Source organism: Myxocyprinus asiaticus, chromosome 1 (assembly GCF_019703515.2).
Source record: "Myxocyprinus asiaticus isolate MX2 ecotype Aquarium Trade chromosome 1, UBuf_Myxa_2, whole genome shotgun sequence".
In the NCBI taxonomy this organism is placed as follows: Eukaryota; Metazoa; Chordata; class Actinopteri; order Cypriniformes; family Catostomidae; genus Myxocyprinus; species Myxocyprinus asiaticus.
Window position 1 is genome coordinate 43,560,329 of NC_059344.1, and position 116,569 is coordinate 43,676,897.

The 116,569-nt window shown below is 39.0% G+C and overlaps 1 protein-coding gene and 2 pseudogenes across 1 annotated transcript; 2 read left to right on the top strand and 1 right to left on the bottom strand.

The window, feature by feature from the left end:
- Positions 1–7,469: 7,469 nt before the first annotated feature.
- Positions 7,470–102,704, top strand: LOC127446184 (protein BEAN1-like). The gene is made up of 6 exons (XM_051706910.1): positions 7,470–7,825; positions 10,036–10,110; positions 10,528–10,656; positions 67,103–67,303; positions 69,883–70,024; positions 99,446–102,704. The coding sequence occupies exons 1-6, from the start codon at positions 7,798–7,800 to the stop codon at positions 99,813–99,815; spliced, it is 945 nt and encodes a 314-aa protein (XP_051562870.1). The 5' UTR covers positions 7,470–7,797; the 3' UTR covers positions 99,816–102,704.
- Positions 102,705–104,809: 2,105 nt separating this feature from the next.
- Positions 104,810–107,753, top strand: LOC127439997 (uncharacterized; annotated as a pseudogene).
- A 395-nt stretch (positions 107,754–108,148) lies between these two features.
- On the bottom strand, positions 108,149–113,590 carry LOC127439999 (thymidine kinase 2, mitochondrial-like; annotated as a pseudogene).
- Between the last annotated feature and the right edge of the window lie 2,979 nt (positions 113,591–116,569).

Below are 116,569 nucleotides of genomic sequence, written 5' to 3' on the forward strand. Positions count from 1 at the left end.
ATGTGGTCATAATTAGAGAAATTGCTTCAGCTAAAAGAATAATGAAATATGTTGGTTATTTGAACATCACACTAATGGACAACTACCTGTACAGTACTTGGATACCTGGTCAAACTTTACATTGTCGAGTGGAAAGTGGTCTTCATCAATAATATACGTTAGTATATCAGTGAAGGCAAACGTATTGATAAGTGTGAGAGTTCTACAAAACTTTTTTAATACTGTTTAATTAATCATTTAAAAATGTACCCTTGGATTGTTAGATCCCTCCATCATGACGACCGGCTCTGCTTTGCACTAGTGATATCCAGTTCGTGAACGAATCTTTCTTTTGAACTGGTTCTTTTCAGTAAACGAGTTGAACCAGTTCACCAAATCGGACTGAATCATTTGAAACAGTTCGTGTCTCGAGTCAACACTGATGCACAAGTTACCCAATCATAACACATTCTCAGAAATGCCTGACTCTCCGACTCGAAACGAGCTGATAACCGAGAGTAATATGATCATGGAACTGGTATTATTTGCTTTTCCTAAATATTCTTTGCAATGAACTGCTCCAAGTAGTTCACAAATCGGACTCTTGAATGCTTTGGTCGCAACAGTTCTCAAGCCAGCAGTACACTGAACTGAGAATCACAGCTTTCGGAGGTGTCTGACATACTGAGAACTTATGAGTTGCTGATACTGAGCATGCGTAGGCTGTGTGATTAACCCTCATCCTGCCAACATATTTAACATACAAGGACTACCGACTGGGGTCCCTGGGGACCCCAAGAATAAACTATTGTAATAAACAACCATCATAGCAAAATGTTAAATTTTTTCTTCTTAAAACATCATTAGTTATGTCATTAATGTTATCTGAAAAAAAATGGAAAAAAAAGATTATTATTATTTTAGGAAAGTTACAGTTAATTTGCATATTGGCAAAATGAAAATATATACTTTTCTTTAATACAAATTGCAGATTTTATACCAAGTACAATCCACATTAGTACTTAAAAGCTTATTTACCATCCTTGGTGGAGTTTTCCTCACTCCCATGATGGTCATTTCTGCTCGGATTGGGGCTTGGAGCATGGCAGTATCAGCTCTCCTCTTCATGTGTGGCATGCCCAGGGCATGCCCCAGCTGTCTCAGGTAGATCCAGTGACGTTGGCCACATTCTGAAAACTTCCAATCTGGGAAGTTCCCCATCCAGATGATGAAGGCAGCGATGGCAGCAACATCCACCATGTTCATAAACAGCACCATCGGCCATCTGTTTATTTTTCCGCTGGTTGTGAACATTTTGGCTAGATGATCCAGATTATCCACACCACGTTTGGTTGCATTGTAGTGTAGTATGATCGCTGGTTTCTGCTTCTCGCATTCAACCTTCATGTCATGGTGCATGGAGGACAGCGCCAGTACTGCTTTTCCTTTTGCAGGTACATATGACACCATGGTAAGCTGCCCATGAAAGCCAAACCATGAACTTTCGATCTCTCTGTCACTGTTAGCCTTCATCTCCTCTGGGATATGTGGCTTGTTTGACTTGATAGTGCCAACATATGTCAGTCCATCTTCTAGTAAGGCTTCAGCTAATGGAATGGATGTAAAGAAATTGTCGGCTGTGACATTTCTGCCACTTTTTCACCAACGCTCCACAAGCTCTTTGACTACACGGGCCACTTGACATAATTTTCGTTGCTGTCCAGGTTGCCTGCAAAGTTATACCTCACCTTTGAGAGGGTTGCTGGTCTCTGCATCACAGTTCCACCAGTTCTTTATTCCATATTTGTCAGGCTTGAATTGTATGTACTGTCAGAAACTGCACTTGCCTCTGAAGCCAACAAGCTGCTCATCCACACACATGTATGTGTGCCTGGAATAAAGTATTTTGGGAGCTTATCTACAAACATGGTCCATATATCTCTGAAAGGGGCAAGCTTGTCTATTGCCATTTGCTCTCCCCTTGTTGCTTTTTTGTCGAACCTCATGTATCTCAGTATGTGTTGGAATCTTGCTCTGGACATAGTTGCAGTGAACACAGGTTTACAGCTAGTCTCTGACCAGAGGGACTCTACAAGCTCATGGTTATCTTTAGACACCCCTGCTATGATCAAAAGGCCAATGACTGCTTTTATTTCTGTGTCATATATTGCTTTCCATTGATCACTAATGTTGGTGGGATGACTCTCATTCCATTCCCTGATACTTCATTCAGCTTCTCTGTTAGTTTCACATTTGTGCTTTTTCCCACACTCACACCATGGCCTGATCATGCTCTGACTACATGTCAATCATATGCATGACACTAATTTACAGTCTTATCTTCTATAATAGAACATAAACATTTAATTTGATAGTCATAAAACATTTTATTATGAAATTATGTATTGTATTTCTGACTTTGAACATCATCTCACCTTAGGAAGAGCAGTATTTAGAGTCATCAACAGAGCACTTGAGGAAATCTGTGTCTGCTGCATCTGTGTCTGTCCCCTTCAAAATGACTGACAGAGCCCCCCAGGACCCCAATACATTGGTATTTTTAAAAAGCACTAATTAAAACAGAAACTGAAAACAATGATATGAAGTCATTAGGAACAAATTGATTGACAAAGTCATGAAAAATTGGAATGATAGAATAAAGCTCCTGTGAGATATGACATAAAGTACACCTCAGGGGTCTGCAGGTACCCCAGTCGGTAGGATGAGGGTTAAGGGTTGTTTCTGGTGTATTTTGCTGAACAGCAAAAAGTATAACAAATAAAACATACTGGAATTATATTTATGACTTGATTGTATGACGACCATCTTATCAATGTATGTTGATCTGGTTCTCAGCTCAACAGTATACTGACTCAGTCGTGAATCACGACAACTCTCGATAGAGTACACTGAACTGAGAACAGTCTCTTTCGGTTCTCAGCTCAACAGTACACTGTGTCAATCGTGACAGTTCTCAGTCAACAGTACACTGAACTGAGAATAGTCTCTTTCAGACATACTGAGAACTTATGAGCTGCTGATACTATGAACAAGCGTGTGCTGACGGCTTCCTTCTGGGGGACAAAATGAATGTTTCTAATGTATTTTGCTGAACAGTAGAAAATATAAAAAATAAAACATACTGGATATATGTTTATGATTTAATTGTATGCGACCATCTTATCAATGTATGATGATCTGGTCGCAGCAGTTCTCAGCTCAACAATACACAGACTCAAAGTAACAGCATACTGAACTGAACAAAGAACCGTTCTCATGTCCGAAGAACTGATGAGTGAGCTGCTGATGTGAGCATGCATGTCCTGAGGGTTTGACGAAATGTACGTTTCTTCAATAACAAATTAAATGTACTGGAAATATGCTAATGACTTTATTTTATTTTATTAAATAGCATTTAATCAAAGCATGCTAAAACCTCAGCTGATAAATGTAAATGAATTTTACTACGCATTGAGCGTAGGTATTGGGTGCTTTATGTGTAAAATATAGTAAACATATTCAAAACCTTATAAATATTGGTCAGTCATTTTCAATGGACAGGATTACTGAAGGAATTACTGATGACAAATAAACACCCTTATTAATGACTCAAAAGAAAAAGAGTAATAATCCGCAATATGTGCCCACTTATAGTTTTATTTGAGTGTTTAAGCGTGTATTCCATGACGCAGGGTTGATAGCGTTACATTCTAGTGAAATCATTACGCATTGACGTAAAAGAACTGAATAGTATTTTTTGAACCAGATTATTGAAACGAACCATCCGAAAGAACCAGTTTGCAGAAAGAATCGGACTTCCCATCGCTACTTTGCCCTAACAAAAAGGTACGGCTGGAAGAGGAGGACGGCCAAGATGGTGTCTGTGTAGTCAAATCTTTTCTGTCTCTTACAAAAAAATTTTTTTAACTATACTTATTTGAACTTCCCTGATTATACATGTTATTGACATTAATATCTTTATATTCTGAATGAATCTGTAGCGATATTAAGTCTGAGTTGAGAATTTGTATCTTATTTTTCACAAAACATGGTTTGCGACCAATTGAGCGCATTGACTGAAACCAGCCTTCACATGTTGCTGAGATGATACTCTTTAGCAACTCCAGACGATAAATGGAACAAGGAATGTCAGAAAGTGTGAAGCGTGTATATATGACTATGCTAAACCCATTCTCAAAGAGGAGTTACTGTAAGTATGGATTGTTTACCACTTTCAGGAACCCCCTCTCACAGCCCCCTTCTGAAAACGTGGCAGTATACATCTGAGCCCTCAAATACAGTTCTGCTGGAGGCGATCGAGAGGCTAGAGAAAAAGCAAGACGATTTCATGGAGAAGTTATTGGTAATCGAAAGGTCTATGGCATCCAACTCCACCTTGATCTCTGAACATACCGCTAAAGTTGAATCAGTTACCGATAAAACTGAGAGTGCTGTTGTGAAAACGGACAAATTGGGTGTTCAATTAGTCACTATGATCACCAAAAATAAACAGCTGTGGGAAAATGTGGATGAACTGGATGCATACAAAAGACGGTGGAACCTGAAAATGTTGGGCATTCCGGAGGAGGAAGGATAAAATGTGAAAATGTTTGCAATGGATGTTTTTTCTCGAGTCTCTGCAAGATTGAGAGATGTTCTTCAGTCCATTGATGTTAAACACAGACTTGGACCGAGAGCGTGAGGTGCGCATCCACGACGGATTCTGTGCAGTTTTTGTCACGCACTCATCGTGATCGCATCTGGTTTAACGCAAAGAACTCTGAAGTCCTCAAACAGAAAGGCATCATGATAACTGAAGATCTGACACAGCGGATGAGGGATGCACAGAACAAATTCAGGCCACTGGTAAGTCAAGCCAGGAGTGAAGGAAAACGAGCTGGGTTTAAGGGCTCTTTTGCCATCATTGATGGAAAGATCTACAATTTTATTTTCACTTGGTTCTACTCATTCTGGTGGAGTTCTAATTTTACTTTATCAGTATTTCAATGGAAATATCCTTGAGTCACACTTTTCTTCAGAGGGAAGATGGATAATAGCCGTTGTTCAGTCTGGGGACACTGTTGTTATTTTATGTAATATTTATGGCTTTAAACGCTCTAATTTGAACAGTATTCTTCTCCAAAGTTTGTCTACAAAACTTTCTGATTTAAATCTGAAATTTCCTTCAGCTGCATTTATTGTGGGAGGGGATTTTAATGAGGCCCCTGATATATGTTTAGACAGATTTCCCCCAAGACTCAGTGTTAACAGTCTTAACATAGTTATAAATGATTTTTGTAGCAGCCTTTCTTTGCAGGATGCTCATAGTTACATGGAATCAGTGTCTCCTTATTTACATCGTTCAAAGCAGACATCACAAAAACCTAGAATAGACCTTTGGCTTGTATCTGACTGGCTAGTTTCATTTTTTTTGGTTCCTGTACTATTTCTTTTGCTCCTCTAACTGACCATGCTTGCATCGACCTTGAAATATCTGAGGTTTATAGCAGTTCTTGGAGACAGCCAGGATACTGGAAACTGAATACAAAATACTTCATACTGTTTAGGTATTATGAACATTATTGACGTTTTTAAAACCAGATCAGATTCTGCAATCACAAAGTGGGAACTATTTAAATATGAGTGTCGGAAATTCTCTATACAGTTTGGTAAACAATTTTCTAAGGCAAGGGAGACAAGAAGCTCTGTGATTATAAAGGAAATAAATAACATTTTGTGTCTATCCTCTCCTAGTGAACAGGACAAGTAGAAATTGTATTCACTGAGGGAAAATCTTAATGTTCTTTATGTGGAGAAGGCCAAAGGTGCATTTATCAGATCAAGGGCAAAATTTTGAAAAGAATATTATTATAATATATATATTTTTTTTAATTTGGAAAAGAGATGAGGAGACTCAAAAAGGATTTCTACCCTTTATATTGATGGTAATTTGACATCTGATGAAAACAAAATCTTAAAGTTTGTATCTGATTTTTATCATCATCTTAATTTTTCCAATACATTTTTCTGTAAGGTGGAGTCATTCATTCCGACTGTAAGTGAAGACAGTCATGCTGTTTGTAAGGGTGAGATAACTGTGGAGGAATTGGACATTGTAATTACTAAGACCCCACTTAATAAGAGTCCGGGCCCTGACGGTTTGCCATTTGAATTTTATAGATCATATTAGGGGCAGTGGTGACTCAGTGGTTAAGGCTCTGGGTTACTGATCAGAAGGTAAATGTGAAAATCAACATAATTTATGATTTAATTGTATGCGACCATCTTACAGTAGTAGTAACAAGTAAAGTTTTTTGCTCACTACATGGTATATAACTAGTTGTTGGGTTTCTGTCAATGGAAGCCAAGCAAGCTGCCTTTGGCAGGGATCAAGAAGGACCAAGTTCTGTTCTGAAGCTCTTCCAAAATTGATCTACATGTCAAGTTCCATTGCCATTTATACTGTACAGCTTGGACCATTGTCAGACACATAGCTCTTGGTATGGACCATTATCAGACACATAGCTCTTTGTATGGACCATTGTCAGACACATAGCTCTTTGTAAAGCAAGTACCCAACACCTTTCATGGCCAAATCTAACAATAATGCTGATTTTCAAGGGTGCTATGTCATTTTTGGTTTTAAGCTGAGAGTGGTAGATTGGTTAACCCTCTGCTGCACAGTGTTCTCAACAAATTTAGTTAGCATATTCTTATAAATAATTTCAATCACTCAACATGCTTTAAAACATGTTCAAGAACAGTCAATATCTTGCATTATTTAGAGGTGGGACATCCTTTTATGAAACACAACCTTGGGACCACATATTTAACATATAAGTTGATGACACTATGGACAAAAACAATGCATTTGTGCTTGAATGTTTCAAGAGGCTTATTTGATAAGTTTTTGTAAAATTAGTGAAGTTAGAGACTTCTGAGGGTGAACATGATCAGCACCTGAAAGAGTGATCAAATCTACAACTCAGACTGACTGATGTGTTCTATAAGAGTTCTTAATGATTTTTAAACATTTAATGACTTTTTAATCTGTTATTTCTATATTCGCTGATTAAATCATTCATTTGGAAATTCAAAGAGTTTTCTCTGTGATTTACTCCCAGTGTTGCCCTATAAAAATGATTTTAAATGTCTCAGTGGTCCTAAATGGCCAACTAAGCAGCCTGCAATAAAACATTTTACCATGCATTGTGAGTTAAATTCTGTAACTAATTTACTGTATCTAAGTTGGGGCAGAATTTTACAGATGAGAAAAAAATACCCAACTGCTTCGTAGTTACATCTTTAAAGGACACAATAGTTCAATATACAATCTGTGTACTTTGTATCTATGCATATCTACCCACCCAGTATAATTCTCATGTTTAACTAATTTGTGCACTCAATATGTGCATTGTCACAGAGTGCTGCGCGTGCTCTGTTATGTCACAGCATCACCTGCCCTGCTTTCTGAACTGAACGTTGTTTATCCAATGATGGGATCAGATCGCGTGAGTGGTGGCGACGGTACAGATGCAACTGTAACCGTATTTTACACTCTCTTCACTTTAGCATCGTGATCAAAAAAGAAATCATCTTAGATTCGCTAGTAACGTTGCGTCCGCGCAGCTCCGTGCATGCTTTTGAAGCACACGGGCTATGCGTGCCATGCAGTAAACAGGGCGATCTGTAGAAATGTAGTGGCAATGTGGGAAAAGCACGCCAGCGTGAGGATAGATAAGAGAAAAAATCAGCTGGAGCGTTGAGTCTATCTGTGCTTTTTTTGAATAATCCAAGAAAGACTTCCACTGAAGTTGCATGAGGCTATTTTCTTCTCTGCAAGCGGGTAAGTAGGTTCACCTGTTATTCGCTTTAAAGTGATGCAGAGCATGTTCTCCTTTAACTTCTTTAATTTCAGAGACTGTGGACTCTTTAGACTGAAGTGTAGTTAGTTGGGTTTATGAAGTATTTAAAGTATTAAAAATGAAGTATTTCGTCAATTTTTGTTTTTCCTCGTCTTAAGGGTTTCACTATAGTAGCCTAATAAGCTAAGAGTTGTTTTTAATTTAATTTTATTGAACAATAGTCAACATAGTACACACGGTTCAAATAAGGTTTAACAATTGGTTTAAAGAGAAAGTGTACAATATTACAAAATGCTAGGGGGAAATAAACATCATTGCATGAATACCTTTAAGAGATTACAAGCCTTTACAATTTGAATAGCTTTTTGTTTTTTGAGGACAGGAGTGACTCAACATAAAGTACCATTTCCTTTTCAAAAACAATAACACATGGTTTGCTTTCCTGAGAATTTGGATTTATGAATGTGGAATTTGGCCATTAAAATAATAATAATAATAATAATAAATAGATTAAGAGCGATATAGATTTGTTTATCTTTCTGATTATCAGTGACACCAAACAAAACATGTTTCCATTGTAAAGTGAAGTTACCATCAATATATTCGACAACAAAATCAACAACATTTTTCCAAAATGGTACTGCATGTGGACAGTACCAAAATAAATGAATGTTGATTACAGAAGCAACCGTTTTTATCTAGATTCTGTTTAAATTTACTGAGATAGTGTTTAGAAGTGTATATTCTATGAATGAGTTTAAAAGAGACCTCTTTAACCTTGTTTCAGCATCAGGGATTTTAGTCTTCTAAAGAATACGAGAGGTGCTGTGTATTTGGAATGAATTTGTTTGGTATGGATGCTGACCATTATATGTATGTTATAATTATTCTCTTGTCTTATAGAGACGTTTCATAGATGTGTAGAATCAGTCATCGGTGTGTAATAATCACTAATGTATGTATTAATTAAATGAAGGCTATATATTTCTCTCTCTGTGATATACGTGACAGAGTAAAAGACATATTATACTAAAATGTGTGAATTATGGACAACGCATAACTTGAGCCATCAAGAATAATAATAAGAAAATGTTTATCTCTATGTATCCTTCAGTGGTCGATTACAATACGACACAAGTAGAGCAGTTTCGTGGAGATAAAATACAAAAGAATGCATATACCCAGTATTTCAAATACGCACCAAACTTTGAAGTTACCAGAGGGAAAATAACAACTACTTCTAACTTTTAGTTAGTCACTAATATAACCTGTCAAACAAAATTGCGTATAGGTTATGCCATACTGACAACACTAAATAATATAATATTTTAAAGAGAATCTAATATAAAATGTACTGTAGCTGTGCGTGTGCACGTTAAAAACATCCAGTATGTCACGGAAATTGACTACGTCATCGCGCTACAGTCCGCAGTGAGGACAGTCTCTAATAAGCACATAACATATTGGAATTTGTGGTAATGTCAAAAGGTCTATAATTGATGGTTCATCGTCTGTTTTTTAATGTTGAAGACAGCTATATCATTTCATAAATTCAAATAGGCTAATTTGTGGTAACTCACCTGTAGGTGTTATTACATTTTTGATGCAGAGAGAATACATTGTATAAACATATTTAGTAACACCAACAATTTCAGTAGTTCGCAAGTTAATGTAATCCTGCAATAAGGATAGTGTAAACATGTTTGGCTTGCTGTCCCTGGTGGAGGGCTCGAGGCTCGACCCGAGCTTGTTACCATGTGCTCTTAAAATGAGTTGAATATTTGTATAACCTAATACTGCCTAATAATGGAAGCTATTATTTGACACAATAATAGGTCCTTAGGATACAATTATGTACCCAAAATGAGTTTTAAAGTTTATTTAGAGGAAACAGTAAAGGTCACCTTGAGGGTACCATATTTTTTTGAGTGTTTAGTTGATTGAAGCTGTGGGTTGTTGTTTGTAGCTGTACGATGCAACTAGTTGCCCTTAGTCAGTTGTTCTCTCTTATTAGTGATTGCACCTGTTCACACACCTGAGATACCAAGATCCCATGAGATGTAAAGATTTGCTGTTAACCTCAGTGTTACACAAGCAGAGATGTATTATTAAATTCTTTCTTTCTTTCTTTCTCTCTCTCTCTCTCTCTCTCTCTCTCTCTCTCTCTCTCACTCTTTTGTTCAATTTCCAGTTCTCCTTCTGCACCGTCCTCTTGTTTTCACCATTTCAGATATAATCAAATCTGGCAAAAATTACACCACTGCATGTGAGTACTCTTGAGTTACTTGTTATCTCAAAAGCATTTGTAAATCCTGAATAATTAGGCAGGTTGTAGGTTAGCATGTTTTATGTATGGCATTAGATTATTAGCTGTTGTTCAGTTTAAAGGCATGTGGCTGCAGTTAAAGGGGAGAAAATCTCTACTTTGAAGTGGTTAACTGTTAACAAAGATGGCACTACTTTGAATAAGGTCTATTGTATCTGTGTGGATACATACCCTTTGAACTGAGATGATGTATTATGGCTTGAATGAAGATGCCACTGTGATAACTGATATGCAGAGTCTGTGGTCGTATGTGTGGCCCCTGGGTGGGACCTGGGCACATGGCCTTTTAAACATCAGGGTGGCTGTCGCTTTCGCACATCATGTTACCTCCTTTCTCTCACTTACTAATTCCTGCAGATGAGAACATCACCCTTCTTTGCAAAAAGGAGAAGGTCAGACCTGGAAGCTGCTTGGTGAACCGTTTAAGATGTTACTATAGGAAGGACTGTGGCAGGGAGTACATATTGATGAAACTGATTTGTTCAGGTAAGCGAATGGGCAGTCTTCATTTCACTTTTTAAAATGTATTCAAAGTGTTTGCTGAAGCTTTCTGAAATATCATCTTTCCAGTCTTTGAATTTTTCACCCATGTGTATTTCCCTATTAACACTTTACTGGTGTTTCATACTTTCAAGACACATCTCTACAAGTAACAGACCACAATTATATGAACATTTGCACAATAGTTGGTTTACAGACTTGTTTGTTGATGCCAGTTTTATCCTGAGGAATAAACAAATAAACTGAATGGTAGGCAGCTAGTTGGGGGTCAAGACAGAAACCATGGCAATGTGCCTCTAAGTTGTGATTAGACTGGGCTATCTTGAAACTGAGTTGATGAAGCAGTGTTGTTTTAAAGTGAGCAGTTTTGTCTCCTCATATTGTCTGGAAGGTTGAATGAGCCTATAGTCATCGCACAAACAAACCATAAAGCGTGTAAATTACTACTCTGAGGGCCAGAGATCTAAGAAAGATTTTAAATGTGTTTTCACACACATATCTGTCTAAGAGCGATACCATTACATGTCCTTGCTGAATAATGTAAAGACAGGTCACCTTGCAGCAAGGATCATTCTCTATAAACTAGAGCAAATGATCCCAATAAAAATGAGTATGGCTATTCCATTCAATGTAAAATGGATGGATCCTGAATGTTAATATATGCCCAAGGGGCCCAGATTGGATAAGAACATCTTGCAGGGACAGTACTTCTATTTTAAATCAGAATCTCATCTTTTGTTATTGCAATAATAATATGACCACCATTGTGAAACCTAAGGCAATGTGTGTGATTATGTTACTGTTCTTTCACTGACATATAATCTTGTAAGTGGCCACTGTCCCCTTTTAAACACTTTTGAAAGGAACAGCCAGTGCCCTCAGCCATGGTGCGTTTACCACATCTGCTAATTTGTCCTGACCTTTCGCTAAACTGTTTGCAGACAGAGAAAATTGTATGCACTTACATCAATGATATCACAATAGGACTTAACACATGGCTAAGTAATGTGGCAGAGTGTGGAGAAAGGAGGAGGGATAAAAGTGCTAGCGAGTGGGTAGTCATGACGCTAATGCTAATATTTTAGGGAATTAAGAGGAATGAGCCGCCCCTCCGGCTCGTCATCATCAGCCAGGCTCACGACGGGAGTTGGGCAGGAGAGCGAGAAGAGGTGCATAATTAATGAGCCTCGTTCTGTCAGTGGTGAATGAAGCACACCTCGCGCCATGGACCCTAGAGGGGAGCGTGAGCGGCCGACGGACCCAGCTCATGCCTGGGCCATTCTATGGACACTACCCCGCCCTTCACGAAGCCCCGTCTCACCACGAGGATGCCAAATTTCCCCTTTATTATGAACACTATTCCCCCTTGGATACTTTATTACCCCTTTTATGGACTTGTTATTTTTATTATTATTTCCAATAAATGCCTCTCCAAGGCTTGACGCTACACCCACTGTGTCTGTCTCTTGCTCACTCTGCCACAAAAACAAAAACAAATAACAAAACAACAGCATCAGAAGTTCAGCCCTGCAGCTTCAGTGCAGACATATGCATTCTGGTGAGCAGAATATTTAACTGGAAATGCTGAAGCGACAGCCATGAATACGATTGCAAATACACAGACGGCAAATGGAACAAGCAGACTAGAGGAAGGCAGCAGTCGGCCAGCGAAGCACGATACAAGCCTTGCACGAACAACTGCTTTAATGCGGAAGTGTCCGATACCAGAAAGGGGGCGGTCATTAGATCGTGACGTGTGTCTAGGTAGCATGTAGCCACCCAAATAAACCCCATGAATGCACGCTGATAGGCTACCAAAACCCACCTAATACTGAGGTGGTGTGATACAATAAAACAGACAGAAGCGCTGTTCTTGTAGACACTGTATGATGCAGGTCTCAGAGTTAAAATATGGTGCATAAAAGGCAAGGTCACCATTATACATAATATGACAGAAATGATAAAACAAGGGGAATAATAAAAGACGGCATTCTATCTCACTACAGTAACATTGCACTTTGTTTAACCTCACCATTTGTCATGTCAGTACACTGACTTTGGAAATTGTAGGTTACGTAATGATAGATACTGTAGGTGTAGGTTGGCAATGGATATTTGTATAGATAGGGAATGATGCTCTGTGAAAAACACTGTACTGCAATAGGTAATTAATTTAAGGGATAGTTCACCCAAAGACGTAAATTCTGTCATCATTTACTTACCCTCGTATTGTACATAGGCCTGTGTGACTTTCTTTGTTCTAAGGAACATAAAAGGAGATGTTAGGCATAATATATATATATATATATAGAGAGAGAGAGAGAGAGAGAGATAGATAGATAGATATAATGCATATGTTAATGTGTATATATATATATATATACACACTACTGGTCAAAAGTTTTTAAACACTTGACTGAAATGTTTCTCATGATCTTAAAAATCTTTTGATCTGAAAGCGTATGCTTAAATGTTTGAAATTAGTTTTGTAGTATATAATTGTGCCATTAATTTATTTCATTATAAATCTAAAATGTAATAAAAAAAAAAGTTTTTGAAATTGATGACTTGGACCAAATAATAAAGAAAAGCAGCCAATAAGTGCCCAGCATATAGATGGGAACTCCTTCAATACTGTTTAAAAAGCATCCCAGGGTGATACCTCAAGAAGTTGGTTGAGAAAATGTCAAGAGTACATATCTGAAAATTCTAGGCAAAGGGTGACTACTTTGAAGATGCTAAAATATAACACAGTTTTGATTTATTTTGGATTTTGTTTAGTCACAACATAATTCCCATAGTTCCATTTGTTATTCCATAGTTTTATTTACTTTACTATTATTCTAAAATGTGAAAAAAAATTATAATAAAGAATAAGTGTTTCAAAACTTTTGACCGGTAGTGTATATATATTTATTATTATTATTATTATTATTATTCATCTGCAGTATTATCAGAATATTTCAAAATAAATTATCATGAGGCAGCGGTATGTGGTACCTGAAGAGTTAATCACTTTCTTAAAATATTGTGTCCTGCTGCTTTCCCCAGATATTACTGTAAATCTCATGTATAATGCATGCAGAAGCTTGATGATTGCATGTTTAACTGCACATATTTGAACTATGTTTATAGGCCAGATGAGTGATGCTTGGCCTGAAGCTTTCAAAAAACGTTCACACAAATTAGTGCTCACTATTCCCTCCCCTCAATTCATCATGACAATTCATACTGATATAGTGCTCATCTGTTCAACACTATAAATGTCACGGTAGCCCTGTGGTTCCAATAGTTAGCTTTTTTCTTAGATCCTCTTGCTTCCAGTGCAGCTGAGGAAAAGAGCAAGAATTAAATAATAAAGACTGGTAAAAGGTTAGATTGTTTCGTGATTCCTTTGATGGGAATGGTGACTCTGTGCATGAGTGCCCTGTATACTTACGTGTGCTGAAGCTAACACTGTTGTTACTTTGAAGACTCGTTCTAACCCACAAAACTTACTTTCAATGGTGTAACCTAATTTGTCTGGTTGATTTAGTCATGTTCAATAAAAATTTTGACTTGAATAAAACCAGTTAATTTAGATGTTACCACAACAAGCACATTTTTTGGTTACCTGTCAAAGCATTTTTACAGTGTAACAAAATTTAAACGAGGTGGTTTTTATTTGAAAGAAATCTAGCACATTTCAAGCAATTAGAAAAAAAAAAAAAAAAAGTATATTTTAGCATCTAGCATCATTTGTTTACAGATGCCACTTGCTCTGAAAAAAGTTATCCCAAAAATGTGTTGTATGTGTTAACATTTAAATTTAAGGGTTTTCTTCAAGTAAAAAATATTATTTAGCATCACTGAATATTTTAAGGGTCAGTGTAAAGGGGTTATAAGGGAAAGGAGGAGGCGAGAACCGGCTTGACAATATAAATAAAGTTTAATGATAAACTTAAACAAAAACACATGTTGAGCCTCATGTATTCAGATAGAAGACAAAGGCAGGCCTAACAGTCATAAAAAACATTCCTCAAGCCCCCTCCTTCTAAGTCAGATGTTGTACTGATAAAAATTGCGCCAAAATCAAACAAAGGGAGTCCAAAACAGACTACAAATCCATGAAGCCTTGCCCACTAAAGGATCGAGCACTCAACTCCTATTGGATGAGGCACACAACAGAACGTCCCTCAAACATGACATCATCAGGACTTCAAATAATTCTGAAATGCTTCCAAAGTTGCTTCCGGCTACTTCGTTCACCGAATACGGACGTAGCTTTTTGCTGCTCTCCGGTGTAACCTCGTGGCATAAGGAAGTAATGTCCGACTTGAAACTGTAGCCATACAATCTCCATCTCGCTGGACGAGTTGAGATTACTCTGTGTTCAACCAAACACTCTAACGGATCCGAAGGAGACCGCCGAGCAATTCGCATCTTCATCCGTTGGCCTACAGAAGTGAAGAGATTAAAGATTTCTCTTCCATCTTCAATCAAGTCGACATTTCTGAGTTCTCCGCCAGCCCGCCGAGAATCAACAGCCGTACCGCCCTCTGAGAATCAACAGCCGTACCGGCCGCCGACAGCGCGAGGAAACGGCTCTAGTCATCACACGAGCCTCAAGAAACCGGGTCAAAGTTAAAGGACGGAGGAAAACACATTCTACCTGTGTCCTCATGCGATACAAGCAAGAGGTTTACGTCTGGGCAGAGATAGAATATTATAGCGTGTTATTCTTGTGTTTCAAGGTTTTTGCTTGTACAGTTTACGGACCGCCATGTCCGCTAATTATTAATACTCAGGGTATTAATTATCACAAATTTGTTTTGCTGTATTGTAGTCCAACCAAATTGGACTGTTGTGCATTTTCGCCATCACGGGTGAGACAGCAACTGAGTTCATCCATTAAAGAGTCAAATAACAAGGGACTTTTACGAGCCCCGCTCGTAAAACCGCGTCTCTGAGTGATGAACACGGCTGCTTCATCTCCAGCTATAGCGAAATCAGCTTTCGGGCTGTCACTTAATCATCTCTCTCTCTCTCTCTCTCTCACTAACCACACTGACACAAACACACACACTGTCACACACACACCTTGTGTTATAGGATTATTTTTATTTCCATATCTAATCATATCACTGTTTAGTTTGTAGTTGTAAGTTGGAAGTTTATTGACTGCATTGTATTAATTATTAATTGATATTACTGCATAAATAAACTTTGTTTATATTACAAAGAGAAGTGTTTTGGTTTGTTTTGCATACGCCTGTGTCGTGCTGATGGGATGTCAGTGCTCGGATTCAAACCTTCATTCATTGTTTTTTTTATTCGAAAATCGATATTCTTCGGATGTCGATTTTCCTAAGAAAACAATCTAATATTGAGACTGTTTTACTATCTGGTTATTAGTCCCTGATTTCAGGGTGGTGCCCCGTCAATGTTAATCTTTATTAATATTCTATTGATTTTTGATAATTGATAATTATCTTTGATTGAATTAGAATGATCAATAAGCTAGTGTTAATTTTAATGTTTCATCGATGTTAACAATTGATAAGTGTTGATTTTAAAGGATTAAAAAAAAAGCTAACATTGATTCTCATCAATGTTCTATTGATTTTAATAATTAATAATTATCTTTGATAATTATTAATTATTGCTAATAACCAAACTTGCTCCTAAACGTAGCACACTACATTTACTGGAGTCCTATATGAGGTTTTAATGAGTTAGATCCAATTAATTAATTTAAATATTGATTAATAACTACAGAAATAATTATTAATTATTTCTGATAGTAACACTGATCTAAACAACCAGTAAAGCCCTACACACACAAACATAAACACATACAGGGCAGCTGCCTGTAGTTCTCTCTCTCTCTCGAACTGCCATCTCCGGTCGCATTTATCCCTCGCTCGCCTCATCAGGCCGATTGGGGTCCGGGCGTGCATCATTCTGGCCCGGCCCTGCCCTCCTCCTACAGTCAGATAAGAGAGAAAAAGCCTAGCCCCTTAAAGGAATCGTTAACCCAAAAATGAAAATTCTCTCATCATTTACTTTCTTTCATCTGCTGAACTCAAATGAAGATTTTTAGAAGAATTTTTCTGCTCTTTCGTCCATACAAGGCAAGTGAATGGGTGCCAAAATTTGAAGTTCCAAAAATCACACGTCAGCATAAAAGTAATCCATATGACTCCAGTGGTTAAATCAGTGTCTTCAGAAGCGATATGATAGGTGTGGGTGAGAAACAAAAAATATTTATGTCCTTTTTTACTATAAATTCGCCTCACTGCCCAGTCAATCTCCACTTTAAAGGTGCACTCAGTAATTCTTTCCCCATTAAAAAAGTTTTTCACCAGGAGTGGTGGTGGTGTAGTGGACTAAAACACTGAATTGGTAAGCGGAAGGTTGTTGGTTCAATCCCCACAGCCACCACCATTGTGTCCTTGAGCAAGGCACTTAAATCCAGGTTGCTCCAGGGGGATTGTTCCTGTAATCAGGGCACTGTAAGTCACTTTGGATAAAAGCGTCTGCCAAATGCATAAATGTACTCCTAAAGAAAAGAATTATAATTTTGTAACACCCATTCACTTGCATTGAATGAACCTACAGAGTTGAAATATTCTTCTGAAAATCATAATTTGTGTTCTGCAGAAGAAATAAAGTCATACACAAATGGTGTGGCATGAGGGTGAGTAAATGATGAGAGAATTTTAATTTTTGGGTGAACTAACCCTCTAAGGTAACAGGTTACCGCTTTATATGGTGTGGTATGAGGTTTTGGATCTAATGCAATTACATTGACACATTTTTAAGGGAGACTTAAGTGTCCAAATAATTTTTGAGGCCACTGTACATGTAAAAAGTGTGTTACCCTGTCAATATTGCAGCTGTAATTTGACCAATTAAAAAGTTAGTAATGTGTAGTCAATTGCCTGCTGCTCTGCCATTTCCTTCCTGTTGTGACCTTCATCAGGTGCTGTCTCAGCTTGTTAGACCTTTGTATTGAAGTCTGGCTTTAGCCCACTGGGGATACCCCTGCTGTGCTTGTGGAATAGCACACCCTTCATACCACATCCTGCATCATTGGCACAAACAGCATCCACCATTTTTGCAGCCCAGTTTTAAACACTCACCCTCCTACAGTAATCCCAGAGGGAAGCTACAAGAATCAGCAGAGAAGACAAGGAGAAAGCGAGATTCAAAGTGGTGGAAAATTATGCCTTTGTTGTAGCATCAGCCCTTTTTTAATCATGCGTGGTTGCTTCCCTTCCTGTCAGAAGGGTTTGCATGGTGTTGTATGCAGGCTAAATGATCTGTCTTCAAACTTGGTGCCCTCTTGTATTGACTTTCATGGCTACTTTCAAGTTGATGCAAATCCCAGGTGTAGAGAGGGGCTTTGTTTTGTTTGATTCGAGCGCATTAGCATTCTAATTACAGAGTGAGAACGGAGCCCTCTACCACTGCTGCTCTCATAAACGGTTCCAGTTAGATGAGCGACGGGCTACTCTGGGTTTCCGGTTATCAGAATGAGCATTATTACCGCCCTCCCTGAGGAAGAGCACCCATGCTGACATACATCCTTGAGTTGGTTGTGCTTTTTCACAGCTGTCTGTGTCACTGGTTAAGAGTATTGGTCCATCACTGCTCTTCCATCTGATTACAAGGTGCAGTCTTTCAAGATAATTTACACTAAGATAAATTTAAGAAAATTATCAGTGAGACATCTACAGAGATACAGAGTTTCACATGGTTCCCATAGTCATGTTCAACCTGGATATATCAGGGAATTTTAGAACTGTGATTTCTAGGCCTGGGAAAGTCATGGACGGTGATAATTTTTTAAAATTTACTGTATATAAAAGTCATGGACATTTTTTAAATGAATATAGCTATATTTTTCTTGTTATGCTCTCATCTTAAATATTTTATTGGCTAAATATTGCTCTCATGTAGAGTGAAACTTGCTCACAACCATAGGCTATTGATGTCTGATTGAGTTGTTCTTTTGTGTCGTGAATTGGTCAAAATGGTTTGCCAAGTGTGAATACAAAAATATTTTTCCTTTAATCACAGATGACTAAAATGGCCATATTAAAATGTCATTTGAAAAGGACCAAGGAATTTCATTGGTCAAAAAGTGTGGGAAGTGGGAACCCTGGTTTCATATCACCTGCTTATTCTCTTTCTATACCCAGCAATCTCAAAGCTTGTAAAAATTATATGATCTTGCTCCCTTTTTTCTGTCTGAGATGTAATATGATATGAGACAAACTTTTTATCTGTGGAGATTGTTCTCCTTGTAAATTGAATACTTGGCCTGTGGAAAATGAGACTCAGAGGCTTTATTCTAAATGTGCATGTGGTTTGCCCATATGACTATATTTTCCAGCTCCAGCCAGCAGGCATAACCAACCATTTTCTGCATGCATATTGAAAAATTTATGCAAGATTGCACCCTTATGCAAGCATGAATTTCACTCTTCAAAAGAAGCAACCTTGCATGAGCTATGAAGATGAGTGAGGTGAGAGAAGTGGGATTTAGCATAATGGTAATGTTTATGAGGTTTTTGCTATTGCTGCTGGATTGTTAGATTGTAATTGCTGTTAGAATCCCTCTACTCCTTCAGAACTAAATCTATTCTCATTTCAGTTCACAAAGTTGGCACAGAACTTTGGGATGCATCAATGTAAGAAATTCCAGATACCAACAGCTAATATTATTTTTATGTTGTGGCTGAAAAACTGATATGATGGCCAATAACACAATTTATACTATAAACCAGGGCAGGTGGTACCCTCCTAGGGGGTTGGTGCCCTACAAAATCTGTGCTAAACGAAGTATACGAAGTGCTATACAAAGTCCTTTTATACTTCTTATATTGGCCTATTCAGACCAATGCCGATTATGTAAAAACCTGCTAATATTTGCCAATACAAACAGGGTCACCAGTATATTGTGCATCCAAGTTAAATGTAATTGTTTAGAATTGTTCATGTAAGGAATAATTGACGACGGACCGTTGAATTGTTGAAAAATAATGCACACCCGAGGTGGCAATGCAGTCACGACATGCAGCGGAGTGACCATTGCACCTTGGGTGTGCATTATTTTTCAACAATTCAACGGGCCGGAGTCAATTATTCCGCTTATACCATGGTTACCACACCTTAAGACATCGTTCAGGGTTTTATCTCAAGACATCATGCTCTTGTGAGTGGAACTACTTTCTTCCGCCACATATTCAGCGTCTTGCTTTAATACAGTCGGAACCTTCGTTGCTAATTCGAAAACGTCACGTTAGAATTAGCAACGGAGACTTGTGCTGCTTTACTCAAGGACTTACTGGAGTAATAAGTTAGTGCGTTTGTGCGTGTGTGTGAGAGAGTTTGCGTTTGAGGGATCGAAAGAGAGAAACTCAGAAAATGAGAGAGATCGCTTCTGGGATTACCTTTTTTTGTTGCAGCTCTCGTCAGAAGTAACATCGCTTCAAAATCGGCATATTCCCGTGTAAAGGGGGTTCAGTGGAAAGGAGGAGGCGAGAACCGGCTTGACAACTTAAATAATAATTTAATAAACAACTTAAAAACACACAACCATAAAAACACAGTACAGCTGCCTGTAATTCTCTCTCTCTCTCTCGAACTGTCGTCCCCGGCCGCCTTTATCCCTCGCGCGCCCCATCAGGCTGATTGGGGACCGGGCGTGCGTGATTCCAGCCCGGCCCCGCCCTCCTCGGCTCTACATCCCGTTATAAACCGTAACAAGTTTTTTTCATCCCCACTGAGATGCAGGAGTGCGCTGACATGATGACTCTGTTTTTCTCTCACCATATGTTTGGGCCTTAAGTGTGTGCGTTACACATATAATGTGTGTCCACGAGTGTGGGAGTGTGTGTGAGAGAGGGGGGAGCGCGAGGGTTTTTACCACAGATATCTCAGATCATATAGAAACTGTTGTATTGATCAAGTGTATCTTGCTCTGATACAGCTCAAGCCTTCGTTGCTAATACGAAAACGTCATGTTAGAACCAGCAACGGAGGCTTGCGCTGCTTCTCTCTCTCGCCCTCTCTCTCTCTCTCTCTCTCTCTCTCTCTCTCTCTCTCTCTCTCTCTGTGTGTGTGTGTGTGTGTGTGTGTGTGTGTGTGTGTGTGTAAGTGAAACGGGGGGGTGGTGCTTTCCACTACAGCTATGTGAGGCTGATTAGGGCGAAATATATTGAAACATTAAAAGTTATTTCGGATAATATAAATTGTTGTATTGATCAAGTCATGGAGGTGTGGCTCTATTTGTCGGTTGCGACTGGAGTCTCAGTGTGCGCGCGCACGTGTGTGTGTAATAACTGAAATAATTTGGCGAAGTGATACGGAACTGTTATGCGGTCAAGACCTGGAACTGCTTTATAGCCATGCGTTTACTTGAAAAATAATTGCACACCTTAGAATGTCTGTCAACCAATCAGAATCAAGCATTCAACAGACCCATGGTATAAATAACTTGAAATATCAGGATTTATGTAATTTATACAGTTTATCAGATAAAAAGGGAGTAAAAAGGGGAAAAATAAAATTACTAGGTTGCTTTTTATATAGCAAATGTAATGGCCCCAATTTTTTGCTCTATGAATGAGCACTTATAGCATCTCTTTAAAAGGGTCATGACATACTCTTGTTTTTATAATTTTATTATCTTCCCTGAGGTCCACTTATAATGTTAGTATAGTTTTTTTGCACCAAAAACAGTCATAATTTAGTCATATATAATAATTTTCCACCCTGTCTTTGGCTTTCTATCTGAAAAGCTTTTTGTTTTAAGCTCTCTAGCCCTTTAAGACTTCAATGTAAATGCCCACTGTTCTGATTGCAGCCCTTCCAAAACAGCCATATTTGAAATGCAATCCAAAGAAAATGAACAAACTCATTATAAAACTACATTTCAGGAATAACACATAACGTACACCCTGAATATATTAAACTGTTTACTCAAGCAGCACCATAAAATATCAAACAGTCATGACAAATGTAATATTCATGAATGAAATTGTTTACTTACGTTTTTGCGGTCCAATAGTGTTTTAACTGTCCCATCTTTCAGTACAGTTCCTTTGCAAAGCTTGAATCATATTGTGACTGGTTCACAAGCAATCCACTCTGATCTGAGCAACAAACATTCAATCCACACTGAAGTGTTTGAATACACAAATATAATACAATACTCTATGATGTTGGGGTGCTTCAACAGGGATGAATCTCCCATGACAGGCCCTCTCTCTTCTTCACCTGTGATTAACTGTGAGCACCAGTGGGTTTTGCAATGACAAAAAAAAGGCGTTGATGTCTTGCTGAAGAGGCAGTCATATGCAGATGTATTTGGTCCTTGTGATGTCACAAGTTCCATAAATTCCAAACGGCCCATTTCTGGAGCCTGGTTTAAATAAATGCTATTTTTCTATTAAGGAGGAAGTTTTCAGTACTAAAAATTACAGTATGTTTTTATAGTACAATGACCTCTTATATGTTAAAAGATCAAGGAAAATGTGATTCCTCATGTCATGACCTCTTTAATAGCTGCAGTTCCAGTATTCAACATTACTCAACAGCAGCACAATGAAGCCAACCTGCTGTGCTTTCCAACTGTGCCTGGAAGTCCATATTAACCCATGGAGCAGAATCATTGTCCCTGATTTTAGGTCATCAAGAGGGAGATTGGTGGATTCTTGTTGATTGAGTCAGGCACACAAAAGTGGTTCATGGGTGCCACTTAAACTAGATTATGCCGCTAGACTGGTCCCTGATCCCATGGGCTCAGTCTTCCAAACATGACAGTGAAGTGGGATCAAAACAGCCAAATCCTGTGGAAATGGGTTCCGCTATTGCATCCCCTGACCCACTAAAACCCTCAAGGTCTAGATAATATGGGTCTCTGGCATTAATCCCCCCTTAGTTTAGTTTGCTTGGTATATATGGTATCCACAGCACCCAGGTTTATTGCCTCTGTGCCCTTTAATCTGGGTTAAATGACATGGGAATGGTGTCTTTAAATGACTGCCCTTCCATAACATGAAACTGGATTAGAGAAGAGAATGCAGGGAAGCACTGTTATTTCCTTTTGAAACACAACTTCTGTTAGTCATTCACCCATGTCTGAAATAAGAATTCTCAATTTGAGGTGAGTAGTGCAGGATTTACACATGCACTTATGTTTTACTGGAAGAGCCTTTGAACTTATTTTAACATGCTCTAAGATTAGAATATGCAACATATTCAGGAGACTGGGGCTAGTTGTCACACTTTGGCCACATCCACACAAATAAATTTTTGTTGGAAAAATCTGGAAAGCATTGGCGTTAGGAATCTGAAAACAATGTATCCAGTAATGGAGAGCGTTTTCGAAATGCTCAGTTTTTGGTGCAGGACAACGCCATTCTAGTGTTGATGACACTAGATGTGTTTTCTAACAGAAAGATATTAGTGTGGATGTGGCAAGTGTTATTGCTAAAGAACAACAACAACAAAAAAAAAAACAGTTCATTGAACACATATTGACCTATAGTGACTGTTTGATGACAGTATTCGACTAAGTCATCAAACACTCCCCCGAAGATGTTGCTGGGTCTGGCCTATGTATTTGTAACCAGAAGTAATTGAGCTCAAAATATTGGTTGAATATTTATCTAAATGTGACACGACACTTGTCCAGGTAGTAAGGAGGAAGCAGGAGCAGGATAAACAATCCACGTAAGGTTTTATGCACTTGTTTCTATCACTCAGTTTAACACACATGGTTTGCTTTTCAGCAGGGCACACACACACTCAAGTCGGTCTTTGTCCCTTCCGGCAGTCTGGACTGCCCTTATATCTCTCTCCAGCTCTCACTGCAACACAAAACAGCTGTTAGAGATAATTTCCCACAGGTGTCAATCCTTACCGCACTTTCTCTCCTGGCCTCGCTCTCCACAGAACGTCGCTCGACCACGCCCCCATCTCCACATACCCTACCGCCCGACTCAGTCATCTGTCACCTGGCTGTCTAGTGCAGTCAAAACAACCTTGAGCTGAACATGCTCAAAATGGTGGAGATCATTGTGGACTTTAGGAGAAACTGACCCCTCTCACCATTCTAAACAGCACTGTGGCAGCAGTGGAGTCATTCAGGTTTCTGGGCACTACCATCTCACAGGACCTGAAGTGGGAGACCCACATTGACTCTAAGTGACATTGTGAAAAAGGCCCAGCAGAGGTTGTACTTCCTTCACCAGCTGAGGAAATTCAACTTGCCACAGGCGCTGCTGATACAGTTTTACTCAGCAGTCATTGAGTCTGTCCTCTGCACTTCAATAACTGTCTGGTTTGGTTCAGCTATGAAATCAGACATCAGAAGACTACAAAGGACAGTTCGGACTGCTGAGAGGATTATTGGTTGCCCCCTGCCCCCCCTTCAAGAACTATACACTTCCAGAGTGAGGAAAAAGGCTGGAAAAATCACTCTGGACCCCACTCACCCTGCCCACTAGCTTTTTGAACTGTTGCCTTCTGGCCGACGCTTCAGAGCTCTGAGCACCAGAACCGTCAGTCACAGGAACAGTTTTTTCCCTCAGGCTATCCATCTCATGAACCGTTAAATTGCCCCATTGAGCAATAACTATTGCCCCATTGAGCAATAACTATGTGCAATACACAGTTTAGTATTTCTTATATTTATCCAACACATCCAACCTCTTCTGCCATTTCATTCCTCTGAAAAAACAAAAAAACAAAAAAAAACATTTGCACTGTACATATCAGATTTGTAAATGCACTGTACATAACAGATTGTATTAGATTTGCACTATCCATGTGTATATGTGTATGTATGTATGTGTGTGTCTGTACGTATGTGTATAATTAGTTTTATTTTTTATTATTATCTAAGTCTTGCTGCTGTTTTTGTATTGTTTTTGTATTGTTGTACACTGGAATCTCCTGTCACCAAGACAAATTCCTTGTATGTGTAAGCATACTTGGCAATAAAGCTGATTCTGATTCTGATTCTGAATCCATCAAGGCTTGGTATGTACCCCCTTAATACTCACAGGTATCCGGTACGTCACTGCTCGATTGGAGGCTATCTGTGGCACGTCGGGGATCCAGACCAATGTCTCCCCCTCCATGGCAGGGCATCGGTCCTGGAACTGCCCAGGTTCCCCGCAGCTCCAGCAGACTGGCCCAGACTTCATGCCCACACCCGTGGAAGCGGATTCACCAGCATGTGTGTGACAGCGTAGAGAGATGGGGGAACCGGCTTTGGGGTCATAATTCCCTGTTTCAGGGGAATAGGAACAGAACGGGTTGAGGAAGGAGAGGGAGAGAGAGAGAGAGAGACAGAAGGGCTCGCCAGCCCTCAGATATGCCGCCATATGGTCCTCAGTCAGCTGGACCGCCTCATCCAGCGATGCCGGTCGGTGGCACTGGGCCCACTCTGCTGTTCCTTTCAGTAGCCGGGCAATGAACTGTTCCAGTAACACCAGATCGAGCACCTCCTCTGCGTCTCGTTCTTCAGCCAGCAGCCACCTTTGGCAGGTGTCACAGAGCTGTTGGGAGAATGCGAACGGGCGGCCATGCTCGCCAGGCGGCAGTGAGTGGAAATGTTGGCAGTGCTGTTCAGGACTCTGGCTGACCTGTTACAACATGGCTCGTTTCAAGTCCGGATACCCCACTATGTTGGCGAATGGGAGTTGTTGGGCTGCCAGTTGAGCTTCTCCCAACAGCAGCGGCAGCAGCTGACCCACACCCTGGGATTCTGGCTATCCCGATGCTTCCTCTGCACGCTCAAATAACTCCACGAACGCCTCCGGGTCATCCTCTGGTCCCATCTTCACGTGCGTGAAGTGTGATATGGCGGGGGCGGTGGCCGGGGTCGCGTCGGTAGAATCCCCATAGTACCTGTTGATCGTCCACTTGAGCTTGTAGGAGGGTCTGGAAGTGCTGCTTCTGTTCCTGCCGCAGCTCAAGCAGAGCCTGAGGTTGAGTTTGGTGGATGCTGGTGAGGGTCATGATAAGTTCGGTGAAGGGCGAGGACTCCATGACGACGTATCTTCCTCCCAATGCCGAGTTTCGGCACCAGTGTCCCGTCGCTGGTCCAGGTAGGATGGAGGAACACACACACTCAGGTCGGTCTCTCTCCCTTCCGGCGGTCTGGACTGCCCTTATATCTCTCTCCAGCTCTCACTGCAACACAAAACAGCTGTTAGAGATCATTTCCCACAGGTGTCAGTCCTTACCGCTCTTCCTCTCCTGGCCTCGCTCTCCACAGAACGTCGCTCGACCACACCCCCATCTCCACACTAAAATGTTATTTGTTTCTTAGGTTCAAAGACTGGCATGGTAAAACCCTCCATTGAAAATGTGCTGTATACTGTTTTATTATAGATTTAGTTTTGCTGTTCTCTTTCTTAGCTCACTCAATTAACCATGTTTAAAAAATACGAGAAATACAAATAGTTAAATATGCTTCTTATAAAATTATTGCTTTTGTATTTATTCATTCAATCATTTTATGCATTCATTGCATATCATATCCATCTCTGCTCTTTATTTATTTTTCATAGCTTTGTTAGACTCGTTTATACCCACTGCGAGTATTTACTCCGGACTTTAGAAACGAGACCCAGCCAAGTTTTGTTTTACCTTGAATGTGACTGTCTACTTGAAAATAAATGTAATAAATGAGACGTGGTGAAACGCTTAATATCGGAGTATTCAATAAAAATAAAAATAAATTACAAAAAAGCATAAACACAGGATAAGAAAGTAATTTTGCATGCTAATGCTAACTGTCCAGAGTCCTGACTGCTTAATGTAAACAAAGTACAGAATGCTAGTGTTGTAAGTTCTTGTAAGCTTCAATTAATTGTCATTCAGTATTTATACATTTATACATATATATTTTTAAGTGTACAAGAGATCAAAATATTTTACTAATGAGCCAAGATGGCAAAAGTGGAACATTTTCAAATGGGAGAAACAGCCGTTAGCCTGCCATTTTTACTGTGGCCTTTAGCTGGCTGTCAGTCTATATTACTTCACTAATGTAACAATGGGAAATATATCCTCAATAATCCACTGTAAAAACGTGATCAGAATACACTCAGCTGGAAGGTTTTTTATTATTATTTATTTATCCTGGCTTACTACATAACCCTTCTTAGTAAGCTCTCCAATGTTTGTCTTTCTTCAACCGATGGTCAGATTATAGCTACTGCTTTACATTTAAAAATCAAAACAACTGTCAAGATTATATAGTATTTAAACTATGTGGTTTATATCAAACTCGAAATACTACACCATACTTTATAAGGTATTTAGTCATACTCTTTCTCCCACTGTACCGGCGGATGAGCTGTGTGATTTGATCTGGTGTCTCCCACAATATGGCAACTACGCGTGTTGTGACATCATCGGAATACTATTTATTGGGCGTTTTGTCACTATATATGAAGTGAGTGTTTTACAATGCCATTACAGTACAAATAAATAGTATATTATAGGCTAGAAAAAACAAGCACATGTGCAATTGGACTTTTGATATGAAAACCTTTAGTTACTGAGATATAGCCATTCACGACAATTCACCTAACAACTAGCCCCAGTCTCCTCTACAAATAAAACAAGAGACTTCTATGACGACTAATTTGACATATACATTTTTTTTAAATGAAGGCAGGATGTGAAATAATAGAGGGCATATTAAATACACACACACACAACGATCAGCCACAACCTTAAAACCACCTGCCTAATATTGTGTAGGTCCCCCTCGTGCCAGGAAATCAGCAGTTACAGAAATACTCAAACCAGCCTGTCTGGTACCAACAATCATCCATGCGATTATCTAATCAGTGTGGCAGCAGTGCAGTGCATAAAATCATTCAGATATGGGTCAGGAGCTTCAGTTAATGTTCACATCAACCATCAGAGTGGGGGAAAATGTGATCTCAGTTATTTGGACCATGGCATGATTGTTGATGCCAGACGGGCTGGTTTGAGTATTTCTGTAACTGCTGATTTCCTGGGATTTTCACGCACAACAGTCTCTAGAATTTACTAAGAATGGTACCAAAAACAAAAACATCCAGTGAGCAGCAGTTCTGTGGACGGAAATGCCTTGTTGATGAGAGAGGTCAACAGAGAATGGTCAGAATGGTTCAAACTGACAAAGTCTATGGTAATTCAGATAACCACTCTGTACCACTGTGGTGAGAAGAATATCATCTCAGAATGCTACACAATATTAGGCAGGTGGTTTTAATGTTGTGGCTGATCGGTGTGTGTGTGTGTGTGTGTGTGTGTGTGTGTATGTGTGTGTATATATATATATATATATATATATATATATATATATATATTAAACAGAGCCTAGAGGATACAGTATTCAAAACTTTATCATTCACTTGACCCTTAACTTGTTTGATTTAGACAGTTTGGTTAACGGAGTTTTCACACTAGAGTAGACTGACCCTCACTAATTTGTGTAAAACAGTGGGCACTGTCAGATCTGAGAGTAAGTTTCAGGCAGTAATGAACCTTCCTTTTGCGCTGTTTCGTTTAGTGCAGTACTGTCTTCTATTATTTTTAGATGTGGTTTTCCAAAAATCTTTTCACACATAGCTCATTCTAAAGTTCAGGAGAGGTAGGCATAAGAGTAGATAGTTGCACTCCTGAGTATCAAAGTGTTCTTGGATAAGACAGTTGAGGGGGAAGGTTTTGACAAGACTTGCTGCACTCCCTCTCTATTTACCAAATCTGTCTGACAGCTCCCATGACAGCCCAGCAGACTAAGGGTTGCTGACTTTACTTAATAATAAAAAAAAATTATCCAGGTGCTATAGTGTAAAATACAACCAGAACACATTGCATGAAATGCAATATCCCATGATGACCTGAGGTCAACATCAATTTTTAGTGTTGATCAATATCAAGCATTATTTTTAAACTTTCAATATTCTTCTTAACTCATTGTTTGATTGGGAAGTCAAATTATGTCAGAAAAGCCATTCTGACACAAAAGTGTAATTATTTCCATATTTTATAACTATTGATAAGTTAATAACTGGACACCATAATAAATAAATAATAAATAAATGTGACTACAATGTAGCATACAATATGAATGATTTTAACCTGCCTTGCTTGTACATCTATTTATTCTTTGTAATTGTAACTCTTTTATTACTGAAACACTTAATTTTTGCATGTTTTTAATTTACTCTTCCTTTGTTTTTGTCAGTTTTTCTCATTTTTGTGAACCACTCATTTGACATGCTTTTGAAAGTGAGATATTGCCTATTACTAGACCTATTGTATGTAACTTACAAGTACAATGTGTTACGCTGATTTTGCTGTCCATACGTCTACAAAAAATTGTCCAGTATTTGCATATTTTAGTTGTATCCCACATTTAACCTATTATTATTGTTTATAACTGCTGTTCCTCAACATAAATGCTCTGCAAGTTTCCAATGTGTGGAAGCAACTCACCTAATGCTTATCTCAAGATGTCTTCATGCAAGTTCGGCACAGACACTGCACTTGCAGTCATAAATACCATAAAACAGACCAAATTACATAGACTTTTTAACAGTACAGACTAGGGGAGGCATACATTTATTCACATAATTATTACAGTCGCATGGAACAATGTATCATGCGCTCGAATGTTAAATTTGTAACAAAGTGATACCGACTGTATTGATTCTAGTGCACATCTGCCAGTGCGCTGATTGTAATGAAAGATGACGCTTTGACACTGTTTGACGTTGCCAAGTATTCAATCCCGTAATCATTATAAATCAAGAAGACATCGCATTTCATTTTAGAGTGTCTACCATCAAACTTTTAGGCAGCCGCAGTTCATTTGAAAAATAGCCCCCCCAAAAAAACAACCCGCGACTCTACACGTTAACTCGCGACTTCATTTTCAAAATAGCCCAATTGGGCAGGCAAACCACAAACCTGGCAACACTGCTACTGGACTCTGTGAAGCTGGAATATCACAAAGCCTTTTTTTACAAATTCCAGAGCACAACTGTGTAAAGAAATTTATTTTAGCACTCATTCTGCATCTGAAATGCTTTATAAACTGTAAACACACACACACACACACACACACACACACATTCACACATACATAGGCTGAATGAGTAACTACTATGTGACAGTTATTCCCTATGATTTACCTCCTCACTACACAGCTGATTTTAAAGCTTAGCTTTGTTGTCTGGCTAAATAATGAGATTGTGACTTGTGAATATGGAGAGACACAGGCAGAATCATAATCTGTGTCTCCCTTATGGGCTTTATTAATAGGTGAGCCAGAATGAGAGGAGGCTAAAGCCTCTCTACGTTTCAGTATGACCTACATATGCTGCATCTCTCTGTCCCACATCCAATTCACTTCAGACTTAACACATGCACTGTATAGCAGGCTCTTTCTTCTCCATTATGCTAGAAATTAATGGCTCTAAATTTCCATTAAAAAAACTAATTTTGACATATGTCATGTGTTTTTCAAGTTTTATGGCTTAAATTCAAATTGTTTAAAATTTGATGTTGCATTTTAAGCCTGGCCTTTAATATTTTTGTGTAGTACCATATTAATGTATTCACATGTTTTATGATGTTTACGTTGAAAATCCATTAAAATATTCATTATTTATGTACAGAGTCATCTAGTAGTAAATTACATTTTAATTTTACTTCATTTTAATATGAGAGGGACAATGACACATATAAGCGAACTTGAGCTTTTTTAACTTAAAGGGGTCATTGACTCATGACATGCCTTTTATTATTCTTTTAATATGTTCCATGAGGTTCACTTATAATATACAATGATTAGCCACAACATTAAAACCACCTGCCTAATATTGTGTAGGTTCCCCTCGTGCCGCCAAAACAGCACCATTCTGAGATGACATTCTTCTCACCACAATTGTACAGAGTAGTTATCTGAGTTACCGTAGACTTTGTCAGTTCTAACCAGTCTGGCCATTCTCTGTTGACCTCTCTCATCAACAAGGTGTTTCCTTCCACAGAACTGTCCCTCACTGGATGTTTTTTGTTTTTGGCACCATTCAGAGTAAACTCTAGAGACTGTTGTACATGAAAATCCCAGGAGATCAGAAGTTACAGAAATACTCAAACCAGCCCACCTTGGTTTCAACAAATGCTCTTTTAGCAGTAAGGAGGAAGTTTTGAGTCCTGAAACTCAAAACTAATATGTTAAAAGATCATCCGATTCCTCATGTCATGATAGAGCAAGGGATACAAAGTGATGGTCTATAATGTGACTAAAAGTAAAGACATTTTCAGTGTTGAGCAAACTACTCAAACTAATAAGCTACTCAAAAGAAAATTTGTTATTTGTATAGCGCTTTTCACAACACACATTGTTTAAAGAAGCTTTACAGAAAATCATGCTTTAACAGAAAATGAAACTGTAATATCGATAAAGTCTTAAAGTCATCATTGTGTAGTTTGATAATACAGGTGCATCTCAATAAATTAGAATGTCGTGGAAAAGTTCATTTATTTCAGTAATTCAACTCAAATTGTGAAACTCGTGTATTAAATAAATTCAATGCACACAGACTGAAGTAGTTTAAGTCTTTGGTTCTTTTAATTGTAATGATTTTGGCTCACATTTAACAAAAACCCATCAATTCACTATCTCAAAAAATTAGAATATGGTGACATGCCAATCAGCTAATCAACTCAAAACACCTGCAAAGTTTTCCTGAGCCTTCAAAATGGTCTCTCAGTTTGGTTCACTAGGCTACACAATCATGGGGAAGACTGCTGATCTGACAGTTGTCCAGAAGACAATCATTGACACCCTTCACAAGGAGGGTAAGCCACAAACATTCATTGCCAAAGAAGCTGGCTGTTCACAGAGTGCTGTATCCAAGCATGTTAACAGAAAGTTGAGTGGAAGGAAAAAGTGTGGAAGAAAAGATGCACAACCAACCGAGAGAACCGCAGCCTTATGAGGATTGTCAAGCAAAATCGATTCAAGAATTTGGGCGAACTTCACAAGGAATGGACTGAGGCTGGGGTCAAGGCATCAAGAGCCACCACACACAGACATGTCAAGGAATTTGGCTACAGTTGTCGTATTCCTCTTGTTAAGCCACTCCTGAACCACAGACAACGTCAAAGCCGTCTTACCTGGGCTAAGGAGAAGAAGAACTGGACTGTTGCCCAGTGGTCCAAAGTCCTCTTTTCAGATGAGAGCAAGTTTTCTATTTCATTTGGAAACCAAGGTCCTAGAGTCTGGAGGAAGGGTGGAGAAGCTCATAGCCCCAAGTTGCTTGAAGTCCAGTGTTAAGTTTCCACAGTCTGTGATGATTTGGGGTGCAATGTCATTGCTGGTGTAGGTCCATTGTGTTTTTTGAAAACCAAAGTCACTGCACCCGTTTACCAAGACATTTTGGAGCACGTCATGCTTCCTTCTGCTGACCAGCTTTTTAAAGATGCTGATTTCATTTTCCAGCAGGATTTGGCACCTGCCCACACTGCCAAAAGCACCAAAAGTTGGTTAAATGACCATGGTGTTGGTGTGCTTGACTGGCCAGTAAACTCACCAGACCTGAACCCCATAGAGAATCTATGGGGTATTGTCAAGAGGAAAATGAGAAACAAGAGACCAAAAAATGCAGATGAGCTGAAGGCCACTGTCAAAGAAATCTGGGCTTCCATACCACCTCAGCAGTGCCACAAACTGATCACCTCCATGCCACGCCAAATTGAGGCAGTAATTAAAGCAAAAGGAGCCCCTACCAAGTACTGAGTACATATACAGTAAATGAACATACTTTCCAGAAGGCCAACAATTCACTAAAAATGTTCTTTTTATTGGTCTTATGATGTATTCTAATTTTTTGAGATAGTGAATTGGTGGGTTTTTGTTAAATGTGAGCCAAAATCATCACAATTAAAAGAACCAAAGACTTAAACTACTTCAGTCTGTGTGCATTGAATTTATTTAATACACGAGTTTCACAATTTGAGTTGAATTACTGAAATAAATGAACTTTTCCATGACATTCTAATTTATTGAGATGCACCTGTATATGGTTGTAAATTTTGTATAAAAATAAATAAGCAAATAATAATTGTATTTAGAAATGGAAGCCTAAGCGATAATTCTCAGAGAGGACTTGTAGTAGCATTACATCATTCATTCATTCAATTCTGGAATCTCATCCAATCATTATCTAGCCTATGCCTCTTATAAGGTCTCATTGCTTGTATGCCACTTTGTTTCACTCGCATGTGAGCAAAACACACAAGCATAGCACATGCTATGCATTCATTTTCAAGCAACAGTCCCTCAACATTTGGATTATACATTGTTTGGCTACTCACCTTGGTGCTCATGCTCCCGATTTCATCCAACGATGCACAAGTTTTCTTTTGACGGACAAATGCAAACAAATAGCTGGTGGTCTTTGGGATGTAGGCATTTCTGCCGTCAATGTTCCTCTATTTACTGTTCATCATATTCATTATTTGCATCAGCTATCGCTTTTCAAGTGCCATGTTCATTTTGTGGCAATGTATCACATTACAAGAGTATTCTATGCACATTGCACACCGGTCTTCATGTTAGGTGTAAGAAAGTGTGTTCTGCAGCCATTCGGCCACGTCATGCAGTTTACATCTTATACATCAGCATTGTATGCTCGAGTATATCCCAGTAATGGGGTGTGGTGATGTGGGCGTGGCCGAGCGACATCTGTGGAGAGTGAGGCCGGGGGAGATGAGTGATGAATGATTTCCACCTGTGCTTAACACCTGTCTTGTGTTTCAATGAGGAGTGACAGGGGCATTTAAGAAGAGGGGACTGTGGCAGATGGAGAGAGAGAGCCCAGCCGACAAGCTGTTTGTGTGTTGGCCAATTGCGGTACACTGAAAAACTTTGTTTGTTTGCCCCTTTGATTTGTTAAAAAGCTGACACTATTCCATCTATTTTTGTTATCACTGCTAAGTGATCTATTTTGTTAAAAATAAAGTGTTCTTCCTGTGTTGGAATCACGGTCTCCCACTTCCTCATTCTCTAGGAGCTAAGGGATTTGTTTCATTGTTGCCGAAATCCGGAACTGAGGGAGTTGCCATCATGGAGTCCTCGCCATTGGCTAACATCATCAATCCCTCATTGGCATCCACCAGACACAACACTAGGTCCTCGTGGAGCTTCATGCTGAACAGGAGCAACGGTTCGAGGCGCTTTTGCGAGGCCAGATGGAGGACCGACGGGTGTTCCAGAGCTTGCTGCCGCAGGGGGGGTACTCAAGCAGTGACACCAGCTGCAGGACACCCACCTCAGATCAAACCACCTCTCATTGTCACAAGTCCCTCAGGTTGCAAGGAGAATTCTCCGACGTGTTCTCGCCTCTTCCCGGTCGTATGACCCTCATAGAGCACCATATCAAAATGACCCCAGGGGTAGTGGTACGCAGTCATCCCTACCGATTACCAGAACACAAAAAAGTGGTTCTGGAAGAATTAAAGGCCATGCTAGATATGGGGGTAATAGTAGAATCCCACAGTGACTGGGCCAGCCTGGTGGTTCTGTTTCCAAAGAGTGACGGCTCGGTCCGGTTCTGTGTGGATTATAGAAAAGTCAATGCGGTGTCTAAATTTGATACATACCCCATGCCTCGCATTGACGAATCGGTTGGGTACGGCTCGATTTTATTCAACACTGGGTTTAACGAAGAGATATTGGCAGGTCCCGTTGACTCCCATGTCCCAAGAAAAAAACTGCCTTTTCCACTCCGTTCAGATTACACCAATTTGTGATGCTTCCGTTTGGTTTATTTGGGGCCCCGGTTACATTTCAACGGCTCATGGACCTAATCCTCAGACCGCACGCTGCTTACGCCGCTGCCTATCTGGAAGATATCATTATTTATAGTAATGACTGGCAGCGGCACCTGCAGCTTCTGAGGGCTGTCTTGAGGCAGGTCATTGAGATGAGCGGGACTCATGGCAAATTGGGTGGGTGGAAGTACTGTATCTGGGCTTCCATTTGGCACACGGACAAGTGCATCCCCATAAGACAGCATCCATTGTGGCTTATCCGAGGCCCAAGACCAAAAAGGGGGTGAAACAATTCCTGGTGCTGTCTGGCTATTATTATAGGTTTGTGCCTAATTATTCAGATGTCACCAGCCCGCTGACAGATCTCACTAAAAAGGGAGCACCAGACCCGGTCCTGTGGACGGAGCTGTGCCAACAGGCTTTTCTTGCAAGTGAAGGCTGCACTCTGTGGCAGACCACTTTTGCATTCCCCTGACTCCCTTTTGTGTTGCAGACAGATACATCAGACAGGGGAGTGGTACTGTCCCAGATGGTGGAGGGGGAGGAGCACCCCGTGCTGTACATTAGTTGCAAACTCTCACTGAGGGAGACTAGGTACAGCACGATTGAGGAGGAGTGTTTGCCCATCAAGTAGGCGGTCCTCACCCTCCATTACTATCTGCTGGGGCATTCTTTCACCCTCTGTTCTGACCACGCCCGGCTCCAGTGGCTCCTTCGCATGAAGGATGCCAATGCATGGATCACCTGTTGTTATCTGGCTCTCCAGCCTTTTAAGTTCGAGGTGGTCCACAGGCCGGGGGCGCAGATGGCTGTGGTGGGTTTCCTCTCTAGAAATTTCCGATCGGATGGTTATTTCCTTTTAAAGCCACTCGTAACCGGCAAAGTTTAAGCTCTTGTTTTAGCACAGCGGTTGATTGACAGGTGAGGGGAGGCACTTTGCTGCTGCCAGGATGCAGCAGGATGCTTTCAGAATGGATTAGCATTTACACATCAACTGTGATGCAGTTACATGTGTTTTTGACCACATTTGTATGTGTTTTTGTGATCCGATCACAAAACATTTTAGACCCCGCTTAGACATGTATTTAGCACTGACCACATGTGATCTGATCACCAAAATAGCATCTTAATACCAGGTGTAAACGAGGTCTGTATGTACGTACTGGAAGCTTCTGTTCAGAGGCCAAAGTCCTTGTGTGTGTGTGTGTGTGTGTAGAGAGAGAGAGAGAGAGAGAGAGAGAGCACACCTGGGCAATAACAATGTGATATCTGATTGTATCAGATGGTAATACCATGGTACAATTACCATATTTTTGTACCATTCTGTATTTTTATGGTGCTACAAATTACTTCAAAGAATACCATGGTACTAAGCTATATAATTTCCATATTAATTTACCATTGTATTTACATGGTACTCCAAGGTAATGGTACATGTCCAATAAACATTGTAATGCCATGGTACTTTTTTTATGTGTTTTCGTGTAGGCTACTTAGTGTTCTTTTGTTGGTAAAATGTCTTTACCTGCAGTAGTTGTTCACAAGCTGCACACATGTTGAAATTGACTTTTTGCATCACTGGCAAATGATAGGACACATATGCAGGTTTGGTTTCCATTGATTGAAGATAAATATCCACTGCAGCCAGTGTTATCTTTATTTTCTGTATTTAAAAATATTCTGTGAGTGTGTTGGCAAGTGATAGCACGCACCAAATGATTCAGCAATGTGCACGTGAGCTTTCTGAGTCATTCAGATTGAATTCGAATGGATTCAGACCACTTTGCTATCACATGTGACCAATTCATTGTAAAGAACCAACTCAGATGAGCAATTCATTTGTGAATCGGACATCTTTAGTTCTTATTCAAAAGTGGTACCAGTAAACACTGGTGTTATGTGTGATGCAGCAATGCAGCTTTTGTAAAAGCTACGCTGCTACCTAATCAAGAATATACAGGTGCATCTCAATAAATTAGAATGTCGTGGAAAAGTTCATTTATTTCAGTAATTCAACTCAAATTGTGAAACTGGTGTATTAAATAAATTCAATGCACACAGACTGAAGTAGTTTAAGTCTTTGGTTCTTTTAATTGTGATGATTTTGGCTCACATTTAACAAAAACCCACCAATTCACTATCTCAAAAAATTAGAATATGGTGACATGCTAATCAGCTAATCAGCTCAAAACACCTGCAAAGGTTTCCTGAGCCTTCAAAATGGTCTCTCAGTTTGGTTCACTAGGCTACACAATCATGGGGAAGACTGCTGATCTGACAGTTGTCCAGAAGACAATCATTGACACCCTTCACAAGGAGGGTAAGCCACAAACATTCATTGCCAAAGAAGCTGGCTGTTCACAGAGTGCTGTATCCAAGCATGTTAACAGAAAGTTGAGTGGAAGGAAAAAGTGTGGAAGAAAAAGATGCACAACCAGCCGAGAGAACCGCAGCCTTATGAGGATTGTCAAGCAAAATCGATTCAAGAATTTGGGTGAACTTCACAAGGAATGGACTGAGGCTGGGGTCAAGGCATCAAGAGCCACCACACACAGACGTGTCAAGGAATTTGGCTACAGTTGTCGTATTCCTCTTGTTAAGCCACTCCTGAACCACAGACAACGTCAGAGGCGTCTTACCTGGGCTAAGGAGAAGAAGAACTGGACTGTTGCACAGTGTTCCAAAGTCCTCTTTTCAGATGAGAGCAAGTTTTGTATTTCATTTGGAAACCAAGGTCCTAGAGTCTGGAGGAAGGGTGGAGAAGCTCATAGCCCAAGTTGCTTGAAGTCCAGTGTTAAGTTTCCACAGTCTGTGATGATTTGGGGTGCAATGTCATCTGCTGGTGTTGGTCCATTGTGTTTTTTGAAAACCAAAGTCACTGCACCCGTTTACCAAGAAATTTTGGAGCACTTCATGCTTCCTTCTGCTGACCAGCTTTTTAAAGATGATGATTTCATTTTCCAGCAGGATTTGGCACCTGCCCACACTGCCAAAAGCACCAAAAGTTGGTTAAATGACCATGGTGTTGGTGTGCTTGACTGGCCAGCAAACTCACCAGACCTGAACCCCATAGAGAATCTATGGGGTATTGTCAAGAGGAAAATGAGAAACAAGAGACCAAAAAATGCAGATGAGCTGAAGGCCACTGTCAAAGAAACCTGGGCTTCCATACCACCTCAGCAGTGCCACAAACTGATCACCTCCATGAATTGAGGCAGTAATTAAAGCAAAAGGAGCCCCTACCAAGTATTGAGTACATATACAGTAAATTAACATACTTTCCAGAAGGCCAACAATTCACTAAAAATGTTTTTTTTTTATTGGTCTTATGATGTATTCTAATTTTTTGAGATAGTGAATTGGTGGGTTTTTGTTAAATGTGAGCCAAAATCATCACAATTAAAAGAACCAAAGACTTAAACTACTTCAGTCTGTGTGCATTGAATTTATTTAATACACGAGTTTCACAATTTGAGTTGAATTACTGAAATAAATGAACTTTTCCACGACATTCTAATTTATTGAGATGTACCTGTAGCTTCACTACTGCAAAGCTACTTGATTTAAAAATTAGCAAAGCTACCACCTCACTACTCAGAAATGTAGTTAAGCTAATAGCTTCGCTATTTGTAGCAAAGCTACTGCCCATCACTAGAATTTTTTATTTTTTTCCTGCAATACAATATGGAGTGGGCATCTGTTGACCAATTAGGATTTCCATTTTCAGTTTGCTGTGTTCCCACTCTGAGCTTTCTCTAGTGTGTAGGGCATAGCCTAAAGGAAATGTTTGGCATATTTTGCTTAACTGCTTTGTAGTTTCTTGCTCTCCAGTCAGCAGCTGTTGTCCAGTCAGAGTCAGATGGTGGTGGGTACAGACTGACTTGAGCTACTGAAGCCCACAGTTCTGTTTGCTTGATTTGAGGTGGTTATGGTGAGTACAGCATGCTGACTGACAGACTGCCCAGGAATAAACCTCATGAAAGAGGGCCTGACAGTTACATAGAGTTTCCAGAGAGCGCCTTCAGCAAAGGCTGTGGACGGGAGCAAACATCACTGCCACAATCAGATCCATTATCCCCCATCCATCACAGAGCAAACAGCCAGCATCCGTTACAGGCCTGCATGATCTCCACTGACTCTTCTGCTTCAATGCACACACACACACATACAGGGGCATCTCAATAAATTAGAATGTCGTGGAAAAGTTCATTTATTTCAGTAATTCAACTCAAATTGTGAAACTCGTGTATTAAATAAATTTAATGTACACAGACTGAAGTAGTTTAAGTCTTTGGTTCTTTTAATTGTGATTATTTTGGCTCACATTTAACAAAAACCCACCAATTCACTATCTCAAAAAATTAGAATACATCATAAGACCAATAAAAAAAAAACATTTTTAGTGAATTGTTGGCCTTCTGGAAAGTATGTTAATTTACTGTATATGTACTCAATACTTGGTAGGGGCTCCTTTTGCTTTAATTACTGCCTCAATTCATGGAGGTGATCAGTTTGTGGCACTGCTGAGGTGGTATGGAAGCCCAGGTTTCTTTGACAGTGGCCTTCAGCTCATCTGCATTTTTTGGTCTCTTGTTTCTCATTTTCCTCTTGACAATACCCCATAGATTCTCTATGGGGTTCAGGTCTGGTGAGTTTGCTGGCCAGTCAAGCACACCAACACCATGGTCATTTAACCAACTTTTGGTGCTTTTGGCAGTGTGGGCAGGTGCCAAATCCTGCTGGAAAATGAAATCAGCATCTTTAAAAAGCTGGTCAGCAGAAGGAAGCATGAAGTGCTCCAAAATTTCTTGGTAAACGGGTGCAGTGACTTTGGTTTTCAAAAAACACAATGGACCAACACCAGCAGATGACATTGCACCCCAAATCATCACAGACTATGGAAACTTAACACTGGACTTCAAGCAACTTGGGCTATGAGCTTATCCACCCTTCCTCCAGACTCTAGGACCTTGGTTTCCAAATGAAATACAAAACTTGCTCTCATCTGAAAAGAGGACTTTGGAACACTGTGCAACAGTCCAGTTTTTCTTCTCCTTAGCCCAGGTAAGACGCCTCTGACGTTGTCTGTGGTTCAGGAGTGGCTTAACAAGAGGAAAACGACAACTGTAGCCAAATTCCTTGACATGTCTGTGTGTGGTTGATGCCTTGACACCAGCCTCAGTCCATTCCTTGTGAAGTTCACCCAAATTCTTGAATCAATTTTGCTTGACAATCCTCATAAGGCTGCGGTTCTCTCGGTTGGTTGTGCATCTTTTTCTTCCACACTTTTTCCTTCCATTCAACTTTCTGTTAACATGCTTGGATACAGCACTCTGTGAACAGCCAGCTTCTTTGGCAATGAATGTTTGTGGCTTACCCTCCTTGTGAAGGGTGTCAATGATTGTCTTCTGGACAACTGTCAGATCAGCAGTCTTCCCCATGATTGTGTAGCCTAGTGAACCAAACTGAGAGACCATTTTGAAGGCTCAGGAAACCTTTGCAGGTGTTTTGAGTTGATTAGCTGATTGGCATGTCACCATATTCTAATTTTTTGAGATAGTGAATTGGTGGGTTTTTGTTAAATGTGAGCCAAAATCATCACAATTAAAAGAACCAAAGACTTAAACTACTTCAGTCTGTGTGCATTGAATTTATTTAATACACGAGTTTCACAATTTGAGTTGAATTACTGAAATAAATGAACTTTTCCACGACATTCTAATTTATTGAGATGCACCTGTATACACACACATTAAAGGCCCTGCAGGGGAAATATTATGAATGCATTACGCCAGCTGTGCTAGATTGCCTAGCTCATCCAAACTGTTGTGTGTGGGGTGGGTATCTGTGTATGTGTGTGTTTTAGAGGCAATACAGCACTATTGTGAACATAGATCATAAGATTATGAAATTTTAATTTGGTATATGAGGCTTTGCCATGTGGTGTTGTGATGAATATGGGGTTGAAATAAAATGCATGTTAAGATGCTAACATAATCTGTTTTTTAAGGGTTTACATGGTATGTGTTAGGGGTCATTCTTAACCCCACACACTAAGAGTGTAATTTGTTTTATTTTTTTTTAGATGTTTTGAATAGTCAGTTTTTGCAGTGATGCCACGTTAGATTTTGTTTTTTTCAAACATCCCAATTCAATAACTCAATAAAATAAATGAATAAACAATGTCAATAAAACCAACAGCAAAAAACGTGTGTGTGTGTGTGTGTGTGTTCTTCATTGTGGATGTGTTATGGTCCCAACCCTTCATTTCATTGTGTGTTTTGCATTTGTGGTTGATTTTATTTGACAAATTCTATAAAAAAAAAAAATAAAAAAAAATGCTGTCTGTTATAGTCTCACCTTTTCATTTCTGTATCACCCCTTCATTTCTGTGTGTGTGTTTTGCATTGTGGCTGATTTATTGATTTTATTTGACATATGTTTTTTTTTTCTTAAATCCACAGTTTTTTCGTCTCACCCATTCATTTCCAATAGGGGGTCAGATTTGACCCCGAACACCGTTAGTGTTACTTTTTTTTTCACACCACTACAAAAACAGAATCCAACAGTTTTTTTGGTGTGTGTATAGATAGTAAATGTAGGAAAAGTTACCAAACCTCATCCCGTTGAGATGTAGCAAACCATGTTTTTTTAAAGAAGCAAAGTTCAAAAGGGGTCAAAAAAGACCCCAACTGAAGATTAGGGTTAAAACAGGAATGACTGTTTTACGGGGCATTTTGTTTTGATAGTCTGTTCTCTATTCCTCCCCTTGCTAAGTGGCTCATTTGGCATGACTACCTAATGGTTTCCACAGTGCTGATCTTGGATCAGAGCTGACATTTGCTCAATACTCCAGGAAGCAGCACTGCCTGCAAGCAGCTGCTAAATCAACACAGTAACATCCAAGAGTGAGCACAGTGAAGGATTAACACTTCTGTATTCAGGTCTGACAGTTGGGGTTAAGAGTCAGGGTTCTCCTGAGGATGAAATAACAAACTTTTTTGAGTGAGACTGATCCTGGAGTAGGGTTGTCACGATACCAAAATGTCAGTACTCAATACCAAGAACAGTAATGGGGGTATTTACACTTGGTCACTTCATGCTTTTTACTCATCGGATTGCTATCTGACTGAATAAGCACATTCCGTTTACACTTGGCCACATAAATGTGTCTCTGGCAAACAGATATAAATCTGTGTGAATTTTTTTCAATTCCTGTGCTGTATGCAAAAAATTACTTCCATGATTATGCTTATGCTGGGCAGCAAATTTAAAAGATGTGATTTATTTGATTCCAAGTGACTTTGCCCAGTACGCGTGTGTGCCTGTGTGTGTGCGCACAGTGTATTTTTCCTCTAGGGGCTTGTCATAGGTAAGATAAAGCTATGTCCATGTGCATCAGCTGTGCTCATTGTCAGTGTTTAGTTTCGGTTTCATCAGCGATCTACATCAAATAAATGAAGAAAAAAGTTTTGTTTCTCCTACAATGTGCATCCGTTTCTTAATTTGTTATTATTTATTGCATGACGCAAGCCCTATACTCGTAGCTGCTGTAATGTTTTGCATTTCCCCAGTGCTGATGTAGCGCTGTTTGGATGGAGTAACATTTACATATGTACCTTGAGCAGCCAGATGCATTTACACTTTTACCAAGTTTAATCTTGAATGCATCTCAAACCACCTCCAGAGATGGTTGAAGTGATCGGATTTATATCTGTTTCAAATCCCTTTTGCAGAGCACTTGGTCTTGTCATGTTCAAATAGCTATCTGATATTTCGATAACATAAAAAAAACAAAAAAAACAGGTAATATGTTATTAAACACACTCCTACGAAAATGTTAAATATTAATGTAAATAATAATTCTAAACAAGGTCATGTTTCCTTCAAGTGTTAGTAATTAGTAAGTAATTTCCCTGAAAAACAGTTATAATAATATAGAACTAAGTATAATGTAAAGAAAAAAACACTAATGAAAACAAAGAAATAAATGAAAAACATTGAGATTTTTTTTTTCAATAGCCTGTTGTTGGTTGATTATTATAAACAATTAACAAAATAATAGACAGCCACTGCAAGGTGCTATGCTCAGATCTGACATTTTGACACATACTTTATTATTTTTGTTGGTTTGCAATCACGCAACTGTTTTTATATTACAGTAATACTGCATCTGACAGCCATTTTGGCAATGAAACACATTCGACCATTTATGAGTGCAGTGCTCTTCTTGTGATTGCTTCTCATGTCCTCCTGTTGAGCACCCGCTCTAATACAACAATCAGCAGCATTCTGGTATAAAACGAGTAACAGAGTGTGTTTACTACTGGTATTGCAGAAATACTTGTATCGTAAAATCAATCAAACAAGTTAGTATCGACTTTGGTACTGTACTGTAGACAGCCCTATCCTGGATATAAAGAGAATATGAAAAAGACATTAATATGCCCAAGAGACTATAGCTGTAATAAATAAACTTAATGGATTTCTAAATTTACCTTAATTAAATAATGGGGTGCATTTGTATGTAGTTTTATTTTTATTTAGCAGTTTAATTACTTTTTATCAGTGTTTGATTTGATTGTTGTTTTGCTATTTGACCTGTCTGTCCGGTCACTGATTCTTGAGGTAAGGGACGAAACATGTCCTACATAAAAAAGTAATGTTTATGTTATAAATCAAGAAATTAATAATAATAAAAAAACTGAAAAGTTCAATCTAAAGGAAATGTGTATACTCAGGGCATTTATTACTTATATTTTTAATGTATTTCATTAGAATTTCTAAAAATGCATGCTCTAAACTTGGAAGCACATGTAACCTAAACTGTCCTCAACATGAGGTCACAACTGCCAAACAAAGTGTTTAAAAATGCTACAGATTCATAAATATACTGTAAATATCAAATGAAAGGTAGGGATCTGTAAGCTAACAAACAATACATAAAGTAAACTTTAAAATATATTTTCCATAAGAAACTGCCTAACAAAGTTGTGTCCTTACTTTGCGCTTATATTTTTAAATATATTTTAAACAAACACTGTTTAAGTCTCAGCGGTCACAGCTTCAACATCTCAACTCCATCATCCCATTGAGATAATTTCAAAGTATCTAAATATAATAGATCAAATTAAAATAGCAAGCTTTTTAGTGTGTTTGATAGAGTTGACACAAATGACTGTAAGATGTAAGTTATGAAGTGAATAAATGTCATTTTTCAAATTTTGTTTTTTATAAAAACCTGTTCCTTTACATGGTTTGTTAGCTGAGACCTTTGTCTACAGATATATCCATTTTAAATTAATTTAGTATTAAAAAATTAAAACTAAGATTTAAAACCTGTTTTATCCCTTTATCAAAAATCAGTGTGCTATCTTTTATATTTCAGTATATTTTATAAATTAAACACTGATTATGTGCCTTCAAACAATTAAGCAGTAATATAATCAAGTCAAGTCAACCTTTATTTATAGAACACACGTGCTTTAAAAATCAATCAAATAAATATACAACGGCAGAATTATATACATACAAAAAAAAAAAAAAAAAAAAGAAATAATAAATAAATAGATACAATTAAACACTGCATCAAGTATTTACCTAATTTAGCCTATTAAAAAGTCCTATTCAAATGTTAAAGATTATAAATACGTTTTCAAAGAGGATTTAAAAATGGCTATTGAAGTAGCTGAACTCACTTGGTAATGGAGACTATTCCAGAGTTTAAGACCTACCACAGAGAAGGCACGATCACCCTTAGATCTATAGCGACAACGAGGAACCCTCAAAAGAAGTTGATGAGAAGACCTGAGTGCTCTGGTAGGGGAGTAAGGGACGAGAAGATCACTGATGTGCGAGACCAGATAGTGCCTTGTAAACGTAAAGCAGAATTTTAAAATCAACCCTGAATTTAACGGGAAGCCAGTGTAGAGATGCTAATACAGGGGTAATGTGATCCCTCTTTCTTGACCACGTCAAAAGTCTAGCTGCTGCATTTTGAACCAGCTGTAGGCGGGATAGCGCAATTTGAGGGAGGCCAATGTGCAATGAGTTACAATAGTCTACCCTTGATGAAATTAGTGAGTGGATCATAATTTCCAGGTCTTTGCTGGAAAGAAAATGTTTCACTTTAGCGGTCTTTAGATCTCAGGTGGAAAAAGGTACCCTTAACAATGGCACTAATTTGCTTATTAAAAAGTAATGATGAATCTAAAATCACTCTAAGACTTCTTACATGATCTTGGCGACAGAGGGCCTAACTTGGCGGCCAGGCCAGGTAAGGAGGACATGGTAGGACCTAAAATCAAAACTTCAGTTTTGCTTTAGTTTAAATGTAAAACATTGTTTGCCAGCCAATGTTTAATATCTTTGAAGCAATTTAGGATGTTATCAAATGAACACTGATTGTCTAAGCTCACTGTTAAGTCAAATTGGGAATCAGCAGCATAACAGTGATAGGATATGTTGTACTTTTGGAAAATAGAGCTCAGAGGAAGCATATACAAATATATATATATACACAAATATAATAAGGGTCCGAAAATTGACCCTTGAGGGACACAGCATGATAGATGAGCTGATGTAAAAGAGAAATTCCCTACATTTACAGAAACATCTTATCTTTTAGATAGGAGGCAAACCACTGGAGGGACATGCCCTGGATGCCAACCCTACACTTGAGACGACTGAGAAGAATGTTATGGTCGATAGTGTCGAACGCAGCACTAAGATCTAATAAGACTAAGACAACATGTAAGCCTGAATCCATGGAGAGAAAAATATCATTAGTAACATTGAGCAATGCAGATTCAGTGCTGTGCAAGGGTCTGAAGCCAGACTAAAATGTGTCTAAAATGTCAAATGTATTTAGATAGGCGTAAAGCTGTGAATAGACAACTCTCTCCAAGATCTTGGAAATAAAAGGCAAATTAGGGATTGGTCTATAATTATTGTGTACTGCCAAATCCGAAGAAGGCTTTTTTAACAAAGGATGTAGAATTGCATGCTTAAAACTGCTTGGAACAACTCCATTAGCTAAGGAGCTGTTAACTATCGCTGTCACACTGGAACTAATAGTTGTAAAAACGCCTTTAAAAAGGCGCAGAGATAGAATATCCAGCTTGTAACTAGAACACTTCATCTAGGAGACTACATCTGCTAACTGTTCTAACTAAACTAGCTCAGAGTGAGTCAGGGAGCTGAAAGGGGAAAGTATTAGTGGTTGATCAAATCGTGAAGGTACAATAGCACCTTTAATATGCTCGATTTTGTGAGTAAAAAAAGTTTAAAAATCGTCACAGTTCTCTTGAATAGCATCCAAAAAAGCATCTCTCATAGGGTTTAAGACAGAATGGATAGTATTAAACAATACTTTTGGTCGATTTGCATTATCAGAGATTACTTTAGAGAAAAACTTAGCTTTTGCTTCATTCACTGCTCTTTGATAGTTTGTTAAAGACACCTTTAAGATGTCAAAAGAGACCTGAAGCTTGTCTCTTTTCCACTTGCACTCCGCTTTTCTACACTCTTGTCTGAGAGCCCGGGTGACATCATTTATCCAAGGCTGTGAAACACCCTTAATTCTCCTCGGCTTGAGTGGAGCAACATTATCAAGAGAGAAAGTACAAGATTATTGAAAGCTTCAACCAGTGATTCAGTATTGACTTTATCTGAGACATCATCAGTAAAATGCGATAAATAAAATTCTGAGAAAAGATTGGCAGTAGATGAGTGAATGGACCGGGAGTGACGTAAAGACAGAGAAGTGGTAAGGAGAGGACAAGTAGAGACAGACTCAAACATTATTGAATAATGTTCAGAGATGCCAATATCTAAGATCTCTAAGTTAAATACAGAGATACCATAAGATAACACCAGATCTAATGTATGACCCATGTTGTGGGTAGAACCAGTGAAATGTTGAACAAAATTTTAAGACTCATTGAGGGAGAGAAATTCATTTGCCAGTGGTTTCGATGGACAGCATACGTGGATATTAAAATCCCCAAGAATCAGGAGTCTGTCACTGCATGACACCAGTCCAGAGAGAAAGTCAGAAAATTGTTCAATAAAGTCCCAATTAAATCTGGGAGGTCTGTACACAAGTGCACATAAGGTAGGACCCAGGGCGTCAAACTTTAATAGTTGGATCTCAGAACAGGAATACATGTTCGTAGGTAGTGTTCTGCATTTAAAAGAGTTTTTAAAAACAGTGGCAACGCCCTCTCCTCACCATGAAGTCCATGGAGAATTTAAAAATCACAGCCTGGTGGTGTTAGATCCCCCAGGGCCATTTGTTCGCTAGGATTCAGCCAGGTCTCGGTGATGAATAAACAGTCCAGTGAGCTTGATATAAAGAAGTTATTCAAAATAAAAGACTTGCTCGATATTGATCGTGCATTTATGAGGACCATCTTAATGGTGGCATCATCTGCATTTTTTGCTGGAGTAAAATATGTGTTTTAGCCTGCTGAGATTATTGAAAATGACCCCCCGCTTCAAATCCTTTGCGCCAGTCGGAGGGCGATGTCATGAAGACCAAATGGGCGGTATGTGGTGGTTGTCAGAGGAGTCAGCCAGGAATCTGTTGGAATGTTGAAGTAACCCTCGATTGACATACAGGGGGCGATGCACAATTCCAAGTGTAGTACAATAGTTGTAAACTCCAGCTGACAGTTGGCCCCGAAGAATTCAGATGCCATAATTCCAGGGATGAGTCATATAAAATCATATAAGAAGCAAAATAACAGCATGAGCCTGCAAACAGGCAAGGAGCTCACCACTGAAACTGGCAAGGTCCAGCAGCAAAACTCCAGAAGGCAGAGCATCCTGATTGATCCACCAACATGACCCGAATTCCAGTTCTGCACGCTCCAGCTCAACTGGACATGGACAATGGGCAGGGAATCAGGTGGCCCATTTGAGACTGCACACAATAGTACCTGTGAAGGCGTTTGGTGAGTTCAGCAGTTTGTTTACTCCGATGTAATCCAGGCAGATGAGAGGATGACATGGAGTTTAAAATGTAGAGAGAATGGTTTGAGTTGGTCGGGTGAAGGTGTAGTGTAGTTTCCAAATAAAAAAAAAATAGAAAATTCAACAGTCCATTATCCATAAAAGAGAATCATAAAACTTGATTTCCTGAGGTCGCTTCTTTAAAAGGACATTAAATAAAAGCAACTAGAAACATCAAAAAGAAAACGGAGAGCAGCGGCAGACAGATACGCCAGCGTTCATTCAACCGGAAGCTTATCCACAGTTAGATAAGATATTTTTATTTACCAAAGCATCTTGTGCTTGCTATGAAAAAACAAACAAATAAAAACTAGAGAGCTACAAGAGATTTATGTGCAAAAAAAAAAAAAAAAAAATGAGTTGTGTGTCTCATTTTTTAAAGTCCCTGTAAACATACAAATCATTGTAATTTTTTTTTTTTGTGGCCTTAAATTGAACATAACTGAAGTACAAAAATGTTTTGTATAAAAAGACTGATCAAATTACACAATGGTTTTAAATGTCTTGTAGTCATTTCCAATCAGAGCATCTCATAGTCTGTGTTATCTGGGTCAATTGGAGAGATTGAAAGATGTGTCAGAGCTTGCACTATCTGTCACGTCCTTCCCAGCTGGATCTCCTAGGAGCCAGAAGTGGAAATGAATAGAAGGTTATGTGAACTTGTAACAATTCTGACAGATGGCATCTCTCATGAGGGATATGAGAAGCTTGTATGAGGCAAGTTTGCCATGTAGGTGTGAGACACATTTATAAGTGTACTTATGAGTTTCTTATCCTTAAATGTGCAAGTTCCAGTTCCAAAAGCATCATAAAATATGATATTATATATATTATTAAAAAAATTATTGAAAGTGCGAACAATATATTAGGCTGTGTGGCATGGTTTCACTGCAGCCATACATCTCCATTATTGCATCACAAAAGATCATGGGCATGGGAAGATGTTTTGTGGCGGGGTGCTGAAATGACAGGTTGTGGGGAACATGTGGGGGGGGTCATGTCACCACATCGTAAAAAAAAAGACATTCATATTTAATACACATCAAATCTCCACGAAGCAAAACTAATAAACATATCGCCCAGAACACTCATTTAAACTGCAGCAAACACTCCAGTACATTTGACTATGTATTACATATTACATTTTAGACTGAAAATAGTGAGGCAGCTACAACTTATAATGTTATGGTCCACGTTGCGCTATTTAAAAGCAACTGGTGGGCTATTTTGATCTGTCATGTAAAAAAGCCAGCCTGCAGAGCAAAAAGAAATAAACAAAAATAAATAAATAATAACTCTTGTGCCTAGCTTACAGTACACAGAAGGTGGACTTGCGCTCTGGGGCACAGCAGATGAATTCCTGAATGTCTTTTCTGTTTGGGAGATTTTGATTTGGATGAATATAAAAAATTTAAAAAATAAAATAGTATACTTGTTGCATTTAAGATAATGACCACATCAGACACTGCCACTGACCTTGAAATACTGACCTTCCCACCAATAAAAAACATCCTAAGATGATTTGCTGGTCTTAAATTTATTAGCCTGGCCAAGCTAGTGCTCAGCTAGTGTAGCTGGTCGACCACCTGGTACCCCAGCCTGACCAGCTGCAAAATGCCTCTCAAAAACCCCTCATAAAGCAAAACCATAAAAAAGCAAATAGAGACCAGCTAAAACCAGCAAACCATCTTAGGCTGGTTTAAGATGTTTTCCAGCAGGGCTAACCCTAATTCTCTGCACCAACAGGAAGGTCATCATGCCTTGTTATTCTTGTTACCCTTGACAATCACATCTCCTTGAGCACTTGTCTCCTGTCTCCACCTTAGACTGGTTAGTCATATTCTAAACTCAGATGCTCAGGCACATCATGAAATGACAGGAGATTCAGTATGTCCTTCTGCTCAAAAATGTACTCTCCATTTTCCCCTCAGTTTGCGAAAATGATATCTTTCTCTCTTCTTGTTCTTTCCATTTTTAGTCTCTAAAACTCCTGTCAGCTCACATCGAGCATATGGCAAACCAGTAAGCCGTATAATCAAATAAAAATCAAATCAAATCAAATCACTTTATTGTCACACAGCCATATACACAAGTGCAATGGTGTGTGAAATTCTTGGGTGCAGTTCCGATCAACATAGCAGTCGTGACAGTGATGAGACATATACCAATTTACAATAACATCAAATTAACACAACACAATTTAAACATCTGATATACACATAATTACACTCAACAGTATACAAATAATAACATACACTGTACAGTATACAATACGCACTATATAGATACACATTATTCAATAAAAAAAAATAAAAAAAATATATAAAATGTATATATAGTATATATAGAATGCACAGTATTGTACTGTATTGACATTCAGTTGTTAAGAGAGAATATAATATAATAATAATATAATTTATGACAGTCCGGTGTGAGATATAAGAGGAAGGGTAATAAAGTGCAGTGCTGATGTATTTGATCGTGGGAGATCAAGAGTTCAGAAGTCTGATTGCTTGGGGGAAGAAGCTATCATGAAGTCGGCTGGTGCGGGTCCTGATGCTGCGATACCGCCTACCTGAGGTAGCAGTGAGAACAGCCCATGGCTCGGGTGGCTGGAGTCTCTGATGATCCTCCGAGCTTTTTTCACACACCGCCTTGTATATATTTCCTGGAGGGAGGGAAGCTCACCTCCGATGATGTGTCTGGCAGTTCGCACCACCCTTTGCAGTGCTTTGCGGTTGTAGGTGGTGCTGTTGCCGTACCAGGCAGAGATGCAGCCAGTCAGGATGCTCTCTACAGTGCAGGTGTAGAACCGTGTGAGGATGTGGCGGTTCATTCCAAACTTCCTCAGCCATCTCAGGAAGAAGAGGCGCTGATGAGCCTTCTTCACAACGACTTCAGTGTGGATGGACCATGTGAGTTCCTCAGTGATGTGGACACCCAGGAACTTGAAGCTGCTGACTCTCTCCACTGGTGCTCCATTGATGTTGATGGGACTGTGTTCTCTGTCTTTTCTCCTGAAGTCCACCACAAGTTCCTTTGTCTTACTGACGTTGAGGGAGAGGTTGTGCTCCTGATACCAGTGTGTCAGAGTGTGCACCTCCTCTCTGTAGGCTGTTTCATCATTGTCAGTGATCAGACCTACCACTGTCGTGTCATCAGCAAACTTAATGATGGCATTGGAGCTATGTGTTGCCACACAGTCATGTGTGTACAGGGAATACAAGAGTGGGCTGAGAACACAGCCCTGCGGGGCTCCAGTGTTGAGGGTCAGTGATGAGGAGATGTTGCTGCCTATTCTAACCACCTGGCGTCTGCTTGACAGGAAGTCCAGGATCCAGCTGCACAGTGAGCTGTTTAAGCCCAGAGCCCGGAGTTTCTCATCTAGCTTGGAGGGCACTATGGTGTTGAATGCTGAGCTGTAGTCTACAAACAGCATTCTCATATAAGTGTTCTTTTTTTCCAGGTGGGAGAGAGCAGTGTGTATTGTAGATGCAATGGCATCATCAGTGGAGCAGTTGTAGCGGTAAGCAAACTGCAGTGGGTCTAGAGAGAGAGGCAGCACAGAGCAGATATAATCTCTGATTAGTCTCTCAAAGCATTTGCTGATGATGGGGATCAGAGCAACAGGACGCCAGTCATTTAAACAAGTTATTTTTGATTGTTTTGGAACAGGCACAATGGTGGATGTTTTAAAGCATGTGGGGACTACAGACAAAGAGAGGGAAAGGTTGAAAATGTCCGTAAAAACACCAGCCAGCTGGTTCGCGCGCGCTCTGATGACGCGGCCCGGAATGCCGTCTGGGCCCGCGGCTTTGCGGATATTCACCCGTCGGAAGGCTCGTGTTACATCCGCTACAGAGATGGAGAGTGAACTAACCTCTGTAGCTTCAGCCGCGTGAGCTCTCTCCGCGAGGGCGGTGTTATTTCCCTCGAAACGAGCCTAAAAAGTATTTAGCTCATCCGGGAGTGAGGCAGCGGTTTTCATGGTGGAGTTTTTACTCCCTTTAAAATCCGTGATGTTAATTCCCTGCCACATGCTTCTAGAGTTGGTGGTGTTAAACTGTCCTTCAATCTTGCTCCTGTACTGGCGTTTTGCGGTTCTGATAGTTTTTCGGAGGGCATAACTGGCGTTCCCGGAATTAAAAGCGGAGGTCCGCACATTAAGTGCCACGCGAACATCGCTATTAATCCAAGGTTTCTGATTCAGATAGATCCGTACTGTTCTGGTCGGAACCACGTCCTCTACGCACGTTCTGATGAAGCACATTACGCTATCAGCGTAAAGCTCGATGTCGTCATCAGAGGCGGACCGGAACATCTCCCAGTCCGTGTGATCAAAACAGTCCTGTAGCGTAGAGTCTGATTGGTCCGACCAGCACTGGATCGTTCTGAGGGTGGGTGCTTCCTGTTTCAATTTCTGCCTGTAAGCGGAAATGCCTTTCTGTTTGTGTGTTATTCCTGGTTGCGGTCGTTATCTCTCTGCTTCTGACAGCCACGATCGCTGTCATACGTGTCTGGGCACTGCCCACGCGGAGACATCGTTCATGGATGAGTCATGTCCTAAGTTAACAAATTCCACTCTTTTTGGGGAGAAAAAGAGAGGGAAAGAGGCCTCGGCTGGGCTAGCCTGTCCTTATAGTTGGGCAGTCGACTTGTTCCTGATGGACCGTTCGACGTTCATAAGAGCGTTGGAGGAGGTTACGTGACGGCCTGGTGTGCTGGCTATAAGGCACACAGCGCCAGTTCACATAACACAGTTCAGATAGTTGTGGCGTTTTGTATAGGGACCTCTAGTGTCACTAAATCGACACAACGTCGAGTGAGTGACAGATAGGGAACGTCATGGTTACTTTCAAAACCTCCGTTCCCTGGTGGAGGGAACGAGATGTTGTGTCCCTCTTGCCACAATGCTGAACTACCCGCTGAAATGGCTGGGACCTGATCTCGGCTCCTCAGGACAAAACCTGAATGAGTGGTTGCATACCAGCTCCTTTTATACCCGTATTTCCGGGGGAGTGGCATGCAAATTCCACTCGCCAATTCTCATTGGCCTTTTTTCAAAAAAGCAGAGGTGTTTGGGGCTCCCAAGAGTGACTCCTAGTGTTACTACATTGACACAACGTCTTGTTCCCTCCATCAGGGAAAGGAGGTTACGAAAGTAACCATGACACTTTATGTTCTTTATGTGATTTTTTTGAAACTACAAAGACCTGATCACCATTTACTTGCATTGTGAGGACATACAGAGCTAAGATATTTTTCTAAAAATCTTCGTTTATGTTCTGTTGAAGAAAGAAAGTCATGCACATCTGGAATGTCATGAGGGTGAATAAATAAGAGAATTTTCAATTTTGGGTGAACTATCCCTTTAAGCTTTGCACTCAAATCTGTGAAGAAGTGAAGACATGAGTGAAAAGTGTATGTAATCTAGATGCAACTACAGTAGGCAGTGGCACAATGCTTTATTTAGGTGTGTGTTTTGGGGGGAATTTGATTACATTTTTGGGGAATATAGAACGTAACTGTTGTTCAGATCTGTTGATTTGAACTTGTGGTAGATACACATATGTTTTTTCAAGCTCTTACCTTGAGCCATTGTTGGAGGAATCACAACTGCAGAACACAATGTAATGTTTGTGATCTGCTTGGAAGTCATAATATTCAGGAACAGAAATCAGGCTATTTATTAGAATCAGCCTCCGAGAAACTAGTTCTCTGGGGTCTCCTGTTCTTGTTCTTTGTGTGTAAGTGTGTGTAGCAGTGACCTTCTCTTCACACAGTTTTCATTCTTGTTGCTGAGAGATCTAAACCAAGTACTCATATTTATGTAAATATCACTACATTCTGTCCAAGTGCTGTTTATTTATGTGTATTGTAATAACAGAGAAATAGCAGGCTGAGAAAATGTGGCAAAGTTATGATGCATGATTGAAAGTGCTCATATAAATCTTGCTTGCGGTACGATGGCTCACTACATGGTTTTACAATGTTGCATTGTGCATTGGTCAAGAGTTATAGTGCTGCACTTAGAGTTCAAACAATTTCAACTTTGACCCAGTTTGCGACTTACTATACCTTTTTGATGTGCAGCCAATGTATACTGGACAATTTGCATTATTAACTATATATATTTCAAGGATGTTGAGATATTTTTACTGGAAAAAAGACTGAAGACTGAAAGACTGATACTGATTAAAAACTTTTAGCATTTTGCAGCCTTTTTGCAGTGTAGAACTGAGAATGACAGGGTGAGAAAGTGGCTGTTGTTGAACGCAAAATGTGGGCTACAGATATGGAAATATGTGGCACAGAACTGGATTGTTCCCATTAGGAAGGATTTAAAGAGAAGAGAGAGGAGCAAAAGAGTAATTGGGAGTGTGGAAGTGTTTGTGAAAGGGAGAGAGGTTTAAGAAGGGCAAAAGAAGCATAAGTTGTTGTTATTATGTAATCAAGTTGCATGATGGTTTGCCACGAACTTCAGTGCAAAGCCATGTGTTTTTTCCTTAGACAGGACAAGGATTCCAGGGCCAAGGGGAAGGATAGCAGAAGGACATGACAATTTACATAAGCCACACACATACTCAGAATCTAATCTGACATCATCATCATCAAGCAGTGCCACTCCATTTCCCAAATGCAATCTCAGTCAGTGTCAGCTCATAAAGCCACACATCTTACACTTGAGTGAGAGGACACAGCATACGTGTGTCCCAATGTTAGCATAAACCAGTTGGATGCCTGGAGGTTGCCATGCTGCAGTAGCCCTGGAGACACAACATGTGGTGTCTTTGGAGAACTCAGTCTCACCACCAGCATTGACCACCCACAAATTAACATGCGGCACTTTGAATAAATTAGAGCTGAACACTCAGATAACCAATCAGTGTAAATATTCAAAGTTGGGTGTTAATTTGTGGGTGGTCAATGCTGGTGGTGAGACTGAGGCCAATAAAGCCTTTCCAATGCTAATCACCCTGCACTTGTATATTTTGACTTCAGGTGTGTCAAGTCTTTTTTTGTTTTTTTGTTTTTTTGTATAGTGTTTTTCACAACATACATCGTTTCAAGGCAGATTTATAGAAAATCATGTTTTAACAGAAAATTAAACTGTAATATCTATAGAGTCTTAGAGTCTTCATTGTGTAGTTTGATTTAAAAAAAATGTGATTGTAAATTATGTATAAAAATAAATAATTAGGTAAATAAGTAAATAATAATTGTATTTAGAACCCAAGTGAGCAAGCTGAAGGCGACTGTGGCAGGGAACACAAAACTCCATAAGATGTTGGTTAATGAAGAAAAATAACCTTGGGAGAAACCAGGCTCACTGTGGGAGCCAGTTCCCCTCTGGCTAAACAACATGAATATAATGCTTGTAGTATTTTTCTATGTGTGTAGTGCATGTCATGGTTTAAAATTTGTAAACTAAGTAAGTGTTAAGGGCCAGTATTTGAAAAAAGATTTTGTACGAACTGTAAGATTAATGACTAATATCTTTGAAGTCCATCCTGGATTAACTGCAGATGTTCATATAGATGCATTGTCCGTTGCTAGTTGGCTGATGAATGCTTTAGTTGGCAATTAATTGATAGTCTATGTATTCCATTTTAAGAGTGTAGTCCATCATTAGACAAAGGTGATGCAGGCAGAGATCAATGAGTTGCATTACAGTTCAACCGGCAGGTCATTTCGGTGAGGTTCGTGAGGTCCATCTAAGTCCAAGGTTCAGGCAGTGGCATATGAAATATCCAATGTCTTACGGTTGGAGTTGGCATCAGTTCATCCTCTGAAGTCCATCATAGTCCATTTTGTGTGTGTTCTTCTGGGCTATACTTTTGGGGATTTCTTTTTGGGGACATTATCAAATATAAAAATGTTAATTCAGTAAAATTCACTTTAAATGTTCACTTTTTAAAAAAAAAAAAAAAGTGGCATCTTTGGATTAGACTGTAATTATAATTGTGTGAACATACTATGTGAAGAGTACAATAATATGTGAAAAGTAGATGTCTTTTGTGCATGTGTGTTTTGATGGCTGACAGTACCGCTTACAGTAATATTTCTACAGCTGAGGGGGAAAAACTTTGTGAGGTCTGTGAACTGATGACAATTATCAGAGTACGTTGTAACCTCCTTCCTTACTGCACATTTCTAGAGAGTCGCGAGGGCATTAACGCATTTTAACACCTTCAGTAAACTTGTTAACAACAGACATGGACAAGTTGCACCCATTTCTTTGCCTAATGTTTGCAAAAGCTTCACAGCAAAGCTAAAATTATCTGAATATTAACCAAAATGTTTTTGTATCCTGGAGGACACAAACATTTGAGAGGCTGGGGAGAAGACCAGTGAGTGAGTCTGTCAAATTTTTGTGAAAAATATTGAAAAGTGGCTCCCTGAAAATACTGAAGTCATCTGACTTTGTATAAAAACTCTGGCATTAACTCATAATCTTTATATAAAAGTAACATGGCAGCATTTTCCAGAATTCAGCTGACCTTGAGGCAAATTATCCGATCTTTCTATGTTATTTTTGTGATTTCAACAAGATGCAAAATTGTAAATAAAAGCAATATTTTAAAGAAAAGCATAGAAATGTATTATTTGGGCCTTAATGTGTTGGAAAATAGCAATAAATTCATTTTTGGAGGTATTTTTATGTTCTTGCCCTTCAAAACATTGTTTAATTTGATTTTGATGTTGTGGTTAAATTTGCAAGTTAAATATTCATAAATGCTGTCAGTACTGACTGAAGTTCAAAAAAGGCAAACAGTCAAGGGACCTACCTCTTTTAGTTGCTCTAACTTGCCTGCTTGTTTGAGAAAGCACAAGTGTTCAGTGTGATGCTAAAAGTGTGAAATGTTTAATGTCAAGGAAGTCTTTTGATTGACTGATCATTTGGTGCTGTTCGTTCAAAAATGATTAGATTAGATCTAGTCATTATATGAATGGCCGTTGCACATTGCCTATGGCTTAGTTTGGCATCATTATGGTGTATACCCAAAACCTTGACAGATTCTTTATATGTAGTCAATTCATTTGAGGTATGGCTCAGCCATTAAAAGCATAGTTCATGCAAAAATGAAGTTCCTAAACGTAAGTTCGGGAGGAGTGAGCCCATCTAATCTTTCAATTAACAGCCAGAGTATATAAGCAGCTGCTTACCTTTCTTCGGTCTCAGCTGTTTCCAGCATTTGGCCCCGCCCACCTGTGACAGATGCATGCAATGTCCTATTACTCCACTTGAAGCATTCATCCTCCTTATTATATCAGCTATTTTATTAAAATCATTATATTATTCAACGGAAGCTACCGCCGCAGTAGCTCACTATTTGCATACATCGTGATAATGCCGGCTGCCGCTTTAACTGGGTTTTCTACCCTGACTTTCTTCCTTTTTAATCTTTGCTCTCTGAAGCAGATCCTATTGCGTAGAGGCTGCCTCTGCAAAACCAGCCACTGCTTCGCCAAATATCAGTGCTACCGCTTTATATGGCCGTGCACATGTCCTTTCATCTTAACTGCCTACATTTTTATTCCCATACAAGCGCACAGGTGGTTCCTCTTAGCAGCGCTTCAGCGCTCTCTGTCTCTCTCTGATTTTCTGGGGGTAATATGGAGTATCTCACAAAACTATTGCAATGCAGATACATCAACCATGCAAGACGTATATTGTACAGCAGGTGGCGGTCATACAGTACTCCTAAGGAGTGAATGGCCACCAGTGAATAATGATTGTAAGTCCATTTTCTCCTGCATTTCCGTTTGCAGTGCAGAGCTAAAGCTCTTTTATTTCTCAGAAAGTTTTATGCTGTTGTTCACATTGTTTCTAAAGCCATATTTCCCAGGAAGACCATAAGTCCTGCATTTCCGTATGGTGTGCAGAGCTGCAGCTCTCTTTATTCTTACAGTTGTGCTCAAAAGTTTGCATACCCTGGCAGAAATTGTGAAATTTTGGCATTGATTTTGAAAATAGGACTAATCATTTTTATTTAAGGATAGTGATCATATGAAGCCATTTATTATCACATAGTTGTTTGACTCCTTTTTAAATCATAATGGTAACAAATCACCCAAATGGCCCTGATCAAACATTTACATACCACTCTTTTTGGGGAGAAAAAGAGAGGGAAAGAAGCCTCGGCTGGGCTAGCCTGTCCTTATAGTTGGGCAGTCGACTTGTTCCTGATAGACCATTTGACACTCATAAGAGCGTTGGGGGAGGTTACATGACGGCCTGGTGCGCTGACTACGAGGCACACAGCGGTCTGCCCATCACACACCGTGTGCTGACACACACAGGTTTAAATGGCAATTAAAGGTTAATTTCCCACACCTGTGGCTTTTTAAATTGCAATTAGTGTCTGTGTATAAATAGTCAAAGAGTTTGTTAGCTCTCACGTGGATGCACTGAGCAGGCTAGATATTGAGCCATGGGGAGCAGAAAAGAACTGTCAAAAGACCTGCGTAACAAGGTAATGGAACATTATAAAGATGGAAAAGGATATAAAAAGATATCCAAAGCCTTGAAAATGCCAGTCAGTACTGTTCAATCACTTATTAAGAAGTGGAAAATTCAGGGATCTCTTGATACCAAGCCAAGGTCACATAGACCAAGAAAGATTTCAGCCACAGCTGCCAGAAGAATTGTTCGGAATTCAAAGAAAAACCCACAGGTAACCTCAGGAGAAATACAGGCTGCTCTGGAAAAAGACGGTGTGATTGTTTCAAGGAGCACAATACGACGATACTCGAACAAAAATGAGCTGCATGGTCGAGTTGCCAGAAAGAAGCCAATGCCACAAAAAAGCCTGGTTACAATATGCACGACAACACCTTGACACACCTCACAGCTTCTGGAACACTGTAATTTGGAGTGACGAGACCAAAATAGAGCTTTATGGTCACAACCATAAGTGCTATGTTTGGAGAGGGGTCAACAAGTATTGTGCTCCTTGAAACAACCACACCGTCTTTTTACAGAGCAGCCTGTATTTCTCCTGAGGTTACCTGTGGGTTTTTCTTTGAATCCTGAACAATTCTTCTGGCAGCTGTGGCTGAAATCTTTCTTGGTCTACCTGACCTTGGCTTGGTATCAAGAGATCCCCGAATGTTCCACTTATTAATAAGTGATTGAACAGTACTGACTGGCATTTTCAAGACTTTGGATATCTTTTTATATCCTTTTCCATCTTTATAAAGTTCCATTACCTTGTTACTCAGGTCTTTTGACAGTTCTTTTCTGCTCCCCATGGCTCAGTATCTAGCCTGCTCAGTGCATCCACGTGAAAGCTAACAAACTCATTGACTATTTATACACAGACACTAATTGCAATTTAAAAAGCCACAGGTGTGGGAAATTAACCTTTAATTGCTATTTAAACCCGTGTGTGTCACCTTGTGTGTCTGTAACAAGGCCAAACATTCAAGGGTATGTAAACTTTTGATCAGGGCCATTTGGGTGATTTCTGTTATCATTATGATTTAGAAAGGAGCCAAACAACTATGTGATAATAAATGGCTTCATATGATCACTATCCTTAAATAAAAGATTTGCATGATCAGTCATATTTTCAAAATCAATGCCATAATTTCACAATTTATGCCAGGGTATGCATACTTTTGAGCACAACTGTAGATAATTGTTTGCTGTTGGTCACATTATTGTTTCTAAATGTCACCTGAAATTATGCCTTCCGCAGGGGTTTCTCCAATATTACTTCCAGCAGGTCTCTGCAAGAGCCCATTTAAATTCCTGTCACTGGAGCGTATGCAGATTTACCTCTCGCTTTCTCTATCTAGGTGTCTTTCCAAGATTTCACCATTACCTACCTAGGAGCCAAAAATGGCAAACATTTTAGTTGTTAAGAACGCACAACTGTGGTGCTCCTGCCTTTGGCTCAAAACATCCCTATGCAGCACAAATGTGCTGTCCACATGCCACAACTGCGGCGTCTTTCAGACCATGCGACAAACTCCCACAACACTGCAAAGCAGCGCAAATTTGCTGTCCAGGTGCCGCAACTGCGGTGTCTTTTAGGCCGTGAGTCTAAACCTCCGCCATGCGACAAACTCTCACGACACCGCAAAGCAGCACAAATGTGTTTTCCAGGTGCCGCAACTGCGGAAACTTTGAGGCCGTGCCACTAAATCTCCCACAACACCGCAACCATGTTTCCTCTTATAAAAGTCTTGGGGCAAAGCTCATAAATATATAACCATTGCAAACCACATTTCGGCAAGGTTCTTTACTCTGCGCCACCTGCCATTCTAATGCAGTGTGGGCTCTTGCGTTCGGACGCAGTGTGAGCCTATGCAATTTGGCCACAGGTTCTCCTGTTTGAATCGCAGTGTGGGCCCTCCCGTTCGAATACTATGCAGGCTTTCCCGTCAAATTGCAGTGTGGGCTCTCCCATTCAAATGCAGTTTGAGTCTCAGTGCATTGGTCGCAGGCTCTCCCGTTCGAATCGCAGTGTGGGCTCTCCTGTTAGACGCAATGCAGGCTCTCCCGTTCAAATCGCAGGGTGGGCTCTTCCATTCGAATGCAGTGTGTGATTTCACATCATTCACTCTGTGGGCTCTCCCATCCAAAATGCAGTATGAGCTATCCCGTTCAAGTGCAGTGGTGGTGCAGTAATCTTAAGAGCCTTTTAGCATTTCCCATTAGCCTTCGCATTGGCATTTCTTTCGCTCATGGTTAAAATGAGCCCAACACATAATAAATAGAGCCTGAAATGACCTCCAATATAAACTTGTGCTTTCCTTACAGGCATGTGTAAACATAATAAAGCCGTGTGTGCCCCACTTGATTCTGCCGCAGCAGCGTCCCACTTGATACTGCCATAGCAGTGCCCCATTTGATACTGTGCCGCAGCACCCGACCATGCTCGATACTGCCGCAGCAGCTCCTGCCTATGCTCGATACCGCCACAGCAGTACTCCTTTCACTTTTGATACTGCTGCTGTAGTGCCCTGACATGACAAACGTAATAAAGTTATGTTTTCATAACTAACCTTTTTCTTCCCTTACAGGTGTGTATGAAGTTAAGCATCCCTAACTAAACATTTGCTTCCCCTACAGGCATGTACAAACGTAATTGTCATGTTTTTCCTAACTAACCTTTTGTTTCCCTTGCAGGTGTGTATAAATGTAATGGTTATATTTTCTTAACTAACCTTTTGCTTCCCTTACAGGTACGTACATGGAGTTATTTCTGTTTCACTCCACAGGTGCTTTCAATGTCTAAGTTCCATACTTTTATAGCAGTGCATCTACAGCAATGGAAACACAGCAGCGCTCCCACAGGAGCACCTTCACTATTCCCCCCCCTTTTACTATTCCATATCCTCTTCTCCACTGCCACAGCACTGCCTTAACTCTGCTCCCGCAGGAGGCCCACTTTACTCTACTGCCGCAGCAGTGTTTTACCATGCTTCCACTAAATCCCTTTGTCTTCGCTTCACAGCAGCTGTAGCGAGCATTACCATCTCCTCCTGTTCATTTCAAGCACCATATTTCCCTGTCTTTGGGTAGACCATTGAACGAGGCTACCATCGCAAGCGAGTTAATCTGACAGTATACCTATGGTACAACTCCCTGTTGTCGTACATGTAGGATGCCTCACACGGGGCACCAATTATTATGTAGGGCTTTACTGGTTGTTTAGATCAGTGTTACTATCAGAAATAATTAATAATTATTTCTGTAGTTATTAATTAATATTTAAATTAATCAATTGAATCTAACTCATTAAAACCTCATATGGGGCTCCAGTAAATGTAGTGTGCTATGTTTAGGAGCAAGTTTGGTTATTAGCAATAATTAATAATTATCAAAGATAATTATTAATTATTAAAATCAATAGAACATTGATGAGAATCAGTGTTAGCTTTTTTTAATCCTTTAAATCAACAATAATCAAAGATAATCGTTAATTGTTAACATCGATGAAACATTAAAATTAACACTAGCTTATTGATCATTCAAATTCAACAATCATAATTCAACAAGATAATTATCAATTATCAAAAATCAATAGAATATTAATAAGGATTAACATTGACGGGGCACCACCCTGGAATCAGGGACTAATAACCAGATAGTAAAACAGTCTCAATATTAGATTGTTTTCTTAGGAAAATCGTCATCCGAAGAATATCGATTTTTGGGAAAAAAAACAATGAATGAAGGTTTGAATCCGAGCACTGACATCCCGTCAGCATGACACAGGCATATGCAAAACAAACCAAAACACTTCTCTTTGTAATATAAACAAAGTTTATTTATGCATTAATATCAATTAATAATTAATACAATGCAGTCAATAAACTTCCGACTTACAACTACAAACTAAACAGTGATATGATTAGATATGGAAATAAAATAATCCTATAACACATAAGGTGTGTGTGTGTGTGTGTGTGTGTGTGTGTGTGTGTGTGGGTGGGTGTGTGGTTAGTACGAGAGAGAGAGAGAGATGATTAAGTGACAGCCCTAAAGCCGATTTCGTGATAGTGGGAGAGAAAACAGCTGTGTTTATCACTCAGAGACGCGGTGGATGGCTCGTAAAAGTCCCGCATTATTTGACTCTTTAATGGATGAACTCAGTTGCTGTCTCACCCGCGATGGCGAAATTGCACAACAATCCAATTTGGTTGGACCACAATACAGCAAAACAAATTTGTGATAATTAATACCCTGAGTATTAATAATGAGCGGATATGGCGGTCCGTAAACTGTACAAGCAAAATCCTTGAAACACAAGAATAACACACTATAATATTCTATCTCTGCCCAGACGTAAACCTCTTACTTGAATCGCATGAGGACACAGGTAGAATGTGTTTTCCTCCGTCCTTTAACTCTGACCCGGTTCCTTGAGGCTCAGGTGATGACGGGAGGCCGTTTCCTCGCTCTGTCGGCGGGCGGTACGGCTGTTGATTCTCAGCGGGCTGGCGGAGAACTCAGAAATGTCGACTTGATTGAAGATGGAAGAGAAATCTTTAATCTCTTCACTTCTGTAGGCAAACGGTTGAAGATGCGAATTGCTCGGTGGTCTCCTTCGGATCCGTTAGAGTGTTCGGTTGAACACAGAGTAATCTCAACTCGTCCAGCGACATGGAGATTGTATGGCCACAGTTTCAAGTCGGACGTTACTTCCTTGTGCCACGAGGTTGCACATGAGAGCAGCGAAGAGCTGCATCCACACGCTGCAAACAAAGTCGCTGGAAGTGAATTCTGGAAGCATTTCAGAGGTATTTCAACTCCTGATGATGTCATGTTTGAGGGACGTTCTGTTGTGTGCCTCATCCAATAGGAGTTGAGAGTTCAATCCTTTAATGAGCAAGGCTTCATGGATTTGTAGTCTGTTTTGGACTCCCTTTGTTTGATTTTGGCGTGATTTTTATCAGTAAGATTTACGACTTGGAAGGTGGGGGCTTGAGTTAGGTTTTTACGACTGTACGCCTGCCTTTGTCTTCTGTCTGAATACATGAGGCCCAACATACACTAGTACTTTAATCTAAACCTTCCACCCGGATCGGGCCCTTACGTGAGGCTGCTTCCATAAGCTGGCTGATTAGATGCAATATATAAATGGTACAGCCCCCTATAGCTGCATAAATGTCCTTCATCTAAACCTTCCACCCAGAGCAGGCCCTTGCATGAGGCTGCCTCCGCAAGCTGGTTGCTTTAATGCAGTTTACCAAAATCTAGCACTTCTGTTAGCCTATGATTTGGTGTTTCTTTCACCCAGTTTTTTTTTGGGGGGGGGTTAAACATTGCAAAAATAAACGGTTCTACTACAGCATACATGTCTAAGGATACAATCATCTATAAAGCATTTATGATTTATCCATGTGCTCGCTGTCCTTTATTGTAAGCATCTTTTTGGGGGGTAAATTTAGAGCTCAAGTTGAAGCTGCTTCCTCGAGCCCCTCCACCGTGGACAGCAAGCCAAATAAGTTTAACCTTAATAGATTAAAGATTATATGGATAAACGAACTTGTGAAATGAAGATTTTGTCACCATTCACTCACTCACTTGTATTGTTCCAAACACGTATGTCTTTCTTCAGTGGAACACAAAAGGAGATTCATGGCAGTCACCATTCACTTTTATTGAAAGGAAAGATTTAATGAACAGTGTTAGGTAACATTACTTTTAAAAGTGACTCGTTAGAATATTGTGTTACTCCTTAAAAAAGTAGCTTAATTAATTAAAAAGCATTACTTTACTTTTGCATTACTTTTTTTCACAGCCACTTTCTCTTCTGCTCTGCTATGCATTCCATACAAGAGACATTACAGGTCATGCTAGCTACTGTACAACACTCATGTCAAAACAACATAGTTGTAAACAAACAGATATTTAGAAAGTAGGTCTTCACGTCATATTTATAATAAAGAATCAATAACATGAATATGAATGATTTGTTTTTCCATCAACATGGCAGCCATTATGAATAATGAAGAATAACCACTGTCTTACCTAAAGCAGAAAAGTCCAGCACTTGAACCGGCATCATATAGTATGTCATCATATGCTGTGCCCATCGACAATGCCAGAGTCAACTTGAGATGTTTTTCAAAAGTCTGTAGTTGCAGTTGTTCTACAGCATTCCCTAGCTCTGGCTGCAGTCATTTTAAGACCCTGTTTATAGCTGGTAATAAGATGCATTTCGAATGATCCGATCGCAAAGGTCAGTGCTAAATATAGTTGTAAACGGGGTGCAAAATTATTGATGAGTCCCGGACAGCAGCGAAGCACCACCTCCCATCAGTCAATCACCAGGAAAACAAATGTTTAAACTTACGTGCGGATTTAAAAGGAAATAACCGTCTGATCAGAAAACTTGAAAAGGCAATTACATACCCAAGGATGAGAACTTCATGGCTCTTCCTCAGTGTGTCTGACTGATTTGAACATCCAGGGTGACAAGATGACAAGCACACAAATCTGAAGCTGAACTAATACAGGTACTCCACTAAAATAACCAATAATTTTGCTTGAAATGTTGCGTTTGTTCTTAGATTAAATCTCAACTGCATCTGGGAGAAACAGCGCACCGGTTTTGTTCACGCTTTCTTTGACTTTGACTATTTTACAGTTTATCAACGTTCAGTAACACACTGATATATTGATTGATGTATGTCCATACGAAATCATACACACTCTCCTCAAAATCCCAAGACCACAACGAAAGAATGAATGGACGTATGCCGCAACAACAGCTGTGTTAACTTGACAACGGAAGTAACACCCATATTCCTCGCTAAGCATCACGGGACATAGGGAAAAGGTGGATTAAACAAAAATTTAGAATCTTTTTAGAAACTAAGACATTTTCTCTGCATACACAGTCGGTGTAGAATGTTGCTTGGAGTCACTGATCCAGATTCAGCTTTTCTTATCTCATTCTCCCAGTTACGGAGAGCTGTAACACAGAGCAGTTCGGCTGCATAAGTTATTGAATTGAGCAAGTATTTCACCCCGTGTATCATGTCATGGCTAGTGGAAGACTAGTCTTATATATATTCTTTTTTTTTTTTTATCCCCTTTTCTCCCAATTTGGAATGCCCAGTACCCACTACTTAGTAGGTCCTCGTGGTGGCACGGTTACTCACCTCAATCTGGGTGGCGGAGGACAAGTCTCAATTGCCTCTTCTTCTGAGACCGCCAATCCACACATCTTATCATGTGGCTTGTTGTGCATGACACCGCGGTGACTCCACATGTGGAGGCTCATGCTACTCTTCGCGATCCACGCACAACTTACCACGCACCCCATTGAGAGTGAGAACCACTAATTGCGACCACGAGGAGGTTACCCCATGTGACTCTACCCTCCCTAGCAACTGGGCCAATTTTGTTGCTTAGGAGACCTGGCTGGAGCCACTCAGCACACCCTGGATTCGAACTCATGACTCCAGGGTGGTAGTCAGTGTCAATACTCGCTGAGCTACCCAGGCCTCTGGAAGACTAGCCTTATAATCCCTCTGCCTAAACGCATTTACAGATTTTTTTAATGCAGTGTGTATTAACACATGAATCAACCGCGTTTCACTCAACCGAATGTTGACCTCATATTACTCTAAAACACGAAATGCACATGTGCATTAGCGAGTTGATTGACAGGCGATATCTGTGTCTAAAAGGTGATTGGTTCTTTTACCTGCAAGGGGGGACTTCCTTTCTACATCCATTGATTGTTGGGTGCTAGAGCTTCTTGGTTGGGTGTTCCAATTTCTCCCATTCATTTAAATAGAAGTGACTCATCTCTCTCTGCTAAATAGTCTCTGTCCTTACACTATATAGAACAACAGTGCCAATCATGCATTATGTCACAACATTCTGCCTAACATCTTCTTTTGTGTCCCAGGGAAGAAAGAAAGTGATACAGGTTTAAAACAACATGGGGGTGAGTAAATGATGACAGAACTTTCATTTTGGGGTTAACTATCCATTTAATGATGCACAACAGAAATATGATTTGAGAAATGGCACACAAATATTATATGCCTTGACACACAATAAAAATTGGACTTGGCATGCTCTTTATACATACACTAGTTTCCTGGAACTGAAAGATCATCATTAATCATTAGATATGCTCTGTGCAGACTTGCATCAAAACTGAACATTTGCTCATGACAGTGTTATTTCCTTTGCCCACCAAATATACGTATATGGTTAGCATTCACATATGCTGGCCCCACATATAAATTGATTTGATTTCTGTCTTGTTTATCTCCAGAAATGGCTAGAGGCATCAAACCCACAGAGTGTTAATGTCATCCTCTTTACCAATAGTTTTATTGAAACTGTCTGTATCTCTGTAGCCAATGTGTGTGTGTAAGTGTGTGTGTCTTATTTTGGTTTTTCTCTGGTACTAATGGAAAGGGTGAAGGAAGTCAGTGAGGAGCTAATGGCTGGAGTTGGGCTTGTTGACATGAAAGTCTTCCACCCCACATATTTAAAAATTCGAACGGGTCAGGATTAAAAATTAAACTCTGCAGACTTGAGAATCTTATGAGGGATGAAAGTCTGGGGAGCATTCCTGATCTGGGGCCCTCAGAGAGGTAGGTGTGAGTGTGTGTATGTGTGCTCAGTGTAGGGTTGATTTACAAAAACTGACATAATCCCATACTTGTGTGATCTCTCTATCTATCTGTGTGGGACGGAGGAAAATATGTCTCTTTTACCTGCTGTAAAGTTGGTCTGTTGGCTGATTTTAGAGGGTTTAGGGCTTTTTTCAGCTAGTCAGGTTGAAGACAAGGTTAAACCAGCTAAGACCAGCTTAACCCAGCTAAAACCAGCCAACCAGCTTAGACTGGTTTAAGCTTGTTTTTGTTTGTTTTTTCAGCAAGACTTTTTATGTATGATTTAGCATTTCAATAATTGAAACTGTCAAACTGTCCCATCTCTCTCCTTCTTACACTCCCCCCCCCCCCCCCCCGTTCCTTTGCCAGTTCATTCTGACACTTGCTTTCCCACTTTTCTCATTCTCTCTTACCTCCCCACCTACAACCCCTGGTGTCCTCCCCTCCATGTCTTTTCATACAGTGAGCTCAAACCAGAGCAGTCATGCTCATGAGTACCCAGACTGCCAAGAAGGGGGCAATGAAGCCAGCCTGCTGGTGTCCCCTCTGGTGGTGGCCGGCATCGTCATTGGCCTGGTGCTCTTCCTCTCCTGCATCACCATCATTGTGGGCAGTCTGCGCAAAGACAGCCGACTGCGCAACCCCCACCTGCGAGCCAGCTACGGTCAGTGGCCGAACTGCATGGGGTCCAAACATATCAAATGCAATTAATGTCATCATAATGTTGAGGAAGGCTTTTTTTATTTATAATGCTTAGTATGTCATTTCCTGTGACATATTTGTGTTATTCTTGGCCCTCTAGAAATGCTAAAAGGAATCAGCCCTTTGTTTAGGAGCCCAGAGAATGTTGTGGCAGAAATCCAGTCTTTGTAAAGCTCTATTATGTCCAGCAGTTCGTATTATGGTCAACAAGGCATGTACAGACTACATTACTAACAAACTGCAGAACTTTGAGTTTTTTTTTTACTTTTGGACTTTACTAGGGAGACCTAATAAAATGTTAACTAGAGGTTGACCTATAGTGGATTTTGCAGATACTGATAACTAAGGTAGTGGAAAACACAGATATTCTATTAATCTGCCTATAGTTTTTAAAATCAATGTATAGAATGTAAAATAAATAATAATCATTAGTCTTTTATTACTATGACAGGCACAGATATAGAGGCTACAAGAGTCCAAAATGAATAAAATTCCAGATGCATTTTATTGTTCAATCAAGAAAGAAAAAACAAACAGAAAAAAATGAAGATTTGGTGCATAAAGAGGGACTTTTAACTATAAACTATCCTGAAACACACCAGGGACTCTTATTTTGAAATTACCTGGACTTGGCTCCGTTAAAGAGATAGTTCACCCAAAATGAAAATTCTTTTATTATTTACTCACCCTTATGCCATCCCAGATATGTATGACTTTTTTTCTTCTACTGAACACAAATTAAGATTTCTCAGCTCTGTAGGTCCATACAATGCAAGTAAATGGTGACCAGAACTCTGATTAAACCACTGGAGTCATATGGATTACTTTTATAATGCCTTTGTCTTATTTGTATCTTCAATGTCTTCTGAAGTGATCCAGTCGGTTTTGGGTAATAACAAACCAAAATGTAACTCCCTTTTCACTGTACATCTTGCCATTGCAGTCTCTAGGCATGATCATGATTTCAAGCTCGATTACACTTCCTAGTGCTTGACACATGCACAGAGCACTAGATGGAGCTGTAGGAGGTGCGATCAAGCTTGAAATCACAAACGCCAAGGAGATTTATTGTGAAAAAGGAATTACATTGCTTTTTACATTCTTGCTTTTTTTAGTAACTTACACATTTCACATTTCAAAATATGTGATGTTTTACATGACAATTTTTTTTTCTCTCCCCAATTTGGAATGCCCAATTCCCAATGTGCTCTAATTCCTCGAGGTGGCGTAGTGACTCACCTCAATCTGGGTGGCGGAGGACGAATCTCCGTGTCTGAGACCATCAGTCCACACATCTTATCACGTGGCTTGTTGAGCGTGTTACCGCGGAGATATAGCGCATGTGGAGGCTTCACACTATTCTCTGTGGCATCCATGCACAACTCACCACGCGCCCCACAGAGAGCGAGAACCACATTATGGCGACCACAAGGAGATTACCCCATGTGACTCTACCCTCCTTAGCAACCGGGCCAGTTTGGTTGCTTAGGAGTCCTGGCTGGAGTCACTCAGCACACCCTGGATTTGAACTCGCGACTCCAGGGGTGTTAATCAGAGTCTTTACTCGCTGAGCTATCCAGGCCCCCCCTACATTTGTTAAGTAAATACCCACGAATCAGGAAGGGATTCAAGAATGATTTTCTTTAAAAAGGAGAGAAATTTTTTCTGCTTCATGAACATGAAATCTGTGTAATTGTGTATTTACATTCTCATTGCTGTTCTAATTGTGACATTTAAAAAATACTGGTATCATATATTCCAATGGACCTTTTTTACTGCAGTGCCAACTTTAATTTTTGACTGGAATGACAACGTCATAGTATGGGATAGACTAACGGTCTCTTCAATGGTTTGTACTGTTGTTTAAAGTGTTTTGGATCATTTCGCTGATGGAACATTGAAAAAATAAAACATCTTTCCAAGAAATTTCAGTAGACAAAACATTTAAAAAAAACAAACAAAAAAAACACGAGTTGTGGAAAATTTGATGTGATCTAGGGGGTTTACAAAGCTTTATGCAGTGCATGCTATTGAAGACACTGTAAGTCTTTCCCTCACAGCCTCGTTTTCATTCACATCCAAAATGGCACTACTGTGAAACAGGTCTATAGGGCTAAAATTGATAGAAAGTGGCTTTATGTTTATGTATCCTTTATACAGAAGTATCAAAAGCCACACAAAATGTAAAAAAAAAAAAAAAAAAAGTTCATTGTTGGGGAGAAACCCAACTCCAACATCTATGTGTCCCCATGTCAATGACCATGATATCTTGTACCAAACATATCAATCACATGGAGAACATTTTCATATTATAGTGTGGTCATAAATGAGTTTTTTTAAACACTTGCTTTTTATACTTGCACCCAATTTATGCCAATGAAAGCATTATGCTTCAAAGAACATCATGCATTTATTGTGGAAATAAATAATGTAAAAAAAATATATATATATAAAATGTCTGCATGTTTCCAAAAGTAACATTCACAAAATATAGTAGAAGAAGCAGATTTTAAAATGTTTTTGATGGTGTTGTTTCTGCAGCTCCAGATAACCTCTCATATGGTGGCTCCATCGGAGAGCTGAGGTCCACTTGTATTGAGGAGTTTCCCCCTGCATTCGACTTTGACACTTACATGGAGACGCTGTCTCAAATCAACATCATGTACCCAGACTCCCCACCTCAGTGAGTTACATTTCACCTCTGGATTGAGTCTTTATGTGGATATATATTATATGTACAGTGGAAGAAATGGAGGGACTGTGTGCGTGTGTAATCGGTAATTAGATCATTTTATCGGCCATGACAGAGAAGGCACACTGCCTCCTTAATGGATTCCATTCTGCAGACCTTTTCACAGTCTTTAAAGGCATAGCATGAATTGATAACCACGGTCAAAGGCAGATGGAGATTCTAAAGCTAAAAATAGTCTTGAAAAATATGAAATTTTTCAACTATTTTTCACTCAATTCCCTCTTAATAACTTGACTTGAAGTGCAACTTGCACTCATCTTATCAGATGCAAACACTCAGGCCTGAAGGGTCTGTCTGAAAAGAAAGGGTGGGAGTAAAACCTGTTCAAGTAAGATAGTAACTGGGGAAAAACAGACTCAAACCCTGCCCTTTTGAATGTTTACCTGCTATACCTGCATTTAAACCCTCAAGAATGTGACCCTGCATTAATTTCTTTATTATAGTTTGATAAATTAGGAAAGAGAAAGAGAGGCTCAAACAGAGTGTTGCAGTAGTCAGAGAAGAGAATCTTTATTTTTATACAGTATTTATCTACAACTCTTTCATTCTTCTCACTTGCATTGGAGGGGTTTTTAGTTCTCAGTGCTTTATCTGTTTTTCAGAAGGTTTCACCTTTTGCAGTCATCTCTCAAATCCTGTTAGAAAGGTTGGACCCTTACACTTTCAGCCTTCAGCCTGTTCTCCTAACAAGCAGGGATTGCTGATAAATGTCATGACTTAGCACTGAAAAAGGCCTGGTGTTTGATCTAAATGGCAGCTTGGCTAATTGGTATCTTCAAAGAATCAGTCAGTTACCTTTCTTTCCATTTAGCCTGCCTGCCTTCACACAGTGACCTGTAAAATAATTCTCAAGTAGGGGAGCCCTTCACAGAGGGATGTCTCAGAGTGGGAAAGGTTTTGTTTACCAGACCTCATTAATTTCAATAACAACAAAATAATTTCAAATTGGATTTGCATTAGTCTCATAAATAAGTCCCAAAATTTTGGGAGGAACTCCAATGAAAAATAGGCATTATTGTTTTTAGGATGTATTACTCATTCAATCTAAAAGAACGATTTGATGACATCAAAAGAGGGAACACATGGAAGAACAGAGACAATACATTGCGAAAAGCATTACGACCTCAGAGAGGTCTATAAATTCCATTGCCATTGTGATATTATGGGGGACTATACATTCCATGACCTCACTTAAAGGGATAGTTCACCCAAAAGTGAAAATTCTCTCATTATTTAATCACCCTCATGATATCCCAGGTGTGTATGACTTTCTTTCTTCACCAGAACACATTTGAAGAAAAATACAAAAATATCTTAGCTCAGTAGGTCCTTAAAATGCCTTAAAAAAGTGGATGGCAATTCATCTTTTGAAGCTCCAAAAATCATAGACAGTCAGCATAAACGTCATCCATACGACACCAGCTGTTAAATTAATGTCTTCTAAAGTGTTTGTAAATGGTTTGTGTGCTCATCCTGGATGTCTCAAACGAGTGGAGAACGGGAGATTACCTCTGTATCATGGCAACACAAATAAGTTACACGATAGACCACTTAAATTCCACCCTCTGGTGAAGCTTACCGGAAACTTTTGATTATAGTTAAAACGTACTTAAATATTGATCTTTATTGCACCAAAAGTGATCGTATCGCTTTAGAAGACATTAATTTATCTGCTGGAGTCATATCGATGACGTTTATGCTGACTGTCTGTGATGTTTGGAGCTTCAAAAGAGAAATCACCATTAATTTGCATTTTAAGTACCTACTGAGCTAAGATATTTTTCAATTTTTCTTCAAATGTGTTCTGGTGAAGACAGAATGTCATACACATCTGGGATATCATGAGTGTGAGTAAATAATGAGATAATTTTCATTTTTGGGTGAACTGTCCCTTTAAGGGTTGTACATTCTATCACTATTTCTTCATAGAATACTATTCCTTCAATGTAGTAACTATATATTCCATTACCATTATCCCTTGGTTGGTTTGGGAGCTACGCATTCTAAAATCATCGAGTGTTATATATTCCAATGTCATCATGACTTGATGAGGGGACTATACCTTCTAAAATTATGAGGTCATTATTACTTTGGAATGTATAGCCTTTGATTATGTCATAATGATCTCTGAATGTTTGATCAAGATATAATATGCCAAAATTATATTTGCTATACTGAACATTCTGAAGTCACACTGACTTCATGAGGGAGATGCATAGCTATACAAAAGAAAAGAAAAGAGAAATACACTGGCATACTGTTAATGTTCCAGTTTAATTGCAATGTTTCAACCCTCAGTGGGTCTTTGTCAGGTCAAACAGACACCCATTTCTATCTTAATTACATGTGCTTTTTGAGAGGTGAAAATCAGCCTGATCTCATGAAAATGACATTACCATGGCAACATTTTTGCAAAACAAAATGATGTGCTTCATTACACGTTTTGCAGCAGTTTCCCAGTGAAATGTCCAGCAGGGGCTTTTTCAAATGATGCATTAGAGTAAAGTGTTTCTATACCATAACATAGTAGTGTGTGAGTAATAGAGCAAAACATTTGTGTTTATAAACCCTCCATCTGAATATCCATACTTCTCTACTATATAGTATGCCAAAAACAGTAGGGTAATGGAGCAGTATGTCAGAATCCACAGTATTCATGAAGCAGTAAGCGAGAAATACCCGGGTGACTATTTCCGGCGAGATTCTGAAGTGTGAATCGACTGGACACTTAACGATCCCATAATCCCTTGGGAGCTGAGGTGACGTCATGTTCAAAATGCTGTATTTAAAAGAGTGGCGGTGAACCGTGAGTCAGACGGCTCTTCTCAACTGTAAGTGCAACATATACCAAGATATTTGTTCCTTGTGCTTAAATGGTGCTTGTTTAACAAAACCAGAGCAGATAATTTTTGCGGTTGTTGTTATTACGTCATATATGCGGGTCACGGGTCAATAGTCACATCCCCTGATAAAGTATGTCCAAATCTGTTCATACTACTCGCATTCATACCTAAAAAATGTACTGTTTTGGCCGCAGAAAAGTGCGTCCTTCATCAAATACAGTGCATTCCATGACAGTACGCGGTTTCGGATGCAGCTGTTATAGTCAGCTGTTGTACTCATGATTTTTGTGAATGTGAATAAAAGGCACAGTTGTTGTAGCACCTTTAATGTTAATTTCACCAGAAAACTGTGGCGAAACATAGAACATGGCAAATAATAGACAGTTTGCAAAAAATTATTTATAGTAATGTTCATTCTGTGAGACTCAAATGACAATCAAAGGTCAATGCATCTACGATATTTCCTCAGTTAATTCATGGACTTTAATACTAAAAACTCAAAATAATTTTGTTTAACCATTGACCCACAACAGTTACTTAGTTTACTCATTTTAACCACTAATGGTCCTAAACATGATTAACAAATATTGGCATTATATTCACAAATGTTCTGTTATAGCGTAATTTCCTGAACAGCTGCTTTGAAACAACACCTTTTGTGAAAAGCGCTATACAAATAAATTTGACTTGACTTGAGACTAAGCTGCAGCAAATACAAGTGTGTGGAGTATATCCTTACCAGATGTGGAAATCCATTTACAAAGCAACAACTGTATTATATTGTATACATATTGCATACATGCTGCAATACACCACTATAAAAATACATTTATTAAAATACATGCATGACTGGGTACATACAGAAGCTACATTCAATAAAGACATTCACATTTTAACACAAGTCTAGATCTTCAACACAAGAAGAGATATAAACCTCTTATGATATCATTGGGATTCCTGAATGTATAACACCCCTCCCTATTGTAGTTTTAACATTACTGAATGTTTTGTCTAAATGGGCTCATTTTCCCTGCTCTTCCATAAAAAGTGTTGTTGTTTTTCACAATTATATTGACTCAGAATTCTACTAAAATCTTTCCCATGTAACTTGCAAAATGATTACTTATGACCTATGTCTGTTGAGTTGCTTAATTTGCTCTTAAAGTGACTCTGTTGTCTTTCTCAGCACTGTATGCTTCCTCAGATACATAACATGGTAGGGTTGCACCAGCTGTGCATAAGGTCTTACGTAAGTTGGGATGTAAAGTTCTCACTAAGGGCTTAGAAGAGACGTGAACGCCTGGATTTGACATGAAATGCACAATATCTCTGGCATGGTTGTGCAACGCCTTTGCAATTGGAAATTATTTTTGGTTTTGGTCGAGTTTGGTTTTGTCCTTGTGTTTTTTTTTTGGTTTGTTTTTTTTGTTTTTTAAACTCCTCCTTGAGTTTGGTTTTGTCCATGTCCTTGAGTGCGATTTTGGGCTCTCCATCGAGGAGCCCCTGGTTGTGCAGAATCTTTGCCAAAGACGAACAACGTGGGATGAGGCCCTATGATTGGCCAGCATTGTTGTGCAGTGTCTTTGTTGAAAGATAAACAACATTTGATTATGAAAACCCTCCGACGAGGGAAGAGTTGTTTGAGATATCTTTGCCGAAAGGTGAACAACGTAGCCTAAAGCCATACGATAATAGCGACGTTGCGTGCGATCCCTTCGTTGAAAGAAAACAACATTTGATTATGAAAACCCTCAGATGAGGGAAGAGATTGTTTGATGTTTATCTTTGCCAAAAGGTGAACAACGTGCATAAAGCCATCCGATAATGGAGACGTTGCGTGCAATACCCTTTGTAGAAAGATATTCCATGAGGCTCAAGCCCTCAAACGAGGATGGCCGTTGTTTAATGGTTATCTTTGCCAAGGTGAACAGCATACATAAAGCCATACGATAATGGCAATGTTGTCGTGCAATACCCTGTTTAAAGATATCCCATGATAGTGTGAGCTTTCTGATGAGGGCAAGCTGGCTTGTGCAATACCTATGCAAAGGAAACCATGCTTGAGATTATGGAAGCCCTGGTGAGGAGGGTAGACATAGTTATGAGTTATCCTTGTGAAACCACCACCAGATAGGTATGAAAATTTATGGCTGATGGAGAGTTGAGCTTGTTTGATGATTTGGGTTAGGTCGACTATATTTCAGGTGGGATGAGGAAGACCAGCGGCTGAGCATCTTGACAGTGGATACCTCGGTATACCTCAAAGAGTGGCAGTAGTAGCTGCTCCGATGCAAAAGGAATGCCCCGAGAGGACATGAGGGAGAGACTACAATGTTTTAGGGTGTGATGAGTTGGTTTCTGAACCAGTAGCGCGACATGGGGATGGAGTGATGAAAAGGGGAGGAAATTTGAGATGTCTAGGATGTCTAGTCTAGAATGAAAGCAAAAGGAAATGGGAGATCAGAACGGAAAATAGAGGAGTACTGTGTGATTGGCAGGAGGAGGAATAGTGGGCCCAGGCGGAGTTGTAGGAAGTGTGGACTGGGCAAGTCCTTTCTGAGAGGGGTGGTAGGGAATGTTTTTTTTTTTTTTTTTTTTTTTTTTTGCTGGCGGGGGGTCATGGTCTGTGGAACTCCTGGAAGCAAAACGAGAGAGGGAGTCAGCGATTACATAGAAAAACCCAGGAATGTGTCTGGCTGAGATAATAAAGTTGCAGGAAATGCTCTGCCGATGGCTAGAGGAGGACCGGCCTTTTTTGATTATAGTGACGACTGCGGAATTGTCGCCAAACTATGACATGTTTGCGTGTCCAAAGGGAACCCCATATAACGCTGGCCATGACGATGGGATAAATTTCAAAGAGAACAGATGAGGGAGCGTAGGAAGCTATATTGAAAAATTCATCTGGCCATTTCCCTGTGAACCATGATCCTAGAAAATATCCCCCGAATCCTATGGAGGGAGCCGTATCTGTGAAAAGGGACATGTCGTCTGGAGTTGTTTTTTTTTTTGTTTGTTTGTTGTTGTTTTTTTTTGTGAAAAGGAAATGCCATTCCAGTGATTTAATACTGTAGCTGTGACCAGAAGAGGAGGTCCGAGTGGCAGCCATCATCGATTGATATGTAGGAGAGATTGTCTACGGAATGGGCTAGTGTGAGGAGGCAGGAAACGAAGGAGCAGCCTTGAGGAATGAAGCACATGGCAAAATTGAGGTGGCCTAATAGGGATAGGAGATCGCGTTATGAGACCCAAACTGGCCAGAACACGACGTGCGAATAGACCTGATCCTGTCGAGTTTATCTTTAGGAAGGGAAGCTTGCATGTTTAGAGAATCGAGCATGATGCTGAGAAATGCGAGAGATGTGGTGGGGCCTGTGCTTTTTTTTTTTCTTTTTTTTTTCACTTGAGAGGGGAACACACAACTTGTGAAAAAGCTCGATAGAACGTCTGAAAATAGGGGTGGGGCAGTGGGGTGATCGATGAGCAGGAAATTGTCGAGCAGGTATAGTACGAAGGGGAGCTTAATGTGATTGAGAAGGATCCAGTATAGGCCTTTCGATAGAGATTACCATGTGAGGGCTACTTCTGCACCCGAGAGTGAGTCGGACAGCAAAGTAAAATTTTGACTGCCATGGAAATTTAGAGGGGCCAGTCGGCGGAGTGAATGGACATGATTTTTAAAGCGTCTTTGATATCTGCCTTTTTTTCTTTTTTTTTCTTCTTTTTTTTTGCCCGTAAAGCCAGCAGACCATGCATGGTCCATGACATGCAGCTCCAGTAGACTGAATTCCAGTATCTACTGCGAGAACACCTATCCGGCACTGTGATGTCCAGAGGAACGAATCCTACTGCCTGCTGCTGACGAGAGCTGCCTTGAACACATATATATATATATATACACACACAGGTGCATCTCAATAAATTAGAATGTTGTGGAAATGTTCATTTATTTCAGTAATTCAACTCAAATTGTGAAACTCGTGTATTAAATAAATTCAATGCACACAGACTGAAGTAGTTTAAGTCTTTGGTTCTTTTAATTGTGATGATTTTGGCTTATATTTAACAAAAACCCACCAATTCACTATCTATAAAATAAATAAATAAATATATATAAATAAATACTAGCAGGCTGTAAAATAGACATTTATTCATTTTAATATCTATTTTGTATATGTTGAAACTTGACACCGGGCAGAGTACAAAGGAAAGTGCATCGTTAGATTGGTTTCATGCTGAAGAAGTACGTTTTTTACACAGTGTTTTCTCCCGTAAGTGTAAACGAGTGTAAACATACATGTCGAAAGGACTGAAGCCTGTCAACCAAAACATGAGCTCATTGATGTCATTGAGTCTGTTTTTATATTCCATCCATTACTCCTGGTCAGAGGCTTCCATAAATATTTAGTTTATACTTAGGGTTACATTCTACCTAAGTTTAATGGTGCAATGCTCAAATATTAAGTAGTGCATAAATTGTGACTTAGTGCCCATTTACGCCACAACTAGGCTAAGTTGTAATGTACGTATAGCTGGTGCAACCGGCCCCAGATACCTAGTGTGGTAAGAGTGTGGGTGCTTGTTTGCATGTGTATGCGTTTGTGTGTTAAAAAGCAGAGAGGAAAGGTTTAGTTAGGGTCATGGTTTTGCTCAACTTATCTGCCCTTCATGGATTGTTTCACAGAATGCCAATGTTATTTACATTTCTGTGACAGTTCCATTAGGCTGGCAGAGCCCTATGGTGCAGCTCTATGAAGGGGCTTTTGAACAGGGTGAAATTACCTCTTCCTGGGAGCAAGAACTACCTGAAAGAATAGGGCCTCCTCCTATTAAAAAGCAAATTATGATGGATATAGAATATTAGTGTTGCCCCCAAGGCCAATTAAGAATTATTGAATGGTGTGCAATTCTGTTTGGGAGGGATATCAGGCCCTCAGTCCAAATACTCAATTTAATTATAGACACCCACACACCTATAGGAGTGGAGGATCATTTGGTAAGATGATGGAAGATTAATACTCTCTATCACAGTTTGTTCTTCAGTGAACATTTTGCATCCAATAAGGCAATTTTATAGAAACTGAACAGGGGAAAGCATGACTGGTTGTCACTTTTTAGTCCAGTTTATTTCTCAGGGTAGGTTCATTTTTGAAAGTCGATTTTCCTTATAGGCACGTAGCTTAAAGTCTTGGCTACAACAAAGGTATTGAGCTTTTCCACCATTATTGCACAGGATAAAAATATACAGTTCAGTTAAATGCACACTGACATTTGGCCTCCAATAGCAGGGCACGTTTTAACACTTTATGGGGTACATTGTCACAATGGAAATTGCGATTAATCAGCAAAATTTAAACATGAAACACAAACAAACAGCAAAATGTAAAAGGTGATATATTTTTTTGTATTATATAATGTTTTGGCCAACAAATATTGTAATCAATAAATTGTATAAATGTATGACCTTTTAAACACATGTGACAACTTGTCCCAATACAAATGTCTTGCCTTAATCTAAATTTATGAAAAATACCCTTTTCCTAAGTACACAGTTCAACCTTTCGGTTAAAATCTACTTTCCTTATATAGTTGACCTTTGCCTGAATATATGCTAGGTTGGTTTATTGTGATCACTGGTTTATTGAACAGCTATATCATAATATTTTTATATTGAAATTTAAGTTTGGAGGTTAGGATTCTCAAAAATTATTCTAATTGTAAAGGGTCTTGAACTAAGTGTTTGAAACAAACATACAAAACCACTGCAAGAGAAAACACACATTTGTGTAATTGGATTTTTGACTCAAAACCATATACTGTAGTTACTGAGATATAGCCCTTGAGACAACTGTGACAATTAGCCCCGGCCTCCCTTATATTTTGTTCAAAAATATTTTTTTGCTTTTTACATTTTCTGCCGTCTGTTTCCACTCTGAGACTGCAAGCCCAATGTTATGTGTATAAGCTTTAGTGCTATAGGGTTCAAGTGTCCTGTATGGTGCCTGTGAATTTAGAGTGTTTTGAGAAAGCTAGAGGTTCTACAGATGCTAAGCCAGTGAAGCTGAACGGAGCTCTCTATCACTGCCTGCCTCTCTGCTGGCCTTCATTCATCTGTGCCAGAAATGAGTGGGAGCAAAATCACTCTTCAGATCAGAGACAATCCTCCAGTCACATCATAACATGCATTTATCACTACTGGCATATTACAGCCGGCCCTATCAGCCACCATTACAAACGCAGGGCTCTCTGTCCATGGAGTTAAAGGGATTGTAGGAACAGTATGTGTGTTAGGAATTAATTTAAACTGTCCTTATTCTACGTCATTATTATGTAAGGAAATTTATAATGGAATTAGTCACGTTCGACAACCATTATAAGAAAGATAAATGACAAATAATTAGATTATTTGTCTGAATAAAATTCTCCACCATTCAAATCGTAATACAACATCTCATTGTATCCGTTCATAATTTCTATTGTAAGGAATTAGCTTTAATAAGGGAATTATGATTAATTCACTTATTGGAGTAATATTAATCTCATGGTTTATTGGAATGACTATGTTAGCCTGTCTCTGTGGTGCTGGGAGGGAGGGACTATGGCATGTGACTCACGCCAGGGCTCCCATGGCCACAGATGGCACCTGGGAACTCAGTGCTCAGGACATGTATATGAGCTGCTCACCTGTGGAGTCCGTGAAGTGCCACTTCCTCAGGAAGGGGAGAGCTAGGCAGATCTCAGAAACACACACACAGCAATTGGTTCATGTTTGTATGTGCAAAATATGCACCAAAAATATTTGTAACCTGTTGATACAAAATCTTCATTATTTATTATTTAATATTTAGATGATACTCTTAGCTATTAATTGCTTTTGCCACACACACACACACACACATAGTAATAATTAGGCTAATGTACCATCATCTTCTGCCTAGCCATCACTGTTCACAATGTCTTTTCTGTGAGGCATTAAAGATTATAGATACTGCTCTCTTCACAGTGCAACAGTGACAGCTTATCTTTTCAGCTGTTTTGGTTCCGGAAGTATTTATCCTATTCATTTTCTCCATAGGAGTTCCTAAACAAATGTCCATAAAGAGTTCTAAGCCATTAACCAAACCAAATAGCTCCAAAATTAATCAGAGCATTACAAGCTTTGATTTAAATCAGTTGAGATGAGATTGAGCTGACACCTGAAATCAATACAGACGAGACAGGAACAAGATGAACAGGAAACACTGGACTTACAAAATACTTTAAAATTAAAGACATATGAACACAAAACCCACCAAACCCATTACAATGACATAATGTTATAAAAGATTATGGTATATCCTCCAAAAAAAAAAAAAAAACATATATATATATATATATATATATATATATATATATATATATATATATATATATATATACACACTATATTGCCAAAAGTATTCGCTCATCTGCCTTTAGACGCATATGAACTTAAGTGACATCCCATTCTTAATCCATAGGGTTTAATATGATGTCGGCCCACCCTTTGCAGCTATAACAGCTTCAACTCTTCTGGGAAGGCTTTCCACAAGGTTTAGGAGTGTATTTATGGGAAGGTCAGACACTGATGTTGGACGAGAAGACCTGGCTCGCAGTCTTCGCTCTAATTCATCCCAAAGGTGCTCTGTCGGGTTGAGGTCAGGACTCTGTGCAGGCCAGTCAAGTTGTTCCACACCAAACTCGCTCATCCATGTCTTTATGGACCTTGCTTTGTGCACTGGTGCGCAGTCATGTTGGAACAGGAAGGGGCCATCCCCAAACTTTTCCCACAAAGTTGGGAGCATGGAATTGTCCAAAATCTCTTGGTATGCTGAAGCATTCAGAGTTCCTTTCACTGGAACTAAGGGGCCAAGCACAGCTCCTGAAAAACAACCCCACACCATAATCCCCCCTCCACCAAACTTCACAGTTGGCACAATGCAGTCAGACAAGTACCGTTCTCCTGGCAACCGCCAAACCCAGACTCGTCCATCAGATTGCCAGATGGAGAAGCGTGATTCGTCACTCCAGAGAACACGTCTCCACTACTCTAGAGTCCAGTGGCGGCGTGCTTTACACCACTGCATCCGACGCTTTGCATTGCACTTGGTGATGTATGGCTTGGATGCAGCTGCTCAGCCATGGAAACCCATTCCATGAAGCTCTCTACGCACTGTTCTTGAGCTAATCTGAAGGCCACATGAACTTTGGAGGTCTATAGCGATTGACTCTGCAGAAAGTTGGCGACCTCTGCGCACTATGCGCCTCAGCATCCGCTGACCCCGCTCTGTCATTTTACGTGGCCTACCACTTCGTGGCTGAGTTGCTGTCATTCCCAATCACTTCCACTTTGTTATAATACCACTGACAGTTGACTGTGGAATATTTAATAGCGAGAAAATTTCACGAATGGACTTGTTGCACAGGTAGCATCCTATCACAGTACCATGCTGGAATTCACTGAGCTCCTGAGAGCGGCCCATTCTTTCACAAATGTTTGTAGAAGCAGTCTGCATGCCTAGGTGCTTCATTTTATACACCTGTGGCCATGGAAGTGATTGGAACACCTGAATTCAATTATTTGGATGGGTGAGCGAATACTTTTGGCAATATAGTGTATATATATATATATATATATATATATATATATATATATATATATATATATATATATATATATATAAATATAAAAAACTATCACTATTACTATAAATAATATATTTTAAGTTTATTCCAAAATATTTAGATATATACAAATTAAAAGTAGTTTAAGAATGTGTAATAGGAAGAACAATTTGATCATTTGCAGTGCTTCACGCTATGATCTCTTAGCATGGTTCCCATTTCCATGTTATCTGTGACATCTTGGAAATTATTATTATTATTATGTTTTTTTTTTTTTTTGTTTTTTTTATGAAGTTGAAATCACACTGATTTGTGGGTTCTACATAAGCATATACAGTATCATTGCTTGACAACCTTGGAATTCATGGAATTCATAGGTCTATGTTGAAATGTTTACAATTTAACTTGTAAACCAAAATCTCAGTGGAGAAAATGAATGGGTCTTTTACTTCTGGAACCCAACTGCTATGCTTTGTTGTAATTGCACTGTAAATTAAGTTGTTTAAAAATGAGGTGAGAAATGACAAAGATTGTTTACTATATTCCAGTGCTCTGCAGGTGTTTTGTGGTATTCTCTGGGGAAATGGGAACGGTCTGCTTTTTCAGAAGGTGCAAAACAACTTATGCTCAGAATTGTTCCTAGAATGAACAATAGTGTGATTAAAAAGTGTCAAAGAAAGTGCAGGATGTTTAATAATTTAGGATGTGAATAGATGAGAAGAGAAATCCAGCCTTGGCTGGTCTGTGATATTTGCATAGTCTGGTTAATGAATTGTTGACAGTTTTGGCGGCTCCTAAGTTTGTGTGTAGTGAGAGGGGTCCTCAGGGAGCCAGGCTTCTTACCTGGGGAAGGGTGGTGCAAAACAGTTCTCGCCCTGTTCTGAAGGGATATAACAGCTTTACATAACACTCACACCTAGGCATATAGATAGCCTTGAGATACCTAACTGCGAGAACATCCTATCATTCTTGAAATATCAAGATTTTAAATATTTTACATTGATAGCACCTCTCACACATGCACACACACTTGCATATGGAGGACTCACTCCATGGTCTCGATCAGAGTCATTATTTATGTATGAGGAATAGGGGAACAAACTACTGTGGGTAACCAGGGTAACAACAGATGTCTTTTTATTTATATTGATCACAGATGGCACAGCAGGTATTGTGAACTTTCAAATGAGCAGAAGTGTTTCAGTCTACAGAGTAGAGTTCTGCATGGGAGTAAAGCTGAAGCTTGAAACTGGTCTGTAAATGAGACCCTGTGACCTGACCTCACTTGACCTGACCAGTATTGTCAACCTGTAAGACTGAACCTGAAATCTCTTAGTCTTTTTGTTTCTGTGAAAAGCTCTATGTTCGTGGGCAATGGAGGAGTTGTCCACTTAATCACAAGACATTCCTTCTCTATGGTACTATACTTTGTCACCCTGAAGGAGAGCTTGCGACTAATAAATAGCACTGGCCGTTCCTCCCCTCCTACATCCTGCGAGAGCACCATGCCCAGCCCCCTGTCAGATGCATCAGTTTGCAAAATAAAGGGGAAAGAGAAGTCAGGTGCATGTAAAAGCGGCCCCCCACAAAGTGCGGACTTTACCTTAAGGAAAGCCTGTTGGCACGACTCTGTCCACTGGACCAGATCGGGAGCCCCCTTTTCAGTAAGGTCAGTCAGCGGGATGGTGACATCAGAATAGCTAGGCACAAACCTCTGGTAGTAGCCAGCCAACCCCAAAAACTGCCTTACCTCCATTATGGTCTTGGGCGCCGGGCAGGCTGCAATCGCAGCAGTTTTGTTAACCTGTGGACGCACCTGCCCGTGACCCAATTGGAACCCCAGATACCTAACTTCCACCCGCCCAATTGCGCACTTCTTCGGGTTGGCCGTGAGTCCCGCCTGCCGCAGCGCTCTCAGGACAGCCCTCAGATGTTGCATACGCCGCGGGTTCCCTCCACCAGCAATCATTTCTGGCAAGCATCATTTTAATTCTGTCATCATTTATACACTCTCATGTTCAGTTTCAATCACTATTTACTTTCAATGCATAAGATGCAATGAAAGTGAATGGTGACTGAGACTAACATTCTGTCTAACATCTCCTTTTGTGTTCCACTGAAGAAAGCAAGTAATTTTGGGTGAACTATCCCTTTAAGTTTGTGTTGATGAGAGGGAAAAACTGGTAAACAGAAAAACTATTGGAAGAAATAAGTATGACATAATTGGCATGATGAATTAGTGTTTGTTTAATGCTGTTGTAAAGTTGGGGATTTATGGGAGGACTAATGACATCAGCAAGATGTCAAATTGGCATTGTATTGGCAAACAGGTAAAAGAACTCAAAACAAAATAGTGTGCAACTTTCAAATCATGAGCAAAAAAAAAAACTAAAAAAACAAACAAAACGAAAAAAGCAAATTAGACTGAATGACACAGACTAACACGAAACAAAGTAAACAGAACTAAAAACTTATAAGAGAATATCAACATACTGTAATGAGAACTTCTCCATTCCCAGGAGCTGTGTGACGCATTGCAAATGCTGCAGTTTTTTATTATTGAGGGCTATATCATTTCCTGATTGGTGAGACATGCTCTGCTTCAACAATGACAATTGGCAATCTGAGAATCTATATATTTATTCATGGGCTATTCATAACAGACTATATTACTTGACAATTGTATTTTTGTGATCAATTGTTTTTTTTTTTTTTTATTTTAACAAACTGAACAGCACTTCTGCTCCTACAGATAATACATTGAGTACAATACAAAGAAGTGAAACAAAACAGAACACAAGATTCATAAAACAAGATCCAGACAATTTGGGTGATTTATACAATTCTATACATTCTGCCTTTCAGATCTGTATATTGTGATAGAAGGTGAAAGAGGAAGTGAAAGTGTTTGCTGCCACCTAGAGGAACAATTTAAGACCAAAAGTAGAGAGATAGAGCAAACAGAGCCTTTATTAAAAGCTTTTGAAAATGAAGATAAAAAAGGGCTCAATTTGACTCTGAGGTACAAAGTAGAGACTTTTTTGTAGCTTTGTTTATAAATACATGAAATAAAAAAAATGACATTGCCAGGATCAGATCACCTCTGTTGAGGATGTCATGAAGTTTCAGGCCGAAAACGTAAAGGGTGCTTTCACACTTGGTTCGATTGCTTGGACCGAACCAGAGTTCGTTTCCAACCCCCTCCCCCTGCCCCTGCTGGTCTTTGTTCACATCATATTTTTTGGGTCCGGTCCGATTACGTCATCAATGTGAGTACAAGCAGCTGTTTACCACTGTAACTATTTAACAACTCGAGAAGACATCAACTTTGCTGTGTTAATAAAGTACTCATCTCTTTGGATTTACCACCAAAAATTTACATGCACAAAACAACAGTTATGTTTTTCTGCCACGGATGCATTGAAAGTGCAATGATGTGAAGAATATTAGCGTTTGTCAGCCACGAGCCTGTGGATGCGTTGCAAGACATGTGAAGAATGTGAGCTGCTCTCTGAGATGATTTATTTGGACCCAAGCTGGTATGAGAAATTCATTCAACCATAATAATTGCGATCAGGAGTCTGCAAAGATGCGAATTATACAGTATGTCATCAATAAGCGGTTCCCTTCCACGATTTGGTATAATTGCGTTCATATTAGCAGCGAACCGCACTGGAGTTCACATGAACTGTACCCCAGACCACCTTTCAAGCGGTCTCAGGTGCAGTTTGTGGATGTGCACCTGAGTTCGGAAAACCGAAACTAACGGTTCACACCACCCAAACTAAATGAACTTTGGCATCATTTGAACTCGGGTGTGCACCAAAAGTGTGAAAGCACCCTTAGTTGGTGTAAATCTTTGTTAAAATTTAAAAGGGTCAAACTGACCCATAAGACCAAGGAAGGTTAATGAAAAGACTTCAAAATACATTTGGCCATCAGAGAAGTGTCTGCAGAACTGTGGATGAATTCTAAGACACAGTGGTGCCCATTTCTGTGTGGAGTATTCTCAGGGAGATGTGCCAGAGCATTGTGGGGTTATAAGCAGTGAGCCAAGCTGTCAGTTAATGGTTGACCTGCTTGTGGTGGCAATGGGAAGTGTCCAGACATGGAGTCCTTCCTGCTTTCTTCCTGTGGTCTCCACCTGTGGCAAAATGTGCTTATATACTGGCTTAGGTTGCTAAGTTGATGTGTGTTTATTGTGTGTGTTATCTTGCATTTACAGAGTCACAGGGTTTTCAAGGTCATGATGAAAAATAAACAATTCTCCATTGAACAAAATGTAAATTACTTAAAACCCCTTTTAATTGAGTTCAACCTAAAATTCAGACTCATCACACTGAATTTGGCAACAGTAGGTCAAAAGTTTTGCTGCTGAAACAGGTCTGTTCTTTCAGAAATCAGAACACTGCCAGCAGTGGTCAAATTTGGAAGTGTTGAACATATGGGCATGTGTGAGCTTGTTTCTGGGTTAAAGGGTTGCTTATGCAATGCGCTATCACTTTAATTAATGCAAAAATGTATGCAGGGGGATGCCACTTGTCAGTAATTTGGCTGACTTGGGTCAATTTCAAGGTACATGAACTTCCGAATGTTGATTTTCTGTGTGTTCGTTCATGTTGTAAAATTAGGCACTTTGTATAATTTCATACTACTTATAATGGTTATATATAACTAATAAAATGTCTTTTCACACTGCACTTAACCCTGGGTTATTGTCGTTCTAAACCCTGCTTTTAACCCCAGGTAAAACAACATTTTACACTTATATTTTAAAAATTGGTTTAGCGCTGCTTTTTACCCAGGGCTCAGAAACCTTGCTCCGGAGCAGGTTTAGCACTGCATTTGCGGGGTTAATGCCGCATTGCGATGCAAAAGCTGTACAGTTTGAAAGGATGTGGTGTTAGAATGTTTCAGTATATATATATATATATATATATATATATATATATATATATATATATATTTCCACAGAAGAGCAGCACAGAAGAGCAGCTCCATTGACAGGTTGCATGTGCGTCACGAGCTGTATTCGTCCAATCATTGTGATTGACACCTTAAATGTGCAACCCGGGGTTTGCGAATGTACATGAATACCAAGGATTAATTATTAACCCAGGATAAATGACCTGGGGTTAACGTTTTCAAGTGAGAAAAGCCCTAAAAAGTACAAAACCACTAGGGAGCACTGGAAGAGCTAAAACTAAATTTACTAAATCATGCTTTCTCTTTCATCTGTTTTTTGACCAACTGCAGGTTACTACTGTGGTTTGACAAATTTACACTTTTTAAATTTATCTTTGCATAAACAGAGGACATTTATAATTATTTAATTAGGCTAAATGTATGATTTTATACCCTGATTCCTGACATTATTTACTATGCATCATATAGTAAATAGCACCACATATGTATGTCTTAAAATCCAGTGTTTGGCTCATAACTTCAGCTAACTGATATTGTTCGGTCTTTAGTCCCAACCAATCAGGGATGAAGAGGCAAAATTAAAAAAGAATCTCTGACTCCAAGCAACGCAGATGTTATTTCAAGTTTAAAAATGAAGAGGCTGATATTATTGCAGAACAGCCTAAAGAAACTTTACCATGATGGGTATGATTACTGTCATGACATGGAGAAATAGAATGCCTGTTTTTGTCTGAAACACTTTCTGAACAACATGAACACACGGGAAGTTGGCATGTTGTTTCAGAGAGTCCTAGTACTCAAGGAGCATTATGCCAACTCACTAACAATCACCATCTCTCATCAGACATTTTTGTATTGGCTCTATCATGTTTATTTTCCCTTGAGGCGTGACCAGAAGCCCGTTGTGTCAGCAGCGTGGGAGACCCACTGCGTTCCACTTCACTTTAAAAACTCCCCTAAGCCCTTCCCCTCAGGGGAATCCTCGCTGCCATTTTAGAAGTCTGTTCCGCTACATTAAATGGTCGAGGGAAGTTTCTGTTGTCAGATTTTTAACCCCTCAATTTTGACAGAGGGAGCGAGCCTACTCAGATGTACGCTTCAGGCAGCTCCATATCCCACAACGCAACTTGAATGTGATATCACAGCACATATTGCGCTTAACCTACCCCACCCCCACACAGCTCTAATGCATGAAAGAATTGAAGGGAGGTTAAGCAGTTAGAAGAGATATATTGAGATTTAACAGTGTAATACTTGTTGCTACCTTAAACTGACACAGTCATAGCCTATGTGTTCATTGCAATTTTACCATTTTCATTTGTGTAAAACTTGAGTAATCCTTTCTATAAATTAATTCTAATAAAAAGTGAATTTATGCATGACAAAATTTGTGCATAAGCCTCTGAAATCACAACTAAACTTTACCTGAATCTGTTACTCTATCAATCTCTGAAGACTATGTCTTCTCAGGTGCAAAAATCACCAAATAATTCCACAAAATGAAATCAATCCTATTGCAAGAGTTATAAGGAGCTCCAAGTGACTAAGGGCTTAGGTCGTTCCATTTCATCCCACTGCACTGGCTCTCCCAGTAGTGGGCACTCGTGCAACGTATGCAGTGACGTACATCTGAATCCACAGGACTTAGTGAGGGTGGGGGGTAAAAATTTGTAGTGGAACGCAGCCCGGGTTCACATTCTGCATTGAAACCAGGGCTCCTGTTACATAAGCATGATTCGGAGGTTGCATTTTTTTCCCTCTAACATAACATTTTTACTCCACTGGGGGTTAGGTTTTGGGGTACAGTTTTTCAGTACGCATCCCTCTTTGCTGATTTACAGCCTGTACAGATAAAAACAACTCTGGATGGAGCTCACACATGCCCATACACCCAATGACACTTACCACTTTGGCCAGTGGGGGCAATGTTTTGAATTTAGGTAAGCACAGACCAATTTCAGCTAAAATCAACCTACCGTTCCTGATTTCACTGTAAAAGGAGTCTGGTCTGAACAAACTTATTTGGGGTTTTACTTTGGTAGCCTAGCCATTTTACTTGATATCATCACCTCTTTCAGTCGAGCAGGTGGTGTGTTAATTAGCACTCATAACCTCACTGAAGCCTGACGGACAGTGAGAAGGAGTGGATCACTGCCTGGGGAATTCTCAATACAGCTGCTGCTGCTGGTTATAGACTTATATGACTCTGTTTATTATTCAGTGAATAATACAAATACTAATGACAAGTGAACCGTAGTAGGAGTTTTTGATCTATTTAACATATTTAGAAATAAAACACACTTTCTTGTTTGTAGGCTATTGCATACTGTAGGCAATTTCTGCCCCTACTGAGTAATAGAATAGCTTGATTTAGCCATCCTCTACCCATCCTAGCATTTTTTTATATAAATGTTGTCTATTTAAATTTGTTTGTCTGTATTTAGACATAATCCAGTTTTTTATAATAGGCTTGCAAAAGTTTCAAGCCTCATAGAGAAAATAACATGGCTCATTTAACCCTTATGTTGTGTTCGCTTCATCAGGGGTGCCAGCAGAACTTGATCTCATAGTACACACAATAAACTGAATAAACGGTTGTGGACATGCGCCACCAACAACAACGCTAAATCAAGACTGAGATTCATCAAAGCGATAATTATCCAAAGCCATACATACACACTAGTGATGTCAACAACTCAAGTGCTGTTTGCAGTATTTTACATGGAATTAAATAATCTATTTTGATCATTCCACCCCTAATTCTCAAAACATAGCCTCCCTTTATGAAAATAATTATAGTCCTACCTATTTGAAGCTCATTCTGCAACTGCCTGTGACATCAAACTCTTTCAAAACAGCCTCCGCATCTACCAGAATATCGTGATGGATGTTCATCAGGGCAAGTCCACTCAGTCTTTTCAGTCAGTTTATTCCTGAGATAAGTTTTCAGGTGACGTAAACAGCACTCTGCAATTGCGGTGGATACAGGCATGGTTAAGAGAATCTTGATGATGGTGTTTATGTTTGGGTAGAAGTCTGCTTCTCAAAACAAGACAGATGTCACTAGACACAGGGTTATGCTTGATGTGCTCTCTCCATAGTTCAACCTCCACATCAGCAGCATCAGTGTTGGGCAGCAAAGCACCATACTCGTCCTTTATGTCTTGCCATAAACTGTCTGTCAACTGCAAAATTCTGTCAGGAAGCAGGTACTGGGCTTTAAGACGGGGCAGAGAAAGGCAAACTCGGTCTCTCACCTCTGTGGTCATGTGGTCGATAAATGGTAGAAAAATGTATTTCCTCCAGTACTCTTCTGGGCCTGTAGTGGGTGTGTTGGAGCATTGAGTTTGTTTTTGGGAGATGCGAGGCATTGATGGAGTGACCTCTACACTCACAGCCAGAGAACAGGCTTTCTCCCACATTTTACTATAGGTAGAATCATCCATTTTACTCTCAAGCACCATCGTGACATCCTCAGACATCTTGGTAGCCAGAGGCAATTCACAATTGGGGTTCTGTAACCCATTGATAAGTGGCGTTAGCAGGTGCAGCAACTCCTGAGCAATCACTAAACTAACTAACAAACAGTGTTAACTGGTGTGAGTGGTCTAATTTGGAAAGAATGGACTGGCTTCTTCCAGTGGCAATTTGCACAAACTCAGCAGCATGCAATTGTGCACTATAGTAGGCTTCTGTTACTATGTGCCACAGAACAATTTTCTTTGCATTGCTCCAGTCAGTCAGAGGCGTACTTCTCAAAATTGTGTCTCCAGAAGAAAAAAAGCATGCATGCTACACAAAAAAGTCTTGTGCTCTTGCCGTAATGCAGCGTGGAGTAGACACTTTCGTTGAAAATGTCCTCTGGGATTTTTTGCTATTTTCCACAGATGTCCCTGGTTGGTGCAGACCACCCTTGGCTAGGTTTAAATCTAGCTCCTATTGCTTTTAGTTTAACGGTGTCAGGTGCCGTTTTAAGGTCGTCTGCTCCTATTCTCCCTACAATCTCATCACCAACAGAGTCCGGTAGGCCTACCCATGCAGTCACTGAAGGCCTTCCTGGCTCTGTGAGACTCCGGTTAACAAGCAGGTCATTGGATGTCACTGCTAGGCTAGTTTCCCTCTCCTCTCTTGTGGTAGTTTCATCAGCAAGGCCACTTGCCCTGATTTCCCTCTCCTCTGTTGTGCTTTCATGTTCTTCTGATTTTTTTCTTTTGAAACGCCTGTAAAATTGTTGTCTGTTTCTGTTTTATTTTACATTCTTTTAGAGGCAAGGCTATTCCTGCTAAATTCAGTGTAACGTTGACCAAACTCAATATAACATATGATGTTGGCTACCAATTTGCTGCGGCATGCAGGAAAACTTGCGTGACATTACCGTAATGTCCGTACCGTAATGACCTAAAAGTCAGTGGGGTGTGTGGGTGAGGGTGTGTGTGCTCAGACATATGCACACCAGACACACCTATGTGTTCAGCAGCCTGTCCAACCATTAGATGAGCACATCTTTGAACATAACATAAATAAACACACACCCTTTGATTCTTTGACATCCCAGGCAACTTCTGAACCTTCCTTGACTCCATAGGAACAAAAGGACATTGGAACAATTATTATGAAAATGTGTTTTGGGAACATTTACATTCACTCATTCATACACACAAACACACATACACACACACACCCTTTGTAGTACACACTACACACACACACAACTTCTGAACTATGCTTGACCCCACAGGAACAAAGTAAAAATATTATAACAATGTGTTTTGGGAACTTTCAGATTCTCACAAAGAGTAAGAACAATGTTTACTAATATGTATAAGGTCAGGTCAATAAAGCCTACTATCAAAAAGTTTCAAAAAGGAGTACAACACCTGTTCTAATTATTATAAATCAAGCTAACAAAAAGATCTACAGTAATGCAATATGTAAGGAATAATTGACGATGGACCGTTGAATTGTTTAAAAATAATGCTCACCCAAGTTGGTAATGCGAGTTGCACTATTGCACATTATTTTTAAACAATTCAACGGGCCGGAGTCAATTATACCACGGTTACCACACCTTAAGACATCGTTCAGGGTTTTATCTCAAGACATTTTCTGGGTTTTCGTCTCTAAAACGCTCTTGTGAGTGGAACTACTTTCTTCCGCCACATATTCAGCGTCTTGCTTTAATACAGTCAAAACCTTTGTTGCTAATTCGAAAACGTTACATTAAAACTAGCAACGGAGACTTGTGCTGCTTTACTTGAGGACTTACTGGAGTAATAAGTTAGTGCGTTTGTGTGTGTGTGTGAGAGAGTTTGCGTTTGAGGGATCGAAAGAGAGAAACTCAGAAAATTAGAGAGATCCCTTCTGGGATTACCTTTTTTGTTGCAGCTCTCGTCAGAAGTAACATCGCTTCAAATTCAGCATATTCCCGTTATAAACCAAAACAACTTTTTTTTCATCCCCACTGAGATGCAGGAGTGCGCTGACATGATGACATGTTTTTCTCTCACAAGTATGTTTGGGCCTTAAATGTGTGCGTTACGCGTAAAATGTGTGTCCACGAGTGTGGGAGTGTATGTGAGAGAGAGAGGGGGAGCACGAGGGTTTTTACCACAGATATCTCAGATCATATAGAAACTGTTGTATTGATCAAGTGTATCTTGCTCTGATACAGCTCAAGCCTTCGTTGCTAATTCGAAAATGTCATGTTAGAACCAGCAACGGTGGTTTGCGCTGCTTCTCTCTCTCGCTCTCTCTCTCTCTCTCTCTCTGTGTGTGTGTGTGTGTGTGTGTGTGTGTGTGTGTGTGTGTGCGAAACGGGGGGGGGCGGTGCTTTCCACTTCAGCTATGTGAGGCTGATTAGGGCGAAATATATTGAAACATTAAAAGTTATTTCGGATAATATAAATTGTTGTATTGATCAAGTCGTGGAGGTGCGGCTCTATTTGTCGGTTGTGACTGGAGTCTCAGTGTGCGCGTGTATGTGTGTGTGTGTGTGTGTGTGTGTGTGTGTGTGTGTGTGTGTGTGTGTGTGTGTGTGTGTGTAATTGAAATAATTTGGTGAAGTGATATGGAACCGTTATGCGGTCAAGACCTGGAACAACTTTATAGCCGTGCGTTTACTTGAAAAATAATTGCACACCTTAGAATGTCCGTCAACCAATCAGAATCAAGCATTCAACAGACCCGTGGTATAATTAGTGAAAATATATTCATAATGAGAGATTTATATACATTTTAATGGGCCGCACATTTTTGACCAGGACCACCACAAGTGTGATGTAACAGGGTTTAGGATGGACAAGGAGGAGGTGGAAACCGGCTGAACAGTCAAAATAATGTTTAATGAAAACGTAAAAAGACATAAACATAAACACATACGGAAGCTGCGTGTGGCTCTCTCTCTCTCTCTCGAACTGCTGCATCTGGCTCGGCTTTATCCCTCTCCTCGGCTGATTAGCTTGATCGGCGGCCGGCCGTGCAGACGGCCCGGCCCCACCCTCCTCCTCGTCACATGTGACTTTCTGCCAAATAAAAGTAAAAAAAAAAAAAAAATCTGTTTAAACATAAAAAAAGTAGTGTGATTAACAGGACAGAAAATTGTATGGTATTTAATATAGTAAGAATATCCATAATAAAAAATAAAAAGCTTTTTTTTGCAAAAATTTAGTTGCATTAGCTCAGGCAATTTAGGCCTGTTGTCAATAAATTCCAAAAAGAGGTACAAACCCTGTTAAGGTTAAGACCTCCTTTTTACTAACCATTCAACATGATCACACTTTGAATTCAGCTCCAGGAAGTCAAAAGTTCAGCTGCTAAAATTTGTTTTGGGCTTACCAAAATTGGAGCCACTGCCCCCAGTGGCCAAAGCTGAAAGGTTTGTTGACCCTTCTCCAGGTGAAATGTCCACAGAGTGGTGCCAAAAGCAAGTTGTATTTTTAGTTGTAAACCCCAACCCTAAACCTAACATGTAATTACATGTGAATGATTACTTCCTGGTTTCCAAGGGACCAAAACCTGTCTCTCAGAGTGTATGTGATTACTTCCTTGTTTCCATGGGACCAGAACCCATGAGATTTTTCACACAACACTCAGTATGTATGGTCACAGGGAAAGGTGAACACATTTGAATTGATGCTAAAATGTCTGATGGGGGATGGGGCTTGTCAGTAATTCAGCTAAATGGGGTCAATTTTTGGGTACATGAACATTCTGAATCAATACGACATTTTTAAGTGCATAATCAGAAGCATAATAATGACTTACGTAGAAGATGTGTCCATGACAAAACCCTCTTCTCTGTTCATCCCTCACATGTAACCCGGGGTTGATGGCCTAAATCAATTCTAGCATCCCACTTCCACTCTCACTGACAGTCTGATATGGTTGTACTATGCCCCAGATCCAATTACCCTGCTGCTATTCTCTCTTACTCTTTTTAACACTCTATCCTCGATACACCTCGGTCAGAGGCAGATGGCTACTTTCCTTCTATAAGTGCCCATGACCCTGGTTAATGTAGCTCACCATGTACACACTCACACACAGGCAAGTAGGCTGTTTTCACTCTCTGCCTCTCTCTTTTGTTACTGCTTTTCTTTTGGATGGACACATCAAACTTGGAATCTGATGTGCTTCACTGGAGCTTTGTTTGCAATGAAGCAGGGTAATGCACAGAGAAAGTGAAATTGGTAATTTGGTGAGGTGGGAATGCAGCAAAAAGAGAATCAAATGTCAGTAATACTTACCAGGAGGGTCTTGCATTCAGCCTTCATAAGAACATAAGACAAATATATATGAGAAAGGCAATACATGTTTCAGAAACTGTTATTGCTGTCATAAATCAGACACTTGTGATCAAATGTTTCTTAAACGTTATAGTATTTCTGTACTATAATTTATATTGACTGCAGATATACTTGTGCGTAATTCAACTTCTCTTAATGGGCTCTTTAGCAGCTCCACTTTAAAAGGAACTGCAGCCTTTAATATTTTCTGCCCTAGTGGCTAGAATAACTTACAGTAATCATAATACATCATGTGTACATACTATGTACCGGTAATTCTTTTAAGGCCCCATGAAATGGCTTGACAAGCATTTTTACCTATGCTGACATTTCCTATTGAAACAGATAGCCTTTAGTTTGTCACAGCCATGAACCAAATTGAGAATAGATACTAAGGATGGCCGCAAAATATTTACATGCCCACAGCAGGCAATGTCCTTCATAAAGTCAATGGAGTGAGTAAGTCATCTTGTTGTACTCATGTTGCAGCCGAGTGGGCCTGACTCACTGAACATTCACTTGACTGTACGAGGAACTGAGAGCCTTTTTTCTTTCTATTTGTGCTGGTTCCTGCTAGCGGCTGGAGTTTGTTTTGTTGAATAACATTCCTTCGGGAGAGTTTGTGGATGAATCTGCACATTCTATGTGCTTATGCCTCCTATTTGCTGGAGTTTGTTTTGTGGAATATTTCTTGCAAGACATTGGAGTGATAAGGTCATGTGTTGCACTCATGTAACAGCCAAATGGGCTGGCTCACTGATCATTCGTTTGACTGCCCGAGGAAACTGAACGGCTTTTTTTTTTTTTTTTTTTGCTGGTTCTGCTAGCGGCTGGAGCTTGTTTTGTGGAGGAACACACCTTCGGGACAGTTATATGGATGAATCTACACGTTCTTTGTGTTTATTCCACCTATTGGCTGGAGTTTGTTTTATAGATTATTTTCTGTTGTGTAATTCCATCTCACAAAATTTTTATAGAAGTACCGGACTTGAGCGATCCGATGGCAAAGTTGTCGCGGGGGCTCTTGTAGGCATACATGGACTGTTTGAGTTTAGAGGGATGGACGCCAGTTGGCGCTGTCGTGCATGGGGTTAATGCACTTTTTTTTCTGGGGGAAGTGTGGGGTTTGAATGTTACACTAATGTTGGAATGTGGTCGTTATAAGTATTTTTGACACACAGTCTATTTTTTCTAATATGACAAAATGTCAAATGTTAATATGAGTGGATTGTCTCTCTCCACGTGGAATGTGAATGGGTTGGGGCACCCCATAAAAAGAAGGAAGGTTATTTCTTTTTTTAAACGTAAGAAATATGATATAGTGTTTCTTCAAGAAACGCATCTTTCCCCACAGGAAGCTGAAAGATTTGGGAAGATATGGGATGGGCATGTTTTCTTTAGTGCTGGCTCAAGTAAGAGCAGAGGAGTCATTACACTGATAAGTAAGCATCTACAATTCAAATGTCTCAAACACATTAAAGATAAATTAGGAAGAGTTATTATTGTTTTAGCCGAAATTCAGGGGCAAAGTTTGATTTTGGCTAATATTTACGCACCTAACACTGATGATCAGGGCTTTTTTAATAGATCTTGAAGGGATGTTGCAAGCCGCTGGCACCCTTCATGATATAATATTGAGAGGAGACTTAATCTTTTGATGGACTCAGTCCTTGATCATAGTGAAGCAAAAGTGTGTAAGCCCCCTAGAGCAACAGTGACGCTTCACAGGATGTGTAAAATCTTGGTCTTACAGATATTTGGAGACTTTTGAACCCATCTGGTAGGGACTATTAATTTTTTCATCAGTCAATTAGATTGATTCTAGAATAGATTTTATATATATATATATATATATATATATATATATGTATATATATATACATATACATATATAAGTCCCTCATTTCATCTGTTGTTGATTGCTCAATTGGAAACATCTTAGTCACAGATCACGCCCTAGTGAGTTTAGAGGTGTTGCCACATATGGAGAAAAATAAATCATATAGTTGGTGCTTTAATGTATCCCTTTTGCAAAATCTTGAATTTCAACAAATGTTAAAGGCCAAAATCAATGTTTATATGGAGACCAGCTGGTCCTCAGTATCCTCTGTGGGCGTGGCTTGGGAGGCACGGTTCTTAGAGGTCGGATCATACAGTATGCCTCATTCATCAAAAAATCCAAAGCACGAGAACTCGTGGAGTTGGAAGGGAATATTAAAAGTGCTAAGGCAGAGCTGAAGCGCCAAATGTCGTCTGATGGCCTCAGAGAATTGACCCGATTGAAATACATATATAACACTATTTTGTCACAGAAGGAGGAGTTTTGGCTATTCAGGGCAAGACAGTCATACTTTGAGTCAGGGGACAAAGCAGGAAAACTTCTGGCTAGATATCTTGATTTCTATAGCTCCACATCTTCGTCTACTGATGAAGATATTAGAAATTTTGTGGAACCATTAGAACTCCCTAAACTGATAACTGAGCAAAAAAATTCTCTTGATTCTGAGATAATCTTGGAGGAGCTTGGCAAGGTAATTCTTGCTTGGCAAGGCTCTGGGGCCAGACGGCTTTGCCACTGAATTTTTTAGATCTTGTGCTACAGAACTGGCTCCACATTTGTTAGAAGTTTATACAGAATCATTAAAGAATGGAAAGCTTCCGCCAACCGTGACACAAGCCCGGATCAGTCTGATTCTTAAAAAGGACAAATATCCAAGCGAGTGTAAGAGTTACCGTCCAATTTCCCTGATCCAGCTAGACGTAAAAATATTGTCAAAAATTATGGCTAACCGATTAAGTAAAGTTATGACAACTCTTATACGTATAGATCAGGTGGGGTTTATTTGGGGCCGCAGCTCTTCTGATGACATTAGGCGTTTCATCAATATCAAGTGGTCAGTGGCAAATGATCAGACTCCGGTCGCTGCCATCTCACTTGACGCCAAAAAGGCATTTGATATGGTAGAATGATATTATCTTTTTAAGGTTTTGGAAATATACAGGTTCAGGAATACTTTTATTGGATGGATTAAATTACTTTATAGACACCCGGTAGTGGAGGTACAAACAAATGGATTAATTTCAGATTATTTTGGCAGTGTTGCCCTCTTTCCCCCTTATTGTTCTGTCTTGCACTGTAACCATTAGCAGCCGCGATAATAAAGGAAGATGATTTTCCAGGGGTGGTGGCGGGAGGTAAGATTTTCTTTACACAGATGATATTTTATTATTCATCTCCGACCCCACTAGATCTATGCCTCGACTCCACAGAATTATTAATTCATTTTCTAAATTCTCAGGATACAGAGTCAATTGGTCTAAATCCGAAGCTTTGTCGCTGACAGCGTACTGCCCAGTAACGGCTTTTCAGCCAGGTGCCTTCCAGTGGCCCAAGCATGGCATTAAGTATTTGGGCATCTTATTCCCAGCAAATTTGTGTGAAACTAATTGCAATTTAAAAAGCCACAGGCGTGGGAAATTAAGCTTTAACTGCCATTTAAACCTGTGTGTGTCACCTTGTGTGTCTGTAACAAGGCCAAACATTCAAGGGTATATAAACTTTTGATCAAGGCCATTTGGGTGATTTCTGTTACCATTATGATTTAAAAAGGAGCCAAACAACTATGTGATAATAAATGGCTTCATATGATCACTATCCTTAAATAAAAGACAGTTTATTTGCATGATCAGTCATATTTTCAAAATCAATGCCAAAATTTCACAATTTCTGCAAGGGTATGCAAACTTTTGAGCACAACTGTAAATAACCATCTTAAGACAAATGCTTTTGTGAAACATCTTATGTGCCTAAGACTTTTGCATAGTACTGTACACTCAAAATTTTGTGGGATTAGTTTAACCCAATGTGTGTTCTGTTCTGTTTTTCCCTGCACTGGGATGCCAATTGCATTATTTTGAACCCAGCCAATTTTAGAGTGTTTATATAAAGTATATACACTCACCGTGCTCTTTATTAGGAACACCTGTACACCTACTTATTTGTGCGATTATCTAATCAGCCAATCTTGTGGCAGCAGTGCATCGTACAGGTCAGGAGCTTCAGTTAATGTTCACATCAACCATCAGAATGGAGAAAAATTTGATCTCAGTGATTTTGACCGTGGCGTGATTGTTGGTGCCAGACAGGCTGGTTTGAGTATTTCTGTAACTGCTGATCTCCTGGGATTTTCACATACACCAGTCTCTAGAGTTTACTTAGAATGTTGCCAAAAAAAATAAATAAAATAAAATAAAAAAAACAAAAAAAAATCCAGTGAGCGGCAGTTCTGCGAACAGAAATGCCTTGTTGATGAGAGAGGTCAACGGAGAATGGCCAGACTGGTTTGAGCTGACAGAAAGGCTACGGTAACTTAGATAAATTATGTGTATGGTAATATACTTTACTGTAAATGTAGTTATTATAATCAACAACTTTATATCAATATATTTTTGTATTTTCTATAATGATTCGGTCATTTGTAATACTTTGTGGGATTGTAGCTCATTCCCTCATTAAAGACGTTAAGTGCACAGTCTTGTATCTTTGTCTTTTTGTCAAATACTTTTTTTGCTTCAATTCAACGTTTCTAATGGTGTCATTCACCTCAGATAGTTGATTTGGTTCATGGCTTAAAAGTCTTTTATTTAATTATTTATGAAATCTCTATTGGAAAAAAAATCAGTTGGAAAAATACTTCCACAACAAAGACAGCTGAAAAAGTGGATGGGCACTGTTGAGCTCTATGAGGAGGATGGACATTGTCATTCTAGAGAGCATTTAATTGAACAAACCTTTAGACACACGCAAGATGAGTCGGTAAGATTTTGGTCCATTTTCCCGGATGCAAAAGACTATACATTTTAAATACATACTGTATCTGCTAAAAGTTTTTGTCAACTTTTAGAGTAAAGAAGTATGCAGATTTATTTCATGGGTCTTTAAAGGGTCCAAGGGAAGGTTATTTAACATGCATCAGGATTCTCATATATGATTGCTTAAAATAGACTTAACTGATAATGAAATATACTGTATCATAATCCAGCAACATTGTCAAAAATTAAAAGCTATGTTGGAAATATTATTAAAATCACTAGATGGCTTTTATATACCTATTGTCCTATTGTTCACTGTATTAATACGTGGTCTTTTCTTTCAGTTATGATGAATGTGTGGGACCAGGGACACAGTTTTATGTTCCTACAGATGATCCACCCCCCTACTCGCTCACAGACCCGTGTCGGGAGCAGGCTGCCCCACACAACTACAGAGAGATGGAGGTTCTGCCTGCTGGTGCTTCCTGGGTGTCAGCAAGTTGCTCTTCCCGATACTCAAACAGACTGCAGGATTGGAGGCACCAGCCAGTCGCCTCCATCTCTTTGTCAGCCTTACCTTTAGAAGAGGCGCCCCCATATGAGGCAGTAGTGAGTGAACAAAACCAGCCCCTCCCTCTGATGCCCCTGGATCTTCTCAAACACACTGCCGAGGACAGCAGTCCCCAGGACAGTGTTACCCACAGGATCTTGTAATACATGCCTCTCCAACACAAATGTGCATCACCTGTACCAAACCAGCTTTGAGATGGACTCCTTTGTTTGACAAGGGTCTCCCCCAGACAATGTTGATGCAATGGAAAAGACCCAGAGCCCAGAGCTGAAACAGACACCTGCAGAACCCCACAATCATCTCAGATATCAACCAACACAGATATGAGACACTGCATGTCCTGTTTTATCTAACACAAAGGGAGCCGCTTTGAGTGCACAGCACTGTGGACCAATTTGTTTAGATGTTTGTGTGTGTTTGTGTGTGCATGTGTGTGTGTGTGTGTGTCTTCACTTTACTTTGGCTTTTGCCTATGGTGTGATTAGATGCCAGTTTCTTCATTTACAAAAAGACTTATAGATGATTTAACCATTTCTTTTGCACCAGAGCTAAATTCAATAATCAAAATTTTGCCAAGCAAGCCGTCTGAGACTTAATCGATAAACGTTACATCAGTTCATAATAGTGATTTTTTTTTTTTTTTCATTTACATTTTAGGTGTAAAATGAGACCATTCTCTTCTTCATCATGAGAAAGAGAAAGTGCATGCACATAGGAGTATGTTCATTTACTACAAGACATTTCCTTTTAATCGTTAACCTTTTTTTTTCTTTTCTTTTTTCTTATTTTTAATCAAATTAAGGGTTCATCTAACTATTTACTTTTTGTAATGAGAAAACTTTTTTAAGATAATATTTAGTACATTTCATAGATTGCATAGAAGAGAAATTACCTTTAAAGCAATATAAATGACACCAGAAGATCAAATGCTTTTTAATCCATACTTTCATTAAACATCATTGCATTTCTTTACACCTTTACATCTAGATCACTGTGATTTCTTGGTAACACTTTACAATAAGGTTGTATTCATTAACATTACAGTACTTAACAACATTAGTTAACAAGAACTAACAATGAACAATACTTTTACAGCATTTATTAATCTTAGTTAATGTTAATTACAACATGTGCTTATACATTTTTAAAATTAAAAGTTGTACATGTTAATGCATTATGACCTAATATGAACTAAATTCTATTTTCATAAATTAGCATTAACCAAGATTAAAAAAAAATTTACTCACAGCATTTACTTCTGTTAACAAATAGAACCTTATTGCAAAGTGTTACCTACTTCTTTATATTTCCTTCTATTGCAGACACTACTGTTTTCTGAAAGTCTCCTGGCAATGCTTATTTTCAGTACATTTTAAGAACCTATTATGAGAAACAGCAGATGTGAGAGATAAGTGTGATATCCATGCATACAACAAAACTAAAATAGTTGGAAAGGGCTTTAGCAGACATGTAGCCAAAGGGTGTTAAAAGTTAATTTTACATTATTCTTCTAAACCAGCACTGTGTGTACATTATAAAATAAGAGCTAAGACTAGTTAGTAGCTCAGCTGCAAATTAGTTGTAGCAGTGATGTCAATATAAAATGAAACAATAGATAATCCTTGCTAGACATGCTCTGAACATGCTTCATTTACAAATAGACTTGTAGATGATTTAACCATTTCTTTTGCGCCAGAGCTAAATTCAACAATCAAAATTTTGCCAAGCAAGCCGTCTGAGACTTAATCAATAAACGTTACATCAGTTCATAATAGCATTTTTATTTTTATTTTTTTTTTTTTTTTTTTTTTCATTTTAGGTGTAAAATGAGATGGTGTAAAAGATCATACTTGCTGGACATGCTCTGAACATGCTTCCAAAATATTAATGTATCAGATTTGTTCCTAAAATGTGTGCCTGTTTTTGTTAAAAAGCCCACTTCATTCATTGTACCGCAATGGCTTCCATACACTTGCATGTTTCTGAGAGAAACAATGTGCCTATTAATCACCATGACTGTTAGATTACAGAACACTGTAGAAATCGTAGAAGAAAGTTTCATTCTGCTTATTCCAGTTGACATGGGTCCCTGTAGGACTGTCATCAGATATTTAGGTCTTATTCTTTTATTTTAATGTTACAAATAACACAAATATATATGGTACAAAAAGACAAATAAATTATGAAGTATATACATAAATAAAAAATTTGCCCAAAAATGACAATGTATGACACAATTCAACTTTTTCATCACTTTCCCTCCACTGCACAAACAATATACTTATAAAAAAGAAGGATCTGAAAGGGTTTTTTAAACTGAATTTGATGCATGAATGCATTCTTGTGTTTTGAAAAGCAGCTCAAAAGAGAAATCAATTTTAAATGGTCCATTATTATTTATTTAGAGTAGTCTGAATGGATGTCAACTTTGAACACCCATATTTGAGCATTTCTGACTTCAGCCAATGTTTAGAAGATTTTACTCATCACTAATGAAGAAAGGCAAATGAATCACATAAAGGGACCTCGCAAGTAGCATTAAGGGGTCTTTTTGAAGATGTCTAGCTTTACCATGTGCGTATATGAATTTGTAGAGGCAGGAGCAGTGTTGGTCAACACATTAGGCTTAGATGAAGAAACGCTCCATTTTCTATCCTTAGTAGCCACTACACTGTAATACTACTACTGTGTCTGTAAACCCTCATGTTTTAGTTAGTTGGTATGTCACACTTTTTAGCACAAGACTGTCGAAATGATGTGTGCATAATCATAAAATTAAAATGTAAACAATTCAATTCCCACTGGTTTCTTTATTTTCTGTCAATTTTATGGAATTGTGTATTTTAACTTAAGATATCTGATGTTCCAGAAAATCATTTTGAGTTGGATTCAAACTATTTCACCAGTTTCAGTTTCATTAGACTATATTATGCAGACCTTTAGTTCTTCAGGATATATGGATATTGTTTTATACCACAAACAAGCACATTGGCATTAAAGTCCATAGTAAATGTTGACTTATATGTAATGAATTTACATCTCAAATGTGTTATTTCTCTGTCACAATGTTGTGTTAAGCTGTCTGAAGTGATTATATTGTTAGAGCTGCAGATGTTGATGTATGTTTTGTATTAGAATCTTAAGTCCTTTACCACTGGAGTAAAGAAGAAAACAAGACTTCTCTCGAGACTTCGATCTCTGAATGCTTACTGGTAGTATTTGAAACAATTTAGAGTAATAGCACATTTTGCATAGCAATTAAAGATCATTTTGTTGTACATAGTCCTGTTGGTAAGTTTTTAGAGTATGATGAGCCAGTTGAGTAAAAAATGTAGATTGTACACTAAAGGCTTCCAAATGGACAGAATATTTCCTGAGGCAGTTTACCCATTGACCCCTATCATTCATAATGCATGACGAGTCTCTTGCCTGTTTACATGGTGGGCTCACAGAAAGCATCCTGAACAGATGGCCTGTGCCATAGCTCTCCCCTTAATTAGCCTCTTGTCCAAGAGCTCCTCTTCTATTAAACCATTCCAGAGGAATGTTAATTTCATGCTAACTCCATCAGACATACTAAGTACTGAACTTTTTAGGTAATTTTAAACATGCATGGCTATTGTCACTGAGGTTACATGTAATTAATTCAGATTTGACCATTTACTGTTACAGGTGCAGATAAGGTCAATTAAATATTTTAACTTACCCCTTTTACTTAAGATTAGTTTATGTTACTTATAGTTCAAAAGGCCCAGAACTGAATTCACATGAACACATTAATTGAAACACAGACTGTGCCTGATCACAGTCTTGTGTCTGAAAGCGAGCAAATCTCTCCAGCACATTCCAACATCTTGTGGAAAGCTTTTCCATTAGAGTGAAGGCTGTTTAGGAGGACTAACTCCTTTTTTATGTCAATGGTTTTTAAATTAAATGCTCAACAAGCACATATGGCTATAGTCCTTGGATGTCATTGTTTTGGTCATCTTGAGTCTGCACACTTTCCCCACTTTTCAAAAGAAAATAAACATTAAAGGGATAGTTCACCCCAAAATGAAAATGTTCTCATCAATTACTTACCCTCATGACATCCCAGATGAATATCTCAGCTCATACAATGCAAGTGAATGGTGACCAAAATATTGAAGCTCCAAAAAGGACATAAAGGCAGCACAAAAGTAATCCATCAGCATCCCGTGGTTTAATCATGTCCAATCGGTTTTAGGTGAGAACAGATGAAAAGATATAACTAATTTTTACTGTACATCTTGCCATTGCAGTCTCTAGGCACAACCATGATTTCAAGCTCAATTACACTTCCAGTGCTTGACGCATGCGCAGAGAGCTAGATAGCGCTAGGAATTGTAATCGAGCTTGAAATCATGATCGCAAGGAGACTGCTGATGTCATATGATTTATAGTGAAAAGGGAGTTCTATTTTGGCCTGTTCTCACCCAAAACCGGTTGGATTGCTTCAGAAAATATGGTTAAACCACTAGAGTCATATGGATTCATTTTATGATGCTTATATGTGATTTTTGGAGCTTCTAAGTTTTGGTCACCATTCACTTGCATTGAATGGATCAACAGAGCTGAGATATTCTTTTAAAAATCTTTGTTTGTGTTCTGCAGAAGAAAGAAAGTCATACACATCTGGGGTGGCATTGCATCCTCATATGTTTCCTTGGTGGCTTATTTTTATTCCTATTCTCATTAGTTTTTTCATATTTATTTTTGCTCCTTCTGCTCTTACAAAAACGAATATAAATAGAGTGTTTTTGACGTCCAATAGCGTCCATGTCTTCGAACCTATCGCCATCTGGTGGTGGTAATTATATGACATGCATGTTATGATAATTACATATCTTATGCACTGGATGTCAGTGATGTTTCCCTCATTCAAGGGACGATGACACTGGTGACCTGTAGGCATACCATCAACCTTTTCGTGGCTTCTATTAGAAAATATGGAAAAAAACACAACTGGTGCAATTCACTGACACTTTAAAGATAACAAAACCTATATAAGGTATACGTTGAGGCTGAGATAGATTATACTGACGTCGCTGATGCCAGTGATACGAGACCTCTTCGCTTATTGGTCATGGGCATTTAGAAATGTAAGCTTTTTATTTACTTGTCACTTATGAAACTATAATTAATAAATACATTTGATGCTGTCTCGTATGTGTTGGCGAAAGTACCTGCATATATTCATCATCACTCCTCATTTGCATACTGTCTACTTTCGCTTCCTCGTTCGGATCTCATCAGGAATTGATCAAGTTGATCACTTTATGTCTTATAAACATGACGAACAGCGTCGACGTTCAAACGCCTCTCTCGTTGAAAGATGTGTTAGTTATGTATTTACAGTACTACGACGAAGTTTGGTCTGAAGGAAATCATAACGTGTGTTCAGAAACACAGGTGACAGATGAAGCCAGGAGCATATTATCAGAGGAAGAGGTTAAACACGCTGGACGTCTATCAGACACTATATGCGTGCAATATAGAGACTGCCAGAGACACATCCAGTACTTTATAAAGGCTGCCGAGTTACTGGAGATGTTTCCGTGGAGGAATGAGATTAAAACATTAAAGGTAAATGGTAGCTGTCATTGGTACAGTACGTCTGTTGTTTCTACACTGTTTCAAGTGACTTAATTCCTTTAACCCTTATGTTCTGTTTGAGGTCTGAGCCCCTTTTAATGCTCAAAAATATTTCTAACTTTTAAGTTTAATGTTAATATTTTCTGAGAATGTATTACACATTTCAAATTGATAACATTTTTCAAAAGTCCTATAAGGAAATTGCATTTCTTCTGATTGGGGTCTCAACGGCTGCAGGAGTCAGGTGCTGTTCACACCGAACACGTTTTTGTGTCCGTTTTTGTGTCTTCGGACGTTGTCTCGAAGTCAGACATAAAAGGACATGAAGTTTATGATGACAGACACCAGGAAGCCAGTAAAGCTACGGTGTTATAAAGCACGTTAAGTTTGCGTCCTTAAGTCAAGTCATTTTTATTTGTATAGCGCCTTTCACAACACACATCGTTTCAAAGCAGCTTTACAGAAGATCAGGCCCTTAAAGGAAGAGTTCACCCCAAAAATGAAAATTCTCTCATCATTTACTCACCCTCATGCCATCCCAGATGTGTATGGATTTCTTTCTTCTGCAGAGCACAAACGAAGACTTTTAGAAGAATATCTCAGCTCTGTAGGTCCATCCAATGAAAGTTGGCCTTTGAAGCTCCAAAAAGCACATAAAGACAGCATTAAAATAACCCATACAACTCCAGTGGTTTAATCCATGTCTTCTGAAGCAATCCAATCATTTTTGGGTGAGAACAGACCAAAATATCACTCCTTTTTCACTATAAATCTTGACAGCAGTCTTCTTGGCGATCGTTATTTCAAGATCGATTATACTTCCTAACGTCATCTAGCGCTCTGTGCTTGCGTCAAGCACTAGGAAGTATAATCAAGCTTGAAATCATGATTGCGTCTAGAGGCTGCAATGGCAAGGTGTACAGTGTTACATTTCTTCTGAAGCTAGAAGCTAAATGAAGTCTTACGGATTACTTTTAGTTTTATGCTGCATTTATGTGCTTTTTGGAGCTTCAAAGTTATGATCACCAATCACTTGCATTGTATGGACCTACAGAGCTGAATCATACTTCTAAAAATTTTCATTTGTGTTCTGCTGAAGACAGAAAGTTATACACATCTTGGATGGCATGAGGTTGAATAAATGAGAAAACATGCATTTTTGGGTGAACTATTCCTTTAAGTACTATACATTCCCATTAAGCTGACTGTTAATGTTTTTTTATTATTTCCTCGGACATTTACAGGACACGTTGTCTGTTACATCAAGCCAATTATGCCTTTTGCCAAGAGTATTCTTCAGCGTTTTGGTTACTGCATTGAAACAGACACTGAGTATAGACTGTCCGACAATTTTGACACTGACAAGGCCAAGAGGATGGGATTTGACCTTTTCCTTGCCAGGTTGGAATGCGAGTACCTCCTTGAGCTCATGAGTCAGCGATCACACATAGAATGTCTGGAGATTCTCCAAAACAGAGCTGCTCCTCTGTACTTCAGTGCTGGGGATGATGTTTCAGGGCATGTAAATGACATCTGTAATCTAAACAAGGATGTTTTCAAGGATAATGGGCGTGTTGAAGGTTGCTCATTGGTAAACCCAGGGGACAAATTCTAATCAGGGAGTTGACAAGTCTCAAGATAGAGTGTCTAGCTCATTTATGACTGATGATAAGTCTATCCTGGAGATGCAGGAGAACTACCCAGACCTGGCCATCTGACAAAAGCCCATTTTTTTTCGCTTCAGAAGATATGGATTTAACCACTGGAGTCTTATGGATTACTTTTACACTGCCTTTTGGGCCTTCAAAGTTCAGGTCACCATTCACTTGCATTATGAGGACCAACAGAGCTGAAATATTCTTTTAAAAATCTTTGTTTGTTTTCTGCAGAAGAAAGAAAGTTATACACATCTGTGATGGCATGAGGGTGAGTAAATGATGAGAGAATTTTCATTTTGGGGTGAACTATCCCTTTAACTACTGTCATAGATTTTTAAGTGAAGGACGGTTTCTTGCTGCTATAGTAATTTTAAACCTGCTTAACTTTTGAGCTTGTACTGTGCCTCACTAAATGTAGAGACGGCTACAGTAAATGTGCACCCACGTGTCTTAACTGAACATTTATTTTTCAGAAATGTCAATAAATGGATATTTGATGTACAAATGGTATTCTGGTGTATCTATTTTATACTACCTGTTATTGTTAGGAACATGAGCCAACTATTTTTGTGTTTAAAACAAGTTGCTTATGCAGTATAAATAACATTGGTCACAGTTACATAAAAAACAGCTATCTGTATTTGTTAGTAACAGTATCTGTGGGTCTTCAAACTGCAAGTGGCATTCAGAATGACAAAAATTCATCAACTTAAAACAAAAGGCCTGTGTATGATGACTGCATTGTAAATGATGTACCAAATCACTTCTAATGCATTTGCATGGTCTGGAATTGGCCTTCTGAATTTTAATCCATCACATACTTATACTGATATGACAAACAAACTTTTGAAAATGTTTCCAGGTTCAGTTGGTCTTTTTGGTACTCTGGAATGATTCCACTGACACAACTAAAAATAACTGACTTTCTGTCTCCTTTTAAGTGCTTAAACCAAGTTTACAATGTCTGTGAATGCAAATATACTTCATATTATAATAATCATAAAAAGCATTTGCATTCTAAATAAGCATTTTAAATAAAACAACTGTCATGTGAACTAATTTATAAAAAGAGAAGGAATGTTTGCAAAATTTAAATCCAGAGTTTATAGGTAAAATACTGTATGTATGTGCGTGCTTTATCTGTCTAACACATATTGGTTGGATTAACATGGCCACCAATCTCTCTCTCAGATCTTCTAGGTTGCTCAAGAGAAATGTGCCATTAGTATCTTCTCTCGGTTCTCCTCATATTGATGCAGCATCTTCTTAAGATCGTGATCTGCTGGGATTACCTGCCCCCAAATGTGAGCACAAATATTATTTCAAGACCGGAATGGAATATAAGGGCGCCTACACACTAGAGTTCATGTTGCATCAGAGAACGCAAGATTGCATTGATGGGCATGATGTGTTGGAAGGACGGAGAGGGAAACCGCAAGGGCTTGCGATAGTGATGTTCTGTCATGCGACCAAAAGCATTTAAACTTTTGCTCCAACTCACTCTGACCTAGGCATGCATTAACCAATGAGAATCTTGGAAAGGTGGGACTATTTGCACTGTGAGATAAAAAAAAAACATGGCGGAAAAACCGAGGACTTTATTAGGAACATCTGTACAACTTCTTATTCATGCGATTATCTAATCAGCCAATCATGCGGCAGCAGTGCAGTGCATACAATTATGCAGATATAGGTCAGGAGCTTCAGTTAATGGTCACATCAACCATCAGGATGGGGAAAAATGTGATCTCAGTGATTTCGTTCCTGATATGATTGGTGGTGCCAGACGGGCTGGTTTGATTATTTCTGTAATTGCTGATCTCATGGGATTTTCACATACAACTCAGAATGGTGCCAAAAACAAAACAAAAAACATCCAATGAGTGGCAGTTCTCCGGACGGAAATGCCTTGTTGATGAGAGAGGTTAACGAAGAATGGCCAGACTGGTTCGAGCTGACAGAAAGGCTACGGTAACTCAGATACCTCTGTACAATTGTGGTGAGCAGAATAGCATCTCAGAATGCACAACACATCGAACCTTGAGGCAGATGGGCTAGAACAGTAGAAGACCACTTTGGGCACTTTATTAGGACCAGAGTGTTCTTAATAAAGTGTTCGGTCAGTGTATATGCAGTGTATTCATTCCCCGTCTTTTATCATTTTTCTCTGCCAGGCTAAAAGATATTAACTGTAGAGAGAGAGCCTGGAAATGTGTTTCAGTGTTTACTGGGACATTGTCGAAAAGATATACAGTATTTTACATAGCCATCTCTCTCCGTGATTGCCACTGGATTGCTGCTTGTTTTCAAACTAAACCAGCTCTTCTTTCTGTGGTACACACCTTCCAAATGGATCTTTTGCATTCCCATGCGTAACACGCTCCATCTGAGCTTTCCCTAGTGTGTAGGAGCTCTTATTCATTTTTTCAGCTTGTGGACAGGTGATCTGTTAGCTTTATTAAAATAGCAAAGACTCACAAGAAATGGAGCAGGGACTTCAAAGTCTTCTGATGAATCAGCCAGTCCTCATATAGGCTGTGGATTTATTCTATGTGCCAGTATCCATTTTAAAATATATGATAAAGACTGTTCTTAAAAATCACACCAAACAAATGTAAATAAAATATAGCCTTATTAATATATAGATGAAATATGATTATAACAGACAAAGTAACAAGTAAAATCAGCCCTGAGCTACAGTAGAAACCAAAGATACATGTTTGGAAATATTGGCAGGCTAAATGCTGAATTGTTATTGTTTGAATGTGTTTGCTGCTCTCCCATTGACAATAAAGTTAGGCTTTACTTGCAGTTTTGTATTGTTTCACTTGCATACACTAAAGCTGAATTACAGGTTACAACAACAATGCAACTATTACATAATTCCAATCGTACCAAAGGAATAACCTTCTCCTCCTCTCTGCACCTCTGTTTAGTCTCTCGTAGCACGTCTGTGGAGAGGTCTATAGGTAAACCGTTATGAAAAACAAGAAATAAAAAATGTATATTGACGTTACACACAACAGAATCTCTTACATAGTTCCAGATTATCCACATCTAACAAGCAACTCTTGCAATGAAACAGAGATATATTTGTCTTACCAATAAGATCAACAGGAATAGCTATGTTCTTTATGATCCACTCAAACCATTCACTTAAAACTGCAAAGTCCACCTCAGGCATCTTTCCACTGTCAACCAAATGTGATAATACCCTTTATTTAATATTAGTGCTATTAGTTTTAATAATAGTAAACTATTCAGTCTCAATGTGTTGTACAACAGTGCGCAGACTAAGTTCTTATAATGAAATCTACCTTTTATAAAGGTTTTCCTCAGAAATGTACTTTGCACTGTAGATAGACTTTCCATCATTCTGACAGGTGCTGACTGTGAGCAGAAAGAAGAAGAAAAATGGCAATTGCATTCATTATTAGCATTCAATTTCCATTATTAACACACAGGGTGCAAGTTCCTTAATTTCTACTCTGCAGAACAGAAAGAGGTGCATATACAACAACAGAACCAAACTGTAGGGTTGTGTAAGAGGATTTGTACATGCCATTGGTGTTTCATGTCGATCCAGCATTGTAAGTTGTACATATGTCTGAAGGGTGAGCCCCCATCTGGTTGGGTCCTGGAATATCAAACCCTGTATCAAAACAGAAGAAAACCAATTTTACCATAATTTGCCTTTTAATCTTTTCTACAGTAATGAAACACAACTCTAAATCAGGTATAAAACAAGAAAGGTGAAGAAGCCTTTTGAAACAAGGGATGTGCCAGAGAGACTAATCGACTAGTCATTCAACAACCGACTTGGCGATTAGTGGAATCGACGGACATTAATATTCTTGTGGTGGTGGTTTTAATGGGAAATGCAATTCTCAAATTAATTGAGAGACGCCGATTCTTAGAAAGTGTTTTTGCTTGATGATAGCTTGCTGTGCTTAACAGTGAATGGCCTAACTGTCAGCATGGTAAAACCCTCAACAAGAAGTTTCCTCTAATTCCTCTAATTTTAATGCGCTGTTACAACAGCAAAGCGCTGCATCAACAATACATTTCAAGACGATCACATCTGTGCTTAATACTCCCGTATTTGTGAGGTGCTGTGGAGAGATTGAAGTCTTTTGTTGATTCTGTTTGACACTTTTTAATTAGATAGTTGCAGTAAAAAAAGTTTAAACAACAGGATGTCATGAACCAGATGTTGTGTCAGTTATGTGCATTTCACTATACAGTGAGGATCACCCTGAAGCACTCTGGTTACATTGCAACATGTCATTCTGCATTCAGGATACACATAGGCGGTGTTGTGCCGCTCTGTATTGGAGCCTTTCTTATTTCTTACTTTGATAGTTTTGTGCAATAAGAGGTTATAGTTGTCTAGGCTATTTATTTGTTGACTATCCTTTAGTATCCATGTTGAAGTGATGCCCTTCGCATCTGTATATCTGTCTAAAAAGTATCTGATTGGTGTCATGTGAACATAACAAAGACTAATTGTACATGGGCTCCTTAACACCAACTAGTCAATTATGGAAATTGGTAGTTTTGCACATCCTTAATTGAAACCTGAGTAATGCAACCATGGAAACCATAGCCTACCAATGAATTGCATCCCAGCACATTTCTCCATTTAGACACAGGCTCTGTCAGAACCTGAAAGACAAGAAACATTTTAGCAATAAATTAGTAATAAGGAGAGAGTGAGTTCAGGTATCAGGTATAATAATAATTTGCGACAATTTATTCATCACAAATTTAGTGTATTACCTCAATGTCACAGGTTTTGCTGAAATACTCCAGACGTGTTGTCTTTCCACTTGCAATATTTCCCTCTATCCAAATATGAATGTGAATGTAAATATTACAGACAAGAAATAGCATCCCTAAAACATATGGCAACAATACTATGTTCACTGTGATCTCAGCACCCCTATAAAAACAACTGCTAATCAGCCCAAACTGTTTGGCTGGTTTTACAGGGGGTTAGGGCACTTTTTAGCTGGTCTGGCTGGGAGAACAGCTTAAATCAGACAACTAGCTTAGGCTGGTTTTAGCTTCGCTACAAATACATTTCTGAATAGCAAGATGGTAGCTTCGCTAGTTTTTAAACCAAGTAGCTTTTCAGTATTGAAGCTATATTTTTGACAAGGTAGCGGCATAGCGTTGACAAAAGCTACACCGCTACATCATGCCTTGTACCCGGTGTTTACTAATGCCAGTTTTGAATCAAATGAATCGCTCATTTGAGTCGATTCTTTACAATGAATTGGTCACACGTGATAGGAAAGTGATCTGAATCTGTTCCCGATTCAATCTGAATGACTCAGAAAGCTTGCACTCGTGCTGCTGAATCATTTGGCGCATGCTCTCACTAGTCAACAAGCTCATGGAATATTTTATAACATGGCAGTGTTGGGCAAGCTACTCAAAAAAATTTAGCAAGCTAAGCTACAAACTACTTAACAGAAAAATTAGTTAAGCTAAGCTAAAAGCTACACTACAGAGAAAGTAGCAAGTTACACTACAAGCTACATGGCAAAAGTAGCTTTCTACATTTAAGCTACTTCATTTTTTCAACCGCAGATGTACAGAGCATCCTGCATAGACAAAGCATCTAAAAGAAGTATTCACATGATGTTTATCAAAGCCATGGTACAGTATATTACAGTTTAGTGCAATACAAGTATACAGTAGGTGTAATACGTATGTGTACATACAAAACAAACAAAAAAACAAACATGATTATGATTAATAGCATGAAACTTTTAACTTTAGAGGCACTTTAACTTTGAAATACACCAGGGACTCTTATTTTGAAATGTTTGCGCTTCACTGCTTCCAGCTGCTCATTCAAACTGATAAGGGAAATAAAATGTTAACTCCTTCAATAATCTACAACGTATTACAATATAAACAATTAAAGGTAAACATTGTCATATTTCAGCACCACTATATCACCATGATTTTTATTTTTTGTGTGTTTTTTATTTCTAGTAAATGGCTGAATAAATGTATTGGAAAGAAAATAATTAGTTATATGTGACATCACTTTGTCCTGAACAATAATGAGTGATATGAATTAGATATTGTTTTATTTATTTATTTATTTATTTATTTATTTTTTTTATGACAAACCAATTTTGCCTGGCTCCCACATTTATGGTTTCACTGTATGCTGAATATAAGAATATAAAAAATATCAAGGTAACATCACTTCCCATTAGTATTTTTCTTGTAATTAACTATTTCAGACATTTCTGAGAATGCTGTGGAAAAGAAATTGATCAGTTAAGCACACAGCAGTTGATGGTAAGCACATAGCCACCCTTAGAACTGAAAATATTGTAAGGTATTGAATTGTATTCAATTTAAAGCAGAACTTGAATTGATTGAATAATATATGGAGTCAGATGCATTATTATAATTATAAGGCAGCAAGGTTGGAAAACAACATTTTCAATTCACAGTTGACAGTGTATTTCTCACAAATAAAATATTAAATTATTTCTTACCATATTCCTAGAAACAGATAAATATTTAAGTCATTTTTCTACCGTAAATCTAAACATTGACTTAAATATTGATTTTTTTTCTTTTCTTTCTTTTTTTTTTTTTTTCTCACCCACATCTATCATATCGCTTCATTAAACCACTTCTATTCTGAAGTTACAGAAAAGAAGCGATAAATTATGTTACATATCGTATATTGAGCTGTATGGAATATACTGTATAGTAAATAGGTATATCAGTTATACGATATGATGTCCCTCTGTTTACTATTGTTACTAACACTATATGAACGACTTCTCAACTGCCCAATCGCAGACCGCTTGTAAGTAGCTCTAAGTAGCCAATCCGAACGCAGAAGGCGGGACCTGCCAGAATACTGATGGGGGAAAAATAACGCCTCTGCAACAGCTGGAAACACTCACAAGCCCCCGCGTGCCTGGAGAAAATACAACAGTGTCGTGTTTTCACTTTGCTGGACGCAGCGCATGCATTTATTTAATTAAAATCGTATTCTTTTGGAGTTTGATAATCACATTAGGTCATATCACGATTTCTGTCTTTACGCCCCCAAATTTAAAACCTCTTTAAATACAAATACTTGGACTTTTGTTGTATCATTTAAGATATGTAAGACTTTTTATGACCTAAAATTTTGGAAAACTGAATTTAAGACTTTTTCAGGATCTTATTGGCAAGTGAGCGCGCGCACAAATGATTCAGCAGCACGAGTCCAAGCTTTCTGAGTCATTCAGATTGAATCAGGAACCGATTCAGACCACTTTCCTATCATGTGTGACCAATTCATTGTAAAGAACCGACTTAGATGAGCGATTCATTTGTGATCGGACATCTTTAGTTCTGATTCAAAACTAGCATTAGTAAACACCGGGTACAAGGCATGATATAGCGGTGTAGCTTTAAAGATGTGCTCACACACATGCAAGAAATGTGGCCTCTGTTGTTATATCCTGTAATTCTGTGTCTAGCTGCTGTATTTCTGTATTGTATAGATGAATAGTATACTGTATGTACACATAGTTTTTATACAGAAATGTGCAAATGAAATGACGTTTAAATGGGTATGGGTTTGTAGAAGTAATAGTATTAATCTGAAAAATAAAATGTAAAAATAGTGATTTTTCATGTTGAACACATGGGTTTGTATAAAAAGCATGTCTAAATATGAATTTACATGTTTTTTACGTGCACTTACGTATTGCACCTACTGTATACTTGTATTGCATTAAACTGTAATATACTGTACCATAGCTTTGATAAACATCATGTGAATAAGTCTTTTAGATGCTTTGTCTATGCAGGATGCTCTGTGCATTTGCGGTTGAAAAGTAGCTTAAGTGTAGCTTTCTCTGAAAAGTTAAGCTTTTAGCTTAGCTTAACTAATTTTTCTGTTGAGTAGTTTGTTGCTTAGCTTGCTACATTTTTTGAGTAGCTTGTCCAACACTGCATGCCACTAAAGTTACAGCAAAGAATATGGGGCTGGTTATGTATAATATTTCTTAGTGAGTGGAGCTTCGAAGAACATGTGCATCGAATGAGAAATATTTTAATAATAAATTCACATGAGAGCTATGACAGCTGTTATATTGTGGAACGGAAGCAGTCTCGCGTGGATTGTGTACATCAAAACAAGTGCAGGACTTGCTGCAGCTGAAAGTTACGCTGCTGTCATGGACGCTGCTGCTCCGCGTATATCCGATTAAATGCTTTTTCAGTGCAGGTGTTTGATGGACAAATCAGTTTATTGACAGGGATTTGCGTGACGAGAGGTACAACAACACGACAAAAGTCTTTCAGGGAGTTAACAAGCATCTCGCGTTTTTCATTGATCTCTGCAAATTACATCTAAGCCTATTATGAACTCGTGCTGCTGTGTACAACTACCGTGCTGTGTTATCGTGTCAGTGTTTTGATACTTGCAACAATAATCGTTCTTGCAAGCAGGTCAAAATAAAAGTCACACACATTTCCCCATATTTTATTAATTATTACTATATAATAATCCTTTTATTCTGATTGTACTATTTATCTGAACAATTACTAATTTAAAAATGTAATTAATATGTTCAGTTGAGTTGATAGGCACACATTTTCTATATACTACACACAGAAAATAGCCTAATGTAAAAAAAAAAAAAAAAAAAACAGTAAAAAAGTCATGATTAGTACTGTAATATACATTGTTTAAAACATACCAACATGTAGGTTGGACTTGTCAATGCAACTTACGTATATATGTCAGTATGTGGAACAGCAGAAACTGCATCTTGTTATATTTTTAAAGCTGCAAGCTTGGGCACAGCTTACACGTTGTACTTTAATATACAAAGCTGACTGAATAAATAAATCCATAAGCATCTGTTTTAGTCTAGCACAGCTGATGAGCAACAATAGGTCTATACTAGTGTGTGGTCTACCAAAAGAAAGGAATAGGGGGAAAAATAAAGAAAGAAAAAAAACTTAAAGAGAGTCTGGGACTCACACTTACAAACTGCATTCCATTTACTTCGACCTGTTCACAATGCTTGCTTAATTTTTATAATGTCCATGTCATTGCACCCAATCCATGTCTAAAATGACTTAATAGCAGATTAATTGAATAATTGCTTAAATAATTGAATAATTCCTTACTTTAAAACAGTTTGTTTGCAAATTGTTTGTTAGTTTTTTTTTGTTTTTTGTTTTTTTTGTTTTTTTCTTATCGGACCTGATATTATTATTATTATAACCTTTATTTAACCAGGATAACCTCTCGGAGATTAAAAATCTCTTTTACAGGAGTGTCCTGGCCAAGATGGAAAGCAAGTAAATCAAAAATACACAGCCTAATTAAAAACAAAACTACAAACAGGGAACAGGCATTTGAAACACTAAAAACATTTACAATCATTGATTCATCTTCCAGTTGCTGAATGACAGATTTAAAATGTTCCACAGACACCAAGTTTTGTAATTTCAGTTTCACTTGGAGAGAATTCCAGTCAGATGGTGCTGCATACTTAAATGCCTTTTTACCTAGTTCAATTTGAACATGGGGAACAGAAAGAGTATATTAATTATATTTATTTATCACACATTGGCACATA

Bases quoted from the DNA above. Each gene is read 5' to 3' on its own strand.
- LOC127446184 (XM_051706910.1), top strand. From the start codon at position 7,798: ATGAGGCTATTTTCTTCTCTGCAAGCGG. The intron at 10,111-10,527 runs GTGAGTACTCTT...TAATTCCTGCAG, and splicing joins CAAAAATTACACCACTGCAT to ATGAGAACATCACCCTTCTT. The intron at 10,657-67,102 runs GTAAGCGAATGG...CTTTTCATACAG, and splicing joins GATGAAACTGATTTGTTCAG to TGAGCTCAAACCAGAGCAGT.